Source organism: Salminus brasiliensis, chromosome 3 (genome assembly GCF_030463535.1).
Source record: "Salminus brasiliensis chromosome 3, fSalBra1.hap2, whole genome shotgun sequence".
Lineage (NCBI taxonomy): Eukaryota > Metazoa > Chordata > Actinopteri > Characiformes > Bryconidae > Salminus > Salminus brasiliensis.
Window position 1 is genome coordinate 25,836,276 of NC_132880.1, and position 122,320 is coordinate 25,958,595.

At 40.7% G+C, this 122,320-nt stretch overlaps 8 protein-coding genes across 10 annotated transcripts in view; 5 read left to right on the forward strand and 3 right to left on the reverse strand.

The window, feature by feature from the left end:
• The window catches only part of LOC140551307 (SH3 and cysteine-rich domain-containing protein 2-like), a 25,919-nt gene extending 21,499 nt beyond the window's left edge, over positions 1 to 4,420 (forward strand). Inside the window, exons 9-11 of the mRNA XM_072674713.1 lie at positions 103 to 154; positions 1,112 to 1,249; positions 2,817 to 4,420. Of these exons, the coding sequence (XP_072530814.1) occupies positions 103 to 154; positions 1,112 to 1,249; positions 2,817 to 2,915 (289 nt within the window). The 3' untranslated portion in view covers positions 2,916 to 4,420. The remainder of the gene's footprint in view (positions 1 to 102; positions 155 to 1,111; positions 1,250 to 2,816) is intronic.
• Positions 4,421 to 20,437: 16,017 nt separating this feature from the next.
• Positions 20,438 to 26,981, reverse strand: 42sp43 (P43 5S RNA-binding protein). Its single transcript, XM_072674714.1, has 9 exons — positions 26,847 to 26,981; positions 25,929 to 26,026; positions 25,758 to 25,854; positions 24,709 to 24,797; positions 24,553 to 24,626; positions 23,993 to 24,073; positions 22,394 to 22,629; positions 21,560 to 21,613; positions 20,438 to 20,695 (listed from the first exon to the last, which is right to left on the reverse strand). Exons 1-9 carry the CDS (start codon positions 26,979 to 26,981, stop codon positions 20,438 to 20,440), a joined length of 1,122 nt encoding a protein of 373 aa, XP_072530815.1.
• Positions 26,982 to 37,120: 10,139 nt separating this feature from the next.
• LOC140551309 (oxysterol-binding protein-related protein 7-like) lies at positions 37,121 to 49,164 on the forward strand. Its single transcript, XM_072674715.1, has 21 exons — positions 37,121 to 37,213; positions 38,232 to 38,375; positions 38,463 to 38,516; positions 38,986 to 39,102; positions 39,372 to 39,551; positions 40,007 to 40,142; positions 40,526 to 40,644; positions 41,672 to 41,746; positions 41,937 to 42,087; positions 42,603 to 42,736; positions 43,631 to 43,723; positions 43,934 to 44,105; positions 44,779 to 45,068; positions 45,379 to 45,516; positions 45,900 to 45,963; positions 46,119 to 46,197; positions 47,067 to 47,211; positions 47,337 to 47,487; positions 47,876 to 48,002; positions 48,516 to 48,638; positions 49,056 to 49,164. The coding sequence occupies exons 1-21, from the start codon at positions 37,121 to 37,123 to the stop codon at positions 49,162 to 49,164; spliced, it is 2,694 nt and encodes an 897-aa protein (XP_072530816.1).
• Positions 49,165 to 51,957: 2,793 nt separating this feature from the next.
• LOC140551911 (TANK-binding kinase 1-binding protein 1-like) lies at positions 51,958 to 69,845 on the forward strand. 3 transcript variants are annotated; one of them, XM_072675707.1, is made up of 10 exons: positions 51,958 to 52,055; positions 58,261 to 58,526; positions 59,168 to 59,296; positions 59,650 to 59,754; positions 62,070 to 62,265; positions 62,626 to 62,825; positions 63,274 to 63,335; positions 64,617 to 64,738; positions 67,005 to 67,603; positions 67,742 to 69,845. In XM_072675707.1, the coding sequence occupies exons 2-10, from the start codon at positions 58,275 to 58,277 to the stop codon at positions 67,868 to 67,870; spliced, it is 1,794 nt and encodes a 597-aa protein (XP_072531808.1). In that variant the 5' UTR covers positions 51,958 to 52,055; positions 58,261 to 58,274; the 3' UTR covers positions 67,871 to 69,845. The 3 variants fall into 3 exon arrangements, with proteins under 3 accessions (XP_072531808.1, XP_072531810.1, XP_072531809.1); XM_072675708.1 differs by lacking the exon at positions 51,958 to 52,055 and adding an exon at positions 52,942 to 52,965; XM_072675709.1 differs by lacking the exon at positions 58,261 to 58,526.
• A 962-nt stretch (positions 69,846 to 70,807) lies between these two features.
• Positions 70,808 to 79,401, reverse strand: LOC140551310 (uncharacterized). Its single transcript, XM_072674716.1, has 9 exons — positions 79,289 to 79,401; positions 78,453 to 78,605; positions 78,128 to 78,233; positions 77,757 to 77,880; positions 74,681 to 77,143; positions 73,960 to 74,122; positions 73,645 to 73,807; positions 72,516 to 72,648; positions 70,808 to 71,701 (listed from the first exon to the last, which is right to left on the reverse strand). Exons 1-9 carry the CDS (start codon positions 79,351 to 79,353, stop codon positions 71,529 to 71,531), a joined length of 3,543 nt encoding a protein of 1,180 aa, XP_072530817.1. The 5' UTR covers positions 79,354 to 79,401; the 3' UTR covers positions 70,808 to 71,528.
• Positions 79,402 to 80,228: 827 nt separating this feature from the next.
• psmd3 (proteasome 26S subunit, non-ATPase 3) lies at positions 80,229 to 89,305 on the forward strand. Its single transcript, XM_072675710.1, has 12 exons — positions 80,229 to 80,524; positions 81,520 to 81,710; positions 82,238 to 82,375; positions 82,779 to 82,915; positions 83,183 to 83,373; positions 83,840 to 83,943; positions 84,361 to 84,475; positions 85,078 to 85,197; positions 85,917 to 86,020; positions 86,448 to 86,603; positions 86,794 to 86,844; positions 88,434 to 89,305. Exons 1-12 carry the CDS (start codon positions 80,386 to 80,388, stop codon positions 88,509 to 88,511), a joined length of 1,524 nt encoding a protein of 507 aa, XP_072531811.1. The 5' UTR covers positions 80,229 to 80,385; the 3' UTR covers positions 88,512 to 89,305.
• A 2,505-nt stretch (positions 89,306 to 91,810) lies between these two features.
• Positions 91,811 to 96,730, forward strand: csf3b (colony stimulating factor 3 (granulocyte) b). Its single transcript, XM_072674447.1, has 5 exons — positions 91,811 to 91,901; positions 93,964 to 94,124; positions 95,002 to 95,112; positions 95,348 to 95,488; positions 96,533 to 96,730. Exons 1-5 carry the CDS (start codon positions 91,811 to 91,813, stop codon positions 96,728 to 96,730), a joined length of 702 nt encoding a protein of 233 aa, XP_072530548.1.
• Positions 96,731 to 97,365: 635 nt separating this feature from the next.
• LOC140551913 (sterile alpha motif domain-containing protein 14-like) lies at positions 97,366 to 118,529 on the reverse strand. The gene is made up of 10 exons (XM_072675711.1): positions 118,286 to 118,529; positions 108,186 to 108,242; positions 107,694 to 107,848; positions 107,257 to 107,554; positions 105,489 to 105,588; positions 105,310 to 105,378; positions 104,177 to 104,306; positions 103,789 to 103,902; positions 102,663 to 102,818; positions 97,366 to 101,464 (listed from the first exon to the last, which is right to left on the reverse strand). The coding sequence occupies exons 2-10, from the start codon at positions 108,214 to 108,216 to the stop codon at positions 101,309 to 101,311; spliced, it is 1,209 nt and encodes a 402-aa protein (XP_072531812.1). The 5' UTR covers positions 108,217 to 108,242; positions 118,286 to 118,529; the 3' UTR covers positions 97,366 to 101,308.
• Between the last annotated feature and the right edge of the window lie 3,791 nt (positions 118,530 to 122,320).

The following is a 122,320-nucleotide window of genomic DNA, read 5'->3' on the forward strand; positions in this document are numbered from 1 at the left end:
TAAACACACACTTCCTCTTTTAAAAGCTTTCTCTCTCTCTCTCTCTCTCTCTCTCTCTCTCTCTCTCTCCCTTTCTCCCTTATTCACCCCCCCCCCCCCCAGTCCTGGTGACAGGGTGCAGGTCACTGATGACTCTAATGAAGAGTGGTGGAAGGTGAGAATTCAACAACTCATTATTCTTGTAATTGTATTATCACTGTGTGTGTGTGTGTGTGTGTGTGTGAGAGAGAGAGAGAGAGAGAGAGAGAGAGAGAGAGAGAGAGAGCAGTACAAAAGATATTGTTCTTGTTCTACTTAACACTTTTCCTCTCCACATGAATTACTCCTGTTTTAGTCCTCATATGTAGTTGATCAACCAAGACATGTTTGCAGTCAAATGTAGCTTCCTCAGTTTAGCGCTGGAACTACGAGGCTAACCTTGCCCACAAACACTAGAAGTCAAATGTCACCCACATCTTGAGCTAGCAGTCAATGTCATCGGCAGTGAACAGAAGACTTGCTCTCTAGGACCTTTGACTCTACTGTGCTAGCTCATTCTTTTCTATGTAGTATTGTAGTTATTGCCATTAATAGTATAATTATTATTATGTATTGATTTATTTGCTTTAGTAAATATTACACTGTAAATTACTGTGGTAAAAAACGCTAATCACAAAAAATAAAATTTTTACATTAGTACATACAACACACACAAGCTTGCTCAAACACACTCCAGGTGTTTAGGCATATGGATGTGGTTTAGGGTGAACTATGACTTCCTGTGAACTATAAACATGAACTAAACTTCACCGTGTTGCTGAACACTGGAGAGGCATTCTGGACAACAGGTGCTGTGAGGAATTTCAGCTGCCTTTCTTGTGCATGCACGTCGTACAGACATGTGGATGCTGCAGAATCTGCTCATTTCTATTGTTTCTATTCATGAAAAACTGTTAATCTCCCAGTGTGCCGTACCCATATACCTGCATGATGAGTGCACGTGACTTCAGCACAACATCTGTTGTCTGTGTGCCTGGAAAAGATGGCACAGCTCCAGTGCTAAAGAAGCAATACTTAAAGACTGTATGTGTTGCAGAACCGTTCCTTTAAATCTGTGTGTTTTTGTGTTTAGGGTAAAAGTGGAGACAGGGTGGGTTTCTTTCCTGCTAACTTTGTCCAGCGAGTGCGTCCAGGTGAACGGGTGTGGAGGGTCACTCAGTGTTCCAATGGCGACCGACAGCTGGGTCACATGGCTGTAAAGGAAGATCAGGTAATAAAAACATCAACACAGTTATTCAGAAATAAAACGTAACAATCAGATGTGTGGGCTCTGCAACAGTTGCCCATAACAAGTCAGCCGAAAACTAAAGTGATCTATGCCCACAAGGCAGGGGAAGCTTATTAGATAGTAGGTCAGTGTTTTCAGCTTGAAAGGTACTGTCCAGCAGCTTCTAATACAGTTATGCAGTAATGTTTACATCAACCATCAGAATGGGCAACAACATTGGATCTTAGTGATTTTAAGTGTGATTGTTGGTTGCAGACAGAGGCTGGATAGAGTATTTCCAGAACTGCTGAATCTTTTTGGAGTTGGAAGTTGGAGTTTGGAGATTAGAGGTTGGAGGTTTAAGACTGAAATATGAATGTTGGACTTCACATGTAGGTGGTTGAAGTTCGGATATTGGAGTTTGGAGATTAGCAGTTGGATTTTGGAAGTTGGAGGTTGTAGATTAGAAGTTAGATTTAAATTAGAGGTTTTTGAATAGGGGTTGGATTTTGAAGTTTGGTTGTTGGAGGTTGTAGAAGTTGGATTTTAGATGTTTGATTTTGGAGTTTGGATGTTAGAGGTTGAGGTTTAGAGTTTAGAGGTTCGATTTTAGAGTTTGGAGATTAGAGGTTGGATTTTGGAGTTTTGGATGTTGTAGATTAGAGTTTGGATTTTAGAGTTTGGAGATTAGAGGCTGGATTTTGGAGTTTGGATGTTGGAAGTTGTAGATTAGAGGTTGGATTTTAGAGGTTGGATTTTAGAGTTTGGAGATTAGAGGTTGGATTTTGAAGTTTGGATGTTGGAAGTTTTAGATTAGAGGTTGAATTTTAGAGTGTGGATGTTGGAAGTTTTAGATTAGAGGTTGGATTTTGGAGTTTGCGTGAAGGAGGTTTGGGATTAGAGGTTTGGTTTTGAAGTTTGAAGAGTAGAGGTTTGGGGTTGGAGCTTGGAATACAGGTTGGTGGTTAAAGGTTGGAGGCTGGAGGTGTGTTCAGTATGTTTTAATTTACTGATTTGCTTTCCTTCAGACTAAAACAGCTGCTCTTGCTGTGGGCAACAAAATGGGATCCAACCTCTAATCTCCAAACTTCAACCTCTAACATCCAAACTCCAAAATCTAACCTCTAATCTCCAAACTTAAAACTCCAACTTCCAAACTCCAAAAAAATAGCAGTTCTGGACGATCAAACATAAAATCACTGAGATCTCCTTTGATTTTCATCACAACAATCTTAGTTTACTCAGAATGGTGTAACAAAGGTCCAGTGAGTGGCAGTTCTGCAGATAGAAACACCTTGTTGATGAGAGGGGAGCGGTCAGACTAGTCCAATCTGACAGAAAGGCTTTGGTAATTCACATAATTCTGTACAATTATGTTGAGCAGAAACACATCTCAGAATGCACAACATATCTAACCTTGTGGCAGAAAAGCTACAGAGTAATAAAATATCCAACCAGAATTCTGCCAGAAGCTTGTTGCTGAGGTGCATTACAATCGGTCAGACTGGCCATGTGAATCAGTGAATCAGAGTGAAGAATATGGTGTCTCTTGTTTTCTCTGGTCCTGTAGATCTGTGTGGGGAAGAATGAAGACAGTGATGGATATCTGAAGCTGTGCAGCGGAAAAAAGCGGGGACTCGTGCCCACTCGCTCTCTGGAGGAAATCTGACCTTTATGCTCGAATGATAGACTCTCTGTCTTAACCTGAGTCAAACATCCTCAAAAAACACTTTACCCAACAGTGAACCAGTGGTAATCCAACAGTGGTCCAATGGTGAGCCAGCAGTGACCCAACAGTGATCCAACAGTGATCCAATGGTTATTTAACATTGAGCCAATGGCCAGATTGTAGCTCAACAGTTATCCAATGATGGCCGAATTGTAGCCAAACTTGGACCCAATGATGGTGCAATGGTAACCCAACAATGACCCAATGGTGATTCGATGGTGACCCAAAGATAAACATGTAATGATCCAATGGTAATGTAACAGTGTCCCAGTGGTAGATTAATGACTTCTAACAGCTACCCAATGTTGGCCAAATAGTAGCTCAACAGAGACCCAATGGTGGCCGAATTGAAGCCAAACATGGACCCAATGATGGTGCAATGGTAATCAAGTAATGCAAGTAATGATCCAATGGTAATTTAACAGCATCCCAGTGGTAGCTTAATGACTACTACCAGCGACCCAATGGTTAAACAACAGTGCACTAATGGTGACCCAGTGGTAACCCAACAATAGTTGGTAACTAAAAAGTGACCCAACAGTTACCCAGTGGTGATCAATGGTTACCCAAATGTGACCCAGTGGTGATCCAATAGTCATCCTATGGTGATCAACTTTATCTCTGGAATGCTCTGAGGTTAGAATTCCGTGTTCTCATTTTAAGACCTAAACGAATCATTAATACACAGTTACATACAAACACACACACCCAATGTGACTATCACTACTACCATATCCTGCCCAGGTGGCAAATCTAGGCCTGAATTCAGCCTGACTTGAAGACTCCAGCTACACCTGGCATTAAAAAGCCTCCCGTATCTGGATACCATTCAGGAGACAGAATGTATACACATGTGGGATCAAAATGGGATTGAATCAGACAGTATGAAGTGATTAGTTGGTGTCATGTTTATAGTTGTGGATACGTTCTGGCTGTCTGCTTATTGCCATCACACCATCTACAAGATGAAACATTTGGCTGGGGACTTCCACACAGGTCCTGATGTAGGCGCTGGAATGAAATGTTGGTTTATGAGCCAGTATCTGAAATTAACATCCTCCTGCCGCATGAGGGTAAATTCGAAGGGTAAATTTCTCATTTTATCTTTGGCATTCCGCCATTTTGTTTTGTTTATTTAATGTTTTTTGTCTGGGCTTTACTTTCTTTGACTTTGGACTTTTGACCAGTTGTCCTACCTATGCTCTGCCCACAAATGCATTCTTTTGTCATATATACATTTAGAGTGCTTTATTCATTTACAGTTTTTACATGTGAGCAGTCTCAGCCATCAGAGCAGATTTTATTTGTTGTGTGATTGAGTTAAGGTTACCATAGAAGCAAGTCATAACTGTTATTTCCTTAGTAGCACAGCATTTTAAACTGGAACATGTGTACTCTCTTGTATTAGAATATCATTTTGCATATTAAATGTTATTTAAACCTCATTCTGAATATTAATTTCATCAGAACTTATTTTTTTACATTTTGTTTACTTCATTTTGAATATTTATTACTTCATTCAGATAGTAATTTCATGACTTTTATTTTGGATATAAATTTGATCAGTTCTAAATACCAATGTTATTAGACCCTTTTCATTAGAACTTAATGTTATGTATTCATTTAATTAAAACTTTGTTCTGGATAATATTTTAATAAATTTTATTTGGAACATTAATTTTCTCAAAATTTTCTCCAGATATTAGAATGAAATTATTAGGACATAATAGGACATATTTTGGATAATTATTTTAGTAGAATTGCATCCTGGATGTACAGTGGAGAAAATGATTATTTGATCAATTTATATATTTTATATATATTTTCTGGATTTTCTCTTTGATGTTCTATATCTCACTGTTAAAATAAACCTACCATTGAAATGAAGACTGTTCATTTCTTTGTCAGTGGGCAAACTTACAAAATCAGCGAATAAATAATTATTTTCTCCCATGTAACCTTTTATCAGAACTTAATTCTGGGTACTAATTTTACATATTTGTAACTTAAATTTTTTTAAATTTCAGTTTCAATCGGCAGGTAAAAATTCAGAGTGTCATGTGAGCATCTCCCTGCTTTCCACAGTGGAGCGGAGATGAAAAAAAAACAAAACGTTGGTTTCAGACTCTGGTAATAACACACTGATGGATTGTAAATCCATCACTGTGATTGGATTAAAGAAGATGGACGCTAATGCTTGGCGTAAACTGGGCCAAACACTTGTGTGCCGCTGCACGCTCGATTTATTGGACATTCTACATGTCTCTTCTTTAACATACATGTGACTTTGGTATGTTTCTGCTTTGTCCTTCACTGCTATAATGATCCTCTGGAGGAAAGCAATGGCTTAATTTAGTCTGAGTCCGATTTATGTCTCTATTTCTGACTGTCCTCCTTTTAACGTTCCTTACGTTCAAGGACAGCGTGTGTGTGTGTGTGTGTGTGTGAGAGAGAGAGAGAGAGAAAGAGAGAGAGAGAGAGAGAGAGAGAGAGAGAGAGAGAGAGAGAGAGAGATAGTGTGTTTGTGCAGTAATCAGGGCACAAAAGCAGGTCAGATTTGGTGGATGATAAATCTGTGGCTGAGTAAGTGGACAGTAATGTAATTTGCAGACTGTTGTTTTTTTTTTTAAGAGAGCTGCAGTGCCTGCAATTAATCCACTTGCAGCAGCCCTGACAAATAAACATGCTTACTTATTAATCATACTTAATACTGACTTAACACCTTTCTCTCAGTGCTTTTACCTGCTACCTTTAATTCCTCTGCAGCTGTAGAGCAACACTGTGTATTGTGAATGAAAACGTGATGCGCTGAGTTGACTGGACTTCAGTAGAACATACTTTGGGTCATTGCAACACCACCTGCCAATTTTCTCAGCTGTCAGACAGATATTTCTGATCATTTTCCAGCTTCACTTTGAATCCTGATACTGTACCACACCAGTATCAGATTTCAGGGTAAGTGTGTTTGATTACTGAGGTGTGTGTAGAAGAAGGTGTGTGTCACAGAATTCACTCCTATATTTTTGATTCTCTATCTCGAGGGCTGTAATACAGCACTGCTTTAGCCAGGCTAATGCACAGGCTAAGGTTAACCAGTCTAATGTAGAGTAGTACATTTCATTTGTTTCATTTGTCTGGAATGATGCACACCTTCAATCATCTGGTGTGGTCAGTGTAAATAAAATGTATAATTATTATTACAAAAATGTGCTAAAAAGTGCTAAAGTTTGTGGTCCTATATAAACCCATTTTTAAATCATCTTCAATAACCACTTGGCAGGAGATTCTCTATCATAGAAAGGAACCATTAAAACATTCAAAAACATCAAACAGAAATATTTTTTTTTGCCTTTTTGATAGTTGTTTTTATATTATTTCCAAATTTCATGATGAATGCTCCACAATGACTCAATGCATTCTGAAGATTTTACGTTTTTGCACAGGTGACCACTTCTTGTTCTACAGTCTGAAACAGGTATTTGAGGGGCAGGTGTTGAAAAAGTGCTGAAACTTTTCTGCCTGTTGGGAAGCGAACACATCGCTGTAGCTCCTCCCAAAGGATCCACACATCCAAAAGAAGCGGCTGAAGGTTTTTTTTTTCTCTGAGGGTTTCAGTCCCAACGGTCTGTTCCACATTTCAGCCTGGACTGCTTTTACAATGAGGCGCAATACTGGACAGCCAATCAGAACAGAGCTTTATTGTTCATAAACACACACAAATGTTATAAAGAGTTCAGGATAGAGGAAATAAAATACTGAGAAATGTAGAATATGGGTTCTTTAAAGTGTTCTTTGTTGTTGCTTATTCTTTTCAGTCTGGTTTAGCGGTTCTGAAAGGAGCCATGTCCTAAACTGTCCTGAGTGTGTGTGTGTTACACTGAGTTGTTCCAGAACTGCAGAACAAACATGTTTTATGATCTCAGTGTTTACACTCTAACTTGTGTGAAGTATGATGAATCTCACGCTGTGTTTACATTAAGACAGTACAGACGATGGTGAACTGATGTCATCCGTCACACCTGGCTTTGTATGTAGTAAAGCGAAATTCAAACATGCTCCGATCACTAACAACGCTTGCTAATGTCAGGTGTGAACAGGTCCATAGCATGTGTTAGCATTAGCACATTAGCATTAACACTTTCATGATAAAATAGAGGCAAATGTCATTACCCTGCACATACCCAGACACACCACAGCTATTCCATGCTGCCTTTGGTTGTGTACCGCTTTCTTCAGCTGGCATTTAAATCACATTTTAATGTGAATTTTAAACATTTGCATTTAAAACTGAATGGAAAAAAATGGAGAACTGTGAGGAACTGATAAAAATATACACGTTTAAAAATAAGTGCTTAAGCGATGCATAGAAGAACCCATTAAACTCATTTAACACCTCTGAATTACAGCTACGTTGAGCTGCTCTGTTCTGACGACTGAAATCTGAGAACCGCTTGAACGGAAACTCGGCGGCTGTTCCACTAAAGCTTGTGTACAAAAATCAGAGGCTGGGATGTTGGTGTGGGATAAATTGGAAAGTAAAGTGAAGGCTTAATGGATGCAAAACTATTGAAAGTGTAAATTAGAGTGCTGCGCATTGTTTCACTCTTTCTCATTATTATAAACACTTCACTGAGCTTGTGTTCCAGTTTTTCAATTTGCCAAAAATGCACCTGGGCTGCTTAATTAGTTTCCTTGCTTTGAGAGCGACAACAAACACAGAGGAAAATGAAACAACAAAAACTAATCTGAGCCCATATTGTAGTCTACATAAACAGGACACAGTTCTGCTGGTGTAATCTGCCTGATTCTGCATGTCTGAATGGCTATCCTGGTTCACTGTTTTAATTTTAAAGGGCCTGTATCATGGAAAACGGATGCTAAGAAAAATGGATACTAAGACGTAAAACAGAAAGTAAGCCTATAGCCAACTGCTGCGGTTCAGCCTAGCTTTTTTAGCCTCAAGACTCTAGCTGCATTCCAAAGCCTAGGCTGGCGCAGAGGTAGGCTGCAATTCATGGCTGCTACGTCATAGAAGGCTGCTCCAAAGTGAAGGACCCTTTGTATACAGCCTAGGAATGCAGCTCACCCTTGGAGCGATTTAGGGGGCGCATCTTTCGTGACGTATCCTTCCTGGTAGGCCTGTCTGATAATTAAGTTATTGACTTACCATGTAATAGATGGACATGGCCTGGACATTTTTGCTGAGCTCGATAGTCTGTTGTGTTTATTTGCGTGTATTTTGGTAGAGACACGTCTTATTTGCTGACCCAGTCCGACTCCAATGTTTATAATTATCTATAATTGTTTATATGTTTAAAATGGTGTATTTACATTATTGTGCTGGAGTATCCCCAATATATCAGTGGCATAAAGATTTTTGAAGCCAAAAATGTAGACATCCCATTCCTTTGGTTTCCCACATATCTCTGCGCACCTACAACCCAAAGGTTAAAAAAATACTCCCACAAAAATGTCGCTGTTCTTTTTAGAAGAACCTTTTTCTTCTAAATCATTTCTTGAAGGTTTCTCAAAGCACCTTAAGAGGTTCTTTCACAGTTTCAAACTGAAGAACCTCCAAAGGTTACTTAATGCAAGGATCTTACAGTTTTAACAGTGGTAGGACTGTCCTAGCGACATTTTTGTGGTAGTATTTTTTTACCCTTCAAGTTGTATGCACACCAAGAAATGTGGGAAACAGAGGGACATGAAGTAGGCCTGTCAACTTTATTTTTTAGCCCCAAAAACCTCGGCTGCAGTCTAAGCTTTGGAAGCCAATGATTTTAAATAGAACCTTGGATCCTTAAACAGTTCTTTGTTATATGGTTCTTCACATACAAGACACTCTTATTGTAGATGCCCTTTTTATATATAGCACCAGAAAAGGTGTGACCAGTTTATTTCAGTACTATGTAGAACCCTGTCGGCTTTGAGACCATTGAATTTAAAGAGACAAATGTAGAAACTGTGCTCTTTCCTTACATGTGTTTATTCTTTTCAGTCTGGTTGAGCGGTTCTGAATGGCGCTGTGTCCTGGACTGTCATATTAAACTGGGTCCCGAGGCAGCTCGGGGTGTGTGTGTGTGTGTGTGTATGTGTGTGCGTCACACTCAGTCTTTCCTCTTTTCCTGCTGACGTCTGCCCAGCTGCTCTACCAAACTGTTCCCAACTGAGAAATAGAAAAGCAAAGACGTACAGCAGTGTGTGTGTGTGTGTGTGTTTTTCAACAGTAGGTCTTCTAAGGTTATTTTTAGCCTGATGAATTGTTGTTGTATTTCAGTTTTACTCAGCAGTGTGTGTCTTCTCCTGCTCTGCTCTCTAATATCTGCGCTGATGAAGCTTTAGCCCGGCAGTATCTCAGCCCTCTCTCGGCCTGAACCCATTTCCTGCCTAATCTCTCTGTTAATCTGCACTCCATTCATTTTATTCCCACTTTTATATTTCTATCTTAACCCTTAACTGCATGAATAGAATAAAATGTTACATATGGCAACAGTGCATACAGTGGGAGCAAAGCAGTACTGACCACTGGACAGCTTCGTCATTCTACCATTTTAGGACACAGAAATGTATGAAATTAACTTATTATACTACTGATAAAATCATTAACTGTGTGAAAATGTCCAGTGTGTCCAGTTTTCATTCAATTCCACTGTACAAGTTGTAGGTTGCAGTTTCATTGTCTTATGTTATTCATTTGTCATTTGTCAGATGTCAGCTCTTGTTTCTGAGCAGTTTTAGCGTGGCTCTCCACGGTCACTACAAGGCTCTTCTATCAGATTAAATTAATTACCACACCTGGACTGTTTTGCCGCTTGCTTCCTGAAACACAGCAGATAACCAATCATGGACAGTGACGACGGCAAGAAGTCTGTCTTCATTAGTAGTAATATCAGGAGGGGGTCACCGGTGGGATATTTTAGCACACACACTCACACACACAGCTGCAGTGTCTGACCACAGTCCTCCACATGCCCTCAAATACCACAATACTGAAAGGCTTCAAAAACATATGGTGGTCAGTAAATGTACTCTAAGCAAAAATTATTATTTGACTGTATCTCTCTGCAGGGAACCACGTACAACAGCTTTTCCTTTTCACATGAAGAACCAATAAAACATCCAGACAGTTCTTTGACTTAATATAGTTCTACATAGAACCACTGCTTTTCACTAAAGAACCACTGAAGAACCCCATGATGCTTTTTATTTTTACACCCTTATTTCCAATTGTTAACAGAGTGTCAGCATAAATACAGTCCCTCGCCATTCTGTCTGAGCTCCCTCTAGTGGTGGTAATTTGGTGGTTAAGTAAGTCATTCCATATTAAGATGTGTGAGAGCAGGTTTTGTTGAAAAAGTTGTTTCCTCACTTCAAATGTTTCAGACTTTCACCAACAGATCGATGCAGATTAAAGACATCCTGAATCCTGAATAGCATCCAGACACCATCTCTGCTGCGCCCGTTCACACCTGCTCACTTCCTGTGACTAATATCTGGGTGGTATGGGTTGTATCCACATATTTAGCTTTTAGCCACATGCATTTACACTTCTCCAGAATATGCAAATATGCTAATTGTGGGTCAATTATTGTGACAAGGATGAGCTGAAAGCTGTGCAGAGGGAACTGAGAAGTCAGGGAGGGGAAAGACCAGCTACAGGAAGATGCTGGAAGAACATTTACAGCAGAACAATGTCAGGGGAGTTTGGAAAGGCCTTAAAACCCTATCTGGCCACACAAAGTCCAACTCCCAGGTGTCGGGGGACCAAAAGTGGGTGAATGATCTCAATCTATTTTTTAACAGATTTGATCAATCACCTAGCCCTCCCCCTACACAGACACCCCTGCTGTATCCCCACTCAGCAACATTACCATCATGCTGTCCTCCCCCTTCTCTCACAACTTTTGGCTCACAGTCATCATCATCATCATCATCCCCTAATGGCTCATCATCTGGCAGCATCAACCACCCATTCACACATTCCAGCACCCAGCCCACCTGCTCCAACCTGTCCTTCATAACAACCCAGGTGAGAAATGAGCTGAGGAAGATCAAGGCAAAGAAAGCTACAGGTCCTGATGGAATCAGTGCCAGGCTCCTCAAGTCCTGCGCAGATCAGCTGTGCAGGGTAGTTGAGCATATGTTCAACATGAGCCTGAAATTGGAAGTATTGGAGTACCACAGCTGTGGAAAACTTCTTGTGTGGTACCTGTGCCTAAAACACAGCACCTGAAGGACCTAAACAGCTACAGGCCGGTGGCACTGACTTCTTATCTGATGAAGTCACTGGAGAGGCTGGTCCGCGGCACAGGAGCCCCTCAAGGAATGGTCTTGGCACCATTCCTCTTCACCCTGTACACTGCTGTTCATGTACAGCTCACCGACCTGTCACCTCCAGAAGTTCTCTGATGACTCGGCGATCGTCGGCCTCGTAACTAATGAGGAGGACAGTGAGTACAGAGAACTTATTCAGGACTTTGTGGACCGGTGTCTGCAGAACCACCTTCAGATAAACGCGGGAAAAGACCAAAGAACTGGTGGTGGATTTCCGCAGGTGCAGACACCTTCTCCATCAGTGATCAGCCAGGGAATGGACATTGAGAGTGTGGACTCTTATAAATACCTGGGTGTTCATCTGAACAACAAACTGGACTGGTCAGTCAACACTGCTGCACTCTACAAGAAAGGTCAGAGCAGACTCTACCTACTAAGGAGATTGAGGTCCTTTGTAGTGCAGGGAGAACTCCTGAGGACTTTCTTCGACACAGTGGTGGCATCTGCCATCTTTTATGGAGTGGTCTGCTGGGGGTCCCCACTGTGGGACTAATAAAGGATTATCTTATCTTATCTAATCTTATCTTAATTATTACTGGTGTTTGGGTTGTACAGGGAAGGGTTTTAGTTGTCGGATGCGTGTTGGAGAAGCGGATGCGTTTACACTGCTGTAACATGAGACTCAAATGCGTCTCAGACCACCTCCTAAAGTGGTTTAAATGATTGGATTTGTATCTGGTTTAAATCTCGCTGAGTCTTGGGTGTGTTTACATTTGCATTTTTATGTGGTTAATCCAGATATAAACCTGATACTCAAGATGCATGGAGTGCCCAGGTGTGAACGAGGTCTGAGTGTAAAAATCACCATAGGGCCACTGGAACTAGAGCTGACCTTTGTTATCTCATTTGTTTTTGTGTCTGCTCATGTTAAATCACAATTAACAGCATCTTTTACGTCATCTGGATAATCCAAGGTAGTGCCGGCGAAGTAGGCTGTAGTCCAGCTGCTCCAGTCACACTTGTCCTTGTTTATTTATTTTTTAGACCCCTTTTCTCTTCACCATGGCTCGCATTAGTCGTGTTTCTGTTAAGCTACAATGTCTTTACCTTTCACTGTTTGTTACTCCAAGTTGGGCGAGTGAGATCCTGAGGAAGAACAAAGGACAACACGTGAAGCAGCGACTCAAGGAAAAGCGAGTCAGAATCAGGGACAGAATTTTTTCAAAATATTGGCACATTTTTTTCCTGCTGAAGCATCACATTCACTGGACAAACTGGGAATCCAGGGGAAAATCTGCTTTGCTTCTGCACTGCAAGCTCAGTGAAGGCGGTCTGAGACTCCCTTGGTCTAGGAGAGGGGGGAGGGTCTACCTCATGAGTAGGTGAGTCTGGCTCTGCCTCTGGTCTCTACTGCACGCACTCTGGTTGGGCAAATGCAGATATGCGAAGCTTGAATGGTCGATAAAGGCCGGGACGCTTCAGCTAATTGGAATCATAAAGCATCTGGTGCTGAGGAGCCGGAATGAGGGCCCCCAAATGAAAATCTGCTTAGGGCCCCATTAAGGCTTAGGCTGACCCTGCATTCATGTTTCAACAAGTGACCAAACCACTCTGTTCATATACAAGGTGTTGTAGATGGTTCTTTATGGAAACGTTTACCAAGGGTTCCACTGTTGTCAAAGAGCCCCATTTCAATACCATTGAGAACTTTTTTTGCTGAGAGTGTAGCTAATAAACAATAGGCATATAATCTAGATGAACGTGCCAACGTTGGATGTTCCTCATCAGAAGAACCCTACGACTGAGCTTACTGCTACTTGAAAGCAGCACAACAGTGTGGCTCAGAAGAGCTCTACTGTAGAAGTCTAGATTACTGTACTGTTTACTGTGGAAGGCTACTGCTCCGCTAGTTTGATGCTAACACAACATTTTACATGTCATTGAGACACTGGAAACGGGATAAACAAAGACTACTTTGATAAAGCAGATTAAAGGGTTTCTGTATTAAACATTGCTTGGTAATAAAAGGCATAACTGACAGCGTTGGCATTGTTGAGCTAATTGCCTCCGCTATGATGATGCTAATTTCTCCTAGCAGCCTCATGAGATTTTATGATGTTTACCTTTATGATGTTATCAGCAAGTTAGCAGTAGGGTACATTCAACCACACACCGGTTTGATTTCAGGTTAAAGTGATAGGAAAATGGAAATGTGGGGGCACTCAGGGGGGAAACATCATAACTAGCATTACAAAAAAAATCAGGTTTCTTGCAATGACCTTTTTTTTTTAACATTGAGGGCACCAAATCCCTAAACCTGCATAACACACCTTTGAGAATGCACTTCATCCTGCTTTAAATGCTTATTCGTATACAAGAGAATCATTATGCAACTCAATTTGTGGAATAATATCATGATTGGATCTCCATCTGGGACGTCCGTGTTGCCGGGAAACCAGTAAACACACTGCAGAGGCCAGAACATTGTGGGTCTTTAAAAGCAAGCATTTCTGGGCGGGGGTGCATCCACCCTGCTGCTCTGCCGCAAAACCGCGTCCCCCCACGGGTCCTGTTTTTATTTCTCCTGTTTGCCGCCACACAGTAATTCCAGCTGTGTGATTATAGGGAAAAAAAGATAACTGCGAAGTACGAAGAAAACAAAACAAAAAAAAAACACAACACGATTATTGTGACTGGCTGATGATTGCGGTTTCGCTGTGTATGCAAAGTGCCCACAGCGGGAAACGCCACGGTTCATCAGATATCCCAGAATTCACAGCGGGAGGATGGGGTGGGGGGGTTAGCTCACAAAGAACTTGTCTAAACGTCTACTTCACTGAAGTGCTTATTCATTGAGTGGCACTGTTTATAAATCAGCATGCCATGCTCTGATGCAGAGCCATCAGTACTTCATTTAACACCTTAATTACAGCGTTCTGATTGATCCAGTGGATTCGCTGAGCACTGAGGTTAATATTATGTACTCTTGAAATCTCTTTGCATGGACATTGAGCGTTTTCACTGAAAAAATAACAGAAAAACACTGAGAAAATGACTTTAAAATCAGATAATGGACTGCTTATATAATGTAAATAATATATCTCAAGCGTTGGCCTGGAATTTTAAACTGTATTTTCTTGGCATTGTTGAATAATGAGGGTTTGATATATGGAACTGACAAACCGTCAACCTTACAAACTGCCGTGTCCTTTTTCGAAAGTTTTGAGGTTGTGGGGAGGTGTCTTTTATACTGTTAACGAGTTCAAACAGGTGCCATTAATACAGGTAATGAGTGGAGGACAGATAAGCCTCTTAAAGAAGAAGTTACAGGTCTGTGACAGCCAGAAATCTTGCTTGTTTGTAGGTGACCAAATACTTATTTTCCACCATTATTTGCAAATAAATTCTTTAAAAATCAGACAATGTGATTTTCAGATTTTATTTTCTCATTTTGTCTCTCATAGTTGAGGTCTACCTATGATGTCAATTACAGGCCTCTCTCATTTTTTAAGTAGGAGAACTTGCACAATTGGTGACTGACTAAATACTTTTTTCCCACTGTATAATGCAATGCTAAATATAAAATACTATACTATATATTATGCAAATGTTTTGTAGCTCCATTTTGGACATTGTTTTGCCCTATAATGAAAAATGCTGAGATACAGAAGAGATTCAGAAACTACAGAAACTGGATTTGTTTGAAGGTTTTACTAAATGCAGGTGTTTGGCCTGGTTGCTGGGTCACATTTACACATTATTATTCGGTTCAGGGTTTAGACCAGCAAGCTTGTGCTGATTAATATGAGCTTTGCCTACAAGGTCAGTGTTTAGCACAGTGGGACCCTGCAGTTAAACTAGGCAACAGTGGCTTTTCTCCACAGGCCATAGGTGACATTATCCCCCGCACACGCACGCGCGCGCACACACACACACACACACACACACACAAATCTGAACACAGTTATATAGGTAAATAAATTGGGGACATTTTTGGTCCTTAATCACAAAGCTGCCCCCAAATGAACTGGTGTGTACTCTGATGTTTTCCCCCAAAGGTTGTATCTCAGAGGTATCTCAGCTTAACAGTGAAATACAGACTTCAGTGAAAAACTACAGCAGCTTGAGTGAGTACCTATTCACAATGATGTGTCCCATATGTATACAAGATATGTAAGTACCTATTTGTTATAATACCATGGGCCATATGTAGTGTGTGTGTGTGTGTATGTGTGTATGTGTATGTAAAGAGGGGTACATGAGGTAAAAGAGAGAATAGCTCCAGTCTTTTTGGGTCATCTATTCTGGAATATGAGGAGGTATATGTGTTTGGGGGTTGGTGATGGTGGCCTATTTCTGCCTCCTTCAGCATGCGGGGAAAAAGAGAGAGATGGGAGCAAGGTTTTACCTCATTCTTTTACAGTACAGGACATTATGGTCCACCACCTGCTTTTATTTCAGCATTTATGAAAAACTACCACAATTTTCAAAAATTTAGATTTTAAGATTCCTCTAGTATTCATTACCAAATATATTCAGTATGAGGTTCAGACACTATTTCACCACATTCTGCAATTTTCCATGCAAGTTCCACTTACAACAAAATCAGTCAGAATTCCTGTTTATATTGTTTGGACTTTTTTAGTGTTTTTTACACTTATTTAGATTCCCTTCTACCCTCTCTTTCCTTCTGTTTTCATAAATTAGTACTTATATTACCCTGTAAACAGTCTCATAAAAAGGGCCCATTCTACACTTGTCTTGTATGTATGTCGTCTAAGCTCCATCAACAGACTTTGTGTATAATTATGTGGCTCAAAATTCATTTCTACATCATTTTGCAATCTCTCTTTATCCCCTAAACAGGTCCTGTGCCTGTAAGGCCGATAGGTAAATGAGCGCTGGGCTGACTGTCCTGTATTCTGGCTGATTCAAAAAGCAGTCCGAGCAGAAAACTGTGTATAACGTCAGTGTACATGGGCGGGGCTTAACTTCTGTAGGCCGAAGAGGCGGTTATATGTAAAGGTCGTAGAACGGTTTCATGGTTTCCCAGTGTTTTTACAGCTTAGTTTCCATATATGGAATACAGTTTCAAATAAATATAAAACACCACACTGCTTTATTTTCTTCATAAAATAATGAAGACTGAGTTTGATGTTCCATGATATGAGCCCTTTTAATCTCAAGTTTCCAGTGAATTGGAGATTTCCCCTTTTAAGAAAAAGTTTTGTCTAAGCTTTAAAAAAAAACAAAAAACTTTTTCAATCAACAGAGTAAAAGAAATGTTGATGTCGTTCATAATGATGCAATAGGACCTTACAGGAAATACTGTGTAAGTGCAAGTGAGCACATTCAGCTGGACCCAGTGCTACTTTCTTTGAGGTTTTGTATCATCCCTAAATATTTACCTTAAAATGTTTTATATCAGCTTTGATATCGATTTTATATTTAATATTTAATCACAGGCTCCATGACTTGTTTTCTCAGATCTTCCCTCTAATATATATGCTGTAACAGTGAAGCGTTTATGTTGGAAAAAAACACAAGATTTCAAAGAAGCCTGTTCAATTGAAAGCAATAGTTATTTGTCATTTTTGCTGCCTCTGTATGCTCAGACTGAGAACATCGCCAGAAGAGCGACACCATCCGGGGCAGCAGGGGGAGGGGAGTGGAGTGGTTTGGCACCTTGCACAAGGGCAAACACTCAACCAGGACTACACAGTCAGTGCTGGGCTTTAAACACATGACATTCTGGACTCTCTATCTCTTTCAAATACAGTGTGAAATGTTTGCAATCAAAAAAGGGCCATCTTGAGGACCCTTCCTGGTACCAGGAAGAATACTATGGGTGGCCAAAAAATGGTTAGCCAAGGTCCAAAAAAGATGAATTTTAAAATATCCTAAAAACTGAAAACAAGACAAGTGTAACTTATATTCACAGATTTTATTCACAACATCATGCACCATGTAGAGGCATCCTAAGCATAAACCAAAAGTAATGGATGCCCTCAAATCAGAAGAAGGCTGCCAGTAAGAGGTTTCTATAGGGGAGGGGGGAGGGGTGTTATTAATAAATAGCAGTTCAGGGGAACTGTGGAAGTCAAGATTAGCTATGACAAAATAATGATCCAAAACTGTCCCGCAAAACCATCATGGACTACCTGAAGAGACCCAGAGTGAAGCTTTTGGAATGAGCCACACAGTCCCCTGACTCAACCAGTCCAAGCAAACCTAAAGGCCGCCCCCTCAACGAGGCCTTGTCTAGGAGGTCTTAAGTAAGTAAGTGAGAGCAGTGAGAGTAGGTCACTGTAGTGTGGTCCGGCACAGAGGGCACAGATGCAGCGGAGCAAATCAGACAACAGCACAACCACTCACCTCCTTCGTTCTGCAAAGCTTATTACCATGGAAACAGGGTCGGACCTCCCAATCAAAATGCACAGCGCATCTTCACAGATGCCCCATTACCAGCAACACTTACACACACACAGACAGACATTCCCACCCACCACAACACACACAAACGCATATGCATGATCAATGCAGTAGAGCTTTCCCAATAGAGGGAGAGCGTCTCAAGCGCTAACATATAATAAAAACTTCTGAAAATAACTCGCTAGTCGCCTCAGGCTGGACTGCGTCCTCGCTGTACTTGAGAGGAAATTTTTTACACATTTGACTTCAGTCTGCTTCAGAGCTTCAGTCTGGAGCAATTCTCCACTCTCCAGCTCTCACCAGCTCTCATACGTCACTCTGTAAACAGGATTTAAGACTTAGATGCCTGAGGCTTCGAAAACAGAGTGGATTTACATGAAAGACTGTTTGCATTTTGGTTTGCTTTTGAAATTTCATATTTTATAATAAGAGTAATTATGCTGGGTTTGTTTCATAACTAAGTCAAACCCAGCTCATTCTAATATTTAAACAAACTGCATTCCCAGAAAAAAGGTGCAAAGCAGCTAATAAACAAATAATAATTTCAGATGTTTTCTCTTGTAGTTCATTAATGGGAGGCTTATAAGCAAAAAATGGTCAACTATTATTCTATTAATAGTGAAATGCTTTACTAACTTTGATTCAGAATTCAGTTTGTGTGTACAGAGTGCTAAACACAACGCAGACAGTCACAAGTTTGTATATGTGACCAGTTCTGATGCACGATGATGATAAGGAAGTGTCCGAGTTCACATGTTTCTACCACTACTTATTAAACTAAATATACTCTCCCTATATAGCGCACTATTTATAAGGGAGTAGGGAACCATTTTGGCCACAGCCACAGTGTTTCTTTGTGAACTTGTGATTCATGCTGGCAGGCCTAAAAGAATTCACTGAGCTAAAGGATTAGGATGATCTATGATTGAATGTAGTTATTAATATATAATTTTAATATACTTATTGCATGTACTGTTACAATTTTCTTGGACATATGCTGCTCTGTGTAATCATTGCATTTCTCTCCCTTACTGTATATATGTATAGGTATCTAGTTTTAAATACCAACCCCTTAACACAAACATTGAATGTGTATGCAAATATATTATATATACACAGGTGCTTGTCATAAAATTAGAATATCAATCAAAAAGTTGATTTATTTCAGTAATTCCATTCAAAAAGTGAAACTTGTATATTATATTCATTCATTACACAGACTGATATATTTCAAGTGTTTATTTCTTTTCATTTTAACTACTAGAAACCCTTATGATTTAACAGAGCATTATCCCCTCCCTCTTCCATGGCCTAAACTGAGGGCATAGTTCAAACCATACACCATTTGTTTTTTGGTAGGAATTCATGTAGTTTGACATGGCAAGACAAATCCACACTGGCTCTAGCGGCTCTCAAACTACAGTGAACAGTTTTTATTCCGTATCTGAGCTGTTTAGGGTATCAAGCTTTTGACTGTTTGGGATCAGTAAAGATAAATGAAGCAGGTGTACATGCTCACAGCACAAAGAAAAAAATAGGCCTAAGCCCAGGGGCTGTCAGATTCCTGCTCATTAAGAACAAAGTGTCTACAACAGCACAGGCAACAGAACCCCAGGAACACACCAAAACCTCATGAAAAGACACCATGTAGAAAAGACCACTTTACCAGCACACAGTTAAGTACCTTTCTTACCTCACTGGTTTGTTTCCTGATCAGATTAAGCACAATTCATCATGTATTTTTTACAATTCCATCCAAATGTAACTACTTCTGCAGTCTCAAAAAAGGTTCCCAGGCTGGCAGCACCATGTACCAGCAGGCAGGAAAATGCTACATAATACTTGTAAATGTCTGAATAGCCTTCTGTAATACTGCACATCCCTTATGATCAAGCACCAATATGAAAGTTGCCTCCAAGGTTCCCATCTAGGCAGACACTTAATTCAGCTACCCTGAATCAGATTAAAGCATGTTGCTCATATGAATAAATTATTTTTCTTGGCCAGTACAAAGTTCGTATTAAAACAGTCAAATCTGTGTAGCCCTACAACACCATGATCTCCTGCTTGTTAAAGGTTGCGGTCTCAACCAGCAAAAACATCCTTACTGTAATGGTCTGTTGCAGTAAAAGACTTCACAGTAAAAAGAGAGCCAAAGCTGCTTAAAAATAAATAAAAACTCACTGTACCCTTAAAAGGGTTGAAGGGTACACTTGGTGAGTGCAAACAGTTCTCCACTTGAATTCACCATAAGCTACATTGGCAGTTTGGGAACAAGGAATGCTGAAACTACTCTGGGCAAGGGTCCTCAGGTGTGAAGCTAAGAGTTGCTGCTTCTAGGGTTCTAGTTTGGAGTATAAAGCAACCAGAGACTGTAAAGAGGTCAAGTATAAACAGCTTTGAAAGAAGCATATTCTGAAACACCAATGTTTTAACATGATTTTAATTGAATTGTACAGCCAACACAAAGCTCCAAAACCACAGCTGGATTTGTTTCTAGTACCACTACCAAAACAAATATATATATTTTGCCCCAAATCTTAATTTTACTGATCTGCATTTAAACAAATACAAATAAAGTTACCTTGAGTTCAGACATTGTACATTTACACATTTCATTTAAAATAAATCCAGTTACAACCAGCATCCCCCCACCCCAACAAAAACTTCCTCTGCCAAACTGCAGGACATGCACAAGGGGCTTTGTTTCAAATAAAAAATAAGGATCTATACTAGGTCTAGTGGATAAAGACATCCTAGCCCTTGACCTTCTGAGGAGGTTTAATGTTGAAGAGGTCCCTCAGGTTGACCTCTGGGTCGACATGGTGTGGTATTTTGCGCTCGTTGAACAAACTGGACAGGTTGGCCTCCACTTTAGCCTTGCGGGAGACGCGCATGCGCAGAGCGAAAAGCCTCCGCAGGTCGTCCTCCACCAGGGGGCGCTGGCTGCGGCCCTCCAGTCGCTTCTGCCAGGTCTTACTGCTACGCCTCTGACGCTGCTGCAACACACAAAGCTTCCATAAGGTTTTGTACAGAGCTAAAAATCTGAGCAGTAACTTCAGACATCAACAGATCTTGGCTGACTGAATCTGAATCATTTTAGTGGAAGATGGCCAGGGCCTGTGTTAATGAATCTACAAGCAGGAGCGCTGATCCAAGATTTTTTCCTGTAAGGTCATCATAATTGACAGAATCTGAGCCTAGATAAGCACTACTACTCTGAAAAGCTGTGAGCTACAGGCCCTAGTCAGTAATTAGTATTAGTCATGCACTTCTTAAGCTCAATTCTGAGTACTGTGACCTTCAGATGCTAAAAATATGCTCATCTTGCCATTAGCCAAAGAATCCCTAAGGGAAGCCTTTAGCACCAGTGCCAAACTCCAGATGGCCAGAATAGCACAGACGGTTATCCCTGCTTTAACACACCTGACACGCACTGCTACTGCAGAACACAACTTAAATTAAAACACAGATCAGAACACCTTACAAATTTGTACAAACTGGCGATGTGCACCTGCCACAAAAGCAAGCAAATGTATACATTATATAGAAAAGAATTGTTTAAGCATTCAAATCATGAGATCCATATAGATTCACTGCATTTACTAGAGATTCCTTGAACCATTTAGGTTGCTCATGGACTTGGAATGAGCCTACACACCTGCACACTTAAGCTGCTCTCAACTCTCTTTACTAATGTAAACAAACCTACAAGAGAAAGTGTGGGGTGTGCTTCCTAAGAGTTTAATCATAGTGTGGATTTTTAAGGGGCTAATCTTCCAGCACAACAGAGTAGGCAGCTGTATGTCATCAACTACTGCAATTAATTACTTTGCATGAATGTTATGAGGCGTTAAATATAATGAATGTCTGATTACCCTCAGTTTGCTGGCATCAGGGTCATGATGATGCAAGTGACGAGCCAAACTCTCCTGTTAGAAAAGATGGAAGTGGGCAATTAGCAAAAACACTGAACAGACTACTATATTGGTAGGGGGAATCTTTGTTAGTGAATATCAAATTTAGCGAGATTACCATTCAGGTATTTACGTCAATTCTCAGATTCTTTTACATTGACAGATTTCTTGCATTTTCCACTCCGCAAGAGATCATTTATGCAGTCAGTTTTGGTAAAACTGTTGCGATACTGCTGGAATTAATTGAACTGTAATTCTAGCCAGGCTTGCTAGCTGAGTTACAAGTGTGTAAGCAGAAGGTGGATGGCTAAGGTTCTACCAATGAAAAAGGGGTCAATGAGCCCCTTTCTGTACTATAGTAAATCATTTTTTGCCAAGTGTACCATTGCACATTGGTTCTATGTAGAGCCATAACAAAGAACCAACAATTGTCTATCAAAAAGACCCTCAAACTTAAGGGTACACCAAGTAAGAAGCTATATAATTTAAAAAAGGGGGGTTCTAGACTCGTAACAGTAGTGAAACCTTTTTATAGCCATATTAAACCATTTAAAAAGGTTCATAAACTATCTACAAGGTTTTCCGCTTCTATGAAGAACCTTTTTGTAAGCTATATAGGTTCTATATAGAACTGAAAATGGGTTCTGACATGGGTGACCTCATTGGTGGAATCAGTTAACCAGGCAAAGCAGCATTTAATCAGTTCTTTGGTAATAAAGCCCTTGAACCCCCACCAAAACAATGACATTAAAAATTCATTCAGAAATAAAGTGATACGGTTGAAGTCACACTAACCCGCATGGCAAAGGCTTTGGTGCAGCCAGGGAAGGAGCAGATGTGGCGCAGGAGTTTAAGGTGGACTTTGCGAATGTGGTGCTGCAAGTTGAAGGTGGTGGAGAAGTACGCCTGGCAGCCTTTGCTGGGGCACAGCAAGACTGGCTTCTGCAGGGCATGTGTCCGACGGTGCCTTCGAAGACCATCACGCTTACAGAATGACTTCTGACATGTGCTGCATGTGAAGGTGGTTACAGCTAAAAATACATATAAAAAATAAATAAAATGAATCTCCACAAACTCTCCAACACACCAATAACATTAGGCCTATATCCTGCCAAGTCAACTCTTTAAACAAGTCCAGCATAAGAATATAAAAATGCATAAAATGTTAAATTCAAGTGCATTTATTAGTACTCTTACAAAGGCCTTTGAGCCCATATGTACCCGATTTTCCTTTTCAACTATAAAAGTCATGAAAAAAATCTCCCAAATTTTTTAATTTGCAGTCCAACCCACTAGCTAGGACTTCCCCATGTTCTGCACACAATAGTAACAGCACTGTTACATTAGCCAACAAATGCCCATACTGATCAGCATTACACTCCTGGCCATCAATGAATCAGACCAAATGTGACCTCTGTCCCTATATTGTGCTTGTATATTGTTCTTATCTTGAGACTAAGCTCCTAGAACACTAGGTTTCCAATCCGCCAATGCATTACATCCAATTTTCCAGACTACAGCAGTTAAGCCCCACCCACTCACACTGAAGTTATAAGCCTGGACTTCTTTTAAAGTTAGGCACAATACAGGATAGCCAATAAAAACAGAGCTTATTTACATACACCACAGATAGTAATTGTGTTCAATTCTATGGGCAGAAGAGGTTCACTTCTGGTATTCTAAAACCCATAGAAATGTTCCAAAGTGACCAATAAATAAAATGCACTAAACATGAGGGGGACAGGCTCTAATGGGGGGGGGGGGCATGGACAAAAGTAGTTCATCTTACATGAGGGTGAAAGTTAGACTGGGACACACTGAAGGCAACTGTTGTCTGAAACAGCATAACGGTCAGAAACCACACAAGCAAGTCAATTAGAGATTACACAGCTCCACAGTCTGAAGTGTAAATTAGGCAAGCAGTCACTTGCATTAGCTCAATAGCTCCAGTGCTAAGCTTAAAGCAGCATTATGGAGAATTTTTACCCCAAAATACCAGCTCCAAAATCATGATGCTCCACTAACCTGTAATAGTGAGAGCTTATATTGCTGCTACTCTAAGCACTGCATGCTACCAACTGTCCCATGTAACTCTTGTGAAGCAAGCAGGACAACACTCATAACAGCATTACACTGCATAACTTATATTCTGCATTATCTCAGCTTGTCCAGAAATGCATGTGTAAAGCATTTCCTTTAGCAGGAGCTCAAAATATAAATTACAATCCCTGACTGCAGGGGAGCCCAGAACCAAGAAATGCCAATTCTTGCATAATGCTGCTTTAAGAAGCACATTTTAGACACCAACTATGTTGGCCTACAGTTGAGGTGGAGGAGAGCAGGACTGGCAGAATGGGACTGGGGTTTGGTGTGACTGGAGATAGCTGCACTCACCTGGGTGTTTAGCTACATGTTTTTGGAGTTTTGACCAGGTGAATTCCACTACCTTACAGTCAGCATGAGGACAGCGGTAGCCTGCAGAGCAACAAAAAAAAATAGCACTGGCACTTTGGTAAAGTGCACACTCCAGTTAGTGTAATGACTGGTTGTCCCCCCCCCATTACAAGTCATTCGGGCATCGGGAATTTAATTTTGAGGAGGATTTAAGATATTTAAGGTAATTTAAAATATCGCTACATAATGTTGCTTAAAAATTCACACAGCACCACTTACCAAACTCATGCCTGAATTCAGATTTGACTGATAAATAGTCAATAATCAGAGGAGCTGTATGAACGGATGGGTATAAACTGTGGTAGGCTGAATTGACAGGGACATGCAGGTGTCTTACCTGTATGTCCCTGTCAATTCAGCCTACCACAGTTTATCCCTATCCGTTCATACACATTCTACAACCATAAGCCACTCAACTATGCTGAAGACAGGCCAGTGTAAAGAAATTGGTTCTCCTGCCCCCAAGTGTTCAGCATTTCTGTGGGGGTAAAACACCTTACCTATATGAGTTTTCTCGTGAGCTTTCTGGGCCACATGTGTGCTGAATGTCCTCCCACAACCAGCCTTAAAGCACCTAAAAAGGTGGTTACAAAATTACTCCATCTGCCAAATTGCTCACCATTCAGTCTGACCTGCTTTAAAGCCAGGCCACTTACTTGAAGCACCCCGAAACACCATGTCCAGCCAGGTGGAGCTTCAGGATGCGCCGCTTCCGGAACATCATCTGACAGTTTGAAAAGGTGCACTGCAGAACAGCGGAAACCTGCATTTTACTTTTGCACATGGAACCAAAATAAGCACTAAAGGAAAATTGGGTCTTTTGGCAAGAAAAATAAAGTAATGCAGTACAGGCAAGCGCAAGTAAACACACTTTAGAGAAAACATGGTACTTAAAAAGGGTTCTCTAATGGAATTCATTACATTTCTTAATCATTCAACTGTTTCTAAGAGCTGTCATGGTCCTACACCAGAGATTCCTTGACCCTGTACATTGAGCATCTTTTTGGTTTTATATGGAGTCACCCTCTGGAATGTTTTTTCCTCCAGGAACCCTTTAACCAGGCAGCGAACCAAGTTGTTAGTGAATATATTTTAATAATGTAAATTTTACTAGTTCAACTGATTAAATGCAACATTCCCATCAAGCGTAATCGGACCATATTCCCATTTCTCCAAATTCCCCTTGAATCCTGTTTCTGTACCATAAAACTCTGTTTTTAAGGCAAGTGATCGAGATTACAGAGGTGTGTGTAGAAGTTCACTCATTTGAATCTCTCTTGATGGCTGTAATAGCACTACTTTGAACAGGTAAACCATGGGCTATCTAGCCAGGCTAAAGTACAGTCAGTCTCCACACAGCAGGGTTAAGATAAGGGTTTAATACACTTACAACCAATGACAATTCCATGAGACCCCATACACATTCACAGCAGCTCATGCTGTGGACAGACTGATCAGATTGATGCTGATGCTAGCTGTTCTAGCGTAATGGGGGGGGGGGGGGGGGGTGTCTGTGTGTGTTGACACCGCAGCTTCTTCCCACACTGATCACATTTACTTAGAGGTCTATATTTAGGTGAAAAAGCTGCTTCTTACAACATAGAATTTATGGACTTAATTGGCTTCAAGTTAAGGCCCTGCAGGACGATGCACCCAACAGGCCTTGTGTTTAATGTAGTCCTACAGCACCCCCCAGTGTCCAAACCTTAAAGTACTTGTCCTTGTCTCCATGTGCGTAGCGGATGTGTCTCTTCAGCTTGTCCTTACTGAAGAAGGTCCTGGCACAGTTCACCACGCTGCACCTGGATTAACACAGAGGTGGCATGTTCAGGGGTGATCAGTAAATATGAGTTTAATAAGGGGAATTAATATTTACTTAATTTTCTTCTCTCCGTGCTGGAGCATGTGTCTGCTTAGGTGGACTCTGCGGGAGAAGCTCCGTCCACAGCCCTCCACCGCACATTTGTGGGGCCGCTGGGGAGACAAAAACAGCAATGGATTACAATCATAAGCATGGTAACAAAGGGATAGGAGGAGGAGGACAAAGCTTGTTTGATACTACTACAATGGTTACATGTCTGCTTACTTTCAACAAGCCTACCAATATTTAATCAAAACTTAAAATCAGCCTCCCTAATCCACAGCTAACAATAGGCCTATTCGGCTTTTCCGGTTGTTAATGTTCAGAATTAATAATACAGGTGATAAACAAAGCCCTGCATGTTTTGCTCATTGTTCATATGGCAGCATCAGTGTTTTAATATGTTAGGTGACAAAACACCATCATGAAGCTCAGACAGAGGAGAGGCATCATCAGCATTGACAAGTGTTCGGCTGATGTAGTGGTTCATACTTCCATACTATAATACACCTTAACACCTTAAGTAGAATATTTGATTTATGATATTTAACCTGCTGTACTCCCTCTGACAATGAACATGCATGTAGCACTCCAACACAATGTGTTGTCAACCAGTGTATAGGAGACATGCTAGAGTAGACAGGCAGGATCTAGAAGCCTGCATGAAGCCCATAAGTAGGGCCAAGTTAAATGTAAGCTTTGCATGTGTATGCAGCAGGGGTTTACCCTCAAAGTTATTGTATTTATGTAACGAATTTTTTACAGGAAAAAAGGCTTAAAATACTTCCAGTAGAAGCTGGATTAATAACCGCTCTTTCAGCTTTTGCCCACCAGATGTCGCTGATGTGCGAAGTTCTGAGAAGCTTCTTCACACTTCAGAAAGTTTGGTTTTGCCCTCATTATAAATGTGTGTTTCGAGTGTGGGGGTCTTACCTTGCCCGTGTGGACGTTCTCGTGCTCCTCTAAACGCCACTTGCGCGTGAACGTGGCCCCGCAGTCCGCTTGCGTGCAGTTAAAGAGCTGCAGGCGCGGGACCGCGTCCACCTTCCCTTTACTCTGCTGCTGCATTTCACACCGAAACACTGCGTGACCGAACCCGATGGGCTTTTTTGCCAATTCTGAGGAAGATCGAGCCAAAACAGAGACTGCTGCGAGGATGTGGTGTGCGCTAGAAGAAGCACGGCCGCCTTACCTGTGCTCTTTTAAGGCCCATCGGGCGGCCATTATCACCTGCAGCAGTTTCCTCATTAGCACACCTGCGTCAGATCAGCAGGTTATTACCAGAGCCGTCAGAAGCCGCGCTGACTGCGGGGTTCTCAACTGTAGTTTTCAGTAGAGCTTTATATTTATATTATGAATATTGCCATCATTTAAATTGAGGCTTTTCAGTATTTCACGTTAACATAAAAGGCACCAGCTTGACATAGAAACAAATGCAAATGTAAATGCAGTAAATGGTTGCACGTCTTAAAATTGTCCTCTAGTATGACTGTTTTAAGCATGACTGATAATTATTATTATTATTTTTATAAAGAAAACCAAAAAGTATACAGATGTTTAGTAAAATGCAGTCATTCTTTTCATTCAAATATTTCTAAAAGTGTAGGAAATTTTATGATGTCACCAAAAACCATGTCCTCTGGTGTGACACCACAGCCTTATTGTGAAATGGGAAATTCTATAGAAATCTTTGTTCAGTTGAAGGACATAATTCCAGGTCATGTTACTGAATGCTCCTGTGGATTTTTTTTGTACAAAACTTTGTTTAGTCCACAGAAAGTTTTGCTGTCCTTTAATGTGGCACTCCTAAATTATATTTTTTAGATAAAACATGTATGTTAAACTACATAATTATAGAGAGGTATGCGAATGTGTCTTGCCAACTGCTAATGATAGGTTAGCTATCAATAGCACGGTCATTATCTCACACAAAAGGCTGAAACGTTCTTTGCTGTGGCAAAACAAATGTCTAATAGTGTGACATTTGCACTCTTTAAATTGTGTCTAAGCTTCACTGTGATTAGACGTCTATCTACACACTTCCAAATGAACATCACAGACATCAGCTTAAATAAAAGGAAAACTGTATATAATTCTGTTCTAAGGTTGTATTTGTTCTTCTTTCCAGTGATTTACTTAACCATGACAGTAATATTCCGTTTTAATATTCAGACGTGATGAAGAGAAAGTGTTGTCATCTATGCCACATACATAAATCCAGGAGAACAAAAATGTCCATATTCTAAAGAAATCGAAAGCTTTATATGTCAATAGTCAAACACAAGAACATTAATATTATTATCAGGAATAATAACATGATTCTGATACATATTCAGTGCACAGTGCATTGTCTATTTTTTGTGTCTATATGACAGATAACCTCTGTTATCTAGACTTTTTTGTTAGTGTGGTGTGTAACAGGGTGGATTAAGCCCAAAACTCAGCAGCTTTTGAACTTTTGATTTGCTCTTATTTCTCTCTTTTGTCCTCTAGTTTTGTCATTGTCCCTGTAATAGTGAAGTGATGTACCAAGCAAAGTGTCTGCAGTGCTCAGAAGATCCAGTGGAAGATGATAAAGGTGCTCTTTGGTCTGGAATACCAGAATGTATGAAGGCAAAGCAACACTCTTCAAAACCTCAATCTTTATTATCTAAAAAAAGCTGAAAATCAAAGACCCTTGGTCCAAATAGTGATGGGCATACAGACTAGAGCTCATGCATTGCAGCAGCAAAGCCTTTCTCAGTGCCCTGTCTCTACTGTTTGTGTGTGCATGTGTTTTAGCGAATTAGGGGGGTTTAGGTGAGAATCACAGTGAGAAACATCAGTGTTAAACAATAGCTGATCCTGACATTACGAGAACATATGTTCTGTTCATTAAATCACCACCCAACCCCCACTGAAACCAGACTGCTCTCATAGAGCCTGTAGGTTTCAGGAACTTCCGATTAACATAAGGGGTTATGTGGCGGTTTGTCCATGAGATGGTGCTGCAGCTAAATCTTCAAACTAATGCTAAGAGTCCTCCCTCACTCTATACACACTATTGTTTGTAGAGTAAAATCTGTACTATAGCTGCGACTGTATGGAAATGATGGTGAGAATGAAATATATGTTAATAAATATTATCATATCTGAAATTGTTGGATACAGCATTTTGGGAACATAACTCTTCATACAGTATGAGCTCTGGAGAAAGTTTCCTATCAAATCCATCAAAATATATGGCTGAACAGTGAGTTTAGTCTTTTGGTCACATGACATCTTAACAAATCCACATTTGAATGTGAACAGTAGAATGAAAATGACATGTAATCAAACAACAGAAAAAACTAAACTGTTAGCTGTTAAACTGTTCACTTTCAGCACTGATAAAACTGTTCAGGGTTAGAACTGTTCACTGTTAGAACTGTTCAGTGTTAGAACTGTAAAAACTGTTTACTGTTAGAACTGTTTGAACTCTTCACTGTTTGAACTCTTTACTGTTAGAACTAATAAAACTGTTCACTGTTAGAACTAATACAATTGTTTACCTTTATAACTTTTAAAACTGTTCGCTGTTAGAACTTTTAAAACCATTCACTGTTAGAACTGATAAAATTTTACTGTTAGAACTATTCACTGTTAGAACAGGTAAAACTGTTCACTGTTAGAACTGATAAACCTGTTCACTGTTAGAACTGATAAACCTGTTCACTGTTAAAACGATTCACTTTTTTTTTTAGAATGGTTCTCTGTTAGAACAGTTCACTGAACTTATCAATGTTGAACTGTTCACAATTAGAACTATACAGCATTCCATCACCTCAAAGCAGCACAGTACGGTGAAGTGTTTCAGTGCATCCCTTTTAATGCTATATAGAACCATTGGCTTTTCTGTCACATTAAGTGACATAAACAAAAAGGGTTCATATCAGTATCAGTATGTGACATCCTCCTTACTGCAATTTATACATAAACCTAGGTGAACAGGAATAACCACTTTCTAATCAAACCCAATGATGAAAATACACCACCAAAACTTGAAATATTATTTATTATGAGTGTTTATAACTTTCCTTTATTTTATGAATGAAACATTCAAATGGTTGCTTAAGTCATCATGTGAGGAAACATATATAGGTCAATATTAAAGGTGGAACATGAATGAGCATCACATTGTTCTCAGTGCTTTGCTGACCTCCAGAGCTGGGTGGACTCCAAGCAATAGGGGTTCTATATAGTACTGAAAAAGGGTCGACTCCCAACTATACAGGCCATGAGAGCCATGTGCAAGAGGTTTTCCACCAAACCAAAGAACCCTTTAAATCATTTAAATGATCCATTGTTCAGAACCATTTTCTTAACTAATGAACCTTTTTTAACTAATGAAGCTGTTTTTAAGAGCGTGTGCAGGCAGAGAGAGAGTGAAATCTGAAGCATGCTGTATGGAGTGATGAAGAGTGGGGAAAAGTTCTTAAGAGCAAAAATGTATCTCTAGAAGTTGCCTCCAGGGAACAGAGGAAGGGCTTTTCAAAATAAGCACACACACACTACTGATTCTGCTTAATGTTTAATAAACAGCTTAGCTTGTCAGTACAAGTCTTAGGAACCACAGCCAGTCCACACTGTTCTACTGAAGTTCCTGACACACCTGAGACTGACTGTTTTAATGTACACCTGTATCAGGCGGGACTGCAGAGAGACTAAAGGAGAAAATATGTGGGCTGCCTAGAGAAGCTCTGAAAGTAGGAGCACTTTCCCTCCATGTGCTTCATCTTTCACTGAACCAGAGTTTCCAGCTGAGCGCTGCACGCGGTGGACAGAATCAGGGGCAATCAGCAGGACAACAAAGCTGTAGCAGGCTACACTACACCGGCCTGAATCCGTGTTTTTCGGTCGTTAAGCAGGTGAAAGACACACCTAAACACACCTTTCGCTTCTTTATGTGGGTGATGTCATACTCTCTACCTAGTTGAATAACACATTCACCCTAAAGAGGCGGTTAGGGTAATGCGAGTTACACGTAAAGAACGCATACAATTAAGCTAGCTGCTTATTAACACGGTTTACCCCCCTCCCTCTTAAATTGACGCAAATCCTTAAAATCGGCCCTGTAAAGACCTCTAATCGGAAATTCACGAGGACTATGACCTATAAACTGGGAAAGTAAACACCTTTATATAAAACAGTGGATTAATATTGTCCTCTGTAGCTAGTTTTATTTTGTTGACAGATGTAGCTCACTGCTAGCATTAGCACTAGAACCGCTAGCCCGTAGGCTACCCGTCTCCATAGCAACCGCGGACGTTTCGGAGTAAACGATGCTGACGATCTGTAAAACGAGTAACAGCAGATTGTCTCAGCTAGCTTAGCGTAAAGACTTCTGAGATTAAATAATTAAACATTTTCTGGAAAGTCAGTATTAAAAAAAAATTACTCTTATGATGATGAATCATGAATTTCAAAATGGTAAATAAGCATTTATGGACTAATTGGTATTTTGGTTTTGTCGTTACTATTATTTTGTTTTCAGAAACAGCTAGCTACGCTACCTGATAATAACTAAATTGGAGATATTGCTGTTTTAAAATGTATCTAAACTGTTGTTTTTTTTCAGGTGAACATCTAACACTTAAATAATATCAGCTCATTCCTACCAGGAGAAAGAGGGGAGGAAGTGTTCTGTTCTTTTTTTCTCTGTTTTTAGCCTGTTTCTGGCAACAAAATAATAATAAAGATGTATTTTTCTAACATAAAAATCAATACATGCTCATTCACCTTCTTAAAATTCATTATTCATCATCCATTTATCATCATAAGAGTCTTTATTTGACTACTGACTTTCCAGATAATCAATAATTATTTAATCCCTGGAGTCTTTACGTTTAGCTAGCTAAGACAATCTGCTTACATACAGCTGCCAAAAACAAACTATATATATATATATATATATATATATATATATATATATATATATATATATATATATATATACACACACATTAACATACATTAAAAACCTTCATTACATCACATGCCTGTAGTGCTTACTTGTTGAACATACTTCTTAAAATTGACAAAAGGTGTAGCTTCAGTTGATTTTGTTTTCGGCCTCTAACCCTTGTATGTCTAACCCCCAATGTATGTCTACAGTAAAACAACTCTTACATTAAACCTGTCAGTCCTCACAGCTTTGCCCAGCTTCTTCCGTTTCTTTTTCTGATGAACAAAAACAAAGGTGTGTATACTTAACCAGATCTTTCAAGCACAAGCTGATATGATATATGGTGTAAAACTGGTCATTTGTTGTATGTAACGGCCACACTATGAACACACATAAACCAATAAGAACATAACACACAGGACATCAAGAGCATGGGAGTACAAATGGGGAAGGGAAGAGTTGATGGGCCTGGCATGGATAGTGAAGACTGACAAGGTTTTATGTGTGCTTGTAAAAAATTCACTCATTAATTTTGTCACAGGAATGCAATTCTACCAATAACTACCGTATGTATTACTGAAAAAAAGTTATTCGATTCAATAGTGGGACCATTTTATTCCATCATAGACCTTTGAAGAACCCTCTGCCTAAAATGACATCATGCTGTATCAAGCAGTTACACTGGTTCAAAAATAGATAGAAAAATAGATTTTTTAGTAAATTCTTATATATATATATATATATATATATATATATATATATATATATATATATATATATATAAATTAGGCTACACTTAAAAGGTGTAACAGGGCACTTGAGGTTTGAACTGAGTAAAATATTGCTAGATGGTAGATTTAAATTAGACTTTGCATTGTTTCATTTTATTTCAAGTGTTGGTGAAATTGCTTGTTTCTCCACATGAAGTCATGTTACAGTGTAGTACACAAATGCAGACTTTTTAAGTGTTTTATATTTTCAGCACTATTGCGTTAGCTTTAGCCTTGCAGAAGAATAGCATTGACTTATGAGTGAAGTTTTTTTTTAACAGTGTGTGTGTTTTTTTGTTATTTTTTTCTGTGTGAGTCAGTGTGTGTTATTCTGTTATGTTTTTATTTTGTATTACTTTGCTTGTTTGTATGTATGAATCCTTCAGACCCACCTATGTGTGATGCTGGGGGGATTCATTGATCAAATCGGAACTCGCCGGGCACTGGTTCGTTCAGGCGTCTGACGTCACAGCCGTAGGCGTCGCAGTTCTTTAGGCGTGACTGAGGACAAGCGAGTTTCACTCAGACTCACTTTCTCCATGGCACTGAGACGCAGGTAGACCAGCTCTCCAATACAGGTAAGATATCCACTGTTTTATCACCATCACTAATCTCTCTTTTTCCTCCCGGGTTTAACCTTTCTGATCTTTATAAGCCCAGCGTCGTCCCGCTAGTACTGAGATGTAGTGTTAGCAGCCCTGCACACGCTTTCTGTAAATGGACCTGCTTCACCTCAGAAGCTGTAAAATCTCTCCAAACCAACGTGTGCATGCTTTCTTAAGGGGTTAGCAGCAGCTGGTGGATGCAGGCAGGGTTTTCCTATGTAGTTTTCTATGTAGTTTTTCTAGTGATTTTACTTTAAGGTTGTCAGCAGTAAAACAGCCTACAGTCTAAAATCCCACCATAGCAGGTCTGTGTGGACGGGATCAGGAGAGTCATTAGGTCAAACTATAGTCAGATGTTGTTGTTTTTTTTCTTTTCTTAGTTTTAAGCACATTTAAATTCGTAATTTGGTTCATTTGGGTCATTTTTAATGAACTCCCGGCGTTTTTTTTTTTTGTTTTTTTTTTTAAAGTGAGTATCTTATCTGTTTTATGGTCAGGGTGCAACTGACGCTCACCAGAGTTGTTCACTGAGCGACGCTTTCATACCCGGTTTTAGGCACTAGTCTCCAGCAGGGTTTTCTATCGTGCTTACTGAAATTGTTCTTCCTATGTATGCTTGAGTTCTTGGGACTTAACAAACGGCGATCTTCGTAGTGGTTGTGTTGGGTGTTTAGAGAGAAGCTTGGCTGCTGTGCTCCTCAATGAGCACGAGTGTGTTATTTGCCTCCATGAGCCGAAGCAGAGTAGCACAGTTGCGGTTTTCAAAACACTCCGATTTCAGCTCTCTCCGGCTGGTAAATGAGTGAAGACCTTAAACACGGCGTCCCATAACTTTGCCAAAGACATTGGGTCTTCTGAAATGATTAAAAAGCTGGTAAATCTGAACGCCAGACTTTCTATTGGGACTAATTTGCCACACAACACACTGCAGGTATCCTTTCGCCACACTAGGACTTTATTTTATTTTTGGACCCCAAATCCTCAGGCATAGCATATTCAGTCTTCATGACCGTTAGCTAGCTCACTTTGTTATTGAGGGGCAATAAATTCTTCAGATGTCTGGTTTCTTTCACCTCCACTGTTAAACAGTTCTGAGAAACGTTCTTTATAATGGAACATCAAACCACTGAGTGTCTTAATTTTGTTAACCATTTAATTATTCAGAGAATTTTCTTTTCCTATTTAGTAATTTAATTTTAGATTTTTTTTATTTATGTTTTTTATTTATTTATTTGCATTTTTGCTTCAGGACTTTCCACCTTAATTAGGGTTAATTTAAGCTTTGAGGATCTCAGTAGTGTGGCAGTAATCTTGGGCATTGTTTAGGTGTGTGTGTGTGTGTGTGTGTATGTGTGAAACAAAAAAAACTTATCCTAAAGAATGAAGTTAAGAAGTCTCGACTGAAGGTTTGTCCGGTTCAGTAAATGTGCGCCTGTGGTCTGATTGCATTCCAGTCTAAACCAGCCGGTTCACCTGTGAGTCACTCAGCTCACACAATGTTCCTCATGGCCACGGTCACTGTGTTCATCTCTGTGAGCTGCATATTTGTGCATAACATGAATTGGCAGTCTCTTTTGCACTGTATCTCATGTTTTTGTCCTACCCCTTTTTTAAAGGTCACTCTGAAGGTAGTGATTCACAGTACAGGGGATTTTGTTGAGCAATTTGAATAGTTCTGCATTTTTGCCTGACCACATATTGTAAAGATGTTTTTAATATATATATTTTTAAATATGTTTAAAGCATCCAAATGATTGGTCTTGTGCATTCACAAAGCAAAAAAGGTTCAACAAAGTTCATATGGAACCCTCTACTAAAGCTTCCGGTCCAAAGAACCCTTTAAACAGGCAGATGCCCAATTTGGTGTCCAGTCATTATGTAACCTCTGCCTTTGTGGTGGTCACGCTAATGCTCCAAGCAAAATGGGTTCTGTGTAGTCCTGAAAATTTGTAGTATAAGAATCATTCACAAATGCTGTTTTTATTTATATATATTTATATATATATATATTTATATATTTATATATATATATATATATATATATATATATATATATATATATATATATATATATATATATATATATATATATATATATATTCTCCTTAAATTGAGTTGTCATGAGTGTTTACCATCAGGGACCGGTGTGGACCAAGAAGGATTACAGAGCAGATGGCAAAAGTAGCAGAAACCACTGTAAAGCCAAGCCTCCAAAAATGCAAGTAGTATGATCCCAGCGTTAGTGAGTGTATGGACATGTACAGCCATTCAAAAGAACCCCAACCTATTCACACGTGTGGGCTAGCCAACCTGACCATAATATTATCGGCTCCTAGATGCCCAAGGTAAAACAAGGGTCATCAGGAGGCTGATCTTACATCAGTGTCTGAATAATCCTGCAGCCAAATAACCATGCTGTTGTCAAAGCTAGTACTATTGTTGATGACTTGCTGAGCGTTTGTTATATTGAGCAACAATAACAGTTCACGCTGTGGTTTAGGCTTTAATCTGAATGCACATAACACGGCCTGTTGCATGCTAGTAGCTATCCAGACCTGAGCAGGAGATGTACTGATTCACACCAGAGTCAAAATTCTGTGCTTTAGTGTGACCTGCTTAAGAACACGCAAAGCATGTGCACCAACCGGTTAGCAGAACAAAATGCTCCTGTCCAAATATTTAAAACAGCTAGCAGAAAGCTATGTGACTTGAACCAGTTCAGTGCTTTAGGGGTGGGCGATATAACATGATGCCAGCATGTCTGATCCTGTAGGTTTTTTTTTTTTAGGTTTTTTTTTTTCTGAGATTTGTGAACAAGTTCCAAAACAGCAAAAAACCTTTTTAATAAGCACTTGTGTGTTCAGTGACCTGGTTTGAAAAATTTGTGGGGAGGGATTTTTTTCCCCCCAATTAATGAATAAAATAAGATCTATCTAGTCAGCTGCTTGTTTCTGCTGTGTAGATTTGCATGATCCATGCTTGTGTTTAGTGTTCTGGAATTGCTGACCATGCCTAGGGGTAGTTGATATGCCAAGAATGTATCTGTATCCATTTTCACAAAATCTTTACACACAGGCCAAATGTATTGATTGGTTTAATGACTGGAGATTCTCCACTAGAAAACAAGTGTAGGAAGTGTTTGATGTTTTTGACTGATGCACCCCAGTAGTATGCTTATGTCTGCTTTTTTTTAAATGTGTACTCTGTCCTTTCTGACAGTCACTCTTCCTGAATGGGAAGAGCTGTTTACGCTCCAGTAACATCAGAAATCTGTTGAGCCAGGCGTATGAACTTGGCGAAACTAAAGAGTTGTCAAACTAGCTGAGACAGTCAGCGATGTTGTGTATGAATATCTGGTTAATCTACTCCGATAGCACATGCCAACCTGGAGGAAAAATTGTGCCGATCTAGGTTCAGCTTAGGGTTTGTTTATTTTTTATCATCGTCTGGGTTCAGTCCAGTGGAGTACAGTGCACAGAGGAGGCAGGGGCTTATTGACTGCTACTGGTTCTTTTTGTTGGGATGGGTGAAGTACAGTTAGAGCTTTGAACACAGAAAATGTGTGAAATGATTAATCAACCTGAGAATTTGGACGTCTTGACGCAACTAGTTTACCTGCAGAGATCCATTGCAAACTAAAGCCTGTAAGAGCTAGGTCAAGTTCTAAATGGAAATCTATAGGTGACATGGTCATGTACAATGTGTTATTGACCCTAAACTGTGCTGTGATTTTGCTCAGGACTAAACTCTTATTGAAGTGAATAAGTGTTTCTTAATCTTCTTGTTTTGCAGTGCTCTTCTTGGTGTGATGATACAAAAGAAATCCGTCCTTGCAGAACTGAGACAGTAGAGGTTGGTTGAGCGGTGGTGATGGAGCACTCGGGGCCCCTGAACAGCAGCCGGTCTGTGATGAGTGGTCTGGAAAGATCTCCCATTTCAGCCTTTAAACCAGGCCACTCGCGCAGTAACAGCACTGGATCATCATCCAGGCACTCCAGACAGGTCAGAGACTCTATCACTATTACAGTATTTACCCAGAATCAGTTATTTTAAATTGTTTATTTTTTTTATTTAATTTTCAGTTTTTTTTGTAGGGAGGGGCTGTGAAGAACCTTTTAAAAAAACTGTCTGTATTTAAATGAAGTTTAAAATAAAACAGCTTTATTTAAAATGATTTATACTCTCGCATCTGAATTCACCCTTTACAAAAGTGGTTCTTCTATGATGTTTCTCATACAAAAACCTGTAGCACCTTTATTTGTTAAACTGGCAGATTTTACAGAACATTACAATTTTTTATAAACATGACGTTACATAAAGAGCTTCAGTAAAAGTAGTATGCAGCTGCAACAGAAGTCTGCTCACATCTAATTTTTATTTCTTTTAAAAACAAAAATGACCTGGTCCTGACAATCTGAAACCAATCAGGATACTGATTTATTTGTACTGAAATTTAAGATTTCATAGTTTACCATTTTCAACTGCTTTCTCTAGCAATTCTGTGATAACCTATGATATCCCTAAAGAAGTGACATTGTTGCTCCCGATTTAAATGCAGCCCTGATTTACTAATGAGTCTCGTGCCCTTATATTAGATTTATTCATTTATCATTAGAGCGCCTGTATACAGCTTATCACTTTCATTGACTCTTTGAAAATTGTTGGCGCAGTGCTAAATGATAGTGTTTTAGCTGCAGTTTCTGTGGCACAGGTGAAGCAGTGAAGGATAATGCAGCCATGTATTAAATTCTGTGAATTAAAGTGTATTAAAGTCTGTGATGTGAAATTTTATGGCATCCTGATCAGTAGTGATGGATGTATTTCAATCTGTGTTGCAATTTGAGATGAGGCTCTTACGAGAGTTGCAACATTATGCTAACAACCAATAGTTTTTATTTGGTGTATTTGCCATCTCCTGTAGCAACTCCAAAGAGAAAGTCAAATCAGATGTTGCTGTGTGAAGTCTAGCCATACTAGCACAATGTAGCATGACTAACCTCTACCTGTGTCCTCACTGCAGAACTCCAGAGACTGGGAAGTTGTCTCAGACCTTCAGCCTAGTGTTGGTGTTCCTGGGCAGTGCGTGGAGAAAAACGGCATTCCAGGCATTTGTGAGGGATATCTGATGAAGAAGAGGAAGTACCCACTTCAGGGTTGGCACAAGGTGTGTTGGATGGTTAGATCTGCTCTGCTTTTTTGCGTTCTTCTGCGTCATGCTTCAAATGTTTGGCTTTTTTTTTTTCTCCTCCAGAGATACTTCGTGTTGGAAAAGGGAATCCTCAAATACGCAAAGACTCAGCAGGATGTAAGTGAGCTTAGTGACTATTATTTTGGGTGGCAATCATATGTTTGTGAGGTTGGGGGACTGAAAACAAAGGCACAGAACCATATGCTGCGTGTGTTTCTTTAGAAGTTATTGTTTATGTAGTGTTCATGATCGTGCACTTTCTGTTATTCTGCAGTGGCAGTAATGGCTTTTAGTATTTTTTTGTAAAGGGTTTTTGCCAACTATGAACTTGAAGGGCTTAATAAATGCCTTAGTTAGTTCATGGATAAGATGTGATTTTTGATCAGCAATATGCTTTTTACTGGATATCATCTGTAAATAATAAGTATCATTCACCTTGATGTAGATTAGATGTAAATGTTATTTAAAATAATAAGTGAAATAAAAGTGCCAAGAAGGTTCTTTGGTGCATTGCCATAGCAGATCCTCTTTTAATTCCTTAAAGCCTCACTGAATCTGTTTTTGAACTGCATTTTGTTTTCTTCAGCTTGCGAGAGGAAAGGTCCATGGCGCCATGGATGTTAGCCTCGCTGTTCTGTCCATGAACAAAAAATCCAGACGTATTGACCTGGACGCAGGACACCTCAACCTGTACCACCTCAAGGTGTGTAATGGGCTGAATGTATTGGGGGTCTTAAAGTGGTGGTTTAGCAAATGTGTTCTACACCAGTTTATGATATAAATAAAACAAGTTGAATCATAATTTTGTGAACGCCTGGAAGGCCCCCTGGGTTCCCATAGCAATTTTTTCACATTTCTAGATAAGTGCTTTATAGGACGGTTTGTGCATCCATGTAGGCTTGTTGAGGCTCATAGTTGATGGGTGTAAGGTGGTCTTTAACTGCAGTGTGTCATCTTCTCTTCTTCCTAAAGGCCAAGAGTCATGAGATTTTCTACATTTGGCTGACCAAGCTGACTGCCCACCGCCTCTATAAGAAAAATGAGGCGATGAACATGCACCAAGACGTCCTGCAGGCACTCTCGGCAGCAAACAGCAACGCACTGCCCGCCATGGCCAGCCTTGCCCAGAGAAACAGGGCCATGATGGACATGGTGAGAGAACCTCAAATCTGTTATCAAAATATGACCAGTCCTGTTGACCTGCAGTCACATGGGTGGTTGTAAAGGGCTCATATCCTTATTGGCTCCCTTGTAATGCACCCCATTTAAAACGTAGTCCAGGCTAAGTGTATCCACATCTGTGAGGGATGTTGCCTGAAGAAGTAAAGAGTCATTGTGATGTGTAATCTTTTTGCCGTGGCGTTTGAGTTAAACAAACCTTTTACGTCCAGCAGCAACTGAGAAATGTGGCTAGTCATCCCCAAACAGCGAACCAGTTTTAGACACTGAGTTTTTTGGTTGTTGAGCTTATTGCAATTTAAGTGGGCTCTGTCAAGGAATTGTAGTCTGAAATCTTCATCATACCATCCGCTTAAGCCATAGCCTTTCGTTATTCTGTGAGTAAGCATCGCTGCTTAGGTAATGTTGTGCGAATCCCTTTTCCGCAGCTCCCACAGTATCAGAGCTCAGCGTCCATCTGCCAGCCCAACATCCTGGGCACTCCTGCTGCCTCCTCGTCACAGGTTAACAACAAGGTTTCAGCCTGGCTTCAACAAACCCAAGAGGCAGATGCCTGTCAGCAAGGTATGACCACACCTTTTACTGTAATACCATGCATACCAATACAAGAAGCAATAGCTAAAAATAAAGAATTACACCTGAATTTTGGTGCACTTGTGTGAGTAAACTAATGGCTAATTAGGGAGTTACTCCTGTTACATGTCTATGTGATATATGATAGGAGCACCGTCTGGTTTGTTGGAATGTGAAACGTTTCACAATCAGTTTAGTCATGAGCGATGTTCCTCTTTAGGAATGTTTTTGGCTTTTTTTTATTTTTTTATTGTTCAACTTCATGATAGTTTTCCATTTTGAATGTAGATGTAGCCCGTTTTCTGTTTAGCACTATTTCTTCTGTGCAGAAGAAAGCGGCATCCTTCTAAACAAAATTTTTAAACCCCACTTAGAACTGGCACGCTGTGAACTGGAGCTGGCCGAGCTCTGCCGTCTAATCCAGAGGCTTCACTTGCTGGAGGGAGATCTCCCGATTACCAACAACGACCTGGAGCGCAGGATCAGTATGCAGGTCCGTCCAATTTACTCAGTACTCTCAGCTTGATCAACAAGATTTTGTGCAGCACATTTTTGATTCATTTAATTGTGTACTAATGTCTGTGTATTTAGATCTGATGAGGTGTTAATAAAAAGCAGGCCATATCCAGTATCCTTTGTTACGTGAGCTACACTGTCGCAGGCTGATCAAAATGGATTACCAGAAGATCTGTTTTAACAAGCTAATTGAGTTGTGGGTTACCAGCAAATAGGCTGTTTTTTTTTTTTGCGGTCCTTGAGGGTAGTTGAAATGGTAGTCTGTTTGCCTTCAGATTGACTATTTAATAAAACCTTAGTTTCATGTAGGTTGCATGTTTCTCCATAGAACGACAGACTGAGTTTTCTGAGATCTTCGGTAAGTTTCTGACCAAAATGTAGTGCAAGTGTGAATGCAGTTGGAGGTCTTGGTTGTAAGTGTGTTAAACCAACCCTGCTGTGTGGAGGCTGTACTTTAGCCTGGCTAGCCCTCACTATGGGCTCACTGCTTCATAGCAGGCACACTATTTCAAATAACCTAGGAGTGAGTTTTGTGACTTCTACACACCTCAGTAGTCAAATACTCTTGCCATGAAAACAATTTTTTGGGACAGAACCGGAATTCAGGGGGAATGTGGAGAAATCTGTTTAAATACACTCATAATTGTTACATGGTCTTGCGATGAACATTAGCCAAAAGTACTTTGTACTAAAACCTGAAGAAAATAATTGAAAATAAAATTTGACACTTTGCTTTGTGTGTGTGGGGGTGGGGGGGGGGGTGGCATGTGACAGTAGTGCTGTTTGAAAGTCTAAGCACCTCTGTTCAAAGGATATGTAATGGTGCTCATGTGTGGTTATTTACAGTGAGCAGCATGTCAGGTATCCCTGTTTAAATGACATTTTGCATGAGACATTTTGCATACACCCTAAAGAAAATGCTGCCTGCATTGTAAAGGTTGTGTATCCACTAGATTGCTTCTAAAGTGAGCAGTGCTTCACTAACACAGCATCTACTCATTTAGAATCTGACTCTGGAGAAACCAAAGAAGAAGCCAATGAAGGTTTGGGGACACAACCGCACTCTGTCACATGGCATGGTGAGAGCCAGGACTCTCTTGTGACTTTCCTTTCAAAGCCCCCTTTTCCTCCTTTACTCCTGCTTCTTTTTCGACCTGCGTTCTTCCTCTGCATGACAATGCCACGCCTTACTTTCTTCTTCCTTTATAAGCTTAACCTTCCTGTTTGAAATGTTTCTCCTTTTACCTCGCCCACACCTTTCTCTCACAGTTGTCCGCGAGCCATTTAGGCACCTCGTCAGGCTTAGCAGCGTCTCTTCAGTCCATCCCGGACTACGTTTACACTCAGCTGTCCACTCCAGGGGTCACCTCGCCTGAGGGAAAGAAGCTGCAGCAGGAAATCTACACAGTCTCCCAGAGAGGTGAGACTGAGCACCTGTATTATCCAATCAGGTTACAGTTGGGCTTTTCCTTCAAATCAAGTTCTTAAATTCTGTAATTCGCTAAATGTTTGGGTAATAAGGAAGACTGACTGGGTTTGAATGGGTTTTCGGTTGTTTTGTTTTTTGGGGGATGCTTGCCTTATCTATGTCTAGCGTTCCTTTTTTTTTTTTTTTTTTTATCGCTGTTTGCGTTCATGTTAAGTTCCTTGTATTTTGAATGCACTGCAACTCTTACACACATCTAAACCATGCAGTAGTACGTATTGACTCACTCAGATTTGTCCGAATTACAGATCTCTGCAGTAAACACAATTTAAAATATAGGAAAGATGCATGTCCCTGTGCACAAAGTGATCTAATAAGCCCATTCCAAACCATATTGCTCCAATTTTAACCTCACTGTCTTATTATAAAGGACTCCCTTTGTCAGATTTGGCCCTAGTGCCCTGTATTTGCTGAATGTTTGGGATGAAATGCTCTTCTGTTTGTTTCAGTGCACACCTCTCTCAAGAGTGTTCATGAGACGCTGTCTTTGGAGCGGGAGCGGCTCCGCCAGGCCTGGACAGGACCAGACCTCCGCCAGGCCACGACTGACCAGCTGGCCACGCTATGCACTACGCTGTCAGAGGTAACATGCATTTTATGGTATAAGTAGTATCTTATTTGACAAAAAAAGTGGTTGGTTTCTCAGACAGGGATTAAGCCTGCGTATGGACTCTGTATCTGTAATTTCCTTTTAATGGCAAATTTGCATTTAGAATGCTTTGTAGTCCAGGACTTAATTTAATACCCTGTTTGGGGAAACCAACACTATATGTTTCAAACTTTTCAAATAAATAAGGACCTCTCTTGTGTCTTGTTTGTCTGCATTTTGCTACAAAGTAAACAATACCTCCAGTAACATGATGAAGCTATTTCTTGGTGCCTTCTTTTAACATTCAGCCAGGAATCCTCTGGAGACTGTTTCTTTACGGGCATCATCCCAGACAAAGTAGTTGGCTAGCCATTAATGATTAATTAAATAATAATTTATTTAAGTAATGCTGAGTGAGATCATGTGACATTGTTGTAAAATTAAGGCTTTAACATTAAATTAATAATTTCTTAAAGAAATGTGAGATTGAGTGGTTGTGTTGTCAGATGCCACAACAGTATGTGGTGTTGCAACAGCCCTCCCCTCTCTTACAACAAAGCCTCTGTCAAAGCAACCCTATCAGCCTGTCTGAAAGGGCCTCTGACGTGTCATTGCATTGCTTAATGGTGATGTCGGAGGCATATTTATGCATAAAAGAACAACCTAACTGGTTTGGGCTGTTTACATTTTGTCGTTGAATCAGGGTTAGTTTGTGGGTAGGCGGGACTTTGTAATGAAGCACAGCAGAGAGCTAGCCAAACTTGTGTATGTATACTATATAGTACATGATCAAGTGTCTTTATCAACTTGAGGTGTTTGTGCCACCTGCCTCTGACATACTGGTCATAATAACAGTGTTTAATTATTCTTGTCTTTGTTTCTCTGTAGTTGGAGGTGCAATCCCGTCTAACTAAAGTCCACTCAGTCTCCCTGTCCTCGGATTCCACTGAGGAATCTTTCTGTACCGTCCGGCAGGACCAGGTGAGGTCCCAACACACTGTCTGTTATAGGAAAGTTAGGGGTCTTGTATTGTTTGAACCCATAATTCCTTGGTCAGTTTATTTTACAGCCTAAGGGAAGGAAAACGGGATTACACTAGTCTTATCACTATCCACTACAGTAATCTACTAGTAATCGTGTCGTTTAATCCTTTTCACAACTGCCCTTGTTTTTTCTTTTTTTTTCTCTTAGCCCTTAAGCCCCCATCAGACCCGCAGCCGACTCTCTGTGGCTGAGTCCATGGCTGAATACTTTGATGCCAATGAGGTGATCGTGTCTGAAAGCTTATCTGAGAATGAGGCTTCTGACGAGTCGGGTCTGAGTGACGTCACCACCAGCAACTCCGAACCCGAGGAGGGACAAGGTACTGTAAATTTATTTGTAATTTTTTTTTTTTTTTTTTTTTTTTTTTTTTTTTTTTTTTTTTTAAATTGCAGTACCGCTCCTCTTTTTCCTTGTGACAATATTAAATTCTTGAGGATCAGGCTTTTTTACGGTCAAAGCAGTGCACAGAAGACCATCTTAAAGGTGGCGATGCTAACTGCTACAATATTTCTAATACCCTTCTGGATCAAAAACACAGCTCACAGTATCTCACCTCACAAAGTCTCTGCCCATACCCATCCTTACCCATTGTTACCCATCTATTCGCCCTCATATCCATACTCATCTGTGCCTGAATCCATACTTGTATTTATACCCACAAATTCATCCATACCAGTAACCAGTACCAATAATTTCCATATCCATACGAAGGTCAATACACTCCTTTATATCGTTTTGTTCTTATACATGCCCATATTTCTCTTTCCCCACCTGTACCAGTGTAAAGTTGTTAAAAATATTTGTAGAATCTTAACAAGAAACCGTGTGCTGGCTCTATATGACTGGTCCTGAAAGGTCAAGTGTTGCACTACAAATGGTTATGATGCAGTTGCCAATTTGAAAGCTTTGACCTTGTTGATGCAGTTAAAGCACCCATAGATATTAATGTTTACACTTCAAGTTGTTTTCTTGTTTCTCTCTGGCACATACAGCTGCAGGCAACGTGCAATACAGGGCGAGTGTGTCCAGCTCTCCGGATGTTTCCCCTGCTGTACCAAATGACACGGGTCATCGGACAGTCCTGCCCGCCCCCTGCGCCGATAATAGCCACATTGGCATTCTCAGCATCCTTTACAACAACATTGGGAAGGACCTGTCCCGCGTGTCTATGCCTGTTGCCCTCAACGAGCCACTCAACTTCCTGCAGCGGGTCAGTGAGGAGCTGGAGTACTCGCAGCTTCTGGACGTCGCTAACCAAATTGACGACCCCTTCCAGAGAATGGTAACCAGGACATAACTGACATGGTTTCTCAGTGAATGATTCAAATAAGAGTCTGTGTCTCATCAGAATATGATCACCCCTGGTTTGTAATAAACTCTGCCCATTAAATTAGCTACACTGACCATATAGGAGCCTATAATTAGACTGTAGTTCTTCTGTTGCATACTCTTGTTGGCCTTCTTGTACCCTGTTCTTCAATGGTCAGTGCGGCTATGTATTTGTAGTGGGTCATTCTCAGTTAGTGATCCTGACGTGGTGTTGCTGTGTGCAGAGCTGGTACGAGTTTTTCTGTGGCTTTTCTGTTCTACAGGTTTATGTGGCTGTTTTCTCCATCTCCGGCTACGCCTGGGCCTCCTGGAGGAATCGCTATAAGCCCTTTAACCCAGTACTTGGAGAGACATACGAGAGCGTCCGAGATGACCGTGGCTTCCGTTATGTTGCAGAGCAGGTATTCACTGCTGTTCTCTACTATACAGATAGTGTTTTGTGAATTTGGCACCGGGGGTCAGTTTTTGTCTTATTTTATGTCCGTATTAAATTTAAAGATTTAACTTCTAGGATTATATCATTGTTTTAGGTCATTAGACACTGACTATAGGTCTGTTTATCATGCCAGCTTTTTGTAATCTAAGAAGCAGCTGGCAGTTTTAAATTGTCTGTGAAAAACTAAATTGGAGATACTCAATTTTTTGACTGACACTAACTGAACAAGGTTAGTAATGCATGACCCTTTTCATCCTTTAGACATTTGGATGATGACAAGTTCTATTTCTAAGGACTTTTTTATTATTTATTTATTTATTTATTTATTTATTTATTTTCTCTCTCCAGGTGAGCCATCACCCTCCAGTTTCTGCCTGTCATGCAGAATCTGAGAATTTCACATTTTGGCAGGGTAAGACCTTTACTCTTGTACACCATCTCAGCTGTAACTGAGGAACTATAGATACACTCTTAAAATAAAGCTGCCAAAAGTAGCAAAATAAGAGGACCCCAGTTTAGTTTGTGTTCAGCACAGAAGAGTCAGTGTGCTTCTTTTAATGGTTTCAGATCAGAGATGGAAAAATAAGTTCTGGGGGAAGTCTGTGGAGATAATCTCCACGGGAATGGTGAACGTATCCCTGCCGAGGTGAGCACTATCTTGTATCTCTTTTTTTTTTTTGTCTAACGTCTAAAACTGTTGTACAAATGTACATGCCCTAGTATGTTCAAAGATTTGTGGACACTTCTCGTTGGTGAGATCTAGTAATGTGCACTCACTGTGCATACTTGGCTTGCATAATCTCTATAGATAAGTACTGACTGAACGAACTGGTTGCCCTGGAGCCTGAAGTCCTCACGCGTACCCACCAAGCATTGGGCTGTGGAGCAGAGCAGTTCTCAGAAATAATGGTGCTTGATCCAATAGCCTTGGATCCCTGGATACCTGACCTCACTGTTGCTCTTGCTTTTAGGACTGATTGCAGTCAAATCCTCTTGTTTAAAACCTTTCCAAAAGAGTTGTGGCTGTTACTGCAGCAAAGGGAGACAAACTTTCCTTTGATGCTCTTCAGTTTGTAAGAAATGCTGGAGGAGCAGGTATCCACAAACATTTGACTATATAGTGAATAATGGCTGCTCGCTTGTCCTCATGTTAGTCTTTTGTATCAAGTCAAAAAAGTAATGAATGTCATGTTCATAAAGAAACCTTAATACTTGAACATCTATCATATCTAAACTTATCAAATCTATATTTTTACCTATTGCCGCCATCATACTACTCACTACTGTCTGAAATGTCAGCTTAACAGGTTACAAGTTATCTTTCAATGAAAGTCTGCATAAATGTTTTAGCCTAATTCATTTTTGGAGCATTTCTATTGGTCCATTCCTCATGAAAAATTGCCAGATTACATTGTCAAAGTAAAAAATGGCAAAAAGATGTATGACTATTTTTGCATGACTGCGATAATGTTATAATATTTGATGTAATTAAATATATTCTGTGGTATTCTGCAGGTATGGCGATCATTATGAGTGGAACAAGGTAGTGACGTGCATTCACAGTGTGTTCAGTCAGCAGAGGTGGCTGGAGCACTATGGAGATGTTCTGATCCGAAATCTGAACAGTGACGAGTGCACCTGCAAGATCACTTTCCTGAAGGTGGGATTCAAACTTTTGTGTAGCTCCAGTGTGACAAAAACCAAACATGCATGTTTTGATGTTCTGGTTACTTTTTCTTTTCTGAATATACAGTGACTAATTTGCATGTTTTCTTCTGTGTCCAGTCTCGTTATGGTAGTGGAGAGGACAGTAAGAATGAAGTGCAGGGGACTGTCCTGGACCGGGCCGGAAACGTGGTGCATCGGTTTGGAGGCTCATGGCATGAGGGCATCTTCTGTGACACACTGCCCAATCCACAGTGCATCTGGAAGCCCAGTGAGTAACCTTAGTTCACAGTCTGATCTAAAGTGACGCAAATTGGGGAATTGTCTTCCTGATAACGTCAGTGTTTTTGGTACTTAAGAAGAGACCAGAGGCTAGGGTTGGACATCATGCAGACAACATGAACTAGTTGTTCCAGATTGTAAAATCTGAGGTCAAGCTAAGCTTTTTTTTTTTTTTGTATGCATGTATTTATTTATTCATTAATTTATTTATTTTTAATCCAAGATTTTCTGTACTGCATCCAATTAAACAGGACTAATTCTGCTCTGTAATGAACTGTAGTTGGTCAGTGTTCAAGGACTAATGACTTTCACAATATATTTAGAAAAGCATATTGCCCATCACAATAACCATGTCAATGTGTTGATTTATTTCTCAGATGCTCAGCCTGAAGATTATTACAACTATTACGGATTCTCCCAGTACGCCAGAGAGCTGAATGAACTGACTCCGAAACTGAAGCCTCTGCTGCCCCCTACAGACACACGATTCCGTCCAGACCAGAGGTACATTACAATTTGTAAAGGCTTCAAAATCAGTCACACCATTTGAAAATTCTCATGTTTTATGTGTTTTGGAATTGGAAGGCCAGTATTTTCCGTTTTCATCCAGCTTTACTGACCCATGATTCATTCTGACTACTGAACAATACATTGAACTCTCCTCACGTCCCTCACAATGCTCTCACTGCTGTGATGCACAGCTTTGTAAAGCTTTACTGTAGGGCCTTATTTGTACGGCTCCATGACTCCTATTTTACTTTCATGACGACGGATGTAAATGTACCTAGACATTTTATTAAGATTCACTCAAATCAATGTCTGGATTTATTTATTATGAGTAGACACAATATGTTTAGTCCAGTGTTTGCAATGTTAGCCTAGTTGTAAACCAAACAGGCTTTGGCTGATCAGGTTTCTTTGTGAAAAATGCAATACATTGGGATATAAAGGGATGGTATTTCCTGCTAATGTAACTTTTTTTTTTTTTTTTTTTTTTTTTTTTTTTTTTTTGGTCAGACTTCTTGAAGAGGGTAAAGTGGCTGAAGCTGATAAGAGGAAGGATGAATTGGAGGAGAAGCAGAGGGAACGGAGGAAGGAGCTGTCCAAAAGAGGAGAGGAACACATCCCCCGCTTCTTCAGGTGAGTACCTGCTCAGATTATCCTCCCATTGCCTATCCCTGTTGGATGGATGGACCAGTGTAAATGCTCTAAATTTCACTAACTTCTTGAAAGCATTAAGCATAGGATGTCCACCCTGTCGCACAACACAGATGGAGCAACGTTACAGCCCTGGTACACTGAGTGTGGGGCACCAGATTTCATTTTTCACCCCTGTTGCGCTTCACACTCTGTGTACCAGGACTGTAACTGTCTGTTATTCTGCATAAGCATCTAAAGGTAGTTAGTAAGTTGGGGGGGGGGGGGGGGGATTCTTTTGGGACGCTGGGCTACAAAATGAGCCCACTGCAAAAACGTCTTTATAAAAGAATGCTATAGTTTCATTTAGAGTAGCTAGAACATGGTCAAATATTTATTTTGTTCCTCCTCCCTCTTCAGAAAAACAAAGGACGAAGCTGGAAGAGAGGTGTGGGTGACCAATGGAACATACTGGAAGGTCAGGGAAAATCCTGGATTTGTGAACACCAAAAATCTGGAATTGTGGTGAACTGATCAGAAGACCCCTGCATTACTAACGTTTTTTCCTTTTAAACTCATACGGACGTCGCATATCTCAATTTTATATACCCTCAAAACTGCCTAAAGATCTTATCTGTGTAACTTATTTTAAGAAGTCTTCCATCAGCATTCTTTTTATTTCAGCTGAAATGGACTGGATGTGGTGGAGTTGTTTGTGTGTTTAAGGGCACGTTAATGAACCAGTCTCTGTGGTGACTGTGCCAATGAGGCGCAAATGAACTGTTTTGGATGATACTGCCTCCAACTTGGATGCTTCTCAAATGCTGGTCTCCTCATTTATCCAGTGGTTTAAAACTGCATGCTGATGAAGACTAATTATATAAGATAAAAAACAACTTTTAGCCACTTTTAACTAAGTGTTTTTTAAAAAAAAGTCAGTTGATCCACTGTAATCATATTTGACAGACCGAGACTGAGTAAAGGGAACAGGGCTTTTTTTTTGGGGGGGGGGGGGTGAGAATGTTTGATGTTCACACTGAGGGCCTGTAGCTCAAATGAGCCATTCTGTGTATAGGTATTCAGTTAAAAAAAAGGTTAAAAATTTTTTTTTTAAAGCACGTTTGAACACATGGGACCCTTTCCCCGCCCCTCAGGATCGCTGCTTTTGTAAATAGTCCTCGTCTGTTCTGTCTCTTTAGGCCGTTGTTATTCTTTTTTGCTGATTTGTGAAAGGAACCGGCTGAGAGTGTGTTTGCGCTGATGCTGCTGGTTTAGTTGAAATAATGAAGACGTGTTTGTATTGATGTTTCAGCTGTGCATTACAAGGAAAAGAGAAACTTGTGTGTAATTTTAGTGAAAAGGAGGTCGTATAGGATCTCTATTGTGTAAATGTCTTTGTAATCATATGTATTTAAATGAATAAAAGAGGGGGGGGAAAAATACTGCTGTTTGGTTTTGTTTTTTTAATAAAGAGTTTGTAGCTAGTTTAGACCACACTGGTACTTGCAGCAGGTACTGATGAGGATTTCAGCTTGGCCAGTATGTATTTCAAATGGAATTTGAGTGTAAATGGAGAAGATGCTCTTGTTAACGGTCTTTACAGGCCTGAGGGAGCTGCTGTTCGGCTTGGAAGGATTGGGAAACCTGGCAGTGTCATTTGAATGTGAACCTACTTTTGGTCTTAATATTGCTTAATGTTATATGTGTGAAAGAAATGCCTTGTTCACATTTAACGGAACACCTTTCCAGGGATCAGAGAGGACTGCTTTTCTGAACATTAGCCTACTTTTGGTAGGGGTAAACTGCTATAGGCTTAAATGGTGAAAGGGCTGGTCCTTTTATATGGACTGTGGATTGGGGAAAGGAGAGTTTAAACTTTTACACAATACAACACTTTTATAAATATATTTTTATTTGACTAAGTCTAGACATGGACCATAATTTTTATTTATAGAATTTTAATTGTAAGGTATTTTTCTTAAATTGACCTCCATCACAGGACTTGTACAGCACTTGGGGAAAAAAAATTATATTGATTTTATTTTATACTTCTTAAAGAAAACACTGGACCCTGTCTTACACCCTGCGCAAGGCGGGTCGCGATACTCACTGCTATCTTACACCCCACCTACAGTTAATTTCCACACCTTCCGCCTGCATCGTTAAAATAGCGACAGTGCTTGCCAATATCTCTATGTTGATGTGCGTAGTGGTCTCGAAATGAGGTGTGTTCAGGTGAATTTCTGGTGTATTGCCATTTTGGCAGCTGAAAACACAGGAGCGCCACTGAGCCAAAACAACCTAGACCGAGCCAACAGTTGCTGTCTTGGCAGTGAATTGTAAACACGGGCGCGTGCCCGGCGCCGCGTAAAATGGCAATCCGCCAAAGTCCGAGCGCACCTGGCTCTTACAGGAACTGGCAAGTGACACGCTGGGCCCTTTGATTGGTTTATTGCAGGTTGCGCCCAAAACACACCCATGAATAATTACGAGACTTAGTTCATGCCTTTTGTGTATAGCAAAGATACAATGACATGTCCTAAATCAAACTGCGCAGTTAACGGCTCGCCTATGATAGCTAAAATAGGGCCAATACAGCGAATCCATTCTCCGAAAGAATTCTCAGGATTAGAAGTGGCAATACTTCAGTATTTGCTCTGCTTGTCCCTAATATATATGTATATACATCCAACTCTTACTCCATTGAGCTGTGACTTTATTAGTACTGTTAAGAATATAGTAAATAAACCGTGGTGTAATAAACGTACATCGCTTCCGACAGGAAGCCCCGCCTCGTACTTCGTGCTCTGATTGGCGAGTGTCAATCAAACCAGAAGGGCTCCGCTTCCACTTCATCCCATTGAGAGAGGCAGTCCTGGGGGCGTTCACCCCCGACAAAACGTAAGAATTACGTGTATTTAAACAGACCCAGTGGTCCTTTGAACACTGTGTGTGTGTGTGTACACCAAGCTTCATCAGAATCCATTGCGTTTACTATCGCTGCTGATTGGGTAACACCCGTGACACCAAACCCAAAAACAATAAAACGCGTTAATAAGGGAGAGCAAGACATGCTAAATATGTATTATGCTCATTTGTGTTGGAAATGCTTGAATTACTCACAAATCCGTCCTCTGCTCCATTCAACTCTTTTCACTTCGAGCTCCCGAACACTCCCTGCCGGACGACAAAATCCAGACAGTGGGCGTTCCCGTTGATAGAGCTCTAAATCAGCCAATCACGATACAGGGAACGGGGCACTAGCATGCAGACTCAGCGCAGGGGGGCGGGGTATTGTCTGAATACGGGTGGGAGATCATCTCAGCGCAGTGGAGTCTGTGATTTTTCTAGAGTTGGTCTTAATCGAGCAGCAGCAGCAGATCATGAGTGTCATCGTCCACATCTCCGCCACTGAGCAGCGTGAGTACTGCAGGATTCACTCTACAGTCACTGCATGTCACCGCGCGATGCCATCAAAAACAGAAACTAATAATGAGCTAAAATAAGCAAATCAAACCAGATGAGCACCACAACAAACCAGACGTACCAGAGAGGAACTAGTGTTACATGCAGGTGATGTGTTTCGGCCCGATCTGCATTACGGACGACCTGTTCACGATTATAGCCAGGTCTTGTAGTGGTATTTTGGATGAACGTGGATTTTGATGCCCTTTGTCTGTTCATTGAGCATTCTCGCACATTCACCTGATTCTGCGACGAGACTGAAATTGGCTTGTTATTCTAATTTTTAGTTCCAACTTAAAATATGCAGCAGTTACACTATCTAACATCTGCACAGCTTTTAAGGTGGATGAGAAAATCAAAATTAAAAGTTCTGTCAGGTTTCCTGATTCTGTTTAATGTTAAGTATGTTGAGCTATTTCTGCTCCAGATTGGACCTTTGAACCTGTCAGAGCTGGACAATCGGAGGTTTGCTGGTGTGTTTTTGAGGTGCAGGTTGTAAAACGCTCTGATTCAGACTACAGGGCGAAGAGAGCGCGCATGCGCAGTGAGCGGGTTTGACGCAGCACCACGTGGTCGAACAGCAAAAAAACTCCAAATGGAGCAGAGAGGGAACGATATTACAAACTGCAAAAAACTGCAACCTGGTTAGGTGTCAGAGTCGGTTTAGATGCGAGGGGGCATCGGCGTTCAATGCAGGAGCTCGTTTATTGCATTTTCGACTGACGCTTATATGACGCTGGTCTGTATGTTATAGAAAGGTATAGATCGATCACTTTATTAATCCCAGAGGGAAGGTCACTCATTACAGCAGCACTGTGGAAATAGCAGGAACACAGGAACACACACACACATCTCTCCATGACAGGTGGGACTGGTAGGAGGGGGGGGGTATGATAAATTATATAATTGGTTACAAAATTTCAGAAAGCATTTAAAGGCGGGAAAATAGTCATTACGTTTTATTAAGATTAAGAAAAAATTGATATGGTCTATTGAATTGTGAATAATATGAGCAGAGACACTAACAGAACAGAATTGTCTTGCTCTCCAGTAGCATACATGGTCTGAAACTCAGATCCGTCCAGCAGAACTGTGAGTTAGAACTTCATTTGACTTAGACTTCCAATCTCCAAAAACACTACGCCCTTAAAAAGTAAAGGTGCCAGAAAGGGTTTATTTCAGTGATGTCATACAAGACCCACTATTCATTCTCTACATGGCTCAGTAAGTGGGATGTTTCCATGACGTCTAACCGAGGGTCCACATTTTGTTTTCCATTGTATGAGATTTGCTCCAATGTTATTACACTCATCACGCAGTAAATCAACAATTTACTTAATTCATTTAAATTCCAAGTATAATGATGCCATCCAGTCTGGATTTGGTAATCCATTGTATATTTTGAGGTGTGTTTAGGATCTTCAGTCCTGCTATAGAAGCTTTTAATCCTCATATTTTTACATGCTGTGTGATGAATGCTTCCAGAATTTACTGGTATTTATTACATTTATTCTTTCCTCTACCAGTGACATAACTTCTGTGCCACTGGCTGCAACACAAGCCCAAAACATGCTCAATCCACTACTGTGCTTAACAGCTGGAGTTCTGCCCCCTTTTTTCCCCAAACATACCTTTCTAGTTCTAATTTAACCTTGTCAGTCCACAATACGTCCACATTGCATCAGGCTTGTTTAGATGTTTCTTTGAAAACGTCTGATGCTGAATATGGTGATGAGCAGACAGGAAAGGTTTTCTTCTGAGGACTCTTCTATAAAAGTCACATTTGCGCAGGTGTCTCTGTACAGTAGAACCGTGCACCACCACTCAATACAATAGGTAGGTCCTGTTTCTTTGTCATATTGGCCTGTATTCTTGTAGGCCATGGAGTGCTGCAGGGCAAAGGGAGCTGAGTGTATGATAGAGGAGGACATTAATATATGGATTAGCAGTGGGACATTAACATATGGACCTCTGCAGGCTGGGAGAACGGCAAGCGCAGCTGAACTCTCGCACAGAGAAAGCACCTAAAATTTATATATATATATATATATATATATATATATATATATATATATATATATATATATATAATACAGTGTTGAAGTCTGTGATCATTTCCACCACCCTCCCTTCATTCATGTGTCTACTTTCCTAGCTTCTTTTCCATCGAGGCAAATGTAGAGCATGTAATTGTCCTCCCCTATAGAACACATACAGATATGACGCATTTCATGACACAAAAAGGCATAAAAATACAGTGATGGCACATACTGCCCTAAAATACTGACTTGCGTAGTAGTATTTACAAATGTTTGAAGATTATGGGTCTGATGATTCTCCAACTATCAGTAACAAACTGATATGATGAATTAATTAAGATATGAACAGGCAAAGGAACATGTTTTTAATATTGGGACACTTTCAAATGTCAGGTATCAAAAATGAGTGTTTTTATGGTTTACACCAAAATAATGTGATGGGAATTGGTTGCAACATCAATAAAAACTAGAAAAGGTTTTCTAGAATGATTGCACAGCTTTGTAGTTCCCACTGACATGCAGTTGCTGGACTGTTGTTATGTGGCTGCTATGGTATCCCCGGTGGTTGCTATAATGTTGCAATAGTGTCTGCTGTACATCCCGGGAACTGCTGGACTTAAAAACGATCTTGCCATCTCCTTTGAGAACTCACTGGTCACTCCTTCTACAGAAGCTCGAAGCCTTGGTGTAGTCATGGATGACTCGGTCCTGCAGATTTCTCCTGTACAACATCTGGAGAATTCGACCCTTCCCCTCTAGAGAGGCCACCCAGGTGCTTGTTCAGTCTCTCGTCACTTCCAGACTTGACTACTGCTTCTGGCTGGTCTCCCTCTGCGCACCATCAGGCCCCTGCAACTCCTCCAGAATGCAGCAGCACGGGTCGTCTTCAATGTTCCTAAATTCAGCCACGTTACTCCACTGCTGCGCTTTTTTTCTGCCCGCATCAGATTCAAAACCCTGACGCTGGCCTACAAAGCCAAGAACGGACCAGCCCCTCAGTGCTTGATGGCAATGGTCAAAAGCCGATCCGCACCTAGAGCCCTTCAAGCTTCAAGTACGGCTCGGCTCGACCCGCAATCCCTCAAAATCCGCAGAAGACAAGCGTCCAGGCTCTTTTCTGTCCTGGCACCAAAGTGGTGGAACGAGCTTCCCGTGGGTATCCGAACGGCTGAGTCGCTCGCGGTCTTCAAACGCAGACTGAAGACCCACCTCTTCAGAGAGTACTTGGAGGAATAGAAGAGTACTATGGTCACCTTATTGTCTTGTGCTTAGTAATGTCTAAAGCTTAAAGGTATCTTTTGTATTATTAGTCTATTCTAACTAGCTAAGGTTTTTCTTGGGTAAATAGTAAAGCACTTTTGTAAGTTGCTCTGGATAAGAGCGTCTGCTAAATGCCTTAAATGTAAATGTAATTTAAATGTTACTATGTCATTGCTTTGATATCCCAGGTGTTTGCCAAGTGAATGCTATGGTGTTGCTATAAAGTTGCTAAGTAAATGCTTGGTGGTTGCAATGGTATTCCAGATGGTTGCTGTGTTGCTCCTAAGTGGTTGTTATGGCATCCCAGGTAGTTCCTATTCTGGGTGCTGTGGTGTGGCAAGTTGATTGCTACAATATCTCAGGCAGTTTATATGGTGTTTTATAGCGGTTGCTAGGCAGTTGCTGTAGTATCTCAGGTACTATGGTGCTTTTTGTGATTGCTCAGATATTGCTAGGTGGTTGCTGTGGTGCCCTGTGTGGTTGATTGGGTGTTGCTAGTGTGTTTGTATTCTTTGCAATGACAAAAAATAGTGTTGCCTGAAGAGGACACTTAATATTTGCACAGCTTAAATGGTTCCCACTTTAAGGCTGTTGCTAGACTTACAGGTGGTTGCTATGGTGTTTGCATTTTTTTGTAATGCGCAACCATAATAACGAAAAAACAAGCAGAATGCAATTCGTGATGCACTGACTCATATGTGCTCACACAGACGCTCGGACGGCCAATCAGAACAGAGCTGACAGAATCCTGATAGCTTTGGTAGCTTTGCTTAGAGATTAGATGTTCTGCCTAGGTATGTGCAGAGTCTCTGAGGCTTTGGCTGTGTCCCAAACTACACTATCGTGTTAACTAGTGTGTAAAATGCAGCACCATTAGCAGCACATTCATCAGTGTGTTTAGTGCAGCAGTGTGTTTAGTGCAGCAGTGTGTGGGAATCGAACCCCAGTCTCCAACATGGTGTGGTAGCTCAGGGGCAGGTCGTGGTGTTATCTGTTGCACCACACCAACCACTGCTGTAACTCTACTACTGCTGTACTAACAGTAGTGGTGAGTGATATTGCATGAATATGTCATAATACTTCAGGAAGCGTTAATGATACACAGTATGTTTTTTTTTATTTGTATTAAATAAACAATATTTCTTTCCTATAGGAATGCATGGATTGCAAATGTTAGTGCATCCTTCTTATGTCACAATGATTCAAATACTCTAATAACACCCAACCACATGGGGTGCCATGTCAATTATCTAAATCATAGCAACGATCATAGCAATCACCTGGAACACCTTAGCTACCACCTGAACTACCATAGCAACCACTCTAGCAACCACCAAGGAACACTTGGCAACACTTAGCAACGCTAAAACAGCCATCAAGAAATACCATAGTAACGGTGATAGAAAACACCTGAAATATCATGGCAAACACCAATGAACACTTGGCAACACTTAGCAACGCTACAGCAGCCATCAAGAAATAACAGCAATGGTCACAGCAAACCCCTGGAACACCTTAGCATCCACCTGAAATACCATAGCAACCAGTCTAGCAACCACCAAGGAACACTTGGCAAAACGTAGCAATGCTATAGCAGCCAGCCTGGTATACCACGACAAAAGCCTATGAACACTGTGGCAACATCTTAGAACCCACTCATCTTAGAGCCACACCTTAGCAAACCCATTGGACCCCTTAGCAACCACTTGAACTAACATAGCAACTGATCCAGACAGTGATCTGAATGCAATCACACACCGTCTTAGACAGAATCCAATCTCTGCCAACATTCTCTGAGTGATCACCTGTTTGTGTTATACAGTGCTGGAAAACCTAGAAGTGCTAAGAGCCCTCAGTTTCCACCCAGCATGGCTAACATGGATGTGCACACAGCGTCATCTTGTGGCAAATTTGAGCAAGTGACTTTCATCTTCTCTTGGGTCTTGTACTGGCTCCACCCTCCAATAGGTGATTAAAGTGGCGAGTGAGTAAAGGGCATCTCATTCAGTGATTTCTCCATCCTCCTTCCTCTGGTCCTCAGTGGGGGAGGAGCTGAGATCCAAGAAAGGGCATACAGTTAAAGACTGGAGATGTACCTGATGTTTCCTGATCCATTCTGGATCCCTTTACTGTGGCTTTGTTTGTGAGGTTAAATTTTCCTCTTTCAGTTGAGCTCTTTGGGAGACGCTAATGACCTAATGTCTCTGGTCTCCTTTTAACCTTGCTCATTATGTACATTCATCACTTTTTCATGTGGCTGATATATGGGATTTCTGGTTAGAATTCCTGTATTGGAGCTAATTTAAAAATGTGATCAAGCTAAACCCACATGGAGCAGCATTACAGAGAATTCTAACATTTTCAATAGACTGTTACAAATGCAGTAAGATAAACAATATGCAGATATCTTGGTATATTTTATTAGTTCCAGTTTTTTAAAGCTATTTGTCCATACAGATTTATTTCTGAGATCATCATACATCCCAAAACCTGTTATTTGCTTTGTCATCAGGAGGTTGTAGGTTTTATCCCGAATGATGCCATGCGATGCTAGCTATCACAGGTGTCTCTGAGCTGTTTTAACAGAATTAGCAGTTTTGCGTTCTCCTCCAAGTGTGTTGGGCTTCAGTGGTGCTGTGTTAGCAGCAGTTTAAAAAGATGTGGTGGAGCTTTACATGTGTGATAGATAGTGAGTATTAGATAGTGGGTGGGAATTAGATATGGAAAACATTTGGGAAAATTTGTGATATATACTCGGCATGGGAGTGAGGAGACGTAGTAGACTTTAGCAGATGTTTTGAGACTTTCTTTGACTTAATTGAGTTATGACCGGCAGCTGTTGGTGTGTGTGTGTCCTGTAGCTGTGTCCTGAGTGATGGAGTCTGTCCTGAGGGGCGAGCTGGATTTCACGGCAGGTTTCAGAGAGGAGCTAAGGGCAGAGCTGAGGGCGGAGCTACGAGAGGACAGCAGTGGACTTGGATGGCCGTCCTGCCCTCTTTCTGTGGACATGCATCCAGCGTCGCATTTCGCCCTGGCCGCTGCGTACCACGACATCAAGCTGCGCCTGGCCAGTCTGGAGCGCGAGAACAGCAGCATCAAGAGGAAACTAAAGAACTACGAGATAAAAGTGAGACATAGCAAAACCCTACCATCATCCTATGGGAACCACCAGTTATGGCATAGTGACTAGTAGTCGACACCCTATAAACCACCTAACAGACATGTAGCAACATCCTAGCAAATGCTTTAAATATCCTAGAAAATCCACAGGGACACCTTAGCAACCATTTGGCACCATAGCAACCCCTACAGATCCTGCAGAAACCATCTAGCAACATCCTAGCAACCAACTAGGAACTACCTTGCAACACCATAGCTATACCCTTAGCTATGCCACTTGGAACAGCATAACACCACCTAGAAACTCCATAGCAACCACTTAGCAGCACCATAGCAGCCGTTCACAACCACCTTAGAATAGCTTAAGCTGTGTATTTGCTCAGAATTTTTTTAAGGACATACACTTTTATTATTTTTATTAATGTAGTGTTATGTAGTGCAACACTGCATCCCTTAAACCTCATGACTTTGACACAATTCTAAAACTCACTGTTTCTAAAACAGACTTTTAGAATTAAAAAAATTCTAAAAGGGTATGGTGGTGGTGGGAATGCTAGGGGCAATCTATTTAGAAATTTCCCCAGCCCTAATATTACTATAATGTTAAATATAATGTGTGTGTGTGCGTGTGTGTCCCCATGTCCTCAGTTCCCCATGATCAGTGAGTTTGGGGAGGAAAGGAGTCTGTGCTGCTCGTGTGAACCCAAAGAGACCAAATTGATCCACCCAGAGGCCAGCAGTAGCCTGCAGAAACGCATAGGTACACTCACACAGGAGGTAAGGGGAGAACGAGTGTGAGTCTGGGTGTGTATGAAGGAATATTAGACACAGAGCTACACAATATGTCCAAATGTTTGTGGACAAACCCTTATTAGTACATTCAGTGTTAAAGCGCACCTATTACAGACACAGACGGTCACATGCAGCATGTGCATTCTGTATAGAAAAGCATACGTGCTGTTACAGCGGCTAATTTTTTGTGCTCCTGATTTTGGGAGAAATGTTGGATTAGCAGGTGTCCACAAACATTCAGCCAAACAAACTGTTACCAAATGCATTGCCAAAGCTTATTTTATCCTGTGCAGGGTGATGGTTACTGAATCTGTGTGTGAAATGATGATCTCTCCCAGCTGCAGAAAAGTAAAGCCCACGAGGAGCATCTGGAGGAGGTGATTAAAGCGTATGAGAAGATCCATCTGGAGAAAAGTAATGTGCAGAAGGAGCTGGACAACATGGTGAGAAGCAGCAGTGGACTGATCAGTCACTTTAGTCATTTATTAATAAACCTCTGAAGTCGTGCGTCATTCTGTTGTTGATGTCGTGCCCATATTGGGAGCTCTGGGTCTGAGCTGGGTTTCTCTCTGATAGAAATGAACTGGGGTTTAGAAACTCCACTATCTCACCCTGTGGTAAACACTCATGTTCCAAACTCAATAGGCCTATTCCTATGTAGACTTATACCGCAAATGTCTGTATCCTCTGAATTATCAGCCAATTAAGGACGTGAGATATGCCTGTAAACCACAATTTTGCTGTTTCAGCCGTGTCTAGTACGCCCCCAGGAGGTTGGAAATTCACTTCTGCTGTGTTTATAACCTCAATTGATGAGGAATTTCCTTTCTATGGATGACAGCAACCACACACCACTTCCCTGTTCAGCATTAACCTCTTCAGCAATTAGTACTACCGCAGCTCTACCTGTAGGATTTGGACCAGACGGGCTAGCATTTGCTCCCCTGTGCATCACTGAGCTTTGGGCACTCAACCCTGTCGCCAGTTCATTGGTTGTCTTTTCTTGGGCCAGGACCTCTTAAAGGTGTCCAGTGGTATCTCGCACAAATATGTTAACAGCAGATCCTGTAAGTCCTGTAAGTTATGAGGAGGGTTGCACATCAATAAACCTTGGGCATCCTTGACCTTGTTGCCAGTTTATTGGTTGCCATTCTGTAGGCCTCTATGGTTATGCGCCAACTGCTGCATCACTGGAAACGCCCAACAAGACTAATATATGTTAATATGTATATATGTAATATATGTCTAATACACAGTTGTGTTCAAAATAATAGCAGTGTGTTTAAAAACATTAGTAAAGCAGAAAATCTTTATAGTAGTTTTTATTTCCATGCATTGGGAACATTGCATACTGTTTTCCAAACCAAAACAAGTATATAATTTTTAACTACTTTACAGAAAATAACAAAAAATGAAAATGTTCAAAAAATAGCAGTGTCTCTATTTGTCTTTACAAACTCAAAATATGTACTCTTTTTTTTAGGATTTAGCATTCCTGTAAATCACTAACCTAATATTTAGTTGAATAACCACAGTTTTTTAGAACTGCTTCACATCTGTGTTGCATAGAGTCAACCAACTTCTGGCACCTGTCAACTGGTATTCCAGCCCAGGGTGCTTTGACTACATCCCTAAATTCATTTGCATTTCTTGGTTTTGCTTCAGAAACGAAATCTTTGATGTCACCCCACAAGTTTTCTATCTGATTAAGGTCTGGGGATTGGGCTGGTCACTTCATAACCTCAATTTTTTTGGACTGGAACCAAGATTTTGCTCGTTTACTGGTGTGTTTAGGGTCGTTGTCTTGTTAAAACACCCATTTCAAGGGCAATTCCTCTTCAGCGTAAGGCAACATGACCTGTTCAAGTATTCGGATATATGCAAACTGGTCCATGATCCCTGGTATGCGGTAAATAGGCCTAGCACCATAGTAAGAGAAACATGCCCATATCATGATGCTTGCACCACCATGCTTCACTGTCTTGAGAGTGTACTGTGGCTTGAATTCAGGTACTCACAGGTAACTTGAGACTGTCTTTGATAATCCTGGAGCTGATCATTGGTAGAGCCTTTGCCATTCTGGCTATTCTTCGATCCATTCGAATGGTAGTCTTGTGTTTTCCTCCACATCTCTCTGGTTTTGCTCTCCATTTTAAAGCATTGGAGATCATTTTGGCTGAACAGCCTATTATTGTCTGCACTTCTTTTTAAGTTTCTTGTTTCTTGTTTCTTGTTAATTGTCTGCACTTCTTTTTAATCATTCTGTTTCCTCACAGAATGATTGACCTCACTAATTGAACTCCACGCTGCTATTATTTTGAACACACCCCTTTCAAATAATTATTCAAATACACAGACTCAAGAGCATGCATATCATGAATGCTGAGTCTGTTGGTTTCCTAAGAATCTACTGTACCAACTGGTACATTGTTTGTTATGTGGTAATATAATTTATACCAAAAACAGTGATTATCTGGTTAGTCATATTGGACTGCTATTATTTTGAACACTACTGTATGCCACAGCTTGACAGATGACACTGTAACGAGATGTTAAAATTCAAAGTCAATGTTACTTAATTTACCCGTCAGTAGTTTTAATGTTATGGCTAATCAGTGTCATTTTACACTCTCATAGTGGAGGATTTAGAGATATTGCAATAGACTGACCACAACTAATTTAGATAACAAGGTAACAAAAGCATAGCTGATGATCTGTGTTTATGTGTGTGTGTGTGTGTGTGTGTGTGTGTGTGTAGACGACCCTGGCAGAACAGCATGTAAAGCGGATCCATGGCTTAGAGTCTGCACTAAGGCAGAGAGAATCGCTTATGCAGAAGAAAAGCTCCAGACTGGGCAGCGGGAGAGAAGCAACCCACCCACACTCACATCCACATCCACGCAGTAAAGACACACACCTCCTCCATCTCCACAACAGCCTGGATGTCCCCTGCGGTAAAACTGCACCTGCATTATTATCACCAAAATAAATGTACATTATTTACGTAGCGTATTTCATACTTACAGCTCAAACCAAGAGTAAAACAGTGCTTGTGAACCTAATTCAGAAATCGATTCTGATTCAATTCAGTTCTGAATTATTAATTCAAAATTTTTTATTGATTTTGATTCTTTATTTTTCATTTTCTGATTCTGCCGTTGATTCAGATTTAGAATTCACACTGTCATTTTTATTTTGCTTCTAACTGTGATGTTTGATTGTGTTTCTGATTGTGATTTCTGATTCATTCATGATTTTATTTCTGATCCTGTGCCTGGTTTGGATTCTGAAGTCTGTTTCTCCTGTGTTTTCAGCTTTGGACTGTCCCGGTCCGACCCTGCAGAGTTCCCGCAGCCTGGACACTCTTACTGACCTGAAGGTGCAGCGCCTCGAGGCGGAGCTTGAGGGGGCGTGGCATGAGGCACAGGGGGCGTGGCAGAGGGAGGCGGAGCTAAAGGCAAAGCTTCAGTGTCTACAGGACGAGATCAGTCACTTACAAGAGAAACAAAGACAGGTGCTCATACAGCTTGTGTGGGACTAAAGCCGAAGGTCATGCATTTTCTCTCACCGTTGTGATGTCGGTGCTCGTCATCAGCCAATCAGAAGCTTCAAGCTTCAGTCTGTCTTTTAACGATAGTTTGGAAAAGAAAATTGTCCAGTCTTTATTTAGGATGAAGGTACATGTTGAAGATAATATACAGAAGGATCAGTCAGGAAATTTCCAGTTAGCCCAGTCTATGCTAACTGGAGTGTGTAGATTAATTCAGTGGTGGCTGTATTTCAGTAAAACAAGGCAGTTGAACAGGAGATTTTCATTTTGCTATTTTAAATCTATTTCAGATCTAAACACACCTGAGCGATGCAGGAATCTAAATAATAGCCTCAGGTGGGATGTGGAATGAAATCTCTGCACAATGATTTATTTCAGACTGTACTGATTATTAATCCTCTGCTGGTTGCAGGACTTGGACGCACCCTGTGACCACTGCAACGTGGAGTGGATCCAGAAAGCAGGAGATGAACAGTGAGTGGAAGACAGTGGAGATTCAAGTAAATCTAGAAGGCTAGACTAACAAAAATCACTAGTTTTAAAAAGAATAAAATTAGGTAGCTGTTATTTGTGTCCAGTAGTGCTATAGCACAGAGCCTGAATGATCCAGTCAGCCAGTGGCGATTCTACTTTTTTTAAAAATGGGGTGGCCACTGGGGGGTTCACAAACCCAAAAAAGTGTAATTGTCAAAAGTAGTGAAGGTGTTTATTTTATTTCTACCTTGTGACCTAGCAATTCCAACAATATGTCTGGATGATTGGGTGACTTAACAGAAGCTTGTATTTACACACTCTACAGTGGTAAAATCATTGGAGGGCTTGATGACAAAATAAAGCTACATTAATTGTCCAAAAGTATCTGGACAGCCCTTCTAGAAAATGAGCTACTTTAAGCTGTACCACTTGCTGATTCAGACATGCATATGCAGCTTGTGTAATCTCTTTCAAGAGCAGCAGTTCGCACATAAGCATAAGGTCAGCTTGTCCACTGCTGAACATGGGCTAGAGGGGTATAAAGCCTCCTAGTAATAGTTTGTGGAGCAGTTCAACCGTGTTCTCTGGAATGATGAAACCAAATACCTATCCAGTACCTTTGGGATGAGTTGGAGGTCAAAACCTTCCTCACAGCAGTGGACCAATGTCTAGTGTAAAGCCTTACCAGAAGAGGAGAAGCTGTTATTGCAGCACACTCCCTAATAATACCCTTGATTTCAGAGATTTCAGTGCCCACAAACTTTGCACATATTTTGTAGCTTGTTCCTTAAACGGTCCCTCCTGCTTAGATATTGCAGCAGGTGCACTCTGGTGCCAGTATGGAAATATAAAGAAACATGTGATTTCCCTGTTCACATACATCCGTTTGAAATCATCTGTTAAGTACACATAGTTATCAGCTATTTAGTAATATTTTTAATGAATTTTAAGTTTTGTGTTGTGAACATCAGTCAGAATAAATGGTCAAACATTTTGTGTAATCCAGTTTCATGGTTTAAGTACCTATTATGCAATAACTAATAGTTAAAACTATACTTAGATCTTCAACATAAAAAAGCTACATAATGTGCTGTGTTTATACATTTCAAATCAACCCTATGACCCACCAGCGGGCCGAAAGTGTTATCGCAAACCTCTACTACCAAAGAATAGCCACACCAGTTTGTACAGAAGTCCCTGTAGATACTGAGTAATACACCTTAGTGTTTGCGTGTATTGAAAATTTGACCTCATGGTAGAAAGCTGTGTTGTCTCCCTCAGGGTGAATCTGGCTCTGGCCTATACAGAGCTGACAGAGGAACTGAGCAGAATTCGCAGCCTGACCGCAGAACAGAGTGAGATCCTGAGACAAAAACGGAACCATCCAGAGCAGAAAAGCCCCGGTAATCCTATTCTGTTCAACTTTCTCTTTAAACCCACAAAATAAAGATACTGAAATAACGTTCTGCACACATTTAGCACGCATCAAGCTTTTTCCACCTGCAAAATAAGAGACAGTTAAGTAAACAATATGTTCAGGTACAAATTATTACTGTTACTGTTGTTGGAAGTGGGCTGAAAACAGCATGCGTCAGTCTGTCCCGCTACGAGCGTCACCCAGACACATCCTGTTCTGGAGAAACAGGCCCACTAATAGAACTTCAGCAAAATAATTGCAAAATAAAGGCAGTGATTGGTGGGCTAAGCAATACAATGTCTCGATGTAATCTGTGTTTCCTTTAGCTCATAGATACAAACAAAGACAAGAACATCACTCTGAGTGAGTTTTTTTTTATGTAATTCTGCTATTCATCACCTCATTCAATGTACCTGTAATCTGATTACTGTCTCTGCTCTCTGTAACGGACCTGATTATGTAATGCTGCAACATGCGGTGTGTTACTACCCAACTCTGTCTATCATATTGTACGTATACAGAGCGTGTTCACACACCCCAGTCACACACAATATTATGAGCACCCACAGATGAAGTGAATAACAGTGATGATCTGGTGGAACAGTGGCACATGTGAAGGTTTGGGATCTGTGTTAGACAGTGACAGAACAGTCAGTTCTTGTAGTCGATGTGTTGGCTGTGGGAGAAATGGGTAGAGTGAAGACCCGAACCAGTTTGATTAGGGCCAGATGGTCATGGCCAGACGACTGGGTTGGAGGGTCTCCCAAATGCCAAGACTTGCAGGAGGTCTGTTGTGGTGAGTACCTACTGACAGTATTCTGAGGATGCTCAGACCCCACACTGGCACCGGACCTTACTGATGCTTGTGTGGTGCTGTACAGTAGTGTTCAACCAATGATCAGCTCCAGGATGAACAAAGACAGTCTCAAGTTACCTGTGAGTACTGTGACAGTTAGAAGACGCCTGTGTGAAGCTAATCTATTAGCAAGAATTCCCCGCAAAGTCCCACTGTTAAAAAAAAGACATGTACTGAAGCAGATGCAATTTGCCAAAGAACACTGGCCTAAAGAGAAATGGAGAACATGTTGTGGACTGATGAAAGCAAAATTGTTCTTTTTGGGCGCAGACAGTTTGTCAGACGACCCCCAAATCTGAATTCAAGCCACAGTACACTCTGAAGACAGTGAAGCATGGTGGTGCAAGCATCATGATATGGGCATGTTTCTCTTACTATGGTGCTGGGCCTATTTACCACATACCAGGGATCATGGACCAGTTTGCATATATCCGAATACTTGACCAGGTCATGTTGCCTTAGGCTGAAGAGGAAATGCCCTTGAAATGGGTGTTTCAACAAGACAGCGACCCTAAACACACCAGTAAACAAGCAAAATCTTGGTTCCAGTCCAACAAAATAGAGGTTATGGAGTGGCCAGCCCAATCCCCAGACCTTAATCAGATAGAAAACTTGTGGGGTGACATCAAAATGTCGTTTCTGAAGCAAAACCAAGAAATGCAAATGAATTTAGGGATGTAGTCAAAGCACCCTGGGCTGGAATACCAGTTGACAGGTGCCAGAAGTTGGTTGACTCTATGCAACACAGATGTGAAGCAGTTCTAAAAAAACTGTGGTTATTCAACTAAATATTAGGTAAGTGATTCACAGGAATGCTAAATCCTAAAAAAAAAAAAAAGAAAAAGAGTACATATTTTTAGTTTGTAAAGACAAATTGAGACACTGCTATTTTTTTGAACAGCCCAATTTTCATTTAATAATGAATGAATTGTAAAAATAATATACATTTCTTCATGTTTTGATGTGGAAAACAGTATGCAATGTTCCCAATGCATGGAAATAAAAACTACTATAAAGATTTTCTGCTTTACTAATGTTTTTAAACACACTGCTATTATTTTTTACAAAAAATGTATGTAATCAAATCCTCCTCACAGCAATGTTTCAGCATCTAGTGTAACTCCCTATTAATACCCTTGATTTTGGAAGGTGTCCACAAACTTTTAGCAGTACAAGGTTGCTTGTTATTCAAACGGTCCCTTTCACATATAAGCTTTACTAGGTACAGTCTGGTATCTACTCACAAATGCTCTGGTGGGATTGAACCAATCAAATGCTCACAGCATGGTTCCAAATTCTATTGGAACGCCCTCCCAACTGTAAATGCAGCACTCTTGTTTAATACTCCTCATGAAATTAAAAACAGTTGGCTTGTTTTTGTCTGTTTTGTCCACAGTATTGAGGCACTCTGCTGCACCCCAGCACCACTCTCCCTCCTCCCCCCGCTCCCCTGCGTCTGGTCCAGCATCTTTCTCCCCCTGCATGTCCACTCACCACCTCCGGGCGTGTTTTCAGGGCCGCCGGAGTTTCTCCGAAATCACTGATCCCTCCCCGGCCCACCAGGGCTCTCCTCGGACTCTGTATTACCCAGCATCTACTCTCCCCAAGCATCGACCAGCGGGTGACCACTACCTGAGGCAGCAGAAGGGCGCACTGTCCATCGGGCCCCGCCCGGCCTCTGCCCACAGCGCAACACGGAGCATTCCCTGTGCCTCACCTGTGCGGGATGTGCATCACCTGTGTGTTCAGGAGCAGCTGCCTGACCCAGCCCCGCTGGTTACACCACCGCAGTCTTCAGAGGATGAGGAAGAGGAGTGGCCGAGTACAAGCTCCGCCCACAGCCCTGTCCACAGTCCTGTGCACAGCCCGCCCAGGACGCTGGGGGTGATGCCCCCTCACCCACCATTTCCTGCCCCTGATACTCCGAGTGCACTGTCCTGCCCACTACAGGGCTATCTGAGCACAGAGCATGCACAGTCCTGGCCGTCAATCAAAGTGAGTGATTATTTATGTGATCATTGATGATTAATATGAATGAATGATTAATATTTCTTAATCAGGTTGTCTGCTATTCTCTAGTTTACAGTGTTATTGTGTTTCTTCTCCTTCTGATCTTTCGTTTCCATCCATCAGCTGTGGATGGAGTCAGAAGGTAGTGATTCTCGAAGCTGCCCTCTCTGCCAGCTGACGTTTCCCACCGGCTATCCTGACGATGCTCTGATCAAACACATCGACACACACCTGGAAAACAGCAAAATCTGACCAACTAGTCATGAAGGGACACTCGGCTCTTTACTTACTGAAAGCAAAACGCACAGTAAAACCAGTGACGGACAACATTCTGAACAGTACTAGTTAAACCACAGTGGTCAAATATGAAGCTGACCACAGTACCTTTTCTAAGTAACACTGCCGCTGTGCATATCTTGTGATCTACAAAACACACACATGCACTACCGTTCAGAAGTCTGGAATCAATGTTGTGAAAGATATAAAAAAACATTTGTTTCAGATAAATAGAAAAGATAACTTTCAACATTAATATCCAGAACGAAGCTCCAATAACATTAATGTCCAGAACTAAGTTCTAATAACATTAATATCCAGAATGAAGCTCTAATAACAATAATATCCAGGATGAACTTCTAATAACATTAATATCCTGAATAAAGCTCTAATAACAATAATATCCAGGATGAAGCTTCAATGACATTAATATCAAAGCCATATATACATATGTGTGTGTGTGTGTGTGGTAAGTAAATATATATATATATATATATATATATATATATATATATATATATATAGAAATGAAATATTATGACAAGTGATTCCAAGCTTTTGAACTGTAGTGTAGAAATGTCCAATAATGATCATTTGAAGATCAGAGAATCTGCACAAACTGTGAAATCCACTCATTACACACCACATATCAACAGTAAGCTCTACAGTGTAGAAAATCCATCTTGTGTGTCATTTTCTACATGGTTGGAGCCTTATTAAACCTTATTAATTCCTCATCTTGAAAAGACTCTATGACCTCTATTGCTGGAAGTTGAAACAGATTACAGTTTATTATTATGATTATAACTGTATCAGTCCAGTGCAGCTGAAATGGCACTGTTCTCCTGAGTGTTCATGATGGCCACTCTGTTCTTCCAGCTCTACCATGAGAATCTGCAAGTCCTTTTTACCAAGCGGTTTTAGTTCATTATGAAGCTCCTCTATGCACACCCACATTAGCAGTGAGGACTCACTCCAGACTTTATGAATATGTATTTTTATGAGCTGTACATTGCTTTAGTAGTAAGGCAGGGCTCTTCAGTAAGAGTCACTAACAGTAGCTAAGCTAAATTTCTTCCCTAGATCTCCATAGTCTTCCGAACATGTTTGGATTAGTTTAATGTTTTTACAGTTTGTGCTTTCATGTTCTTAAAAGGGCATTTTGACTTTCAAAATGAGTTGTCTGTGCATGTAGAACTTTAGAGTTAATTATTTTCCTCAGTAGTTTTGGAAGATATGGATTTGAATTAGAATTCAAACCAATAGCCTAGGTGTTTTTTGCTGTTTGTTTCTTTGATGGACAACAAAGCCATACTTTTAGCACTGTAATATAAAACAGCGGGGGCTGGTATCAGTCCTAACCGTTCATGCTCTGCACTTTTTTTTGCTTTTCCTGATCTAACTGTAAAGGAACAGTTTGGTTAAAAAAAAAAATTAACATGATTGATCACTGGTCCTAGATGCGGCCGATCAGCTGGGCGCTAATTGATGTGGTTTAGAATACGCTATTACCCACTATAAACACATAAATAAACTTTTCACTCCACACACTGCCATCAAGTTTAAACGGTTTTTGACAGATTTTTGAAGCAAGTAATGGAGATTATGGGCAATCATTTATGGAGATGAAATTGGTGAGTCTAAGCCCAGTGTTTGTTAGCAACATTAGCCTAGCCTCTCTCATTGTAAACGAAAGAAGTACACGACAGACATCAAACATGTCTTGACTGCTCAGTTGCACCTGGGGGTCAGTGATCAGTCATGGTCTTTGGGTTTTTCACAGAATTATTTCTTTTAACAGGCAGGTCTATTAGCCATATACAAATGCCAAAAGTCATCAGGGTACACTGATCTGAAGGTGGGGATTCAACTGCATTTTGGGAGCGTTAGAAAGGAGTATAATAGACTGTAATAATACGAATAATTTAATAAAATACAGTTTCGGACTATATTGAGTTGTTCTGTTGGTTGCCTCTATTCTACCACTGTTCATCGGCCTGATTTTTTTGGGGGGGTATCTAATTTCTATAGAATTTTAAAAAAGCGGTAATACTTAAATAGAGGTGGAGAGAGATGAACATTCTAATAATATTATAAAACAAGACAAAATTATAGTGTAGTTTAAAAAATAAATACATAAATAAAAATTCCATGACCACTTCAACCACTGACTACCTGACTACTGTGTAAATGGTCTGAATTTTGAATGTTCTTACTGAATTTGTCTAAAACTAAACCTGCTCTATTAACATCTTTAGATTCAGTTTCAAAATAACAGACAGGTAATTGTGGGGTGTGATGCACTGCCCAGAAGAAGGAGAAAAAAATACTAATATATATATATATATATATATATATACACACACACACACACACACATTTGTGCAGCCAAGGTGAAATGATGATGCCACACTGAAATACTCTCGTATGTCTCCCAATGTTTATGAATATGACAGATGCCAAAAAACAGACTGCATGTTTTCACATATATGCATTTTTAAAAGAGCTAAAATCTACAGATTATAAAAACCTGAAAATGAAAGCAGAAAAAAAATAAGTGCTGGGATATTTTATTTCACATTAATAAACAAATAAGTCTTTCCTACAAGGGCTCTGATGTAAAGTCACTTCTAATGATTTAAGACTACTGTAGGATTGTGATATTCTGCCCATTACCTAAACTACCCAACAGCAGGACTATCTGTGAACTACTGAAATCACTGAATTCTGGATTGAAAGTACTGGACTGCAGCAACCGGACAGACAAACATTGACATCAAACATCAGTTACCTCAATCAAGTTCATATGAAACAAGTTTCCAGTTTTTAGGAAAGCTAAGACTTCACTTTTTTAATCATATTTTACATAATAACAGTAGCACAAGTACAAGAAAATGAAACACTATGCATTACTTTTGATTATTATAAAGATGATAACTGATTCTGATAGTAGCTAAATCTTTTAAAACATTATTAAAATGAATTTTTACCAGCAGCTCCGACAAAAATGTGCTTAGTTCAGCAGCCTGTACTGATAACTCCCAGTGAAGTTTTTTATTGTTCTGAAGTGAAAACTGAATTTTACTGAATTTTATGTGGGTTTAGGGTATAGGTACATAATTTATTTTTATTCAAATTTGGCTTCTGTGAAATTCTGCCAAACACAAGCAATATAGTGTTTTGTACACAGGCATGAACACTAAAAACTAATCTTTTTTTTCTATATTATAATGCTATTGCTAATACTCATGGGTTGTCCCATATCTCAGTACTTTGTTATTTCACAGCACTTTTTTTCTTTTTTGCATGATTATGTCATGTCCATGTTAGGAACTCCAGGTCTCTGGAGATCACTGAAAATATCTACTCTCTCATCTTGTGGGTTTTTCCAAACTTCCATAGGTTTTGTGTGAAGCTTAGCTTGTTGGTTGTTGCATGGATGTAGCATTACTTATTTTTCATCTCCTCAATTTAGAGGATCCAGAGGGTTTGGAACATTTGTGTTTGCTCTTGGGTGAGAGAGTGGAGATTTTCTAAAACCCATTTCGGTCAGAGAAATGCTGAGAAGACCCAGAGCTCCTTCGTTTAGGGCCAGGCTTCATGACATCAGAGATCTACGCCTCAATATAATCCCTCACTGTCCTAGCCTGATGTCAGCCGGCCTCAGCTGCCTCTCCCCCTCAGCCAGGAATATCTGCATAGCTCGGTAGAGCAGGTGGACCCCCAGCTCTCGCTTCCTCTTTGCGGTCCAGGTGGACACCACCCCATAGTAGTCACCTCTCTTCTGATTGGTCAGCATCTTTAAGCCTGTCCAGAGAAAAGAAGAATTAATTCAGACTCAAACACAAGGATATCTGAACATTGGGGCTGCATGTGCTAGTTTGGTAACCTGATATAGTTATAGACTACTATAGTTATTGTGTATCAGTAGTTTTTTTTTTGTATTTGTTTAAATTGAGATATATATATATATATATATATATATATATATATCAAGTGCTTTAGTGACTGATATGAACGCTCAGGCATACATGCATTATATTTAGTTAATTGTGCACTATTATGCAATTTCATCTCTCACTAGAGAAATATCAGGCTGGAAAACTGAGTAAATCTCTACAATAAAAACTGTTTCCCATGTTAGAAAAAAACAAGGTGTAAATATCATGACACCAAACACCATGTTTAGTTATTCTATTATATATAGTTTAAGGTTGTAAATTCATTATTTTAAATAACATGGGTATAAAATGCATTGCACTTTTATAAGTATGTATAGCCATGTTAATAATGCCTTATGCATGCATTATAAACATGTATAAGTACAAGTAATAACTAAGTATAAAACAATTCTGGAATTCTTGAAACCACAATATTGGCTGTTCAATCAGCTAAACGATATTGATCGATTTGTCCAATCGCGTTTTCCAAGTTTCCAGTGTTTCAACAGCATCTCCCACTTAAGAATTAACATTTACGTTAGGGCAGCTCTAACAAAATCTTCCAGGCAGCTTAAAAGGGGTATTAAAATCCCCCAAGTGAAGTTATAAATGAGCGGCCAAAAATTTCACATCCATCGGCTCATAACTGTTAAAACCAGCTATGGTCAGATTTTCCGTACCAATAGCGTCCACCATGCAGGCCTCGCGTGTGTACGCCTCCACCGGTATGACGTTCTGGAAGCAGTGCAGGGAAATCACACCTTGGCCACAATTCCACACCTGCAGGATGTGCTGCACCTTCGAGCAGAGTTTCTAAAGGAGATGAAAACAGCCCTTTGGTTACACCACCTGGAAACCATGTTACATGTCAGTTACACCATCAAGAAATCACAACACAACAACAACGATATGTGATTGTGAAGTGTGTTGAACTGGAGTAGTCAAATATTCCACTGTACTGTTGGACAAGTGCAGTTCGGGCACCTGTGGTTTTTTTTTTTAATTGAGCAGTAGTAAACACAGACTATGTAATCCACAAAGCCTAATGCACAGTTACACTCTTACTTTCATAACAAATTATGTATATCATCAAAATTACTTTGAAAAAAAAAAGTCTCTAGTTAGCCTGAGATATTCTTGGGTCATTTTGCTGTTTGGAGTTTTCTTGCTTTTTCCTTAAGCTTCTATTTCTTATTAACATTTCATACTGTAGAAACTGCAGGCTGAAAAAGCTTCGCTATTCGCCATTAGCCTTCCTCTGCCTTGTGGACAGTAATCTTTAGACAGTTTTAAAGGAGCCCATGTTTTATGAGTGTTAGTATAAGGTTTGAGGAGTTCGAAAATGTATAACGTTTGGAAATGTGGTTCAGCTGACTAATGGTTCAGCCCGATTTGCTAATCAAGATTTGAGGGTTATGGCTAAATCCGAGCCTTTGCAGTGCTTAGGATGGTCAAACGTTGGTGACTATTCCAAATTGAAAAGACAATTCTGATCCACATAAAAAAATCTTATTAGTCTACACGGTCTAAAATAAACTTTACACTCTAATAAAATCTTCAATATCCATGTTTAATATCCACATGGCCATTCTTACAGACTGTAATACACTACAGGAAGTGTAGGAGGTGATATAGCTTCTACTGCAATACACAATTCAATTGAACAGTAAATTATGAGTATTATTATCTATTATGAGTGGATCCTATCAATAGGTCTTAGTGGTAGCCCTCATATAATGCACACATTTATGAAAACATCAATTAGAAAATAACTAAATACTATTAAAGTAAAATTTAATTCTATCAAACCTTGGAGGTTTTATCTCCTCTGAAATATTCCAGTGCTTCATAAAGGTGGCTGTACGGTCTGGAGCGCTTCCCTTTTCCAACGTAGAAGATTGCACTGATGAAAGTCTGGAAACATTCCTGAGGGGTCATGGACTGGCTTCGGTACGGAAGATTCTTTGTCACTCTGGATAAGTAAGAAGATTACATATGATATGAATTTACATATTTTTCCCCTTATAATTAAAATATCTGATCTCAAACTGATACATTTTACAATAACGATAAAATAAAAGACATTTTTAGACATAAAATAATAATAATTTTAAAAACGTTTACCTGGGATCCAGTAGCAGATAGTTAAAGCTGGACTTTATGATGCCCTCACGCCATCTCTTATTTTGATCTGGCTGATCAAACTGCTCACACAGCGCAAACTCGTCTGCCTTGCAGTCGGGCAGGTGGAACGTACAGAGAACCTTGTTCAGCTCTGGGCTGTAAGCTGAAGGTACGCAGAGAACAGGAAATAAGCATTTTTTCTTTAAAGTCTCAGACTATTTTCAAATGTGAATGTTTTTTTGCATCTCTATTCTATTATTTTTATTTTACACTGTGTAGATAGTTCATGTGCAATTAATAGCATTTCATTTTTAATTATGACAAAATAATCTACTTTAATTAAATATCTGAAATGAATCTACTGGTAGTGAAATCCCCCTTTGAAAGTCGATTAATGAGAAATGTCATTTTAAATGCATTGTTACATCAATAGTGTTCTCAGTAGTATTGTATAATCATTTTATTATTATACAATTGTAATGAAATCTTATTACATTTTTAAAAATATTTTCTATTGTTTTTATTTGCACCATTTTTTGTCTACATACTTTGCTATTTCATGTGTAACTACTTTAAGATTCTTTTTGCATTATGGAGCATCAAACTGAGCTGCACTGTAAATGTAGGAAATGCGATATATAAATAAAGTGTATTATTATTATTATTCTCATTATTATATAAAGATAATAAACTGAAGTCAGCAGGCTGCAGTGGTACATACCAGTGAAGGCAGATGAACTGTCCTGGGCCGGCTGCTGGGTGGCCGACGTGTTTTGAAGTGCTCGTAATCTCTGGATGTACAGCGGCCGTGTCTGCGCATTAATGGGCCCCGGGCGTTCTCCAAGCTCCACCAGTCTGCGCCTGAGCTCACGGTCAGTCAACCCTTTGGTCTCAGGAATGTCCTCTTTGCTGGGACGCCGGTTTTCTTTTTCTGGACTTCTGACCTCGTCCTGCAGAGAGCGCCAGTCGTACAGCACAGTGTCCTCGCTGCTGGAAGTGAGGACGCTGGAGCTCAGGGAGGTGTTGGACGTTGGAGGAACGTGTATTTCTATTAGTTCATGGCCCTCCTCTGTGTCCGTATACAGATATTCCACTGGCTCATCCATGTCCGTGATCATCGGACGTCCCCCGGGCGTGTATGAAAGGTTGGCCAGTGTTTGGGGTTTGGAATGGCTGTTGAGTCTGCTCATACTGTACCTGGGCGTGCAACCTGAAGAAGCTTGCCTGGAGCAATCAAAACTGGAGCTAGAACCTGACTCTAGACTCACTTGGGACGGAGAAGACTCCTCTTGGGAGTCTACTGCACACTCCTTTTCATTTAAAGCATAAGGGCTTCTGTGAGATGTTTGCATTTGCGTTGCAGCACCTTTAAGCCTTTCGCTTGAGGTGGACACGTCTGATGTTAAAAATTCCCTTTCATCATCAAACACAGGAGGTGAGCTAGAACTTTCCACCAGTCTATTTTTACCTGTTTGAGATTCAGAATGGCTGCATAGTCTGCTGCTAGTGTTTCTGGGTGTGCAACCTGAAGAACCACCTTCAGCTCTGCTTCTCTGAGGCCTAGGGCAATCCAGACTGGAGGTTGAACCAGAATCTAGACTTGTCTGAGACAGAGAAGATGATCTCTCTCCATCTGCTTCACACTTTCCTCTTGAAGCATAAGTGCTCCTGTAACAGGTCTGCATTCGCACAGGAGCATGGTTTTGCCTCTCGCTTGAGGTGGATACATCGGACGTTAAAAAATCCCTCTCCCCGTCAAGCATACGCGCCACACGCTGGCAGACTGGAAACTTACCACAGGAACTACTACTTTTGAAATCTTCCTCTAAAGGATCCTCGGCGACACTTCTAGGGATTATGACTGTGTCGGCCAAGCTTCCAGAGATGATCACTGTATCTGCTTGGCTTGGGTGGTCGTCAAAACCTTGGCTTGAGGACACCTGAAGGTTCCTCATGCTGACGTCAAGGTCATCCATCCCACTTTCCTCAAAACGACGTCCAGAGCGGACTTCGTCTGAATTGTAAGCAGATTTGTGTTGTGGAGTGTTACGCCGCACCCTGGTGGGTATAGGCAACGTGTGTTCGAAGAGAGAAGAGGTGGAGAACACAGATGGAGAGATATTGCTGTATCTCTGTGAGCATCGACTGAGGCGCGAGCGAGTCCTGCCAGTTACGAAAGGGCTCGGAGTGTTGATCCGTTCCTCAGTCTCCAGAATGCTGTTATGAGGTTGGAACTTATCCTCTGTCTGGGTTTTTGAGCCACCGTCTGTGATCAAGTTGATATTTTCCCTGTCCGAATCTCCTGTGGTCAAGTCAGATTCGACTGAAGCAGGGTTTCCATGTTCGTTCCCCAAAATGTTCTCTTTCTCCAAAGGTGAAAAGTGTCTGCTATGCGTGGGCCCTTCTAGCGCAGTCTTATATGGATCACTATCACAGCTGCTGTACTTACTGGATCCACTACTGCTAAAAACAGGAATGTGAACGTTGCCTTTTAGCTCATTTACACTATTAGAAAACACATCATCCTGATCCTCATCACCACCTGGCTCCTCCAGCAGTCCTGGTCCCATTATTGTCTTATCAAAATCCTCTTCCTGCACGCTTCCCTCACGGCAAAACACAAACACATTATCTGGAGATGTCACGTCAATGCCCTGGTTTCGCAACACTGTGGTCATTCGCTCCGAATCCAGAAAGTCAGAATACTGGGACAAATCTACAGTCGTGTCCCCGAGCTTCTCATACAGTCTTCCATCCGGGCTCCGGAAACTCAGTGCTGGGAAATACTCGTTAGAATCCCTGAAGGTTACGCTCTTCCGGCTTGGCTGAAGAAACTCAGCAGAACGCTTCAAATTCAAATTGAAATCTTCATTCTTGTGCAATGCCGCTCCCTCCGGACTCATCTTAGTGTCAACAACCGACAGGCGGGTGCTGGACAGAACTGGCGGTGCTTCCACACATTCCACTCCTGTTCTGTCAAACGCTTCGCTTTCACGCATGTTTAGTCCAGAAACATCAGAAAGCCAGGACTTGTGAGCTCCTCTGGCTCTGCAGGGTGGCCCACCCATCTCAGACATCCTGAAAAAGCTTGACTGTCTGGTGCTGCTCAGTGGTTCCTCGCCAAAATTGCTCAGCATTGACAGGTCAATGCTGCTGTCCCTCATGGAGTGGCCTGAGTATATTGCTTTTGAAGGAAAAAATTTGTTTCAATCAGAAATAATGAAAAAGCACTTGCCAAAGCAACTTTTTAGGTTGCATGTTTGTTGTATATTTGAAAATGGCAGTTTTTTTTTTTTTTTTTTTTTTTTTTTTTAACTTGTTTGTTGAATTTGGTACTGCCAATTAACCCACCCCTTCGTAGCTCCCCGTGACGCCAGCAATAAAGACCTCCAAAACACACAAAGCCAGCCACCGCCTCTTTTCTGAGTAATTAAGCAGCTGACACACTTGGAGGAAAGGGTCAGGTCCCCAACTCCTCTGTTTAAGTGCGATGAGTGGACAGAGCACATGTACATGTATGTCATTTTGGCTAACGCTCTTATCCAGATCCATTTACTTTTAAATCCTGTTACACAGGAATGTCACATTAGGATTTTCACCGAGAGACTCTTATTGGTGTGGCTGGGGGAGATTAAACCTCTGATGAAGTCTGTTATGGGAGGGACGACAGTGTTGTTACCCACTACACTATACTGACCACTATGAAATGACCCTGCTTGTAAATATAACTCTGAACCATGAGTCAAACCATACACTAGTGCAGCGTAACTAAAACACACAAAAAGGGGGGTTCTTACAGTACTGGAATTTGGGCAAGTCTTCATAATCCACTTGCGGTGCCTGAGACTCGAACTCCTGCAGCAGGCTTGCACACTTACTGTTCTCCTCCTGCTCCGCCAAATCCGCTGGCTTGTTTCCATCCTGAAAGCAAAATAATGAAGAGTGTAACTCAGCTTCAGTCAACACATAATATGTGATAAAATCACCTCCAAAACATCTAGTTAATTCGCTGCTTCTATCCTTCTGTTCAGGTCTAACAGCTCTGAATGTATTTAATGGACGGTAACACAATCACTTTACCCACTTTTAAGTAAAAAAAAAAATTTGCATTTCTGTTGGACACTGTTTAAAAATGTAACGAACTGAAATATATACTTTTTATACTGACATGATCTTTGAGGCTGGGGTTTCCACCGTTTTTCAGGATTAATTTGAGGTTCTGATAGCAGCCCCATGATGCAGCAATATGCAACGGTGTCAGATCTTCATTAGACCTGAAATAGAGAAGAAAACATTTTTCAAATACTCAAAATGACATTTACTATAAACATTCTTTTTTTAGAAATAGATCCAAAAATCAAGCCTGTAAAATAAACTATTAGGGTAAAATCAGATTTTTGTAAAGAAACAAAATCTAGGTTTTGAACTGTGAAGGTCACTCTAACACCATCACATTGTTCTGCAGGTCAGACTGGACCTACTGTATGACCAACCTGAGGTTTGGGTCAGCGCCGTGTTGCAGGATCAGTTTAAGGCAGCGAAGCCCTTTCTCCGACTCTTTACCTGCAGCCAAGTGCACAGCAGCTAAACCCTCAGGAAGTACCAGGTTAGGGTTCACCCCCTGCAGCAGCAAAGACTCGACTGTCCTGTTGCACAACATATAAACACAACACAAGTGTTAAAGACAAAAGTGCCAGAGATACACTGGTAACTAACAAAACTCATCTGGAAGCAGGAGTTTCTAATAAAGTGGTCAGTGAGTGGAAGCACAAGGCAGGAGTTTCTAATAAAGTGGTCAGTGAGTGGAAGCACAAGGCAGGAGTTTCTAATAAAGTGGTCAGTGAGTGGAAGCACAAGGCAGGAGTTTCTAATAAAGTGGTCAGTGAGTGGAAGCACAAGGCAGGAGTTTCTAATAAAGTGGTCAGTGAGTGGAAGCACAAGGCAGGAGTTTCTAATAAAGTGGCCAGTGAGTGGAAGCGCAAGATAGGGGTTTCTAATAAAGTGGCCAGTGAGTGGAAGCACAAGATAGGGGTTTCTAATAAAGTGGCCAGTGAGTGGAAGCACAAGATAGGGGTTTCTAATAAAGTGGCCAGAGAGTGGAAGCACAAGATAGGGGTTTCTAATAAAGTGGCCAGTGAGTGGAAGCACAAGATAGGGGTTTCTAATAAAGTGGCCAGAGAGTGGAAGCACAAGATAGGGGTTTCTAATAAAGTGGCCAGAGATTGGAAGCACAAGATAGGGGTTTCTAATAAAGTGGCCAGTGAGTGGAAGCGCAAGGTAATCCATCTTAGCAGAAACTGAGTGAATAGTGTTGACAGACAGACTTTACCTGACATCCGTGTCGTTCACTGCAGTGTAAAGTAGGGAGGCTAGATCTGAATTACTCCTCTTCATGGTTCTGCGTTTCTGAGAGCTGAACTCCAGATTAGTGGGTTCTTCAGTTTAGCTGAAGTTCTGTATGAAGCTCATTAGCATTAGCGCTAGCTACCTTCACATAAACCGCACAAAGAGCGGCTGCGTTCAGAAGCGGGTGTGCAGGGATTTTCTGCATGTAAACGGTCAAGAATGCGTTATCTGATCAGTTAGTTGGTCATAAGTAAAACAGGGTCTGCTGAGAACGCTGTGCCCTTTCTTTTGCAGATTAAATTTCCCTCCGTTGATGTTTGTGTTGTTTCTGTGGTGAATCGCTGCCATGACCCACAGCGCCACCCGCTGGAATGGAGGACAGGCGTTTTGTTATTTACGCGTGTTTATTAATTTTAAAATGCTACGCACTAATACTTATTGTATTATGTTATGTTTGTTGATTGTAATAGGCTCACTATGCTTTGTCAATATTACTTCAAAATTAATTAAGCAGCTTTTTTCATTTTATGCGTTTCAGTTAACCGTTTTGTCTGTTTATCTATTTATTATGAAATATAAACACAACAATAATGCAACTACTACTACTAATAAAAATAATAATAATAACAATAAACACCTCTTCCAAAAATACTTAGGCAACGTGTACTGTATGTTGAGTATTGTGTGTCTAAACTGACTTTTCTGGATAGGGGATCTGCTAAATGTAAATGAAAAATGTTAAATGTACCGTGGATATATATATATATATATATATATATATATATATATATATATATATATCAGAAATTATTCTGTTGTTTATGATATTATTATATTATTTCTGGCCGTGGTCTGTTCCTCGGTCATCTACTACTCTGCCTGCTCCGCTTCTCTCTCATCTATTGTTGTTCCTGCCCGTATCCCACACTGCTTTGCTCTTCAAGAGTGTCCAGTCATTCTGCGTTAGCATTAGCGTTAGCTTCGCTCCGGAGCCGCTGCTTTATTTCAGTGTGGTTTTCTCTCCGGTTTGTTGTGTTTTTACTGCAGGAGTTTTAATTAAACTCCACATTTCGGTTCAGGATGAAGGAGCTAACTGCCAAGAAGCGCGAGAGGACCCGGGAGAGCCGCGCGGAGAAGCAGAAGGAGCCGGGGCCCGAGACCCCTGAGCCCGAGCAGCCAGAGGAGGAGACCGGGAGACAGGACCAGACCACACTGGAGGGTCAGAAATTTAATAAAACTAATATACACATTTTAACACACCTTACACTAACACTGCAGGAGCAGGAGGCCGGCAGACAGGACCTGACCACACTAGAGGGTCAGAAACACTCATCTGTACGAACTCGCACACTAACAATAACACTATCATTTACACTATTTGATCACACTCGAGTGTCAGAAACGCTCGTGCTCAACAACGACCACACTAATATACACCCCTAACCCTAACACTGCAAGAGAAGGAGACCAGGACACGGCACCTGACCACACTGACGGGTTAGAAACACTAACAATAACCCTAATAGTGCTATACACACACACCTAACACTAACTGCAGGAGGAGGAGACCAGGAGACACTGGATATTCTGAACATTAACATGAACACAACTGATACACTGACATCAACATCCATTCACACCAACACAAACACTATGGGAAGGGCAGGGTGGGAGACCTGCCCTGAACCATTAACACTACCGACACACTCGTTGTTAAAGAGGGAGAGTGGGAGACACTTATGACTTTTGGTACTGCCAAGTCATCCCATTAGTCCAGTTGCCTTTTTTTTTTTTTTTACATTTCATCTTTATTTATAGATCACCTGTCATTAACACAGAGAAAGAACAAAACAAAAACCCTTACACACGCTACAGCACATTTTTAACTGAACACCAAACACATTTAGACAGTGAATCACACAGGTTTACACAGTTAATATAAACAGTAATCATGTTTATACCATTATCTGAACAGTGAAGGATGCACTAAAACTTATACAGTTATAATATGAACAGTAATAACAAGGTTACATGATTGGAATCCAAATAGGAAACACATGTTTACACTGCTATAGGTTTACACCCATTTACGTCTACCACAATAAACACACACACAAACAGTAAGCGGTAGTGGTGAGGGTAAATTCATATTACCCTCATTATTATTCATATAGAAATGAAGGTTGTTTTAGTAAATCAAATTTTTCATTGCAGATATCCGTGAGCATGTGAAGCAGATTGAGAAGGCTGTGTCCGGTAAGGAGCCACGGTTTGTCCTGCGTGCGCTGCGGGCTCTACCTTCCACCAGCCGGCGCCTCAACCCCAATGTGCTCCACAAGGCCATCTCCGGGTTTTACACTTCCAACGCCGCCAGCAAGGAGTTCCTGCTTGGCTTTTTGGAGGAGGTACAGAAAAGCTTAACATTGGACCATAGTAACCATTGATTTTGAATTGATACTTCGCCCAAAAATAAATGAATAAATAAATAAATATATAAAACCGTCACCCCAAATGTAGTCAATCATCCAAGCCATGTTTAATGCCGGAAATGTACTTCTCTTACTGAACACTCAGACTGGTCTAAAGTACTGAGAAGAGCTCCAGAGAGCTGCAGCAACATCGTAGGCCCTGAATGTAGTTCATGTGTATAGATAACAGTAACTCATACAATGTCAGAAACCACATCAGTGAGACTATTAAAGATTAATGAACAACACACTGTGCTAATCAAGGAGGTACGTGCTTCTTTGTTGGCTGCATCATTGGTTCAGTGGAAAAACTAAACTCTTAGCTGATTGATTAGATTTGAGGCAGATTACATTTTTCACCAAACTATATTGATTTAAATCTAAATGGTCTACATGGTGCATTCTTTATTTGTGTTCAGTTCTAAATTGTGAATTTTCCCTCTCTCTCTCTTTCTCTCTCTCAGCCGATGGACACTGAGGGAGATATTCAGTTCAGGCCTCGTACTGGTAAAGCAGCGACCACTCCCCTGATTCCTGAAGTGGAGGCCTACCTTCAGCTTCTGCTGGTGGTCTACCTGACCAACAACAAGCATTACAATGAGGTGAGGTTGAAGTGTAGGATCCACACTGTATAACAAAACAAGCGCTGTGGGGTAATGGTTAGCACAGCTTCCCACCGTAGCTTTCACTGCTTCATTAGAGCTTAATATGATTGAAGGAGAATGCTAACTGCTAATTGTGGAGTATTGACTAACAGAGACCCATTTTTGTGCTCTGGGACTCCCAGCCATGGGTGGCTGTGGCATTGCCAAGCATTGAACGTGCCACTTCCTGATGATAGAGGTTTCACAGTTGTGCCATTTGGGAGCTCTCCCAAGAGCATCTTATATATATATATATATATATATATATATATATATATATATATATATAATCAAAAAATATATAAAATGTTATTTTGTGATATAAAATGTTATATTTTTTCCCCCTCGTTGTGTGGTTCAGGCTCAGAAGGTGTCGGACAACCTCCTGCAGAAGATCAGCTCTCAGAACCGCAGGGCTCTGGACCTGGTGGCAGCAAAGTGCTACTACTACCACTGCCGCGTCTACGAGTTCCTCAACCAGCTGGATGCAGTGCGCAGGTAGGCAGCCTTGAGGGATAAACAATTTCATTGTAACTGATGAGGAAATAAATCTATAAATGAACAGGCATTCCTACAGTGGAGGTGGTCAGTTTACTGATAATAAAATAAAAAAAAATAAAAAAAAAACATTAATTAAGGTTGAGTAGAGAGAGAGATGTGTGGTAACCTGTGCTATTGGCAAATAAATGTAATGGCACTAGTTGTTATGAATTATGTTTGGGTGAAAACAAGACTTTAACCTTAACCTTTCTCTAACCATTGCAGTTTCCTGCACACGCGCCTAAGGACGGCCACATTACGTCACGATTCGGATGGCCAGGCCACACTGCTGAACCTGCTGCTGCGCAACTACCTGCAGTACAACCTGTACGACCAGGCAGAAAAACTGGTGTCTAAATCTGTCTTCCCTGAGCTGGCCAACAACAACGAGTGGGCTCGCTACCTTTATTATACAGGTCAGCATGTGTGTCGCTAAGTTATCAACAGCATTTATTTTTTTAATGAAAAAAATGTGGTTCTTTTATGCATCATTGGCTCTATAGTGTTTATATGAGCCACTCTGTCAGACTGTAATACACTACAGGAAGTGTAGGGGGTGAAATAGGTGATATTCTGTGCCGATCACAGCAAAGGAAATCAAATTATTCTTAAGCCCAGCATCAAATAAAAATCAGTGCATTCTAAGGCCGAATCATAGGGTTATAAATGGGCATGTAAGTGAGAACACGTTTGGGTATACAACACTACCTGCACATGTAGAAGAGCTTGGTTTGTGCAAAAAAAAAAGTGATGCTGCATTTTAAGTAAGGAGATCTTTCCACAAATAAAAACTGAGAGATTAGTGATCTAACACGTATGTAATGCTATGGACGTTTGGTGGTGTATTGTTTGAAAAAAAGAGTCAATGTTGTCTCTCTACAGGACGTATTAAGGCAATCCAGCTGGAGTATTCAGAAGCCCGGAGGACTCTGACCAACGCACTACGCAAAGCCCCTCAGCACACTGCCGTGGGCTTCAAACAAACTGTGAGCGCTTAATGGGTTTTCTGATGTATACCTTTTTCCAGTCCACCCTTTCTCTAAATGTCAGTCTGTCAAGACCTAGTTAGTCTAGTGTCTAACCCTGAAGTGTTTAGGCTAATGTAGCTAACAAGTAGTGGAAGTATAACACCCCCCTTTACTATGGTGCTAACTTTGTCTTAATCACCACACACTGTCCTCAAGTTTTAATGCAGTCTTTAGATTCAGAAGAGGCATTTTCTTTGTTAAGGATTTTTCAACTCTTGATTGCATATCTAAGAGTCACATGGGTTCAGTTTCACACAGGAGATTGGGCAGTGTATTCTACCATGTCCCGTTCAATCTTTGCTCAGAATACATTCAGAATAGACAATAATTATTTTTGCCCCCCTCTTTTCCTTTCTCTTTTCCTCTCTTACCTAGGTGCATAAGCTGCTGATTGTAGTGGAGTTATTGCTCGGGGAGATTCCAGACCGACTGCAGTTCCGCCAGCCATCTTTAAAGAGGTCCCTCATGCCATACTTCCTCCTCACTCAGGGTAAATATCCATCTCTTCACTCAGTTACTATTACCACTGCAAATAATAATAATAATAATAATGAGTTTGCAGATAGCAGCTCAATATCTAGATGTATATAGAAAAGCCCAATAAAAGTGTCCGCTAGTAAAATTATAATGTATAACTCAAGTTGAACAGAAAGTAGCAAAAATAAAAAAAACTAAAATTACAGGTCTGAGGTCCCAAAGATCATGTAGGGTTCATCTCTAGAACCGCAGTGCATCCAGCATCTATCAGCACAGGTACTGAAGTGTGTTAGGCTTGCTCTTTCTCATTTTGGATTTGTTTGCTATGAGCTATAATGCTAAAGCTCAGAAATGAGAGGTGTGAAAAAAATGGCTTTACATTAAAAATGGACTAAAAGCAGCATAAAGAGATAAAAGCAGAAAAAATAAATAAAAACAATAAAATGAAGACTCTACTTAACTACACTATTTTCTAAGGAATACACAGGAATCACTTGAAATGCTACTGTCTGGTTGTATCAATATTACTGTATTGGGCTAATAATGAAGAGACACAGAAATGCACCCAGAACCTGGAACACTTGTACAGCATTAATTTCTGTGCTTTGTGTTCAGCGGTGAGGACTGGGAATCTGGCCAAGTTTAACCAAGTCTTGGATCAGTTCGGAGAGAAGTTTCAGACTGATGGCACCTACACACTCATCATCCGCCTGCGACACAATGTCATCAAAACAGGTACTTTCTACAGCTGACCAAGCAGAGATATGTGATATGTCTTTCCTTCCAAAATAAAGCTTCTTTTCTGTATACAGTACAAAAGCTTTCATTAGAGTTACCTTACAGTAACACATTGCTCATTTATCAGCAGATTAAAAACTGCAAAATGCTGCTTGTACAAGTGTTTGCATTCATAAGTTTGAATTTAGGCCAGACAACTCCCATTGTTTACAAAAGACATTCTGTGCACTTTCAGTGTTCTCTTTTTATAATGACTTATTTCTAGCTCTAGCTACCCTCCCTCTGATGCCAGTATACAGGGCTCATAGTACTGTTGACTTGTGCACCTTCATTTGCTTTGGATTTTTTTGTTTTTGTTTTTAGGTTCACATCAGTCTGATCAGTGATATTTGATTTTTATCTAGAAAATGACTCAATACAACCTTTTTGATAATTGCAGGTAGAGGTCAATTGTTATTTAACTGTGTCCTTAAGGTGATGATACATTTGTGTAAAGTTGGAACTTTCTTAGCACAGGGGTAAATACTTGCAAGCAGCATTTTTTGGTTAGTAATATTTTCCTACATTTCCTATTGCTGAGTATCCCAAAATATACATACTACTAATTAATGTTATCTATATTGATCGGGTTTAATCACTGGAAATGAAGATAACCAAAGTGTTTCCTTTACAAATATAATTATATATAATTATTTAAATGTGTGTGCTTTGTGCAGGTGTGAGAATGATCAGCTTGTCATATTCCCGTATCTCGTTGGCCGACATCGCTCAGAAACTACAGCTGGACAGTCCAGAGGATGCAGAGTTCATCGTGGCCAAGGTAGTAATAATGAGATCAATGAACAACAACAAAAAAAAGATTCTTATAAGATGATTCAATGTCTTGTTCCATTGGTTAATTGAATTACTTTACTTGATACCAGTTTATATTATTAAAGAAATAACTATAGTGCTATTAATTAAATGTGTCTTTCACAGCTTGCCTAGCTGCATTGGTCAAAAAAGCCCAACTCGGTGTAAAAGAAAAAGGAGCTGCACAATCAAAAATCATATCCATCAGAATCACGTGTGACTTTTTACACAATCTGAAACACTTTAATTCACAAACTAATGCAACTTCAGAAACCTGCAAATCCCTAGCACAGCACACTTGATAGCTGTCTCCATAAACCTGCATGTCTCTGTCAACAGAGTGAGCAGAATAGTGGTGCAGTAAACGCATTAACATTCCATGTGTGACTCTTCAGGCTATCCGTGATGGAGTGATTGAGGCCAGTATAAACCATGAGAAGGGATATGTTCAGTCTAAGGAGACCATGGACATATACGGCACACGCGAGCCCCAGCTGGCCTTCCATCAGCGTATCTCATTCTGTCTGGACATCCACAACATGTCCGTTAAGGTATGCATATAAGTAGTTCATTTCTGCATGAACACATTGGGGGTTTTTGGGGGAGGTGCAAATGTGGTGACTGGATTGTTTTGTGAATTTCCAAATATTTGTCTTTGTAATGGGGAAGATTGTGGCTGAAAGCTCTTTTAGGATGAGTCATTCTGTGATATTTATTTATTTTTTTCCTTCCCCCACACAGGCCATGAGATTTCCACCTAAAGCCTACAATAAGGACCTGGAGTCCGCTGAGGTAATTGATCATACACTTAAATACGCCACTAAACTTTACAATTTCACAAACTGTCGAAATGTCCCGCTGCTGGTGTGTAGCTTATTTTAATGCACACTTTACATGATAGTAACTATGTAAAACTTACTCAATGTTATATATTAAATATAAATAAGATGTACATAGTGTTTCCAGATAAGGAGTGGTATGATGCCATAAAATACAAAAAAGCTCCAAAAGTGTGGAAAGATTAAATTCAGTTCTTTATTACTCTTCTGCAGCTATGCTGGAGACATTGTGGCACTGTGGACACATGCACATGGTTTTTGGAGTTGCCAAAAATTAAATCATTTTATTCACTGTAGAAAGTGTCTATTTCACAGTGTAATGAAGTTATAGGAGTTCTGCACTGTTGCTGTTTGATGCTATTTTAATACATAGTACAAATACCTTTTCATAGCTTGTAAGAAGGGACGGTAACTAGATTATATTTGATTTTTTTACACAATTGATCTGAGAAGGCAACTGTTCAACATACTATTCAAAACGAAGCTGCTTAATTTTAATGGATAAAATGGAAATGTATTACTTTTTTTTATTTCATTAATTTATTCAATTAAATAAAATGAATTGTGACTGGTTCATAAAGCACCACCTTGTAAGTGGTGCTCAGGAAAAACATAATTCAATAATTCATAATTCAATAATGCATTTTGATCGTGAGAGTTCACAAAGATTTCACCAGTTTTTAATCCTAAAATTGAACCTTATGTAGTCAGTATGTATTAAGTGAAATCAGACTAAATATACTTGTTAATAATGCTGATAACATTTTAGTGTTGTAGTTGTTATTAATATTTCCTATTATATTGATATTATGCTTTTATATTTAATAAAGATTTTTGTCTCCCCGAAGCGGAGGGTGGGGGAACAGAGGGGTCAGGAGAAAGAAGTAAAAGTGCTCTATAGGGTGAATATTTGTCCTGACTCAGCTCAGGAAGTGCTTAGTGGTCCTTAATGAGGCGAATCCGGTTGGTGCATCCGGTTGTCTATTGCGTCATTACGCTCACCAGTGGAGCTTCAGTAATGTTAGGACTTCCACACCTGATTCACTCTCTTCCATAATACATTACTCCAGACCATCTAACATCTCTGACTCAGCCTTTACACCACCACCACCCCCCCCCCCCTCCCCACTGCCGCAGAAAGGGAAGTGAGGGAGATCAGTTAGAAAAGTCTGCAAATCGAGCTGCTTAGTCACAGACACACTGCAGAGCCTTATTACTACTGTGTGTTTGTGCATGTATGAAGAGGCTGGCATGATATCCAGCAGTATCCACCTTTTAAACTTTCTATTATCATATTTATTGTTATTATTGCTGTGAAATCTCTATATAACGTAACTGCTTGTTATCACTCAAAAAAGTGATAAAGTGGTGTTCTCTCCAGTTGACACATGAGCAATAAATAAATAGCAGAATTTCTAATTATTTTTATTTATTTGATCTGAATCTTTAAATACATAAACTGAATGGTAGAAAATGGTGTGTGGTGTTTTTTGGTTGTTTATTTTTTAAACTGTGTGTGTGTGCGCACGTGCGCATCCTCAGGAGCGAAGGGAGAGGGAGCAGCAGGACCTTGAGTTTGCTAAAGAAATGGCAGAAGATGACGACGACAGTTTCCCGTGATCCGATGGGGCAGAAGAAACCTGATCTCTGTGTTTTTCCTCTTACTTCTTTATCTAGCCTTTCTGTTCTGCTCCAGTCCTCTTTAAAGAGATGCTCAGCCCTGCAGCAAGCCCATTCAGTACTGTCTATCTGCTTACAGCCAGGCACAAACCAGCCTGAATCTCACCTGCTTTCACTTTTTGTTTTCAGTGCAGGCAGGGCCCATTAACCATTAGCATACATCAGAAGCACCCGTTAGTTTAGTTGAACTGTTAAGACACACAGTTTACATTTAAAGCCCCAAAATCCTACGTTTTATCATTATTCATTTGGCCCTTTTCTGTAGCCTTATTAGCTATGGGATTGGAGCCCACACGTCAGAAGTGATTAGACTATACAAATCAAAACTGAAAGAAACCTTAGATTCAGGTTGGAGTGTACCAGGCTGTGGTCGCAGATGTAAAATCCTTGGAGATCAGACCATTTTCACTTTTGTAATCTCTTGTGCATTTCTGCATCTAGGGCCGTCTGATATGGCCGTCTATGGTTGGAAAGTTAATAAAAGAGAGAACTGACCTTCTGCTTTTTGCAACCAGTTTTGTCCACCATATTCTAGTAGTAGTAGTCTAATTGAGTCACTCGAGTCACAATGATTTGATAATTTCCCAACCTGGAATTTTGCAGGCTTATGTAACCTGGCTGACGGCTCAGACTCTGTACAGTAAGAGGACTCTTCCTTCTCTAGTAAAGGCCATGTGTGATTTGTTTCACAAGAGTGAATCCTGTGTACAATTAAAGTTTTTCTATGAATAACACTTGCAGGATGTGTGTGTGCTTCAGTTAAATGCTCAAGAAGAACAGGAAATGGCTGCATTAGAAGTGCAATAGCTGCTTGCTAAAGCCAGGACTGGAGCTGTTATTTCTATAATTTGTTGAGTCATGGCTGATGAATCAGTTAATATATGTAATAAAGTTTGTTTTATTCCTTATAGCACAGTCAAACGACAGATCTCTGTTCAATGTAGTGTAATGGCCTGCTGGAGTGACTGTGTGGATAATGTGAACATGGAAGAGCACTTTCTAAATTAGCAAATGCCATATCGCCCCGTACGCTTCCTGTAGTGCATTACAGTTGGTCAGATGGACCTTTACAGTGTTTAGTAGAATGCGTTTGCCAAATACTGTAAATGTGACCTGTACTGTGGTCAAGGTTTCTTCTAAACACGGCCCAGTGTTTTTTATACCGCAGTGCCGTCACAATCGCCTCCAGCTGCTGTGCTTGCGTGCCTCACTGACCTCACAGCTTTGTTGAAAAGCTTCTGAGCTGTCCTGCTCAGTCTGAAGCCTGGCCAATCCAGTTTCTGGGTTTACTTAAGATTTGTGTTTATCCCAGCTGGGAACTGCATCAGATCAGTTTGTGCCACTGTGGTTCCAAACAGAAGTTCTTGGGTGCTTTTTCCCATGATGATGCTGATGTTGGTCTCAGAGGTTTGGTGCTTTGTGGCATTTTCCAGAAGTCTCGTTTGTTTTTAAAGACAGAGCTGGGCCAAAAATAAAATTTTCACATTTTCCATATGAGCTAAAATGTAATCTACATTAGCCATGACATGTTTGGTGGCTAAAGCTCATTTAAGGCTAATGTAGCTAAACAGAAGATCACACCAGATTGAGCAGAGCAAAAAACAGTAGCAGCGTCTTTGAAGGGTTAACCAGCTTTGGTGTTTAAAGAGTGTGTAGCATGTGCCTACAGCAGGTTTAGGGTCTAAGGTTTAATATAGAAACGGTTTAGCATGTAAAACACATTTAGTGGACAGACTGAAAATTACCATAATACATTCACCCTGAAAGCTCTTCTGGCTGGTCATTTAGGCTAGTGTAAACCGTTACAATGCCCTCCATAATGTTTGGGACAAAGATGTGAAAAATCAGACGTGATTGAGCATCACTGGTTTGAATTCCGGTTATACATAATGCTGCTTGCCATTGGCACTCGTAGTGTGACGATGGTCAGCACAGGCCTCTGTTAGCCATTTTCCGTGGCTGGAAAGCCATGCTTTCCTTTGAGTGTGCTGGCTACTGGGTGATGCCGCATCAGCGACAGTTCGAAGAGAGGTGGTGGAGACATGCTAGTCTTCACCCTTCTAGTGTTGTGGGGCACTGCTAGTGATGGGGCAATTCACATGATGGATTGACAGGAATTGAGTAATTAACCTTTCAAATTATGTGGAAAATGGGGTAAACTTTTTATTAAAGGGCAGACATTATTAATGTACACATTCCAGGCTTTGCACATGTGTTCATTATTACTCAGGTGTGTTCTCATAGGCATAAGATATCTAGGCTTGCTTCTAAGCTTTCAAACTCTTTTAGAATCTAGAGGGCAAGAGGATCTTTGGTCAACTTTAGGATTGCCAACATCAACTGTTTGGAATATCATTAAAAAGGAAGAACACCCTGGCAAGCTTATTAATCACAAAGGGACTGGTGGGTCAAGGAAGACCTCCACTGCAGATAGCAGAGGAATCTTCAATTCTCTGTATTTATCAAAGACTACTATCCACAGAAGACTGCATGAGCAGAAATACAGTGTCTACAATGCAAGATGCAAACCATTAAAACAGCATGGGCAGATTCCAGTTTGCAGAATTCTGGAAAAAGGTCTTGTGGACAGATGCCAGCTCATCTGTTAAACATGGTGGTGGGTTGTCAGGTGTGGGTTTATGGCATGTATGGCTGCCACAGGTACCGGTATGCTTCTCTTTATTGATGATGTTGTAGCACAACGAGTTCTGAGGTGTAGAGGAACATCTTATCTGCTCGGGTTCCAGTAAATACTTTCAGACTTGGGAGGCTCTTATTCTACAGCCAGATGATGATCCCTGATGATCCCAAACATACTGCTAAGGCAACACACAAAGGGCTGAAGATCCCTGTATTAGAGGCTCGGCAGAGCATCCCCAGAGGAGATACTCAGCACCTGGTGAAATGCCCTTAAATTAAAGTATGTGGACTTTAATCATGCCTGATTGGTTTGCTTACGTTTTCAAGATTTAGAGCAGAGGAGCATATAGAGAAAAATGACCCAGACAGAGCAGAGCGGTGTGTGTGTGTGTGTGTGTGTGTGTATGTGTGTATGTGTGTGGGCCAGTCTGTGTGAAAGTCGAAAGTGAATCGACAGACCCTCGCGCCTCGCGGTGAAATTCGGTGCACTCCTGTGTGATCGCAGCGGAAACAGTCGTCCGCAGGTCTGCTAATGTAGCTAGCTACCGTGGGAAGCAACAGGGGCGAGCACCAACTTTAACGCCAGGTTCACCGTTGCCATGACAACCGCGCGAGCTCTGACCTGTCTAGCTAGCGAGGTGCAGCTCGAGCCGCTCTCGTTTTCTGCCTGCGCGTGTCAGCGCGAGCTGAGTAATAGCTAGTGTATGCAGGTGGGTCTTGGCGTCAACGTTTCGTCAGCCCTCGCCTTTTAAGCTGTAAAGTCTTAACAAGCGAACTACATGCCATTTCAAGCTCAGCTCGAACGTAAATACATAATAGATAAATAAATAAACACATAAATGAACAAATAAATAAACACCCAGGTTAGTCTAATTTATTTGGGGGAGGGAGGGAGGAGGGGGGACTCAAGAGGGACAAACGCTGGGTCCTTTCCCATGATATTCTTATTGAGACGCACCTGCACGTGTGTGTGTGTGTGTGTGTGTGTGTGTGTGTATGAATAATAAACACAAGTAATGCTACATGTACATGTTGTTTTTTGTTGTTTTTGTAGTGAAAGTCCGTTTTCCTTTTTAAATATGTAAACATCATGTCATTAAAAACATCAATAAATACATTATAGATTTTATTAGTCTAGAAAAACAAATAAAAGAGGTAATCAATAATTAAAAACAGCAATAAATACATTATAGATTTTATTAATCTAGAAAAACATAAAAGAGGTAATCAATAATTAAAAACAGCAATAAATACATTATAGATTTTATTAATCTAGACAAATGAATAAATAAAATATGTAAACAGTAATAGAAATTAAGAAATAATAAATACATACTTTATTGTATTTAAATAAAATAAAATAAAAGGCTAAAATCTGTGAATCACTGAATTGTTCAAAGGTTTTCCCATCAATCCAAAAAAAACCTTTAATTACCAATGCATCCAAATGGTTCTTTGAGTTATTAAAAAGTTAGTAATTCAAAAAAGTTAGTAATTAAAAACTTAGTAATTATAAAACTGTAATAAATACATTATACATTGTATTAGTCTAGAAAAAACTAATACATGAACAATTAAAACAAAAAAAGCTCATATCTGTGAATTGTTCAATTGAACATTTTTCCCATCAATCCAAATAACCCTTTAGTTACTAATGCTTCCAAATTGGTTCACTGTCACAAATGACTTTTGTACATGTAAATAGCAAATTAGTTTCATTTTAGGCACAGTTGGAATTTGTTTTCTGAATGGGGTAATAACTAAAATGTAGCATATTTATTGTGCCATTACTTTTGCACACACATGTTAAATAATGTATGTATTTTTGCAATTTGTTAAAATGAGTAAATCAACAGTTATTCTGCTATAGACTTTGAACAGGGGTGCCCTGTGTTTAGAATCACTTTATTATAGAAGGAAATCCCAGATTGGGAAACGGCAACTGGGCTTGTCGGAGTGACGTTTAAGAAGGAAGTAGACAATTATGATGTGTTATGTTATGACGTGTGTGTGTGTGTGTGTCTTCCTCAAATGATTAAACCCACATGGAGCTTGGCATGTGTTGGGGGTTAAAACTTAAGCACAAAATAAAATAAAGCAGAGCTTTGAAACTGGAGTTGAGATCATTAATAACTGGGCAATGTTATAAAGTGTGTGTGCAGCTTACGTATAAACTCTGTGTGTGTGTTTAAATAATGGAACCCCTACATGAGCCCCTTTTTCCTGAGCTAATCGTTTTGTGGGTCAGAAACCAAGTCTAGGGGGCTTTTATGATCCCCTCTGATAACAGTTTAACTCCCTCAGATCCTGTGTGCTTTGCACATATCCATGCATCCCTCATCCTATACTGTTGCAACACTGAACCCTGTGAAAATTTCCCTGATTGCATATTTCCTCAACTCATCAGGGCATTAAATAGAGCCTCTGCACACCAAACCATCAGCACCAAAGCAAACTCAGAGCACAGGAAGGCCTCAGTAACACTGCAGAAACACAATGAGCTCTCTAAACAGTAAGTGCCACTTCATTTCATCTTCATATCTGCTGTGTTCTGTCACTCTTCTCCTCCTGAGGCAGTGCTGGAGAAGATGCTGGAGACTGCTGGATGTTGTAGTGTGAATTAGGCTAACCGGGCTGTTAGACAGCAGGACTAATGGTTCTCATGCAGTTAGGTCAGAGGTTTGTGTGGAACATTGTGCTTCATTATTGACTGGCTGTGTTTCTGATCGTGTCTCTGGTTCTCCTTCCACAGTTCTGCCTCTTCTCTGTTCTCTCCTGGCCGTGTCTATCGCAGCTCCGGTCCAGTTCGCCCTGCAGGCTGATTTTTCTCAGCATGTGGAGCTCGCTAAGAGCTTAACCAAGAAGCTGCTCAGTGAAATCCCCACGGTGCACCAGTCCTGCATTGGCACTGAGGTAAGGCACATGTGCAACCTGGGTCCAGGTCTTCTGTGCCATGGGATCTTCACTGTAGGTGCGCTGGGAGCTGTACTGGGTTGGGAAACACAGATAATCGTCTAACATCAGATTACTGTCAAAGTGCCCCTATAAATAGAATTGGATGTTTATGGGGCTTGTTAAAAGTGAACATCTGTCACTGCTACATATGGGTGGTTCTTTAATTGGTTTAATTCATTTTTGACCATAGATTGTGGATTGTGGACAATAGATTGTGGCACTTATTACATTAACCTACTCCATGATCAGGAGGAATACATGATTAAATTACTCACTTTTCCCACACATCCAAATGTCACTCTTCTCTCATGGCTGACATGTGCTCCCCTGTCAGTCTTCGTTTCCATGATTTTGGCATAAACCAGTTTATCCTTTAAACAATTTCTTAGAGAAATCATAGGCTGTCTCCGTCTGTGTCCGATATCTGGCTTAAGTATCAGATCTGAAACATTTGTGGAGAAATCTGCATTATTACCATAAAGACATTCCAAATAAACACACTGTGTTTATCGGGGGTTCCTTCTAAAGCTTAAGTTTTCTGAAACTGAGATTTAAATGATCCAAAGGGACAATTATTATGAAGAAATTAGTCTATTAAGTATCCAGTGTGAATTACTAACAAGTTATTCAGTATCTACACTGGATTCAGTATCTACTATAATTTAGTATCCAGTATGAATTTTTAATTGTGTTTATTTTTATTTGTGTAAATGGTGGTAAATGGTGCTGTCTTGCTTTTTACAATGTGGTTGAATTGCTATATTGGGAATCTAAGCTGTGTGTATCTAAAGGATGTAAATTAAAAACTGTGATGTCTGACTTTTGGTGTTTATAGGGTCTCAGTCTGGAGTCCACCACTGAAATGAAAAACCTGGAGTATTTGACAGCAGTGTTGGCCATTCCTCCAGCCCCCAGACTCATCCCCATCTCAGAGACTTACACACTGGTAAGACCGCTGTGCTCAGTGTGAAACGAATCAAATGTATTCATTCATCTATTTGAACTAGACTGTGTACTGGATCCTACAGCTTAGTGCTGAGGGGCCTTTATAACCCTCTAGCCCATGTTCCACATTGGGCATGGTGACGATCGGCTGCTATAGAGCCTCTTATCGTAATTTTAGGAGGAGATTCTACCAGGTGTCCGTCATTAAAAGGGTCTGTCTGTTTCCACTCCTTTAGGAGATGAGTTTGAGCCACATCGCAGAAGGCCTGCAGCTGCATCAGCATCTCCTTCAAGAAGTGAAAGAAAAGCTGAAATGCCCAGAAAAACTGACCACTCTTCTAGCAGATGTCAGAGACCTGTCTGCTCAGGTCCACAAGGTGGGTTTGATTTAATTAAAGAGGGTTTTGAGTGAGTTACAATAAATTATTCAATGTTTAACATGAATTATTCTGTATATACTTTCATTTAGTGTCCAGTATGACTTATTACTACTAACTACAAGTGATTCAGTATCTACTATGAATTATTCAGTATCTGCTATGAATTGTATGATATATTCTATAAATTGTTCAGTGTTTACTTTAATTTAGTATTCAGTATACAGTACTCGGTAACTGCAAGTTATTCAGTATTCACTCTGAATTATTCAGTATCTACAAACTGTTCAGTATGTACTATAATTTAATATCCACTATGAATTATTTAGTATCCACTATAATTTAGTATTTACTATGAAATGATCAGTAACTATGAATTATTCAGTATCTACTAAAATTTGGTATCCAGTACGACATGATCAGTAACTATAAGTGTTTCAGTATCCACGCTGAACTGTTCAGTATCCACTATAATTTAGTATCCAATATGAAATGATCAGTAACTATGAATTATTCGGTGTCTACTAAACTTTGGTATCCAGTATGACATGATCAGTAACTATAAGTGTTTCAGTATCCACCCTGAACTGTTCGGTATCTATTATGAATTATTCAGTATCCACTATAATTTAGTATCCAGTATGAAATGATCAGTAACTATAAATTATTCAGTATCTGCTATGAATTGTATGGTATAATCTATACATTGTCCAGTAATTTACTATAATTTAGTATCCAGTATGAAGTACTCAGTAACTGCAAGTTGTTCAGTATTCACTCTGAATTGTTCAGTATCCACTATAATGTAGTATCCAGTATGAAATGATCAACAACAAGTAATTCAGTTTGCACAGAATTGTTTGGTGTCTACTATCATTTAATATGCACTCTGAATAATTCAGTATCTACAATAAATGATTTATTTGCTTTGAATCTACTAAATTAGTATCTACTATTAAACTAATAAGTGAGTTCTATAGTAATGTGAGTGTGGGGTGTAAGGTCTTAATCCCTAAATTAACCAGTGTGTGTGTTTGTGTTCAGGTCCAGCAGCTGGCCCAGATCACTCCACCAGAACCACAAATCCAGTCATCCTCTCTCTCCTCTCATCTAACCGGTGATTATGAGGTCCAGGTGGCCACCCACCTCATCCTGCAGCAGCTCCGAAACTTTGGCCAGGACGTTTTCCGCAGTTTGCGGCACATCTTTACACACTCCACACTTAAACACACAACTGCCTAGAGGACTCTAGGTGCAAACTTTTTATACCTTAAACTATGAAAGTTTTTTAATTTATTTATTTATTGTTGGCAATATCAGAATTTTGTTTTATTGTTTGTTTAACCTGTAAGGACATGTCTGAGTGTTCCTTCACTAAAGGGGCAGTGGTGGCTCAGCGGTTAGAGCTCCGGGATATCGATAACAGGGTTCGATTCCCGGGCTCGGCAAGCTGCCACTGTTGGGCCCTTTACCCTCTCTGCTTCCCGGGCGCTGGAGTTGGCTGCCCACCGCTCTGGGTGTGTGTGTGTGTACTCACTGCCCCTAACACATGTGTGTGTGTGAGTGTGTGTTCACTACCAGATGGGTTAAATGCGGAGGACACATTTCGCTGTACAGTCCACACTGTACAGTGACAAATACGTGCACCTTTACCTTTTTTTACCTTTAAATCCCTCTGTTACTTTTACCTTTAAATCCCTCTGACAAGCTTTTGAGTCCAGTAGGTCAACTATGGCAAAGGTGGACAGTTGGTCTCAGTGGTCTTAGCAACATCCAGTTGCTAAGCTACAACTGGATGTATGTTTCATAATTACTGAACAGTGCCTAGTAGTTACTGAGTAACAAGTCTTACTATTAATAACTGAATAATAAGCCAGGGGTCCAAGGGATTCATTCACAACTTCAAGTGCCTTTTTATGCATGTCTTTTTATGCCAGTTTTAACTCGACAGTACATTTATTTACACGGCTTTATACATATACAATGCAGCTGTGATTTATTGAAGGCCAAAAGAAACTAATATTTATTTATTTATTTATCTGCTTATTTATTTATTTATTTATTCATTCGTCCAGTCATTGTCATTCATTCAGCAGCAGCAAAAAAAAGAAAAAAAAGGCTGGAGGCCTCTTGTATGCATTAAGAGGTCACGAGCGAATGTTCACTGTTCACAAGCCGTACGTGTTGAGCAACATGTGAAACCAGATCATGAAACCAAAACTCAGAACTCTGTGCATTTGTTTTTTGTTTTTTTGTTTGTTTTTGTCAGAGCAGGAGTGAAATGCTGACATAGTGTAGTGACAGACTGCTCTGAAATAAACTATGCAAGTGAATGCAGTGTTTTGTATTACGGCCCATGTGTGAGCCCTTAAAGTGGGGCTGTGCTGCAGAAATGCTTCTGTCTGGAGTTTTATTCAGGCTGAAAGAGGAATAATGAAGTTCCCACGTGTTGTTTAGAGGCTGAACATTATGTGATTTATAAATGAACATGGTTAAATAAAGGCTACTTTCAATCAAACATCCCCAGAGTGGAGTTGGGTATGCTGTGAGTGTGCACTCTTTAGCCAGTGTTGTGTGTAAACCCATGCATGTGTTAATCTGCACTGCGATTCTTATTCTATCGTGTGCTTGTTTTTTTTGTTTTTGTTTTTTTTACTTGCTTTCCAATTATAATATTTGTGTGGGTTTATGAACCAGAAACGAATTAATTTTTGCACAACCATTTTCCAACCTCTGTTTACATCCCAGGCTGTGTCTGTCACTGTGTCTTTAAAGATAACACATATATGTAAACGAGCTCAGTTCTGATTAATTGCCCGGTATTGCGCCTCATTCAAGAAGCTAAATGGGTGTGATCATCTAAATGGGTGGAGATATGTATATATACAAATACACTGGTTTTTGTGAAATCAGGGAAACTGAATAAGTTGTTTTCACAGCTTAAATTTCCATATGCGGACTGTATGTATGGTCTGGGTCAGTAAAAAAAAAATCAACAAATAAATATAAACAAGGGAAATTTAGTTTTGTGAAATAGGGCCTTTCAACTGACTGTCAAGGTGAGGTAGTTCTTAAATGGTTGAGCAAGCATAACACCGAACACTCTCTCCACCAGTTAAGATGATCATAACACTACAATACTTTTTGGGAAACTGGGCCCAGGCTGTTAGGCTCTGTTCCTGTGCCTTTAAGACTGATATATATATCTGAGCTCTGCTCTGATTGGCTAGCCTGTATTGTGCAGTGAACCAGGCTAAACTGCTGCATGGTTGAAAGAGTGGGGGTAAATAGCCATGCGAAATCTTTGTTTTGTCGGAGTGTGACCTCACAACCATGAGCTATTAAAACAGGCCAGTTTTGCAGCTTACTTTCCATATACGGTCTGTACGGACTGCTAAGTGAATGGTGGGTCAGGAAACACGCTCTACAATGATGTCATCTGTAATCCACTTGTGTGTGTGGTATGTCACTGTATAACACACTGCTGTAAAATTGCTCAAAAGTGTGCTGCATACCTTTGGTTACCAAACAGGCCTGTGTGAACTGACTGCATTCAGGGTTCAGGAAGGTCATTCTGTGAATTAGATTTTATGACTAACTACCCCTTTAACACTGCCATTATTCTCATCGTTCTGTTTTTCGTCCTGCCAAAAATGATCTCTCGAGTGCTGAAGCAAAGCTACTGTCACAGCGAGACGAGACGCACACATCTAACTGAGCTACTGCACGAGTGTGTGGAGGCCCCACTGTGTTACAACACGCTACAACTTAGCTAAGCTGTTTCGGACATAGCAAGGACAGATAAGTGTAATATACTGTTACATAACACAGAGTAGTATAAATATATGCAATAAGTGCGGAACAACAACACAGAGATGAAGCACATCGCTACCATTAAGGAAGCCGTTTGGCAAAATTTAATCACAAATGTACTTCCCATTTACTTCAAACGTAGTTGATCCCCCCCCCACAAGGCATGTTTGGTGTCGGATTTTGGCTGCTTCAGTTTTACACTGGGGCTATGATGCTAATGTGGCTAACAAGTAGCTTATTAGCATGCTAATGCCGCAATCATCGCACAGCTGCCTCAAACCATGTGGAGGTGTTCAGTAATCGCTAACAGACTTTCTTATGTGGTTTCTGACACTGAATAAGACACTGGCTGCATTTACTTGTAGTACCTGTAGTAATAATCAGGTAATAGACGAACAATAACAGCTGTAATAACGTCTGTATCTGATTACATTCCCAATGTGATCGGAAACTGTGCATGTTCTGAGCATAAGCACAAGGGATGGAGATCTTGAGGGCCCAGTTTTCAGTGTTGTTTTTTTGTGGACGGGTTTGACGTCACAGTTTTAACCTGTACCCAGCCGCTGCTGCCGGACTGGGCTTACTGTTTTATTACACTGTGACTGTCTGACCAGGAGTGTGCGGTTAAGACAATGGACCATGGACATATATTGTTAAAAGTATAGAATCCTTAAGGAACATTTGGAGGTTCTTCAAGTTGAAACTGTGGAGGAACCTCCTAAGGGGCTTTGAAGAACCTTCAAGAAAAGGTTTTTTGGAAGAAAAGCGCCTTAAATTGATTACTTGGCTAAGTAGTGTAGCAGGTGATTAGAATAAAGATGAAGGGAATGGGCTGGGCTCTAGGTGTAACCCCAGGTATGAGGTGCAAAATGTTTTCATCCGAAAACATGCTTCAATGTCTTGCTGTATTTAGGTCTGTTTTGGACGTTAAGTTTTTTGAGAAACTGGTCATAAATTTCTGTGGGGTGTTAGTGCCCCGTGCTGAGCTGGCACTTATCATGAGAGCATTTTAGTATTTATTTATTTATTTATTTTTGCTCTTGTGTGGACAGAAAGATTTTCCGAAACGCTGCTGGAGACGAAAAGTTAGCAGTCTATAAAGTTCGGGATAACGATCTGTTCAGCAGTGTAAATGAACCACAGTGGGTTCTCACGATCTGTAGAGCAAATTAAATACAGATGGAAATTGGCAAATCTTTAAAAGCGTAAAGCAGATATAATCCATTTACTTTTTCAAAAATAAGCACATCAATAGGAAAGTCGGCAAACATGCTAAACAAATGTTAATTCCTCACTCTGACTAAATTTGTGTGCTTCTCGTCATGTTCAGTTGGCAATGTTTTTGTAAAAAAGACCATTTCAGTGTTTTTAATATTGTGTAATACAGTAGGACTGACCTCTCTGTATAGTGGTAGACACTCTAAACTGGTATTTGTTGTTTTACAGCATGGTGAATGTGCTAGAATTTGGTTTTCCATAGCCCTGTGTTTATGAGGAGTGTATTTTCCCACATGGTTCAGGCGATGTAGGCAAAAAGGGCAGAAAGCAGACATACATCTGGAGGAGATGTGTCTCAAACACAGTCTTAGCACTGTAACCACTTATATCATATTACATGATCATGTTTAACTCCAAAATTGTTCCTCACTGCAGACTCCAAACTGCTCCGTTACCTACTGAGGGCACTCCTCACTGCTGCGGGCTGTAAAAAAAAAAAGCCTATTAATGGTGCCTAGTGGACGCCAGAGGGCGCTCTGCTAGACCACAGTGATAGGAACAAAGGGTCAGAACTGAACTGGCTTAAAATAGCTGATCCCTGACCCATCAAAATATGTCTTAGTCGGCCCCAGCATGACTATTAAGAAGCCTGAAATTTGTCCAACTACCACAAACATGTCTTGACTGATCCACTACTTTTGAGGTAAGGTGGAAAACTGTATGAACCTGATTGTTAACCAAACTATTCCTTTAGCTGTAGGTCTGAATGCTTCATCTCTTTATGGTCAGTTAATTCTTTCTCTGTTCTTGGTCTTTCTTCCTCTGCTTCTCTCTCTGTTTCTCCAGTTTGTCCAAAGCCTTGCGCTCCTTCTCCGCCGCAGTGTTGATGTCTTTGATTCTCCGCTTCAGTATGCTACGGTCCGATGAGTTCAACACACCCAGACTCTGCTCGGAGGAGGAAAGCAGGTAAGGCATTTTTATGCTCAAAACAGTGCACGAGTACATTTTCTAATATAACAGCACTAACAGCAATATAATCTGTACAACCATTAAAGAGTGTCAAGACTCCGCCAAGTACTTCCGGAGCTCCATGTTCCAAAATCCCTTAGGTGATCGTAGGAGTGATCACATGATTCCTACCATCCCGCCACGTTTCCAGTCAGCTGTTACTTGTATCACCTGTGTATACTCAGATAGCTTCGTATATAAACCCGGGCTTTACTCTAGGTTAGTTGTGATGTATTGTATCCCTATTTTGGTGAACTACTGAGTGTGATTTTTCTGATTGTTCATCCCGTAAAAGACGTCTTGCCTTTGTATTTTTGAACACGTATGTGTTCCTTACCTCTGTTTATTCTCTTTTGCATCCCGGAAGTGATCCACTGTACGAATCTGGACCACGATATTTTTAGTAAAGCCTCTTTTTCATTTCAACTCTGCAAGCGTCTGATTCTGTTTGACATGTTACACAGAGTTTAAAAGAACGAAAAGGACAATATCAACTTCTCCCAGTAAAATGTCCACCTAAACAACTCATTAGCTGCCTTGCTAACCAGGCCTCTTGTTAACTTAAGAGGAGCACATCAGATACCAAACGTGTTCATTTTTCACCAAACTGTTCCTTTAAGTGGAATCTTTCACTTCTCCTTATACCAGCAGGTATTCAAGACTGTTGGGTACTGTCTGAAAAAAAGAACCAGCTGTGACCACTAGGGGGCAGACATGTAATATCCATATGAGCTGATTTGTATTGGCATCTGTATGTACTTGCCTTTATCGCTTTGTGAGGACCAAGTGTCCTCATAATGATGACCACATGCCAGTTTGTACAAGTGAGAACCTTTTTTTGCTGGTTCTCATTTGAAGACATGCAGTTTTCACCCCAAAACATTGGGTTAGGTTTATGTGAAGGTGAAGCATTAATTGGCTAGAGTAAAACAGACGTCAGTGGAAGTACAGTACAGTAACCAGTAACCTCAGCAACCAAACAATCAGTTTGGCCTCTTTTACTTTTTCTAATAAAAACAGTTTTGGGGGGAAAAAGCACTTTCCCCGAGGAGAGACCAAATGTATAGTCACCCTTGAAGGATTTAGATCCCACAAAGAGACAAATACATAAATGCACACATAAGCATTTTCTCACCTTCAGCTTGTTTCCGTCTAGCTGCAGCAGCAGTTCTCCGTCAATGTCTTTATTTTTGAACTCGGGGGCGTACTGCTCCATGTTTAAACTCCTCAGCCAGTCACACACCTGCTGCGTGCTCCACGAGGACACAAGGCACTGCCGCTCATCTAACGGCTTCAGTAGAAGAGAAGAAAAGGAAAAGAGTGAGCGAAGCCTGTACTGAAGAATGAGATTATGCTTCAGCAGCATTACAGATCATCTGGATTCCAATCAGAGAACCACAATCACAGACAGACCTTAAAAAGGGAATCCCAGCGTTTTTTTCTAAATGCTATGCATGTGTAAGAATAAACTTAATTCTTAACTTAATATCACAGGGATGGACATTTTGGGCACTTTGGGCACTTCATGCTGTGCCAAAAACAGCCTTCCTTGTGATGAAATTGCAGTAACGTGCAGTCTTTCATGGCTTATTGCTGTTATAAAACTGCAGCCAACGTAAAATATGATATGACAATAAATTATTCTTATGACACAGTCTAGTCTGTTAACAGTTACTGAGCAACATTAAGGCAAATAATGTGGCATAGCCACCCCATGAAACATTGTATGCAGTCATTTTAGTTGAGTAGAAATGCATAAATGTTCCCTCTTTCTGAAGGGACTCGTACTCTAAAGGAGAAGTCGCAGGAAGGATAGGGCTAAAAATGAGAGGCTTCAGTATTCAACTAATAAATGACATATGTGAATCATATTCACTGTAACCATTCCTGCACCAGTCAGTGTAAACTCTGCTAGCTAACCTTAAGCAGGAAATGTTACCTCAGAGGTTTCCATTTGTAATATGCTGCAGCTAACTGTCTGGGGTTAAAACAGTGGCGCATTAATATGGTATTCAGATGTTGTGAACGATTCATAGGTGTTCGTATATCTTGTTATTTATAACAGGTTATAACAGGTTTATAACACCTCAGCCAATCATATTTACTAAATACACATTAGTCAACAAGTCATTGCTCAAGTTTTTTACTATTGTGTTCTACATATTTCACAGTTTGAGTTAGCACTGAATTTTAGATTTATTCAATTTTACTGTTGACTGGTCAAACAACGCCCCAGCCCTGCAGGGGGAATCAGCACTGACCTCGTCTGAAGACTGAGACAGCGTGTGGTAGGGGTGTGACGAGCGTGAGTCAGACGGGGAGCTAGACGGAGGCAGGGGGCTTTTAGGGGAGAAATCATCACTGAATGTCGACTCCTGCAGAAAAGGAGGGAAACGTGAGGCCAAAGACAGATTCATATAAACTGAACAGAGTGGTCTGTATCTCTCCCCAGGCCAGACATTACCCTACATAACCATATACCCAGTCAGGTCTCAGGCTCAGACAAGCTTGTCACAACTAGTGGTACATTATCTGTTTCATTCTGATTGGTCATCCATGTGTCCCATCAGTGCATTAGTATGACCATTGTGTCAGCAGAATACATCCATAATAAAATAATGGATGTCTGAGCTACTCAGTAACAGGTACCTGTGAGTCTGACTTGCAGGGGCTGCCAGAGCGAGCCCCCGTTTTAGGTGAAGAGGAGGCGGAGCTGCGGTGGCTGTCAGAGAACCAGGAGAAAGGCACGAAGGGACGGGATGGGTTCTCACATGGCTCTCTGCAAAAAATGGTACAAAACGTGGTCAGATTTCAGTGGATGTGAAGGCTACCACAGAAAGCTATGTGGTAAAGCTACCTCAACGCTCTGTGTCTGAACTGCTCAGACGTAAGTCCATTCAGCCCACAGCAGTTTAGCCCTGTCCATTCAGTCTACAGCAGTTTAGCCCTGTCCATTCAGCCTACAACACTTTAGCCCCGTCCATTCAGCCTACAGCAGTTTAGCCCTGTCCATTCAGCCTACAGCAGTTTAGTCTTGTCCATTCAGCCTACAGCAGTTTAGCCCTGTCCATTCAGCCTACAACACTTTAGCCCCGTCTATTCAGCCTACAGCAGTTTAGCCCCGTCCATTCAGCCTACAGCAGTTTAGTCTTGTCCATTCAGCCTACAGCAGTTTAGCCCTGTCCATTCAGCCTATAGCAGTTTAGTCCTGTCCATTCAGCCTATAGCAGTTTAGTCCTTTTTCATTTAGTCTACAGCAGTTTAGCCCAGCCTATTTCGGATACAGCAGTTTAGCCCCACCCATTCAGCCTACAGCAGTTTAGGCCAGCCCATTCAAGCTACAGCAGTTTAGCCCCATCCATTTAGCCTACAGCAGTTTAGTCTTGTCCATTCAGCCTACAGCAGTTTAGCCCCACCCATTCAACCTACAGCAGTTTGGCCCAACCCATTCAACCTACAGTGTTTCAGCATTTTAAACATGGAACAATACAGGGCAGCCAATCAGATTAGATAATCAGATTTACATACATCATAAAAATCACATACACGTCTTAATGGCACAGTGTCAGAAACCAGTGCCAATTTCATTCTAGGGGATGAAGATAGGTTGGAAAATAGCCATTTAAAAATGAATCATTACTTGAGTGTGGCATGACAGCGCCGGTGCAGCGTTCAGTATGACACAAACAATATAGCATAAGAGGGAAATAAAGAACAAGAATGTGGCCTAATGTGGCCCCTCCATTAAAAATAGTTTTAAATAAAGAATTAAAAGGGCATACCGATTGCCCATAGACAGTCTGTTTGATTTGTCTCTTCTCACTCTGACATAGGAACGGCGCAGCGTCACCCTGAGAGACAGAGACAGAGAGTTTGAGAAAAAGAGACGAAGAGGAGACAGACAAGAAAGTTGAGCTCAGAGGAAACAGAGCATGAATAGAGAAATAATGCACACACTCACCCTAAATCCAGGAATCTCCTTTTAGTTTTCTTATCCAGGACCACAGTAGGGCTCCCAGGCTCAGCTGGACTGCTGTCCTGACAGTCATCTGACACCAGCACTGTTCAGAGCAAACATTACACTCAGTTACAAACTTAAATAACTAACAGCAAGAGATTTAGAGCTGAACATGGAGACCATTATTGAAGTAACAATTATCCTAAATGTAGTCCATCAGTTTGTCTGAAGTTTGCTTTCTTAGTTTTAGCACTGGAGTACAAAACTACTGTAAAATGAATATTATTGTTTAAAGCTATGCTCCATTTAGTGCCGTGGTTCTCAAACAGGGCTGACATGTACAGAACCAGAAGTGTTTGCCCCCTGTGTGTAAGCGACTGTCCCCTTCCCCTATTATTTAATTAATTTAACTGCAACACTCTAGTTGTTAGTGTCTCACAATGTTGTGGAGGAATTTTGACCTTTGATTTTGGAGGAACTTCTCCTTAAACTGTTTGTTTTAGGTCCTGCCACAACCTTTCAATAGCACTTGGCTCCGCACTTCAGCTCACGGACAGCAGACTTGATATGCTTTTTAATAATTCTTGATACAAAGAATATGTCCTCACTTAGAGCAGGGTTTCTATGTCCTAATGCAGCAAAGCATCCCCAAACCATTGCACTATGCTTCACAGCTACTCTCTGGAAAATTCGAACAGTGATTCTGAGGGCACTACAGTCTTACATGCATAATATAATAAGATGATGTTTTAGCCATGGTCAGACATGGTCAGAACTCACATAAGCAAGCCTATTAAGAATTAATGAACATCTTAGTTTGAGATGAGCGTGTGAGGATTTAGGCTTGCAGTTAACATCATGCAAATTGGCTGGGTATAAGCTTACATTAGCTCCTGTGCTGAAATTCAAGAGAAAACTTGAAAAACATGTCTTGGCGAATCCACTGCATTTAGATTAACAGAGTGTGTGTATTGGAAGGGCCCATATCATGGAAAAAACATATTCTTCAATGATTAAAAGAGTGTAAACTGTGCAAACTGTACTATTCCTTCCCCAGTCCATTCTGAATGAATGGTTGTGATGTCATGAAAACCAACACACATGTATGTCCACCTCTTCATTATAAATATATTATAAGGAGTTATACAGAGCATTTCATCACAGGATGCTTTTTATAACAAGGGAAAGCATGGGGCAGCCAATCGAAACACATTTCATTTGCATATATCTATAGGGCTGGGTGATATTGTAAAAATGTTATGTCACAATATTTAGTTTTTTCACAATACACAATATCAATCGTGATATTTTGACAAAATTCACCAATAGTGGCAGATTTTTAACACTGCTGTCCAAATACGCTCCCATACTTTTAAAACTCAAGATTAGCTGCACTCTGTCCAGTTAAACAGGACTAATTACACTCTCTGTACACTCTCTGTACACTCTCTGTAATGGTCAGTGTCCTGTAAGCACTGATGAAATCCATGATATGCTCATAAAAGCATTTTGTCACAATATGTCGTGACAAACAACATTCATTCCTATACAATAAAATATTGTCATATTGGCCACCTCTACATATATCAGTCTTAAAGGCGCAGTGACTTCAACAACCAGAATAATTATAGGATAAAGGAAGGAAAAGGGTTGTGTAAAAATGAATTATGACTGTATGACACAACAACCAAAAAGGTGTTGGATATGAGCCCTTCAATTTTCACCAAACTATTTAAAGAGCACAGTAAAAGTCAGAGGTCAGAGGCGTTACCTTCGCTCTCTGGACGTCGTGTCCTGCGGAAGTACACAGGTGAGGTTTCAGGGCAAGATCTACAGGGAGAGCTGGCTGACCGGGCCACTAATGCCTCGTGGGAGGTGGCATTGGTGAGCTGTGTGTATCGGCCTTTAGGGGCCGGAGAGCTGGAGTTGGGCTCCTCGGGAGAGCGACGGAGCGGCGAGTCAAAAGAGAAGGGAGACGGGCGGAAAGGGGAGGAGAGCAGGAGCTCCGGAGAGAGCGAGGAGACATGGATGCCCGGCTGGGGAACAGAGTGCAGGGGGCTGTCTAAAGACTAAACACACACACACACAGTATATTATAAAAAAAAAAAAAAACTTATAATATAATATACAAAGTCCCAACAACCAGCAGCCATGGGCTCCTCTTAACAGCTGTCCAGCACTTGATGAATGAATCTGAATGAGACTGACCCTCCTGTCCAGGCTGTCGTCCCCCTCGGTGGAGCTGATGCTGTCTCTGAGTCGTGAGCGTGATGGCCGGTTTCTGCTCCTTCTCACCTGCACACGACACTTCTGGACGCTGCTGTCCAGAAGCTCGGTCTCTGGGATCGCATCGCTCAGGTCAGCTGATCACAGCAAGAGCATGAAATACACAGAAGGTCAGCAGGTATATATATATATATATGTTGTAGGAATTGTGGGCTACATTGCTGTAAGCTGAAGGGGAGGGGCTCTAAACTGATGGAGAATAAGTGGGTGTGGCTAAACTGCAGTGCACATGGGGCTGTAGGCTGAATGGGCAAATATGCTAATTTGCTTATAGCTTATTTGCTTTTTTTCACATTGATAATTCGACATATGAATGTAGACATGCTTTTTTGGTATCTGATTAATGTACTGCAGTGTAAAACAGTGTAACAGCTGTTGCTAAGAGCACACAGGTCAGATGCTGCAGTGACTCACCAAACACATTTTCTGTCTCTTCCAGCTGCATGACAGACACAGGGAGCTCAGGGACTACTGCAGAAAGAGAGAGTAAAAAAATACATCACCTGTGTTTGGCTCAGATACACACACATACACATCTACAGCAGATCTAAACTGCAGTGCTACACATGAACCATCTCTCATAGGAGAACACAGTAACACAGAGGATCCAGAGACATTCAGGGGGAGAGGTGTCTGTTACACAGGACTAAAGACATGGCATTCGGAACGTGTGTTTACCACATCGCGCGACAGCTGAGATTTTCTATAACCCATTTTATTTCAATAGAGAGGTCAATGAAGGTGATGCAAACCCTCACGTGTTAACTGCCCAGCATGGCCTGCCCAAGCTAGTTAAGGTGGTTAAGCTGGCTGACCAGCTTAGCTCTTGACCAGCATAGACGTTGTTTTTTGTTTGATGGTTTAACTGATCTACTTGTCTGACCAAGCTAGACAACCAGTAATAACAGCATGACCAGCATGACTAGCAAGACCACAATGGTCGACCAGAATGATCAAGCATGACCAGAATCAAATGCAACATACACTACAGGGTATGTTTTCGCTTGACGACCAACTTTTTAACCACCTTGACCATCATACCCTAGCTTAAACTATCTAAAACCACCAGCTGGTCTTGAGCTGGATTTTTCAGCAGGGTGATGTGGCCTTTTATACTGTATATACACTCCAAAATATAAATACATTAAGTGCTGGGTTCAGAACAACCCAGTTGGTGTCAATTCAACAGCCCAACACTGGGTCACTATTCTATAACAGAACACCACACCATAATATATATTTTCCTTTCCCAATAAGATTATGCATGTTTATGCTAACAAACATACTGCTCAATAATGTCAAATTATTCCATTAAAATGATATTTTAAAAATATTGTAATACATCCTCTTCGATGCTGCAAATATTCTAGCATATGTGTTCCAACCTGTAAAGAATAACGTCAGAAATTTTACACACAACAAATAAAATTCAGAGCACCACCTTGTCCGGAGCAATGTAGTGCTACCAAACTCCCGAAGAACTGCAGTGATATAAAGTCTAGTCTGACCAGGTTTGGTTTTAGGCTTTTATTAATTAGCTAGCTATGCTAGGTTAGTTAGCTAGCTAGCTAGCTAATGCTAATTAGGTGACTCAACAGCTATGCTAATGTTAGCCAAATACAATAACATTCTTACACAGATAATGCTAGCTAATGCCTACTACAAAATGACATAATGTTCAGATTGCACATTATAGCTCGCTACTTTTGTAGCAAGATAACATTAGCTAGAAGCTAATACAATACACTTGAAGCTTGGTTGGTTTTATTAGCTAGCCAGTAGTAAAATGTCTAGATTTCATTAAATTAGTTAGTTACTGATTCCTGTCAGTTGTGACGCCATGCTACTGCCCACTGAGAAGCTATTAAAACAGCTGTTAATTAACGCTGAACACTGATCTATTAGCTAGGGTGCAATTGTGAGCAAATTGACTCAATTGGCTCAACCCAGCATTTGAAAAAAAAAAAGTATTTTATTACATTAATTGTATTTAAATGGCGCTATTCTCCAGAGCGACTTTCAAGGTTACTCGTGTTACAGAGTCTTGCCCAAGGACTCTTATTGGTGTAGTTCAGCAGCCAACCACACCATTACTCAGCGAGGCACCATCAGGGCCTTTTGTACTAATGAAGACCATATAATCACCTCTGGGGCTATATAATTACGTCTGATTTTCCAGATTGCTGGACCACTACTGGCTGTGAAAGTGAGTGGTAGTGTGAACAGGTTCCAAGTCAAGTAAAGTGGCTTTTATTGTCATTTCAGCTCTGTACAAGTACACAGTGGAATGAGACTGTATTTTTTCCAGAACAAGGGTCCATGTGGAAAACGTGCAACGTGCAAAACGAGAAACAAAACAATACAGTACAGGACAGACTGCAGAAAGTGCAACATGTAGACGTAGGTGACAACATTAAACTAGAAAGACAATTCGATAAATACAATAAATACGACTCATTGCTGAGTAAAGGTAGTGAGTATAAGGTGCATAGAAATTTAACATGCTATGGCATTGCTATGCAGACAGCTTAAAATGCACATAAAACATTAAACACAGTAGGTACTGAGGTAGTAAAGTGTGGAACGTATAAATAAGATAAATAAGATGCAGACAGGTTAAAATGTTATGGGTCGTGGGTGGGGGAGGGGTTTAGTTCAGTCTCTGTTGTTTAAAAGTCTGACTGCTTGTGGGACAGAGCTGTTGCAGACCCGTGCAGTGACAGCACGGATGCTCCTGTACCTTCTGCCAGACGGCAGCAGTGAAAAAAGTCCATGTGAGGTTTGAGTGGGGTCCTTCAAAATATTGATGGCCTTACGGGTGCAGCGTGCTGTGTGAATGTCTGTGACAGAGAGGAGAGAGACCCCTATGCTCTTCTCAGCTGTCCTCACTCACTATTCACTGTAGGGTCTTGCAGTCTGAGGCATTGCAATTCCCAAACCAGGCGATGATACAGCTGCTCAGGATGCTCTCCACAGTCCCTCTGTAGAACATGGAGAGTATTGGAGGAGGAGGATGTGCTTTCCTCAGTCTCCGCAGGAAGTAGAGGCGCTGCTGGGCTTTCTTGGCTATGGAGCTGGTGTTGAGGGATGACGTGAGATTCTCTGTGATGTGGACGATTTCCACAACAGAGCCATTGATGTTCAGGGGGGCGTGGTCGCCTCTCACTCTTCTGAAGTAAACAACCATGTCTTTACTTTTGTCCACATTCAGAGACAAGCTCTTGGTACTGCACCAGTCCGTTAGCCGCCGCACCTCCTCTCTGTATGCTGTCTCGTTGTTCTTGGTGATGAGGCCTACTACTGACGTAACATCTGCCAATTTCACTATGTGATTCGTGTTGTACTTTGCAGCACAGTCGTGAGTCAGCAGAGTGAACAGCAGTGGTCTAAGCACACAGCCCTGGGGGGCACCGGTACTCAGTATGGTGGTACTGGAGATGTTGTTGCCTATCCTGACTGATTGTTTTTTATTTATTTCATTTGCACAACCCTACTTCCCACTACTGTCTCAGTCTGTCTGATTTATTTATTGCACCCTGCCCGTACACTTTCTAGTCTGAACTCGGCGTCTCGTCTGCACTGTGTATCGTGTTGTACTGTCTGCATTGTGGTGTAAGGTCAGGAAGCACTCGTTCTGTCTGCACTGTGTTGTGTTTTGTTGTGTTGCACCATGGTCCCAGAGGAACGTTGTTTCGTTTCACTGTGCACTCTGTATATAGTTGAAATGACAATAAAGCCTGGACTGGATATTGTAAGAGAACAGCGGCTGCAAATCCGCAGCAGAACTCTTCAGAGAGACAAATTAAAAACATTGTTAATGTCTGTTTAAAAAAACGTACATCCTATAGTATGGCTGGCAGAAATTAATATTTTATTATTCTAGTGGATTAAGCGAATTTTGCCTCTTTTTATGACAGGGTTTTGCCATTTGACCCTAACTGAAGGCCTGGGTCTACAGTTCACAAGCCACAGTCACAATAATACATTTAGTAAACAAAGTAAAGGTAAAGGTGCATGTATTTGTCAGCAACAAAAAAAAAAAGTGTCTTCCGCATTTAACCTAGGGGCAGTGAGCACACACACACCCAGAGCGGTAGGCAGCCAACTCCAGTTCCCGGGGAGCAGAGGGGGTGAAGGGCCTTGCTCAAGTGCCCAACAGTGGCAGCCTGCCGAGCCCGGTATTGAACCCACAACCCTGTCATCAATAGCCCGGAGCTCTAATCGCTGAGCCACCACTGTCCAGTTTAGTGCCATTTGCCACTATATGATTTCTTGGGCAAAGCAGTGTCCCACTAAACCACCTCCCCAGTGCCAGTACAGACATACTGCTAAATATATAAAAATCAACAAAACTAACGTCAGACACCGAACATATCTTGGCTGATCGCTTAAATGTATGCAGAGACTGGGTACTGCTCCTTTAAAAACAGATTTAGGATCTTGTCCAGCAGGGGGAACCTCCTGCAGAGTCACTGAGGAGTGTCAGTGATTTCAGACAATTCACAGCCTGACAGCTCAGTGTCCACACAGACGCCTCAGTCCAGTGGGCAGAAGATACTGCACTGGAGCAGCACAACACACTGATGCTGACAAGTGTGAGAACCATATCTGCATAGGAAAGTCTGTTCTGCATCCTAGAGCAGTACTTACTATGTAAGGAACTAAAAAAAATCTAAATCTAATCTCATTGCTGTTATTTTATTATTGTTATTGTTATTGTTATTATTATTATTAATAATAATAATAATAATCACTATTATCATTTAATCATCAGCATAGAGTATGCTTTGCCCTTGATGACTAGCTTTTCAACCACCTTGGCCATCAAGGACAAGCGTAGGTTGCTAGGGGTTTGCTTTGGTATCCCACAAAAACATTAACAAACTTTATATAACTAATTAAAATAACTAAAATTAATCATATCAAATGACAGACATTGGGTACATAAGTGGCACTTTCTCTTGTTTGTATCCAGTCCACTGTCTTACAGTGCTGCCCACCATGAGACATGTGGACCAAGAAAAAGCTCGAACTGGTTTTCATCATTTTTACCTCATCTCCATTAAACCTGCATCACACTGTAAAGTGAGGCAACATTGCGCCATTGAGGGGTAGCAATGAGGATGACATGAAACTCCAGCACCAGCACCAATCTGCAACAACTGAAGAGCTAAACTGCCCAGATTCATTCCACACAGTCTCTTACTCCTGTGGGAAAGAAAGTGGGTTGTCATGCTCAGAGCCTCCTGTGGCTTCCTCTCAGTAACACCCGTGTATCTGCCACCAGTGCGGGCAATAAAAGCACTTCCCCTCCTTATTAAGCAGAGATTTCCACTGGGATCTGGCGGTCAGTGATACGACTGCATGAGCTCCAGCTTCTCAGAGACGAATCAGCTTGTTTTCCTGAAGCATCAGCACATCTGCTGGACCCTCTACACCTCTGCCAGTATTCAAACGAGCAAATCTGACACATTATTCTCGACTCCTCTTACACATTACACCCGACAGCCCCTCACACCTCTCTGAACAACTTTCCCATTTAGAGGAGACCAGTGCATACAGAACAGTCTGATATTTATTCTCACACTGCATCTTCATTTTAGCCCTATTTAACCGGATAGGAAGAGCCAATCACCAGTTACCAGAGCCCTCTAGGTGTTGAGAGAAGGCCTAATTTCTGGAAATTCAAAAATACATATCTGTAATTTTAGTTGCTTGTGTTTAAACTCTGCAGGGTTACAGTGCTAGTCTTATTCCGATTATCAAATTAAAGGGTTAAATTGGTGGAACGCTAAACAGAACACTGTCCCATCAGAATTGCTTTCTCAGTGGTATCTGGGTAGATGCAGCTGAACAATCTCTCTCATTGGTCACGACTTCACTGGTAGAACTAAAATTCTAACATGTCAGATTAACCACCACAATTAGAAATCAGCCAATCATGTTTTGTACCATGTTTTGTTTTAAACCAGCTTTGTCTGAAAAACCATCACTCTAGTCCTTCTAGAGGTTCTAGATACGTCACCGGCTGTGAACGTTGTTAGTGTAGACTGTATGTCAGACGCAAGCTTCAAATCAGGCTTTGAATTTATGTGTTAATCTAGACGTCCAAAAATGTTTAAGTCCATTGCTGCTAGCTGTTTACTAAAATACGTTCCCAGCGTGACCAGAAGACATCTTCCTTTCCCATGTCCCAGCCTAATGTTTTGGTTCTTTTCCTGATTCCATAATTTAATGAGTGTATTGTTAAAAGCCATGTTTGCTATTCCTGTACTGGCTGGCTTTTTTGTGTGATGCTTGAAATGAGCTGCAATTCTTACTGCAAAACTGCAAAGTTTTTGCAGTGGCTTGTTGTTAAGTTACTGACAAAATGGAAAGTTCAATCAATGATCATTTATTTGAATAAAACTAACACAAAAATCAAAGCACACATATTTTTAAATCTAAATCCAATTCAGTTTAAATTCCATAAATGTGTCACACAAGGTGTTCATGTCCTTGCTTTTTGGTAATAAAAGAGTTGGAATCAGTGTAAAAGACTCCTCTCTACTCAGTCCATACAGTCTACATAGGGAAAGAGTGCCTCAAAACATGCATATTTGTGTATATAGTATATATAATTTTATGATAATTTAACAGTTAATGACACATAATGACTATAAAAACAATTTAGTTTGAATGCATTTTCAGAACATTCAAATAACACATTTATTAATGTTTATTAATGTCAGGCAAAACAACCGTCAGTGCAAAGCAGAATTATTTTTAATATTTTAAACTTTTCACATAAACCACTTTTCAAAAATACCAGTATTTTAAAATTGGTTGAGAGACCTGAATTGTTTGTCCAGCAATTTGCATGTTTTCAAATCTCACAGAAGCACAACTTTACACACTAGAGTTTTTATAACACAAAGAGGCCATAAAAGGACTCCAAATGACCTTCATGGCAAAAAATATTAAAATACCTACTTTCAATTTATAGCTAGGCTTGATTGTCAGGTGGTACAACCAATGTCAAACTAGACAAAATGTTATTTTATTATAAACTTATTATAAAAAAAAAGCAAAAGCTAATGCAGCAATAAGTTGGAAAAAAATGTCGGGTGGCCCAGCTGCAATAAATAACTGAAATAAATAACGCTATTTAAATTTCTGTACACACCCTTAGCCTAATACCTTGGTTGACGCACATTTGTAATTAGCAATTACAGCTACAAGGCGTCTTGGAAAAAAAGCTATGAGCTTGGCACACTTGTTTCTGGACATTTTTGCCCATTCCTCTGCCCAAGCTCTGTCAGGATGGATGGAGGAGCATCGGTACACAGCCATTTTCAGCTCCTTCCTCAGATGTTCGTTTAAATTCAGGTCTAGACTCTGGCTGGGCCACTCAGGGACATTGACAGACTTTCTCTGAAGCCACTCCATTGTTCTCTTGACCGTGTGCTTCAGGTCTTTGTCAAGTTGGAAGGGAATTCTTTCCTCCATTCTGAGGTCCAGAGCTCTGTGTAGCAGATTTTCTTCAAGGATCTCGGTGTACTTAGCTGCATTCATCTCTTCCTTTATCAGGACTAGTCGCAAAACATGCCCACATCATAAGGCTGCCACTGTCCTGCTGTACTGTAGGGATGGCATTAGCCTTGTGATGAACGTCCTTTAAATACGTTTTGGCAAACTCCAAGCGAACTGTCATGTGCCTTTTACCAAGGAGTGGCTTCTGTCTGGCCACTCTACCATAAAGGCAAGATTTGTGGAGAGCTGTCTTGATGGTTGATCTTCTGAATGGTTCTCCCATCTCCCAAGGATAAATGGGAAGTATAATAAACTCTCTGACTCTTCAAACCTTGTGCCAACACGCCTCTAAAGAGGCTACTGCTAATCGATGCTACAAAAGCAGGGAATGCTATAAAAAAGCCATTAAAGCTCTTCCAGCTCACAGTTTCCACTGTCCGAATCCAGAAATTGCAGTTAAGGGACAGTTTGTAGTCAAGGCAAGATTTGGAAGACCAAGAAAACTCAGATAGAGCTGCCCAAATGCCAGACAGTGTGGCAAAGCAAATCCCCAAGTGACAGTAAAGACCTGAAGAAAGGTTTAGCCAACACAGGCGTGGTGGTGCACAATTCTACTGTGCAGCATTGCTCACACAAACATGATCTGCATTGAAGAAACCTGACCTGCAAGCTTACCACAAAAGTCAGCATCTGATGCAATACATCAACTAGATCAAGCAACTGCTGTGGACCGATGGAGTAAAAATGACCAGAAATATCAAAGATACAATGCCCTTCATAATGTTTTTGACAAAAGCTCATGCTTTCTTGATAAGCTCCTCTGCTCCAAAACGGGCCTACCAATGAGTCTGGAGGATTTACTGGAAACTGAGCAGATTAGATGTTCCTCTACACCTTATAATTCATTGTGCTACTGCCTTCAGCAGTTACATCATCAATAAAGGTAAGAGTTCCAGTACTTGTGGCAGCCATACATGTCTAAACCATGACACCCCACCAGATGTTCGGTTGAATTCTCTAGACTCTAGACTCTGTCTGGGCCACTCAGGAACATTGACAGACTTTCTCTGAAGCCACTCCATTGTTCTCTTCACTGTTTGCTTCAGGTCTTTGTCATGTTGGAAGGGAAACCTTTGCCCCAGTCTGAGGTCCAGAGGTCCTTCAAGGATCTCTGGCTGCATTCATCTCTCCCTTTATCAGGACTAGTCACCCCAATCCTGTTGCTGAAAAACACCCCCACATCATGAAACTGCCACTGTCCTGCTATACTGTAGGGATGGCAAACTCCAAGCGGGCTGTCATGTGCCTTTTACTAAGGAGTGGCTTGTGTCTGGCCACTCTACCATAAAGGCAAGATTCGTGGAGAGCTGTCTGGGTGGTTGATCTTATGAATGGTTCTCCCATCTCCCAAGAATACAATGGAGCTCGGTCACAGGGCTCCTGTTCACCTCTTTAGCCAAGGCCCATCTTCCCTGATCGCTCTATCAGACATTAATTTAAGGGTATTTTAGGTTTTATCATGTTGAAATCATCAATAAAGATAAGGGTTCCAGTACTACCACCCTACCACCATGTTTCACAGATGATGTGGTATGCTTTGGATCATGGGCAGATGTTTTTTTTTTTTTTACATGCTTTGCTCTTGCCTCCTCTCTGATGCAGGTTAATCTTGGTCTCGCCTGTCTATGAGACAGATCCAATTCTTCAGGTTATTTTACGTCTTTATGTTTTACGTTTTGCAAACTGTAATCTGGCCAATCCTTTTTAGTGGTTTGCAGCTTGCATTGTAGCCTGTGTATTTCTCTTCATTAAATAGTCTTCTGTAGATAGTAGTTTCTGACAAATACACACCCACCTTCTAAAGGCTGTGTCTGATCTGTCTAGAAGACAGTTGAGAATTTTTCAAAACATTAGTGAGGATTCTTCTGCCATTAGCAGTGGAGGTCTTCCTTGGCCTACCAGTCCCTATGCAATTAAAGAGCTCACTAGTGTGTTCTTCCTTCTTAATGAAATTCCTCACTATTGATTTTCTTGTTCTTCATCCTCATAATGGCTTCTTTGACTTTGATTATCTCCAAAGACTCCAAAGGTGTTTGAAAGCATAGAGGCAAGCCTAGGTGTCATACGCCTGCACCAATTAGGCAGTGGAACACACCTGAGTAATCATAACATGGTGAAACCGAAATGTATGCAAATTCCCCTAAAGGTAGGTAAAGTGAGTAAAGCTGGTCGAAACTCACCCCAACAGACAGCAAAAGGTGCATCTACAAAGTCTGCATTCAGTAATGCTAATAAAGCTAGCATCTTCACTACACACCTATAGACAGGCTGTCAAACACAGATACATAGAAACCGCTTCTTCTTTTTTTTTTTTTTTTTTTTAGATCTGCTGACAAATAATGCATCTTTGACTTTAACAGCTGATTACCAAATTTGAGGGTTGCAAGGCCCATGAAAATGTTAAGGCACCCTGAACATGATGTATATATATATATATATATATATATATATATATATATATCATATATATACACACACACAAAGAGAGAGAGAGAGAGAGAGAGAGAGACAGTGTGCAGTGTGTGTGTGTGAGAGAGGTGGTGGAGGTTAGCTTTAGCTTAAGCTAATCTAGCCTAAATGACACACACACACACCTTTCCTTTAACTGTTCCAGACAACATTATGCAGAGAGAAAGAGAGCGACTGAGTAAGAGATATATAGATCTGTCCCTTTTAACCTTTCCATGTTCTACTGAAGCAGCAGAAAATGAATGAATGGCAAGGTGTTTTTCAAGACCTGCAATGAACAAACAGTTAACAGCAGGGTTGAGTAAATAGAGGGATCAGTAAACAGGAGAAGGAGGCTGGGCAGAAGGACACAGGAGGAGAGATAGTGGAGCTGAATCGGTGATGCTCATAAAGCAAGCATAACCAGATCTGACAGGCTGATTATCATAAACACACATGAGCTACAATGATAAATAACATAAACAGTGTCCCACCTTTGGCGCATATCCGGTCAGTTCAGCTGCCCATCGTCCTGCCTTCAGCTCTTTCTCTCTCTCTCTCTCTCTCTCTCTCTCTCTCACACACACACACACACACACACACACACACACACACACACAGTCTCTCCTTCTCTCCCTCTCTCCCCCTCCCGCTCTCTCTCACATACACATACACTGCTTCTGTGAACAGGGAGTGTGCAACGTCAGATTAGCATCAGAGCTAACCGATCAGGCAAGGACAGACAGAGAGAGAAAGAGAGAGAGAGAAGAGAGAGAGAAGAGAGAAAGAGAGAGAGAGAGAGAGAGAGAAACAAGACACAGGATGGGGAGGGGAAATAGGGAATGGAAGGGAGAAAGAAGAAAGACTGGGAGGGGGAGAGAGGAGAGGGATGTAAGGGAAAGAAAGAGAGGAGGCGAGCGAGGCATCTGTGTGTTCAGGTGTTATTCATATGTGGTATTTGCTTCATTTACAATGTACAGTATGTGGTAAAGCCTCATACCTCTAAACAGTTTCCAGCTGTAAAATGTAATTAAGGATATTGTGTGCCATTAATAAAGGTTAAGCCTATCGAACTACACTGTTTCTTATTCTAAGCATAATGCTATGCTATCTCTTAAATGATCTTTGTGTATCCCAACCAAAACATCTAAAATAATCCTGACACTAGGCCCTGCAGGAATCAGGTTTTCAGTAGACCAGCAGAAATTAGATATTCACTAGGACCTTCAGGAAATACATATTCATTAGGCCCTGTAGAGATTAGGAATTTATTAGGCCCTGCAGGAATCAGGTATTCAATAGGTCCTACAGGAATCAGGTACTCATTAGGCCCTGCAGGAATCAGGTATTCTCTAGGCCCAGTAGGGATCAGGTATTCAATAGTCCTGGCAGGAATCAGGTATTCTCTAGGCCCAGTAGGGATCAGGTATTCAATAGTCCTGGCAGGTATCAGGTATTTACTACACTCTGTAGAAATCAGGTATTTATTCGAATCTGCTGGAATTCAGGTATTACTTCAGGGATTTTTACATTTAGGGAACAAGTATTCACTAGGCCCTGCAAAAATCAGGTATTTACTAGGCCCAGTAGGGATCAGGTGTTAACTACACCCTGCTGGAATCAGGTATTAACTACACCCTGCTGGAATCAGGTATTCTTTAAGACATTTAGAGAACAAGTATTTACCAGGCCCTGGAGGATTCAGGTATTCACTATGCTCTGCAAGAGTCAGGAATTCATTAGGTCCTTCTGGAATCAGGTATTTTTTAGGCCCTGCAGGAATTAAGCATTCATTAGGCCCAGTGGGGATCAGATAATCATTACGTCCAGTAAGCTTCAGTTATTTACTAGGCCCTGCCAGAATCAGGCATTCACTAGGCTCGGTAAGCATCATATATTCATTAGGCCCATTAAACAATAGGTATTTACTAGGTCCTGTAGGGATCAGGCATTTACTAGGCCCTGCAGGAATCAGGTATCCACTAGTCCCCATTGAGATTGTGTATTTACTAGGCGCTATAGCGATAAGGTATTCTTTCGGCCATGAAGGGATCACATACTCAATAGGCCTGACAGAAATCAGGTATTCAATAGACCCTGAAAGAATCAGATATTTACTACACCCTACAGGAATCAAGTATTCAATCAGCCCTGCAGGATTCAGGTATTCATTAAGCCCTGTAGTAATCAAGCATTTAGTAGGCTCTATAGTGATCAGGTATTCACCATGCCCTGTATGTAGCAGGTATTCACTACACCCTGTAGAAATCATGTATTTATTAGGATCTCCTGGAATCAGGTATTCATTTGGACATTTAGGGAACAAGTATTCACCAGGCCCAGCAAGAATCAGGTATTCACTAGGCTCTGTAGGGATCAGATATTCATTAGGCTTATTAAGCTTCCGGTATTTACTAGGCCATGAAGGAATCAGGAATTTACTAGGCACTGCAGGAATCAGGTTTTCACTAGGCCCTATAAAGATTGGGTATTCACTGGGCCCTCTAGAGATAAGGTATTCTTTCGGCCAGGTATTTACTACACCCTATAAGAATCAGGTATTCATTAGTGTCTGCTGGAATCAGGTATTCTTTTGGACATGTAGGAATCGCGTATTCACCAGACCCTGCAGGATTCAGGTATTCAATATGCCCTGCAAAAATTCGGTATTCTTTTCAGGCCCTGCTGGCCAACTGGAATCAAGTATTTATTAGGCTTTGCAGGAATTAGGGATTCATTAGGCCGTGTAGGGATCAGGTATTCATTAGGCCCCGCAGAAATCAGAAAATCACTAGACCTAGTAAGGATCAGGTATTCACTAGGCCCTGCAGGAATCAGGTATTCTCTAGGCGCTGCAGGAATCAGGTATTCTCTAGGCGCTGCAGGGATCAGGTATTCATTAGGCCCTGCAGGAATCAGGTATTCTCTAGGACCTGCAAGAATCAGGCATTCTCTAGGCGCTGCAGGGATCAGGTATTCACTAAGCCCTGCAGGAATCAGGTATTTACTAGGCCATGCAGAAATCAGGTATTTACTAGGCCATGCAGGAATCAGGTATTTACTAGGCCATGCAGGAATCAGGTATTCACTAAGCCTTGCAGGAATCAGGCATTCTCTAGGCCCTGCAGGAATCAGGCATTCTCTAGGCCCTGCAGGAATCAGGAATTTACTAGGCACTGCAGGAATCAGGTTTTCACTAGGCCCGGCCCTGCAGTAATCAGACATTCTCTAAGACCAGCAGAAATTAAGTATTCTTTAAGTGCTGCAGAAAGTATGTATTCATTAGACCCTGTAACGATCAGGTGTTCATTAGGCCATGCAGAAAGCAGGTATTCACTAAGAACTGCATGTATTAGGTATTGTTTAGGTCTTGTAGGGATAAGGTGTTAACCAGGCTTCACTAGTTTTTTCAAAGGGTTTTAAAAAGGCTTTTAAAAGGACGTTTCAGTCCTACAGTGATTCTTTCTTGCAGGACTTTCTAATGCCTGCACAATTCTTGCAAGATAACTTCACAATACCTTCACAAAGGTTTCGTCACAAATTGATTTGGACATTGCTTTAGTTTTTTAAGAGCTTCCCAATAAGATTCCATCAGGACGTCCGCAGCAAAATCATCAAGTGAAAGCCCAGCAGGAATATATTCCTGCAAAAATATCTGTAATGAGCCCTGTCAGGTATTCACTAGGCAATGCAGTTTAACATGTCTCAAAAGTACCATATGCTAGCCTTCACCCTCCCAGCACTTGGTAGCATCATGTGATGGAAACATTTTAGCTAGTTAGTGGATACTGAATGAAGGGTAGAGGGAGATCAAATAATATATATAATGTAATAAACTGAAGCAGTTTTTAATCGAATGCTAAATGTTTCATAGAATTCTATTTTATAGTACATATATGCCACACTGTTAACATTTTATACTGAGTGGCTGATAGAAGTGCATAATGAAGCCTCAGAGATGTCTAGTAACAAGGTAGAACTACTTCACTACTGTACTTAAGTACTAAAATGCTGTATCTGTTCTCTACTGGATTTTTTCCACTTTTACTTCACTACATATTTCGGATGAGTTTAATATTTTTACTCCGTTACATTTTTTTATGTGCTGCAAAAATGATACTAATCATTTCAAACCCACATTATCACCGCCAGAGCAGCGCTGTCACCGGGTTTGATAAGACCGCCTCAACATTGAACAGAACAAGCGATCAAGCCGTGAGCGCAAATGCTACCGTTCTTCCTCTCACTCCGCTGCTGCAGTGAGAACACTAACTCTAGAGCTTTATTAGTTTATTCCGAGATGGAAGAACCACCAGAAGAAACTCCATCTTCACCACCTTCAAATACTTGTATGTGGCCTAATGGCCTGAGATCTTTTAGTTGTAGTTTTGTTTACAGGGAGTTAAGCTTAGTGTTTTAATCTGCTTAATCTGTTTTCACATATGAAACACTTGTTTGTGGCAGTTTGCTGTCAATTCTGTTTAGCTTTTCTTTTGGGCGAGTTTGTTTAGAGAGTTAATTGAAGACGG

Coding starts and splice junctions, on each gene's coding strand:
- 42sp43 (XM_072674714.1), bottom strand. CDS start 26,981: ATGCAGCAGCAGAGTAAAGGGAAGGTGGACGCGGTCCCGCGCCTGCAG. Junction 22,630..23,992: donor ACATGTAGCTAAACACCCAG/GTGAGTGCAGCT, acceptor ATGTATTTTTAG/CTGTAACCACCTTCACATGC. Junction 20,696..21,559: donor CTGATGCCAGCAAACTGAGG/GTAATCAGACAT, acceptor ACCTTATGGAAG/CTTTGTGTGTTGCAGCAGCG.
- LOC140551309 (XM_072674715.1), top strand. CDS start 37,121: ATGAGTGGTCTGGAAAGATCTCCCATTTCAGCCTTTAAACCAGGCCAC. Junction 41,747..41,936: donor GCACTCTGTCACATGGCATG/GTGAGAGCCAGG, acceptor TTTCTCTCACAG/TTGTCCGCGAGCCATTTAGG. Junction 47,212..47,336: donor GCAAGATCACTTTCCTGAAG/GTGGGATTCAAA, acceptor TTCTGTGTCCAG/TCTCGTTATGGTAGTGGAGA.
- LOC140551911 (XM_072675707.1), top strand. CDS start 58,275: ATGGAGTCTGTCCTGAGGGGCGAGCTGGATTTCACGGCAGGTTTCAGA. Junction 59,755..62,069: donor AGAAGGAGCTGGACAACATG/GTGAGAAGCAGC, acceptor GTGTGTGTGTAG/ACGACCCTGGCAGAACAGCA. Junction 62,266..62,625: donor CAGCCTGGATGTCCCCTGCG/GTAAAACTGCAC, acceptor CTGTGTTTTCAG/CTTTGGACTGTCCCGGTCCG.
- LOC140551310 (XM_072674716.1), bottom strand. CDS start 79,353: ATGAAGAGGAGTAATTCAGATCTAGCCTCCCTACTTTACACTGCAGTG. Junction 78,606..79,288: donor GTGAACGACACGGATGTCAG/GTAAAGTCTGTC, acceptor GTTGTGCAACAG/GACAGTCGAGTCTTTGCTGC. Junction 77,881..78,127: donor ACCCCAGCCTCAAAGATCAT/GTCAGTATAAAA, acceptor TTTTGCTTTCAG/GATGGAAACAAGCCAGCGGA.
- psmd3 (XM_072675710.1), top strand. CDS start 80,386: ATGAAGGAGCTAACTGCCAAGAAGCGCGAGAGGACCCGGGAGAGCCGC. Junction 84,476..85,077: donor ATACTTCCTCCTCACTCAGG/GTAAATATCCAT, acceptor CTTTGTGTTCAG/CGGTGAGGACTGGGAATCTG. Junction 86,604..86,793: donor TCCACAACATGTCCGTTAAG/GTATGCATATAA, acceptor TCCCCCACACAG/GCCATGAGATTTCCACCTAA.
- csf3b (XM_072674447.1), top strand. CDS start 91,811: ATGACAACCGCGCGAGCTCTGACCTGTCTAGCTAGCGAGGTGCAGCTC. Junction 95,113..95,347: donor TCTCAGAGACTTACACACTG/GTAAGACCGCTG, acceptor CCACTCCTTTAG/GAGATGAGTTTGAGCCACAT. Junction 95,489..96,532: donor TGTCTGCTCAGGTCCACAAG/GTGGGTTTGATT, acceptor GTTTGTGTTCAG/GTCCAGCAGCTGGCCCAGAT.
- LOC140551913 (XM_072675711.1), bottom strand. CDS start 108,216: ATGCAGCTGGAAGAGACAGAAAATGTGTTTG. Junction 105,589..107,256: donor ACGACGTCCAGAGAGCGAAG/GTAACGCCTCTG, acceptor TGCTCTGAACAG/TGCTGGTGTCAGATGACTGT. Junction 105,379..105,488: donor AGGAGATTCCTGGATTTAGG/GTGAGTGTGTGC, acceptor TCTGTCTCTCAG/GGTGACGCTGCGCCGTTCCT.